The 117,958-nt window shown below is 42.3% G+C and overlaps 2 protein-coding genes across 5 annotated transcripts; both read right to left on the bottom strand.

The window, feature by feature from the left end:
• Window positions 1-17,979: 17,979 nt before the first annotated feature.
• On the bottom strand, window positions 17,980-69,873 carry LOC149310667 (epoxide hydrolase 1-like). 3 transcript variants are annotated; one of them, XM_089529420.1, is made up of 10 exons: window positions 69,811-69,873; window positions 63,547-63,657; window positions 39,068-39,258; window positions 36,986-37,166; window positions 35,060-35,287; window positions 28,402-28,531; window positions 28,023-28,237; window positions 25,589-25,697; window positions 21,875-22,000; window positions 17,980-19,691 (listed from the first exon to the last, which is right to left on the bottom strand). In XM_089529420.1, exons 2-10 carry the CDS (start codon window positions 63,650-63,652, stop codon window positions 19,478-19,480), a joined length of 1,500 nt encoding a protein of 499 aa, XP_089385546.1. In that variant the 5' UTR covers window positions 63,653-63,657; window positions 69,811-69,873; the 3' UTR covers window positions 17,980-19,477. The 3 variants fall into 3 exon arrangements, with proteins under 3 accessions (XP_089385546.1, XP_089385547.1, XP_089385548.1); XM_089529422.1 differs by lacking the exon at window positions 17,980-19,691 and adding an exon at window positions 22,176-22,258 and having other exon boundaries at window positions 21,882-22,000; XM_089529421.1 differs by lacking the exon at window positions 63,547-63,657.
• A 1,182-nt stretch (window positions 69,874-71,055) lies between these two features.
• Window positions 71,056-99,012, bottom strand: LOC149310666 (signal recognition particle 9 kDa protein). 2 transcript variants are annotated; one of them, XM_089529424.1, is made up of 3 exons: window positions 98,832-99,012; window positions 92,788-92,856; window positions 71,056-71,195 (listed from the first exon to the last, which is right to left on the bottom strand). In XM_089529424.1, the coding sequence occupies exons 1-3, from the start codon at window positions 98,901-98,903 to the stop codon at window positions 71,127-71,129; spliced, it is 210 nt and encodes a 69-aa protein (XP_089385550.1). In that variant the 5' UTR covers window positions 98,904-99,012; the 3' UTR covers window positions 71,056-71,126. The 2 variants fall into 2 exon arrangements, with proteins under 2 accessions (XP_089385550.1, XP_089385549.1); XM_089529423.1 differs by lacking the exon at window positions 71,056-71,195 and adding an exon at window positions 83,098-84,292 and having other exon boundaries at window positions 98,832-99,004.
• Between the last annotated feature and the right edge of the window lie 18,946 nt (window positions 99,013-117,958).

Raw genomic sequence — 117,958 nt, 5'->3', positions numbered from 1 at the left:
ACTAAAAAAATTTTTTTGCATATCTTGAAACTTTTTTAAAAAGCATTCTGTGGGCCCCAGTAGTTTTATTTTTGAGTCTAACAAACTCAGAAATTATTTACCACCAGCAAGCTATATTTGTGGTGTGTTTATAACAGCTGCAAGGAGCTGCTCTGCATATTTTGTGGCAGCTATGCAGGGACAGGATTTGGACTGGAAATGCAGCTGTTCAGTGAACCTGACAGTTCATAAACTTAAAGGCATCTGCACTCCCCAAAACACCCCCTGCTCTCTCATGTCAGTAAATGAAAGCATTCACCCTTGGGTATTATTCCCACTTATTTGAAATATGCCATCCAGCTATTGCAGAATACCAAACTGCACCAGCCTGTGTAGTATGCAAAACCTAGGATGGCACCTGGAGAAAATGCAGCACTCCTGTTTTTTCTAATATTGGCATTCTGACATATTTGGATGTCTTTCTCCCTTCAGCTGGCAAGCAGTTGCCCCTTGGGAAACACAGGAATTTGAGTCAGCTGTCTTTTGACTGCCTAAACATGAAAGCTTTAATTCAGAACCCTTTGTGAAAATGTGTGGTAAGGTGGGGCACTATGGTTAAGTTGTTAAAAATAGGTCAAAATTACTTATTCCTATTCAGCTCATCTCCATTAATTGCCTCTTTCTAGTTCATAGCTTTAAAAGGTTGCTTTTTTTTTCTACAGCTCTTTGAATACCTTAGTAAAAAGAAAAGCAATATTTTAAAAGTATGGGTTTTTCTCCCAAGCTCTGCCCAAGTTAGACGAACTTAATAGGACATCTTCAATACAGATTATCTCAGTTGGTTTTCTCCCTCTTTCACATTTTCTCCAACAAGGATCCAATTTTTGAAGCCATTTTCCCTTCCTAGTTAACACTATCAATTGCAGTTCCATGAGTAAGATTTCGGATTTATAACTGAACTCTTATCACACACTGAATTGCAATTTTAGAAAATTCTGACAGAGCCACAGTAAGCTGTCAGTAAATGTCTAGTGTATAACAGCTAATAAACCAAGTGTGAGGTATGTAATGTGTCCCCATCCTGCAACATCCATCGTCAGAATATATCTATATAGCCTGGATTGTAGTGCTATGTGGGTAATTTGTTTGGATGAGTGGTGGTATTACTCTGTTCTACAGGAAATTATACTCCCCTAAAGTAGGGATGGAAAACCTGTTAGAGAAGCAAGATTAATACATGTCTGTTTCCTTTTATTTAATGTCCTAAACAGCAACAGTATATAGAGACAGTGAGTCACAAGTAGCATAGCCACCTACAATTTTAGTAACAAGGATATTGTAAATTACAAAATGGTTGAGATCCTATTTAATTCTAGCAGAACATAAAGCTCAACCTGCAAACTTGCACGGAGGTCCAGGAGAGGGGGAGTTTTTGTGGTAAATAATCTTCAAAAAGTGGTTAACTGTGCCTCCCTCTGCACAGTTATCTGTGATGCCACTGCTGTTGTCTATTATTATTATTATTATTATTATTATTATCCCGCCTCTCCCTACAGATCAAGGCGGGTAAAAATAAAAAAAATAAAACATAATACAACAATCAAATACATAATACAAACACTCCACGACATTACCCAATACTCCAACACTCCACCTTCAACCTAATGATCAAAACAAATTAGACAACAAAAATAGTTAAAAAATAAATTAAAATAGCAAATAGGAGTGAGATGACTTGGGGTGTATGGAGTAAATTATTTTTAGTTTTTGGTGGGAGTTCAGTCTGGGAAGGCCTGCCGGAAGAGGTCCGTCTTGATTGCCTTTTTTAAAGGCGTCAAGAGAGGTGATATGATGGATCTCCTCCAGCAGGTCATTCCAGATTTTTGGAGCAGCAGCTGAGAAGGTCCTTTCGGAAGTCGCAGCTAACCTGGTTTTCTTTGGCTGCAATATGTTCTCTCCAGAGGACCTGAGTGTGCGGGGAGAATTGTATGGAAAGAGGCATTCCTGCAAGTAGGCTGGACCCAAGCCAGGTAGGGCTTTAAAGGTAATAACCAAGATCTTGTACTGTGCCCAGAAACTAATTGGCAGTAGGTAGAGGGATTTTAAAATAGGTGTTATATGGTCGAATCTGGATTTACCAGCGACCAATCTGGCTGTCATATTTTGGACCAGTTGAACCTTCCAAACTTGGCACAAGGGTAGCCCCATGTAGAGCACATTGCAGAAATCGAGACAAAGGGTTACTAACGTGTGTACAACCATTGCTAGGTCCCCCAGCTCCACATAGGGCCGCAACTGATATATCACCCGAAGCTGATAGCAGGCACTCCTGACCATTGCATCCATCTGTGATGACAACTGAAGTGACGAGTCCAGCAGCTGTGAACACAGTCCTTTAGGGGAAGTGTGACCCCGTCCAGAACTGGTTGACATATCTCCCTACCTGGATTAGGGGTACCTATGGCGAGTACCTCCGTCTTATTGGGATTCAAGTCTATTTTTCATCATCCAGTCCGTTACTGACTTAAGACATTCATTCAGAGGAGAGATGCCATCCTTATTCACTGCAGCAGTCCGAGACACGGAGAAGCAGATCTGGGTGTCATCAGCATAATGATAACACCCTGCCCCATGTCTCTGGATGATCTCACCCAGCAGCTTCATGTAAATGTTAAATAGCATAGGAGACAGAATGGTGCCCTGAGGGACACCAGATTTTAGCTCTCTTTTGGAAGAGCAACTGTCTCCCATCATCGCCATCTGAAATCTGCCTGAGAGATAGGAATGGAACCATTGCAATGCGGTGCCCCCAATTCCTAACTCTCCCAAGTGTTCCAGAAGGATACCATGGCTGATGGTATAGAAGGCTGCTAAGAGGTCCAACAGCACCAACAGGGTCACACTTCACCTGTCGATGCCCAGATGGAGATAATTGACAAAGGCAACCATGGCAGTCTCAGCTCCGTATCCTGTCCTAAAGCCGGTTTGAAATGGATCTAGATAATCGGTTTCTTCCAAGACTTGGAGTTGAATGGCAATTGCTGTCTTGATCACTTTGCCCAGAAATGGAAGAATGGAGACTGGCCTGTAGTTATTTTTGTCCAGGGTCAAGGGAAGGCTTCTTCAGTAGTGGTTTGACCACAGCTTCTTTTAAGCTAGCTGAAAAACAGCCTTCCCTGAAGGAAGCATTGATCTTAGCAACTTCCTTGTTGCTTCGCCTCCCTGGTCGGCCAGCCATGAGGGGCAAGGATCAAGAGAGCAGGTTGTCTTTTTCACACTGTCAAGAAACTTATCCACGTCATTGGTACATATAGACTGAAATTGATCCAGTATAATTTTATAGGCAGAGTTGCTGGATGCCTTTCCTGTTGTTTCTGCAGCAAAGCCAGTGTCCAAGTCGGCTTTTATCTGAGAGATTTTATCTGCAAACTGTCATTTAAAGCACCACAGCAGGCTGTAGTTGGTTCTAATAGAGGATTCAGGCATTTGGGTTAGCTCTTTCACCGCACTGAATAGCTCTGCTGGATGAGACTTTGCAGATGCAATACATACAATGGAGAAAGATTTCTTCAGTGCATTTATTGCCACTCGATAGGAATCAAGAAAATACCTATGACGTATCTTGTCTGATGGAAGTCGAGTTTTTCACCAGCTGCACTCTAGTCATTGTCCCACCCGCTTCATCCTTCTAGATCTTCTGTGTATCAGGGGTTATGATTCGAAGTGGAATGGGAAGGACTCTTGGGAGCAATTGTTTCTATGGCCTTGGTGAGACTGTTTTTCCAGGTAATAACCAAGGCTTTGGCAGAATCGCCATCGTTGCCATTTAACCCACTTAAGGCTTTCTGGAACCTTTGAGGTTTGATCAGCCTTTGAAGGCAGACCATTCTAATAGGTCCTCCACCCCTGAGGAGGTTATGGGCAGTGGTCTTCAGTCCAACCTTGACCAGGAAATTATCCATCCATGACAATGAGGAGATGTGAACCACTTCCACGGATATCCCTGCTCTGTACTAAAGACTGCATCGAGGGTATGACCTGCACAGTGTGTAGGCCCGGAAACTAGCTGGGACAGGACCATGTTTGTCATGGAACCCATGAACTACCAAGCTGCACCTGTTAGGTTTGAAGAACCAGTCTCAAGTGGAATGTTGAAGTCTCCCAGAACTAGAAGCCTGGGAGACTCCCAACACCAACTCCAAGACCAGTTGTGTCAGCTCGGCTAGGGAGTCTCTTAGGCAACAGGATGGACAGTATACCAACATAATCCCCAGACTATCCCTAGCCCTCAGGCAGAGCTAAATACACTCAATGTGGTTTGTTTTGTGAACAAGTATCCTGGTCAAAGTAATGTTGTTCATATGGACCACAGCCACTTCCCTTCCTTGCCCACTTCCCCTTACCTGCTCACTGACGGCATATCCAGTTGGGAGGGCTTGGTCCCATGTTACACTACTGTTATCCCCCAGCCAGGTTTCCATAAAGCATGCCAGGCTTCCTCCTCCATCAACAGATCATATATTATATGGGTTCTAAGAGATCTTATGGCAGTGTCACCTTCCACTAGTGCTGCCATTCAGTTCTCTGCCACATTTAGTCTGGCTCCTCAGCAAAAGTTTTCTGATGTAGGAGACCTTACCAGCAGCACTGCTGCCAGCAGCATAGCCTCTGTACCAAACCATTGCTCCAGGCAGTACTGGCAGTACAAAATTCCTTGTGCAATTTTTGTAAAACTACTTATGTTGGGGTAACCCCAGGTTACGCCAACATAAATCACCCAGAAGAATCCAACCTTGAAGTCCTAACAAAACCACTTTATTGATATTAATAATAGTGCTAATTGGTTTGAAAGTGCATTTTTGGGTCATCTTGAATTTTTCAAATTTCCCAGCAGACAGGGTCCTAACCTCCTGTATTCTGGGTTTAGCTCCTCCTATTTGCTCCTGTAGGCAGGGACAATAAAGAAAAGACCGGCCCCTATATAGGGAGGAGCTAGCCCCCCTGAGCCTCAGTCTTGTTTCTGCCTACGCTCCTAGCAGGATGTATCTTTTCGAGTCAGCGAAGTTTTTCCTTTCTCCGAAAGCAGTTTGAGAGTTTTCTTGGCCTTCCCTTCTCCTCTCTCCTGCCTTCCCCCCCTTCCTTGGTGGTGGCTATGGCAGAGGACCCCGAGAGCATGGGTGAAGGGCCATCCTTAACCCAGGCTTCCCTAGCTCAGGGTCTGCCAGCTCAACAGAGGGAGCTGGCTTCAGAGGGAGACCCATTGGGATGTGTTTGCTGTTGCTTTGTAGCTTCTTCACTACAGCCACTCCAGTCCTTTTCTTCTCTTCGTTTCTCTTGCTGCCTTGGAAGCATGAAGAAGACTTAATATGGCAAGGGCTCCCAGGATTGGAGAAAGGTCTTGGCTTTGCCCACGACTCTCCCTCTCCTCCTAAGCTGCCCCCCCTTTCATGGTGGTAGCACAGGAGATTTCTGCAAACAGCATTGCAGCACATGGGAGCAGTGGGAACAGATGGTGAGGGGTATCCCCTCCATGTCTCTGTTTCTCCACATCACCTCTGCCCAGCCTGTTTAAGGCCAGGGATCAGTGAGGAAACTGGCCAGAAGTCATGGAAACCTCCCTTCTCAGCATCTCTGCTCAACCCATTTGGGCCAGAGTTCAGAGGACAGGCCAGCCAAAAGCCATGGCAAAGGATTTCTCTGCATCACCTCTGCACAGCCGGAAACAGGGCCAAGGTCAGAGAGGCAAGCCAGCCAGAAGACGCAGGATCAGGGGTGAGTACCAGGGGCCCTCTCTCTCCAGCTACCAAAGAACCTTTGCCAGATCTAATGCCCTTGCTCAGGGCAGGCATTGCCATGAGGCCTCTGCCATGGCCATTGCAGGCATTATGCCTAGCATAAGGTTTGGGACTCTGCCAGGAGGGCAGATGGGGGCATAAACCCTTGGTCTCCCCCTTCCTTCCCATCTCTGGCCCCAATGGCACCCAGGACCTCAACAGGTATGGGGGATCCTTTTGCAGACTGGGAAACACATGGTGGTGTTGCCAGGGCTCCTGCACTTTCCTTTTGAATTCTTATAATGAGATGGTGTGTAATGAGGCAGAGGACTCCTCGTCTGTGTGGTGCAGCCACATGGCTGTAAAGGAAGCTGGACTTAGTCCAGCAGGAGCTGAAGCTTCCAACTCTAAAATGGTCCTTTTTGGCTGCCACAGAGCATCCCACAAAAAAGCACAAAATGGCTTCATGTCCTCCCCGAGAGAGCATGGTCTCTGCCACCCACTTCTAAACAGAGGCTGGAGGGCCATCTATCGGGTATGCTTTGATTGAGAGTTCCTGCATGGCAGAATGGGGTTGGACTGGATGGCCCTTGGGGTCTCTTCCAACCCAAGGATTCTATGAGAGAGCACATGGATACAAATCCTCCAAAAATTACAACAACAAAAAGAGGAAAACCACTTGTGGATATCATGGGTGGAGAGTTCCCTTCGCCCCCAATTGTGTTTGGCTGCCCCAAACTATGGCACTCTTGAGAGAGCAGCTTGAGCGCTTGGTCTCTCCTTTCCATCAGAGATTATCCTTTCTCAGGACACAGACATACCTCAGGTAAATGTAGAGCCATGTCCCACAGCAGCCCCTCTGCCCTTCCCAGCTACCTATGCAAGTGGTAAGGGAGTTGAGGACCAAGCCATCTTCTATAAAGCCTGCCTGAGATAAAAGGGGCCAAGCTTGTAAACCCCAGCTTGAAGTTGGGGCTGTTTTAAACATAAATAAAACAAAATGCCCTGTGAATATCAGGGCTACACTACAGGCCATATGCAATTATCTACCCATGATTAGCAATGGTCTTCAGTCACTGCTAACTTAAGAGCAGTTTCTTCTTCAGTGCTTGGAAGAAGCTACTGCCCAGGCAGCCTCCCTTGATGGGACAAATAAAGGAGGGGAGAGCCCCCACATTATCTGGGGGCTCAGATTTACAAGAGATACTGGTTAACTTTTTCTGGTGTTCATTTTTATTACTGTTAGCCCATGAGGTTTGAGTTGTGCTGTTTCTGTTCGCCCCCTCTCCTTTTTCCAGGCCAGAGAAGATGCCTGGAAACTAATCCAACAAGGGAAGGGGCTAGCCATAAAAGCCACATGATGACTTTTCTTCCTTCCTCATGGGCCTCCATCCTTGTCTCCATTAGGGCCAGAGCCTTTTTGCCTTAGCTGGAACAGCCTAAGACATAAGATGAACACATGGTTCTACCTCCTTTGTGCAAACTGTTATCAGCCATACCATTTCTCATTAAGAGCATAAGCTTTAACAATACAGATTTATTTAAATGCTAATAGACAGGGTGACTCAAGCAAGGAGAAGGCCTCTGGTCACTCAGCAGACCTCTAATGCTTACATGCATTGAGGATCTTTGGTAAAAACATCTCATATGAGGTGATAGATATATTGGATTAAGGTGACCAACCAAGCTCCACTTTATTGGCAAAAGAGTTATATTCCTGTTATAAAACACAGTGAACCTCAGTCAGCTAGCCTCAGGAGAGGTGGCTCCCCTTGCCTTCCCTTCTTTCATAGGAGAGATGTCTGTTAAAGGGAAGAAACTAAAAAATACAGTTTCTTCCATGAGATGGTTCTCACTAATACAGGGGGTTAAGAAAAATTCTTATCAAAAACAAACAGCCTCCTCTCCATGGGGAGGAGACACCCCATTCCTCCATGAGTGTTTTAAAACAATATAATCAGGTTGTTTTTTTCTGTTAAGGGGTTGCTTCAAATCCCATTCAGACATCCTACAGAGCCCTGAGGAGTCTGCCACAAAGAGCACAATTACTTCTTACCTTGTCTAGATAGTTACATTTTAAATAAGAATGCCTGCTGATGGGCTTGCCATTCAACTGCTCCCTGCCTTGGATAGGCCTATTGTAACAAGGTCTATCATGCATATGAGGAATTGGGCTCAAGGCCATGAAGGTTCATGCTGCCAATCTCTTTCTTTTAGTGGTCTCAGGGTGCTACAAGATTCCTTTGCATACTATTGGGCATGCTTTGATTGTGATTTCCTGCATGGCTCCATGATTCTATGATTTTATTGTTATAGGTTAGCTGCTGTGTGGGTGAGTGTCTTATCCCTGACTGGGTTTTCATGCCAAGGTTTGGCCCAAACAACACCATTGTCCACTGCCTTCTGAGGCTGAGAAAATGGACTTCCTAGTGCCTATGCCTTGTTTTTCTGCTAGCACATGTGCTCAGATTTAATATACTATACAGCTCCTTATAGACTTACACCAGCCACCTATATGCCCACAGCTTGTGTGTGTGTGTGTGTGTGTGTGTGTGTGTGTATGTATATATATATATATATATATATATATATATATATATAAACAAAACAAAACCAAGAAAACCAAACTGATTTTACTATTTTATACAGGAGACTCCATTTTACTATGCCATTATATTTTATGTGACTTGAGCTTCCATGGATTTGGTATCCATGCAAAATCCTGAATCCAACTCCAGTACATATCGAGGGCCCACTATACTATTTAAAATTTAGGTTTGTGTTCCTTTGACAGATCCTTTTTGTGGAGAAAATTCTCCTCGAAATTCGATACCAGAGGGCTATCCTTGCCAAGCCCTCTGTTCCCATTTCATGACTCGTTAATCAGCAATTCATTCAGCTGGTAGACCTCTCAGCTTTCATACAGGTTGATGATAGTCTGCTACATGGAGTTGGGGTGATTTTTGAAGCCTCTAGACAAGTTCATCCTCAGATGAAATCAGACTTAATTCTGACCACAGGCCCTTTTAACACAGAGTGCATCTATTCTTCTGCATGGACTCACCAATGTCTGTGAGGTAAAGGTTAATCCAGTGTCTTCTTTGCCTAACCATGGAATTAGTCTTATTTTACACAGGTTCACAGATGTTCCAGTAAAGAACTGCACATTGTTTGAAATATTAGTTGGAGGTCAGACATTAACATTCCTCTTTCAGAGTGGTAAGTCTTAATTGCTACAAGTGAAATCACCTTAATATCACCTTCATTGCTATAACCAGTTGACAAGGTGATCAGTGATAGGCTGGAAGCTGCCATAGGTCCAGATTAGATCAGGTTCTATTCTGATTGATCACATAATCCACCATAATCCACCTTTTAGACAAGTTCTCATCGACGGCTTCAGGTTTTCAGTGGCTGACCTGCTATAGTCCATCCAAGATGACATTAAAAAGGGACTTAGACCCAACATGGTTATAAGGCAGGTGTCTGCCATCACGTCGGTTCTGCTCCATATGAGAGCAGCTAGAATGGCGGCCATCCTCACATTAAGGGCCAGGCCTGATATCGTTTTTCATCTTGGGACGTGAACACGGTCTTAAAGGCGCTGACGGTTGGGCCAATCAAGTCCCTTCGGGAGGCCTTCCTCAAACACCTCTCCCTCATGGTCATCTTCCTCATGGCCATTACCTCTGCCAGATGGGTGTCAGAGCTGGGGCCCTGTCGGTACATAAAGACTTGTGTATTTTTAGGCCAGTCTCAGTGTGCCTTCGTCCAGACCCTACCTTCATGCCTAAGGTCAACTCAGCCTTTCAGGTATTACAGGACATTCTCCTGCCTTCATTCTGGCCGGATCCTAAGAAGGACTTGGAAAAGACCTGGCACACATTGGATGTGCGCAGAGCCCTCAAAATCTACATCAAGAGGACTTCAACCTTTAGGTCATCTGAGATGTTTTTCATTTCCTTTCTCCCAGGCTCTTTGGGGTGCAAGGTATCTGCCTTGACTCTGACTAGGTGGATCAGGTCTTGTATTCAAGAGAGCTACCGAACTCTTGATCTCACTCCACCCGAGGGGGTGTTGGCGCACTCAACCAGGAGTGCATCTACCTCAGCAGCCCTGGCCACTAGCGCCTCCCTGTCATACATTTGCAGGGCGGCCACATGGAAGTCGCCTTCGACCTTCATAAGACATTACAAACTGGATGTGTCTCAGTCCGCTGAGGCGTCATTTGGAAGGAGGGTCCTCCAACAGATTGTGTCGGGGCCACTGTCTCCCAGCAGCACTTCCCTCCCAGTTCGAGAGGGCTTTTGTAAATCCCAGAATACAGGAGGTTAGGACCCTGTCTGCTGGGAAAACGAACGTTGGTACTTACCCGTGATATGTTCATTTCCAGCAGACGAGGGTCCTAGCATCCTGCCCACCCGGGTGCTGCCTGCGGCTTCTGACCCTGGCTGCCTGTTGGTGGACCTGCCTTGTTCTTCTTGTTCTTCTTGTTGCTGGATTGGTTTTTCTGAGTTCTTGTTTGTTCTTGGACTAGTTTTTTTCTAAGGTGTTCTAGTTAACCCTTAGCTGATGTTACTAAAGTTCAGTTCCTTGATTTACCTTACTAGTCGCTTGGCTTGTTATTGACTGAGGCTCAGGGGGGCTAGCTCCTCCCTATATAGGGGCTGGTCTTTTCTCTATTGTCCCTGCCTACAGGAGCGAATAGGAGGAGCTAAACCCAGAATACAAGATGCTAGGACCCTCGTCTGCTGGAAATGAACATATCACGGGTAAGTACCAACGTTCGTTTTTATACCATTTGTTAATTGATCCCAAGATAATTTTAAAAATTAATTTTTAAAATTAATTAAAGGTAATGCAATGAGACACCTTTCAGCATTTCAATGAGTAACAAATTACTACGGAAACAAACTGCTTTTCAAAAGCTTATCTTTCATACAGAAATCAATCCCAACACTTTAGACATAATTTTTGCCTCCATTTAGGGTACTGAGAACCCTCATTTCTCCCCCATCTGTCTGTACACAGGAAGTTAATATTGTCAATGTGCAAGACAACTGTTAGAGGAAGGCTCGTCTCAGTTCAGAAAGGAAATGTAATGGGACTGAGCTAGGGATCATAATCTAAATTATATCATCAGAGATATTTAAGGCACTGCATAGTCATCTCTTGACTTTTGTGACTCATTTACAATGGAATGAATCTAGACAAAAGGGAGAGCTCCATGGCAGTTACTTAGTTCCGTTCCCCCTCTCCCCCTCATTTGTTGTTGGTCAATGCAAACCTTTGAGAATTAAGTTACGTAAAGAGTGTGCAAGCTTTTGAGTTCTCCAGATTTCTTCATCAGGCTGCAAACAGCATAGAAACATTATGAAAATTAGGCCAGATGTTGTGGCCATGAGTCTACAGTTTAGACTCAAACTGAAGACTGAATGAATTAATCACGTCTAGATGCTACAGATCCATAATATTACCAATTTCTATGGATAAATGAGAATGCCAGCTGGTGAGGAAAGCTGATGAAAACAAAAATGAGTTCATTTGAAAGGTGGTGCTATAGGAGAGATCTATGGATGCCATGGACTACCAAAAGACAAATAAATGGATCTGAGGGCAAATCAAGCTAGAACTCTTACTTGAGGGGTATCCTGCTTTGGACATATCATGAGATGGCATGACCCATTGGGAAAAATAATGCTTGTAAAGTTAAAGGTAATAGGAAAAGGGAAGACCACATTACAAGTTAATTGACTCACTCAAGGAATCCAGAGCCCTGAGTTTGCAGGACCTGAATAGGGTTGTTAATATTATATGGTTGCTGTAAGCTGAGACCAGCTTGACAGCACATAAGAACAAGATGCTCCAAATATCAGTTAACACATAGGGCTGTGGGGAAAGAAACAATGACTGACCCTTCCTCCCCCTTCCATCTCCAAAAGCGGAAATGCTTCTTGTTACCTAGAGGGCTTCAAAAATACACAGGTTCTCGAGTAAAAAGAGAGCAAATCTAAAGAGAAAAGTGCTAGCTCCTTTTCTTGTAGGTGTGCTTCTTGTTAAAGCAATCCTCCTCCTGGTCTCTGAGCTGGCTAACAGCAAGCACAGGTTTGTGACTATGTGAATAGGAAAGGTACACTGTGTCCTTGCAATAGAGGGAGCATTTAAAATGGAAGGTCAGTATTCTAAAATGGGGAGTCTCTCGCTGACCTCTTTTGATAGAGCAGCCCTTTGAATGAAGCTGGAATGTTAATGAGAAGCTGGCAGCAAAGCCTAAGCCTGCAGACTAATTAGCGTCATTTTCCAATGGCCAGATGCAGTTGGAGCTAATTAGTATAAAAAGGTTAGGAGAAAAACCCTCCGTGCTTAATAGGAAAGAACAAGAGACTACTTTCTTTTTATGATTTTTCCTCTGTGTCTCAATATTGGATACATTAAGGTATTGCCTTAAAAGGAGAGAACTTTCAGAAAGTCATAGTTTAGAGGTTTCCAGAAAGCTTGGCTGATTTAAAGGTTACTCATCAGGTTGTGTTCCCCAATTGCATCATCTTTTTGAAAGCCTGGGTTTACAAAAATTGAAATAGAACTCTGCCTGGCCCATGCCTTTGTTGTAGGACTTTGCATATAACAGAATCCTTGTTTGCAGAAGGGAATTAAATGCAACCTTAGATTGAATAGACTTGAAAAGAACAGAAGAATGTCGTTTTTATTTCCATTACACAAACCTCTCTGTCTTTTTCATTGACTGGCATCCTGTTGGTTATAGCAGTAGAATTTACATTTCTATACCACTTGGTAGTAAACTCAGCACCCTCTAAGCGATTTATAATCTGTAAGACAATTGCTCCCAACAAGCTGGATACTGATTTTATTGACCTACAAAAGGATGGAAGACTGAGTCAAACTTGGAGCCCTGGGATCAAACTCACAACCTTGTGGCTGCAGTATTTGGCTCCAATGGATGTTGGTGTATACACTCTGTAGTATATGCAAGTCTGAAACAGAAGAGCGCATATGGGAGGTGGGGCAATAGAAGAGCCAAGAAAAGGAACAAAAAGGGGGTAAAATTAATATAGGCAAAGTGGCACACTGACACCAGAATTTGTTGAGTAAATTGCTTTTAGCAATTCCCATTATGTTATGGGAGACTACTAGGGATTAGAGCATGGAAAAGCTACTTTTTGGGTCTGTAACTTCCAAAATCCCCCAGGCAGCATGACCACTTGAAGTGTTGATAGGAGCATTAAGGAATGTGTAGTCCAATGATTAAACTTCCCCATGTTTTGCTGTTTTATGCCAGTTATTTCAATATTGAAATCAGGTGGTACTGGTGTTCTAAGACAGAGGTGGAAACATGCAACCATCCAAAAGTTATTTGAAGTCTAACTTCCATAAGCCCCACATGGTGAAGAACGATGGGAGTGATAGTTCATCCACAAGGGACACAAGTTGCCCATCCTTACTTGATGGTTATATCCAGAAATCTTTCCCAGCCTGATCTGTTGCTCCCACAAAAAAAGTTGAACCATAAACTTCAGGAAATCTATCTATATTCAATTCCATCAATAGAAACTAGCAAAACACAATTTAAATGAATGAGTGTTATAATGCTTTCACTATATGATGGTAACTTAAGTAAACAGTCTTTCTTGCCACAACCATTTTAGTAATCATTATTGAAATTTTTATTTTATTTTACTTCCAATCTACAATTCCACTACAGTTTAGGCATCAATAGTAACTAAAATGTGAGTAAAATAGTGTTAAATTTCAAGTATGTAATTATATTTGTATATTACAAAGAAGAACAAATATATTCTTAGCATTATGGGTTATTTCCCATTTGGAATTAGTGTCGGTACTAGCATTAAAGGTATTCTGATTTATCCTGAACACCATCTGTGATGACGAATTTGCATGCATGCCAAAACTTGGTTCCACAAAGTCAATTCACAGCATCTGGTGAGAGGGCAAGTAGCAATATTCAATTTTTGTTCTATATAATCAATATCTAGTTCCCTTAAATGAATAATAGAAAGAGGCCCCAAAAGGGTGAACTTAACCATAGTAAAAGTTTGCTGAAGTAGGAATTTTAACAAGATGGGTAAAAATGTTGGCGTGACATATTTTGAAGGATAAATGCTGGTGCAGGATGCCTACTTTGAATCAGAATAATATATGTTGATAAAGGATTTGCATGGAATGTGTAGACTACTGAGTACAAGGCCAGGGTTAATGCGTGATATTTGGTGAGAGGCCTTTGATAAGAGAAATAGTTGGAATGTGGCATAGGCTGCTAATGCATAAAGTAATGAGATTTTGATGTATTCAGAATTCTTTGTCCTGATTGAATGAATTTTTCTATGTTTTCTTTACTAAACTGTTTCTTCCTTGCTTGTTTGCTGTTCTGTTCAAGAATCCATCATTTAACTTGGTTTATTAATATTGATTTCTGTAACACTGGCACTTGATAATGTTTCTGCATGGGGTCCCAGCTCAGATTCTCAACTTGATCAAAGTCTATTTAACATGGCCTGCTACTGAAACCTGGAAAAGGAAAAATTCTTGTCTAGTTTCAGAACCCCATCTCTTCCTTAATAGTTCATATTAATGAGCTAATAACCATTACTTCAACTAGAGAGATCTAATATTATGATTTTAGCTCCTCTTTCTTCCATTATATAATTTTATATAACATTTAATTTGCACCATTTCCCATTTGTTTCCAGTACATACTTATTTTAGCGACAGTTAAATCTAGCTACTTCAGGTTCTAGATTCTGCATTCCCAAAAACTTATCTCCCCTTCTTGCTATATAACAGCCAGCATGATCTAAGCCATGTTTGCTCAGAAGAAAGACCTTTTGATTTTCCCAGCTCTATGCTGTATGTCTATTCTTTGTTCTTGTGTTCAAGGGCTTTATTGGATTTTTGTTAATTTTATTCTGTGAAGTGCTCAGAAAACTTGGTTACAAAACAGCTTATAAATAATGCAAACAAATATTAATGTCTTACAACCCAGTAGGTCTAAGTCCCTTGCAGGTGTGTTTCAGACTACAACCTGCATTACATTGACTGAAATAATATGCAGAAGGTAGAATTGTGCAATTCTATAGATATGATTGGTTGTGTGCCTTGAAGTCGTTTCCACCTTATGGCAACCCTAAGGTGAACTTATCAAAAAGGTTTCCTTGGCAAGATTTGTTTAGAGGGGAGTTGCTTTAGCCTTCCTTTGAGGCTGAGAGTGTGTGTCTTGACTAGGTTACTCAGTGGGTTTCCACTGTGACTTCTCCGGAGTCACAGTCCAACACTCAAACCACTACACCACAGTGGCTCTCCATGTAGATATAACAAAATGAAAAGTTCAATCCTCAGTTTTAGTGAGAAGAAGTACCCATGAACTATCATGTAAGACAGAAAGAGAGCACCTACAAAATGGAGATTTAGGAGCCTCAGAGTAAAATGAAGAAAAAAAAAACCCTCTAAGAATGCATTAAGCCACACTGCAGAGATATTTATTCTGTTCCTGGCTTATGAAAGGATTTGGTTAATCACCAAAAGTACATGTTGTTGACATCTCCTCTACCATCGACCCCAAAACTCATATTTTACCTGCTCCAGCCCTCCCCTCCAACATGTCCATGGACTAGCTAGTGGAGAGTAGGGAAAGTAGAGAAGTGTCTAGTTATGTTTATAGGTGGAGTCACAACTACAAGACATCCTCTAGGACCTCCTAGGAATTGTCTGGAAGTCCTGGAGTAGGACATCATCACTGTGCATGCAGCCAAGGTTGTAAGTGGCAATGCTGGGGGCAGTGATGCAGCAGAAATAAAGTTGGAAAAATAGATTGTCTAAGATATTAAGACTTAATAAACTGGGATGAAAAAACACCAAAGATAAAAACTGAAAAAGAAGGCATCAAATGCCACTGGTTCTCTTTCAGACAACTTAATGAAAGAACAAAGATTGATCTTAAACTAGAAGGCATTACAACTATTAAAACTGAATTGAATGAGATTTTATGGTTGGATAAAAAAACCACCATTTCTAAAATGTATAAGTTATTTTTAAAAAGAGAAACAGAGATGGATGTGATTAAAGAAAATATGTTAAAATGACACGTAGCATTGGCCACCCAATACAGCTTAATAATTGGAAGAGAGCTTTGGGTCAAGATTTAAAATTTACACTGAGTATGGATATTAAAAAGAACTTCTACAAAATGCTGTATCAATGACCCCAAACAAACTATCAAAGATGTATAAAAACGGAAATAGACAATGTTGGAAATGTGACATGTATTTCTTTCATACTTGGTGGACATGTGCTGAGATTTAAAAATTCTGGATAGGAGTCCACAAGATAATTCAGAAAATCTTTAAATTCAAAATAAAGTTTGAGCCAGAACTATTTCTCCTCAATATGATACAACATCTAAAATATATATTATATTTAATAACAGCAGCAAGGATAGCTGTCGCACAAAAGTGGAAAACCCAAGAATTGCCAAGAATTGACAAATGGTTACTGAAAGCACAGGATGTGATATATTTAGATAGATTAACAATGCTAATCAGAGATAACACTCCTGAGAAATGGGGAAAAGACTGGGAAATATTCCTTATGTATTGCCAAAAAAGGTGGTCTACGTAAAGTTTAAAATCAAAAAGGATTTTTTTACACACAAAAATGACAAGCAAAATTGTAACGAAGTGATTGTGAAACACACAATAATAACTTTGGAATTCTTATATATAAAATTAAAAATTGTTAGAGAATAAAAGTACTGAACTCATATTAAAGAAATGAAATACTATGTTATGAAAGAAAGAAATTAGAATAGTAATTTATAAATATATACAGAAGTAGAGATAAGAATTCAAACATAGCTGTTTAGAGTATGTGGTGACAAACATATGCTTCTGTTTATTTATGTTTATGTTTCTGTTTTGTTGTCATTATCCATGATGTGTGATTTATTTTATGATGATAATTTTTTATTAAAAAAAGAAAAAGAAATGTGTGTAGTGTGCCAGGAAACCATTTTCTTTCTTTAACCTGTTGTTGGTGGATTGTAGTCAGGATGCCAGCCAAGCATACTGTGAAGACATTAGAATCTTACAACAAAACCACAGAGCTTGAAAGTTATTTTGGACTATAACTCTCAGGATCCTTTAGCCAGCATGGCAGATTCTGCTTGGGGAATTCAGTTAGTAATAATCCAAAAAGGAACATTTCTAAGCTTGAGGGGGGGGGGGGGGGGAGAATCAGTTTCTGACTCCTTTAGCTGCTCTGATGTGAATCAAAGGCTCCTGTACCCAAAATCCCAGTTACAGAACACGAAGGACAGAATATATAGACTTGACATCTTTGCACTACATGACCTCAGGCTGGAGGGATGGTGAGATGAATCACTCAGAATCTGTTCTAAAACTGTCCCTTTGGCTACAGAAACCTCTGGTTTACATCAGAGCAGCTGAAGGTGGAAATGAAAGGTTTTAGTTTAAGTCTTCAGTTTGTTTCTAACATGAATCACTGCAATAAAAAACACACACACAAATGAAATAAATTCTACTTGCAGTGGTAGTAAGGATGCTTAGAAGCCAACAAATTAGTAAAACTATGCCATTATCATTACAGTTACAGTGAACCTAATCATTAGTTATCTGCCACATATTAACAGCTTTGTCTTTTAATGTACCATTTATTTATTTTAGAATTCATATATATGTACATATTTTAATAAATATCTATTCTGTCTCATCCCAAGAAGTGGGCTAGTTAGAGTGAAAAAGAAAAAAGAAGAACCCAGGTGATCCAGGCCACCCAAAAACCACCTTAAGTAAAAAAAGATTTTGGCTCTCTTTCTTCTCTGAAATGTCAAAGATGACATGCTATCCACAAAGGAGCTGGATTTAAGATATTTTTGAAGTGACATGCAGAAATCATACAAGAAACAGTTTTCTCCAGGAAACTGCTGTTTCATTTTGACCTTTCCGTGGTAAAAACAATAAATTTCTTATCTATTAAACCAATGCAAGCTTCTAAGAATAGGCATTTCCTTTTAAGTAAGTCATGTATTGATATATTCCTTACAAGTTTCTTATTAGGATTTTTAAAGTTCAGTGTAAGCCCCCCCCCCTCAGGTGGGGGGCTATAAGCACTTGTTTCTAGAAATCCATCAATTGTTTCTACAAAGGGATTCTACGCATTCAATAAAAGAAAGGGCAAATGTAGAAGTTATACACATTTTTAATTTTTCACTTGGTAGTTGCATGCTCTAGTTTACAGATTATTAAGCAGAAAGTTCACTCTCATAACAGTTTTAAGAGAAAATGCTTCTCAATTTGTTTTTTATTTACAGTGCAATCCTAACTCTCCTGAATGTGGGCTGGATTCAGAATGTACCACCAAAATGCGAAAATGCTCCTTCTGTCTCTAGGTGATTTTGAATTTATCTGAAGAATCCTGCTAGCAGAATAGAGGGAGGCAGTGGTGATATTAGTCTGTCTCCTTTTGTGCTCCCTGGTGCCCTCCCATCTACTCCAGATGGTTGTGGGGCCATTGGGAACAGTAATACTGCAGAGCAGAGATTCCCAAACTTTATTTCTTCCAAGTGTTTTGGACTTCAGCTTCCAGAAGCCCCAACTAGCTTGGCCACTCTGTGCCTCATGGGGAGCAGGCAGGATCAGATAAGTGTCTGGTTACATCTCCATAATCAGAAGCAAAATGGTGACATTGGTGCTGAGATCCTCTGGGGTTCTCCGGAGGTGTCAGTACTGCGGTATTCATTTCACAGATGGCTAGATACCTTTTGCAATCTTACCTACTCCCATGAGACATGGAATGGCCTCAATAAGTTGTAGGGTATATGGCTCAGCCTACCATAGGTCTGTGTGCAAAACTACTACACTAGACTGAGCCATGCAAGATTGCAGACAGTAATAAGCACTTAGAAGCAACTTCACATGGCTGAGAGTCTGTGGCTAAGCAAATGGCAGGATTATCAGGTGATTGGTTTCATGTCCTGATATAGAAAGCATTTTGAACATTCATGCTCATGAGCTTAGGAATCATATTGCATGCACATGTTGCATAAATGAGTATTCTCCAAGTACTAGTTTGTTAGTGGGGGCTGAGAGAGCAGTTTGCTTTAGGGCTACCTGCTGAGTTCAAGGATGAAGATTTTGTTTCCCCTCTCTTGTGTCTATGTTATAATCTCCTTGGTGGCAGAGACTTGTCTTCTCATTTTTTATAACACAGGAGGACAACATGTGGTCCTCTGGATGTTGTTGAATTCCAGTTCCCATCATCACTGACCACTGGCCTTGGTGACTGGGGCTGATGGGAGAGGGAATCCAAATAATAATATCTGGAGGGCCACAGTCCCTGCACCCTTTTTGTAAAGTGCTATGTTAATAGGGCTAGAGAAATAATAAAGACTTCTTCAATTTAGTCTCTTAGCTACTGTGCTATATTTGTTCATCATAAAGTCAGCTTGAAAGGGTTGCTTTAATTTTCATTTGACCATGCAGGATAAGAGAGAGAGCTATAAAAATATTACTCTATAGATATAGTGCTAATTACCCTAACCGCAAAAGATTTTTCTCTTTACTAATCTCAACAATAATGTGCAGGTGGTGGTGGTGATGGTGGGGAGATATAGTCTTCTTTGAATCTTCCTACAGTGAGGATTTTCACAGTCTACAACTTAAAACAATTATTTTTCATTTGGCAGTGTTGCCCTTTTCTACTTTCTCCACGAACTGCTCAATATCTGCAGCAAGGAGCTCTGGTTCCTCAAAAGCTGCAAAATGACCACCTCTGGGCATGTAGTTAAATGAAATGATATTGACATACTTCCTTTGAATCCACGGCCGAGGAACATATGTAATTTCATGTGGAAACACAGCAATTCCTGCAGGAACTTGTTTGGGCAACCTGCAAGGAAATCAAGAAGCAGAAATATGACACACTGTTCCCTTTCCCCCAAAAGAGTCTTCCACTAACACAGTTTTTCCCAACCTGGCACCTTCAGGTTTGCTGGGTTATGCCTTCATGCCATCCCTAGGTGGTCATACTTTCTGTATGATGATGGGAACTGCACTCCAACACACACAAAGAGCAGCAGATTATTGAAAATCGTTTCACAAAATTAGTTTATTGCAAGACCCCTTAAGTTCATTGCATAAAAACATGAAAAGAATCCTGTTGGATTCGATGAATTGCCTTTCTAGCCTACAATGGTCAGCTAGATTCCACTGAGAGGTCCATGAAGTATGCAATAGAGTTATGCATGGCTTTAAGAGACATGCAGCCTCTGATCCTTGGAGGTTTTAATAAATTGTTATGGCTAAGGATCTCAAATAGACTAACCCTTCGTCAGCAATGCCCACAGTCTAAATGGAAATATAATGGGAATTAAAAGATGTGAGTCTGGAAAATCAGTATGCAAAGTGATCTTGTCGCACCTTTGAGTCTAACTGAAAGCAGAGGTGACATTAGGGGTTGTAGGGGGTCTGAGCTGTACCAAGTGACACCCTAAGGGAACACAGTTCCCAGAACATCTTCCTTTTGGCAGAAACAGATGGTGGCACTCACCTTCATCCTTTCAAAACATTGAAGAGGTGGGGTGAGGCTCAGTGGAAGAAAGGAGAGGTCCCAGGTTTTAAAAGAAATTTTACATTTTAATTTTTTTAATTTTGTAAAAAATTTAAAATTCTTTTAAAATTGTCTTTAAAGCCATCACATCTTACCATTTTTTTACTTTATCTACATAAAACTATGTACATGTAAATACATTTTGGTTGTGCATATGATATTATAATTCAAAGATATAATTTAAAAGTATAATTTTCCTTTTGCTAGTTGTTTCTATCACAACTATTGCCATTATTACATATTACAGTGATATCCAGGAATTGCAGTCAGCTCTCCACATTTGCAGCTTTGACTTGTGCAGATTTGATTATTCATAGATTTGATTAATATGTTCTCTCTAAGAATCTCTAGGTCCTCTGGCATGACAATGGCCAATTTTCACTAGAAGTTGCACCATAGGACGTTGAGATTCCTAGAGAGAACATTTCTCAAGGCATTTATAGGTCTTCCAGCACAATTCTATGATCATTTTCCAGTGGATGTTGACAACAGAGTTGTGCTGAAGCACCTAGAGATTCCTAGGCAAGTGTTCTCTTGGATAAAAAAAAAATAATAGTGGCTTTTTATTTGCAAGTTTTCCATTGTCACAGAGGTCTTGTGCCCCTAATCCCAGCAAATGTGGAGGGGCCACTGTTCAATTTATAAGTAATCTTTACTAAGGAATATGTATGTGTGACACCACTGACTGAAAGCGGTAAGTTGGTAGTATGAGCTTTTGTAGACTTGAGTCTGCTTCCTAAGATACATTTCACTTATCTCAAAGGTATTACAAGATACCTTTGCATAATGAAAATTAGTTTCTCTGGGGTTTTAAAGTTAATGATTTACCCACCTACTATTTAGACTATTATTACAGGAAAAACTCAGGTTGTGTAGTAAACGTATTTTCAGCCTGCAGGCACTTTCTAAAGAATTACATTGTCTTGGAGTAAAAAAGCTTGCCATCCCTGGGCTAAGGTTTTAACCAAATGACAGCAGCATGAAAATAATGACTCTCTCTCAAATAACTAAATGTGCCTACCTAAAAAACATCTTCTTAGACACTTTTGGCATTGCTGCAAACTAGAAGTTGGCAACATTATTTTTTGATTACAACACCCAGCATTTCCAAGTCATCATTGCCATTGGCCGTGTTTGCTAAGATATTTGTAAGGGGGTGTTCATTCTCTCTCTCTCTCTCTCTCTCATATATATATATATATATATATATATATATATATATATATATTACAATCTGCATTTACATGAGCACATTCCCTTACCATTATTGATGCTTACTGCATTGCTCAGAAGGCTCTAGAAGCCAGGATCTTTCAACAGAGAGTCATCAATATTACTTTTGCATTCCTCCCTATCCGAAGCTGCCATGTGTATGGTATACATACAAGAATAAATATGAGAAAATGCACCAGACAGAGGGTCTATGAAGAGATCTCAAAAATGAGAAAAGAGGAGCCTCTTACTTTGCATGGCTTTTTCTGCTGAAGAGCAGGCTTACATTCTCTTTGTAAAAGCGCATTGAAGGAACTATACATCCAGAAACCCAGTAGATCATGACGTTTGTGAGAAGGTCATCCAGAGTAAACTTCCTGAAAAAGATGTTCCAGAAAGAGCTACATTAAATCTCAGTGAAATTTTTATATATAGCAGTTTACTGATTTTTTTTTCAGTCAGTGGCTAGCATGTATTGCAGTAAATAAAGGGCAATTGCATTTCCACAGTATTCTTCATCCTTAACACTTGCCAGTCACATATGTAACATACCAACATGTGGCTCTGATATGGACTTGTAGTTAGCACAGTTGGTACTTCTCTCCATTTGTAAAGAAACTGTCAGCCTATGGCATCTATAGTGAAAAATAAGAGTTGTTGTATTTGCTTTAGGACACGGTAGGCGATATCTGGTTGGGATACAGATATTTCATCCTGAATCTACCAGCAATGCACTCAGGCTGCCCCACTGTATCACTGAATTTGCTGTTGTGCCACCTAATTTGCACTGTGGTGATGGCAGCAACTCTTCCTGCAATTTCTTTTAAAACATGTCTCCTTATGAAGTATGTTTTAAGGAGGCTTCTAGGAGTATGTATATAGAGAGATCTTGTAGCACCTTTGAGACTAATGAAAGAAAGAAGTTGGCAGCATAACTTTTCATAGACTAGGTAGAGTGGAAGCCAGGGACAGACCTATATATGCCATTGGTGTATCAGAATGTCAATTCAAGTTAAAATTGCAGGCCAAGATGAGCATGTGGAACACACACACCTTAACATGAAAATACACTTGAAAGTTACTTATGCAAACTGGAAACCTAGTTGAAATTTGCACTAAAATCTGATGTGTGCTGAAAGGAGCAAATTTGGGTTAAAAGGTGAAAAGAAAAAGGATTAGATATGGGACATAATGTATAGATTCATCCTCAGTTAGCTCTTGGAAAAGTCGCCCAAAGTCTCAAAGATGCTACAAGCTCTCTCTACATACATACTCCAGGAAGCCTCCTTAAAGCATGCTTCAAAAGGAGACTTTCACATTAAGCGGTGTGTGTTCCACATGTTCACGTTGGCCTGCCATTTGCACTGGACTGGTTTATGTCTTGGCTACACAGTCAGTAAGAGCAGCACAATTTTTTTAACCTGTTTGATCAGGTTAAATATGCAGAAATATGCATATGCACATCCTGACAACAAAATAAAAAGGTGCTGGTTTTACCTCACCTTGTATTCACAATTTTTTTTGCTGCTGTTAACTGTCCTTGGGTCAGCCCCAACTCATGGTGACCCCATGGATGAGACATCTCCAAGCCCTCCTATCCTCCATTGCTTTGCCCAAGTCCTGTAGACTCATGCCCTTGACTTCCCTGATTGAGTGTTCATCTGGCACATGTTCTACCCCTCTTTCTATTGCCCTCCAAGCATTAGTGAGTCATGACTTCTCATAATATGTCCAAAGCACAACAGCCTCATTTTTATCATCTTGGCTTTCAGTGGGATTTCTGGTTTGATCTGTTCAAGGAGCCATTTATTTGTCTTTTTGGCTGCCCACAGTATCCCCAGCACTCTTCTCCAGCACCACATCTCAAATAAATGGATTTTCTTCCTCTCTGCTTTTTCCCCCACGGTCCAGCTCTCACATCTGTACATGGTGATGGGGAATACTCTGACTTGGACAATTTTGACTTTAGTGCTCACTTGTATGTCTTTACTGTTTAGGATCCATATCTAGGTCTTTCATACCTGCCCTTCCATTCTTAGGCTTCTGCTGATTTCTTGGCTGCATTCACCATTCTGATCAATCTTTGATTCTGGGTATGGCAATTTTAAGAGTTAAAATTTCTTCATTGTCTAGGCTGAATTTATGTATTTCTTCCATGGTCATTATTTTTGTTTTGATTTGCATTAATTCTGCCTTTGCACTTTCATCTTTGACCTTCTTTGGTAACTGTTCTAAGTCTGTGGTGTTTTCCACTAGTAATATAATGTCATCTGCATATCTAAGATTGTTGATGCTCCTTCCTCTTAACGTCACTCTTCTTTCTTCTGAGTCTAAACCTACTATTCTTAATACGTTTTCTGCATATAAGAAGAACAAATAGGGTGATAGAACGCATCCTCGCCTTATCTCTTTGCCAAACGGGAACCAATCTGTTTCTCTGAATTCACATACTTTATTCACATACCAACTAGAATTTCCTCTGTCCTGTATTGAATGGGACTTGAGCATCCGTTGATTTTGGTATCTGGGGCGGGAGGGGGGTTGGCTTTGAACCAAATCCCAGTGGACCAAACCCCAAGGGTCCACTGTATATTGCTGCAGTGCAGAAAAGCCATTTCACTTATGCACATTAGCACTATAACTCTAAGGGGGGGGGGGGGGATCAAAGAAAGGAGAAAGAGAAAACAAGACATTTTGGATTTTCTATGTCTTAGAATTCAAAAGAAAACAACTCAAAGAGGTTAAAATGTTAAAACTGATATCAGAAATTGCCAGAAAAGAGTAACAACATTTGTGCATTAAAAACTACCAAAACACCCAAGAACTACAGCAGCAAATACTGTAACTGAAAAAAAGACTGACAAAAATGCAAGTTATAGTGCTGGGACCACCCTTATCTGGATAACCTTTATATTAATGGAAATCAGTTTACATTTTCAGGGTTACTCTTATACACACAACCTTTACTGAGCAATCCTTAAGTAGTTTTAAGGCTAATAATAGATTCCTTGGATTTCTTAGGATAAATCCTGTATGACCTGTCTGTATAACCTTGGTTTCACATAGGCCCATATTTTCCCTTGGAATGTGTTTAATTTGCCTAATCTATTGTGCCATGGTTTCAGTTAGAATTCTGGTTTTTGTAGGCTTTCAATATCATGATTTCCCTTTAAAACAGGGCCTACACTCCTGGTGAACCTAAGAAAAATGCAGTTGAAAAGCACACCTGTTATCAAATTTGGTAGCACTAAACTGGGTGTAAAAACAGGCAGAATGATGTTGCCCATTCCTTCTATAAAGACACTCCAATTCTTAATTCAGTGAGTCAGGCACTACAGAGACAGCTATCACTGCATGTTTAGTCCTCTTAACCACAGATAGAATAGTGTCATTGTTAACCTGCTTTGAACATGCACATTCAAAAGGGTGACCATGCTGGTAAAACATCTGGAAACCAAGGCCTATGAGAAATGCCTTAGGGAGCTGGGTATACTTAGCTTGGAGAAGAGGAGCTGGAGAGGTAATAGAATCATGGATCTCTAAACAGTCTAAATATTTGATGGAATGTCATGGAGCAAGCTTGTTTTCTGCTGCTCCAGAGACCAGAATATGAACCAATGGATTCAAATTACAAGAAAAAAGATTTCACTTAAGTATCAGGAAGAACATCTTTACTGTAAGAGCTCTTTGACTTTGGAACAAACTATGTCAGAGGGTGATGAACTCTTTTTCTTTGGAGGCCTTTGAACAGAATTAGGAGGCCAATTCTTGGGAATGCTTTAATTGTGGTATTCCTGCATATCAGAGAGAAGAGAATTCCCTTATGGTCCCTTCTAACTCAAAGACTTTAACAAAGGCAGAACACAACAGTTTAAAATAAATAGATATAGCAATACTTGGTTGAACTCAAGCAGGGAAAGATAGATATGTGTCTGTACACCTAGGCTGGGATGAATGGTACCCACTTCTCTAGTCCTCCATCCTCTAGATGCTGAGCGCTGATATCAGTCCATGCAGCAAACTTTTCCAGGATGTAAGCAGCTAGTCCCACAGGAGAATCATTCAAGGCACAGCCTAAACAGAAAGAAAACCAGTTGATTTTTAACATAGGCCCTGTACAGACTGTCCTTAAAGTCTAGCTTGGGGGTGGATTCAGGGCATAGGGTCCAAATGACACATGCCCCGACTCTGCGCACCACTCCACATGGTGCGCGGCATCATGGTGCTCCTCTGGCGCTGCGTCTGCAAGAGTGCCGTAAAGTCACAGCACCACGGCTATCACCCTTTGCAGGGTGCAAAAAGGAGCTGTTTTTCACGGTTCCTTTTTGTGTCCTGTAAAGGCCAGATCGGGGCTGCAGTGTGTGGTTGCCATGGCCCCGATCTGGCTGAAAAAGGGGTGGCTGGAAGCTGCCCCTTCAGAGCTTTCTGCACAGCTCCTTACTCGTTCTCTCTTCAACACACTTCCACACCACAGGGACCTGAAACAGCTGCCACTTAAAAAGATGCTAAACAAAGAGTTGTTGGCAAGATATTTTTGTAGGAGGAAGATATCTACACTCCATGCCACAATATTTCAAAAATATTAGCATCTTATATAGCCTAAGCAAACACTGCTACAACAGCTTTGAGGAATTTGCTTTTAAATAGCAAAACTGAAAAAGAGAAGCTTAACACTGCAATTACAGCAGCTCGTCTAGAAGCTACAATATTGAAATACATAGAACTTGCCTGTCATACTCTTTGGAGAAAGAAGCCTTTTGACCTTACATTCAACAACATTTTACATAGGGGCTAAAAAATTGGGGGAGGGAAATCCAATGGCATTAATGGAAGTTTTTAAAAAAAGGTTCCACAAAAAGCACAGAAGGCAGATTTGAATCTATAGGAAGATCCCTGAATGATTTGCAGAACAGCAAGGATTTCTGACTCCCAGTTGTTTAACTAGAAGGGACACAAAATGTTTTCCCCTTTCCCAAATTATACTGCTGAAATGATATGTATATGTACTCCTTGTTTTTGCTCCAGACTACAGTTTGTGGGTTTTCAAGGTTCTAGCATTTTTTTAGTAGATGCTCTGAACCTAAAGCAAAGTTCCTTTGCTCTGAAGTTTCCAATAAGACAGAAGGATTTAGCAGAAATGTGGCTGAGAACACACAGTGGTTTAAAAAACAAATAGTTTTAATCTGCCTAACATCTGAAGAATATCTGATGTTAGCAAGTGGCTTAGCAAGATGAGAGTGTCAGTTTAATATCTGATGAACTCTGTGTCGAGAGGGCTTTTCCTTCAGAGAAATAAAGAGGTGAGAGAAAACACACAGATGTATCCGACAATATAGACAATCAGGGACATAATGATGCTCACTATGGTCAACATCATGTACAGATATGTACATTTGAAATCAGATACTTTATATGCTTGTGTAAATGTTAAGAATCTAATGGCAGGCTGGCATCATAAGCATTTGGAGAGATGAGTAAGAATATTGGCCATGTCACACTGGCTGCTTAAAGAAATTGCATATTAATGGCCCAGGCTGTTCATAGATTGCCCTTTAGACTAGAGGAAAACAATTAGTGTGGGTGAAAGTCATGCAGTCTGTGTGAACCTAGTGACCTATGAGAGTCAATCAACTCTAAGGTTGATTTTAAGGCCTATGGCTCCTTCAAGACACTTTGGAACCACCACCACCCATTACTCAAAAATGTTAATTACTATTCCTGGAAGTGGCCAGGAGTAGCTATTCTTAGCTAGAATAATGTGTGCCTCCACATTTTGTTCTAGCAAATCAACAGGGTTTTTTTTTTGCAACTGAAAGTGTGTCTTTCTCCCCAGATGGGGTTGTGCTACCCACAACGCTGAAAAAAATGGCTCCTCTTGAACTTCTTGCTGTGTAACAGAGGGTGGTTTCTTAATAATTTGTAGAATGTGAGTCCACCTGAGGAAGGCAAGTAATCCTCTCCATGACCACCATCCAGAAAATCAGGGCAAAGGAAACAGAAGCCCTACATATGTTATTGGACTGTAACTGCCATTAGACCCAGCCAGGATGGCCAAGGTTAAGAGATGACAAGTGAGAACTTGAACTTGAAGGACTTGAAGACAGTGCTGTTGCCTATGGGGACATAGATCCCTTGCTTGTTAGGAGTGCTTATGGTGCTTGTCTCCACCTATGCTCTACTCGTATATCTGTAAATAAATAAAATGAATCAGACATTGAAAAAAACACTGCAAACCCCCAAAGATTTCTTCTCCAAATTAGAGAAACTCTGTGGTAACTCTGGAATGCTGAAACATCTTTCTGCATCAGAAACTGGGGACAATGGAACCCAGTATTGCAAAAAATATTAGCTGACAACAGAAACACAATCAATTTGCAAGAATAGATTAATGCACCTTACCAGTAGTGTCAGGCTTTGTAGCTTGTTGGTGAAAATAACCACTCTCCATCAGAAGTCTTTTAAATATTTTTGTCTTTAAAGGAAACATCCCTTGGATATCCTCAGCTTGGAAACCAAACAGTCCTGGGAAGTATGGTGCCAGCAGAATGGACAGAAGTTCCTTAAATCCGATGAAAGTCACAAATGCCATGTTTGTGTGAAGGCCTTTCACATGGCTAAAGAAGTTTTTAAAAAGAAATATGGTTAATAATTCACAGAGCTTGGGCATTTTATTCTTTTGGAATACAGCTCCCAGAATGGCACAGCTATTAGGAGTTAATTTTAGACAAATGGGGTAAATTTTTACAAGCTGTGGCCTATCAAGATGATGTACACTCACCTTGGTGCCATCTGAGCCAAACTGGTACATATAGCAGAGCCCCAGTCCCCTCCTTGAACATAGAATTTACAGAAACCAAGCCTGAGCATCAACTTATGGAAAATATGGGCAGCACACACAGAATTAAAGCCTGGAAAAAGAAAAGAAAAGGGGAGAAAACACACAAGTAGGACCACTTTCTCCCAAAGTGGAAACACACATTCCATGATACACAGTTGGCCCTCCATATCCATGGATTCTTTATTCACAGATTCAACCATCCACAGCTTGAAAATATTTTTTTAAAATATAAATTCCAAAAAGCAAACCCTGATTTTGCCATTTTATATAAGAAATACCATTTTATGTATTTTAATGGGACTTGAGTATCTACAAATTTAGGTATCGGGGGTGGGTGGGTCCTGAAACCAAACCCCAATGGATACAAAGGGCCCACTGTACTGCTGTTTTACCCAAATAGAATATAAAATATTACCAAATGCAACAGCACAGAGACTTCTTGCTCTCTGCCAAAGAAGGGGGTAGGTGGCACAGGACAGAGACAATTTGGATCTCAATTGAGGTTTCTTTTTGTGTTGCTAATGGACTTTAAATGCTATTTCCTGAGTTTACAACCCTTTGGCCCTTATCACACAGAGGTTTTTGCAGCTCAGATCCATGGTGACTCCTGGTTCAGCTATGCGAAGTCACGTTATAACATGAGTGTTTTATCACACCTGGTTGCCCTTCCATTGCCCTTCTGAATTGAGGGGGAATCGAATCCAAGGCAAGTCACGTGATGCAGATTCATGCAAAGTGGAGTGAGTGCAAATTGTATTGCCACACTGGTGCATACCATACGGATTCAACGATTCACATTAGGACCCTTGTGCGTGCTCAGTGGGAGTTTGAACGCATCGTGAACCTCTGCACTTCCGGGATGAAGAAGGGAGCCTGGTTCCACTTTCACGTGAATGCTAGCCTCACAAGAATGACAGCTTCATGTTTCTTCCTCCCTTCTATTTTCCCATCCCTGGCAGCCAAATTCAAAGGGGTCCTCCGTGTCCCCCATCCATTTCAGCTACATTTACATCTATCCTACTGTCATTCTCCTCATCTATTTCATCTACATCTCTCCTTCCCTTTGTAACAGTTGTTTTCTCTTAGGTTGCATCCACACTGGGGAGATAATCTGGTTTAAAAAAAATCTCTGGAATTTCTTTCTCCATGTATGTTTAGAGTCTATGTTGCAGAATTTTGAGCATGATTTTGCTTGCATGGGAGATCAGTGCTATGGTCCTATAGTTGCTGCAGTCTCTTGAGTGTCTGTTTTTATGGATGAGGATGTATAGTGATTGTTTCCAATCTGTTGGCCATCGTTTTGTTTTCCATATCTGTTGACATACATTGGTTAGTACAAGAGTTGTCTCTGTCAATGTGGATTGCAGCAGTTCAATTGGAATATCATCTGTTCCTGGTGATTTGTTTTTCACTATTTTGTTCCGTGTGTCCTTCATTTTGTCATCTGTTTTGTATAATTCTTCTGTGTATTGCATCCAACATCTTTTTATTTCCTCCTGGTCTTGAATTATGTTATTGTTATTGTCATAGAGCACCCCAGTCTTTGGTTTGAATTTTCCCTTGATTTCCCAGATATTGTGAAATAGATTGTTTGTTCTTCTCTTTTTGTTCTTGTCTTCTATTTCTCTGCATTGATCATTGTAGTAATTTTCTTTAACTTTCCGCACAAGCCATTGTACTATTGCATTCATAATTCTTAGTTTGTTCCTATTTTTCTTTTCTTTTCTTTTTTGTTTGTAGCGTTTTTTTTCTGTCATCCATGTTTTTTTCTTTCTTTTTGTTTATTGTTTATCTGTCTGCATGACTCTTTTATTATGTCCCTTGCTTCAGACTATAGTTCCTCTGGTTCTCGGTCTATTATTTTTATTAGTGTGAATCTGTTTCTTATGTTGTCAGTAAATTCTGTTGAGATATTATTTAGATCATATTTTGGTATAATCACTGGTTTTGTTTTCTTCTTGAGTCTTACTCTTATTTTTGATATGAGTAATTCATGATCTGTGCCACATTCGGCGCCTGGTCTAGTCTTTGCCACCAGTATAGAGTTCCACCATCTTTTACTTCCAATTAGATAATCGATTTGATTTTTGTGTTGACCATCTGGTGATGTCCATGTGTATAGCCTTCTTTCTGGTTGTATGAAAAATGTGTTTGCAATGAATAAGTTGTTGGCTTCACAAAAATCTATCAGACACTCACCTGCTTTGTTTCTTTTGCCTAATCCAGATCTGCCTACTGTTTTTGATTCTTGTTTGCTCCAATCATTGGAGATTGGAACAGCTTTTGCATTCCAATCTCCAGTGATCGGCTTGACATCCTGTGTTGGTGTGTTGTCAATTTCTTCCTGTACTCCTTCATAGAATCTATCAATTTCTTCCTCTTCTGCCTCTGTGGTTGGTTCATATACTTGAATTATGGTGATATTCATAGGTTTGCCATGGAGCTTTACTGAAATGATTCGGTCTGATTTTGCATTGTATTCTCTAACTGCTTTTGCCACATCTTTTCTTAGCATGAAAGCCACCCCATTTTTTCTTGTCTTTTTCATTCCCTGAGTAGAACACTGTGTGGTTTTCTGATTCAAAGTAGCCCATTCCTTTCCATTTTAACTCACTCACTCCCAGTACTGCTATGTTCTTGCATTCCATTTCCATTTTTACTATGTCCAGCTTCCCTTGGCTCATGCTCTTCACATTCCACATCCCTATTTTATGCGTAATGCCACTTTGGGTGCCATTTCCGTTCCTAAATGTGTCTGCTATTTGTCTTGGCATCTTTCTTGTGCCCTTGGCTAGTTTTGCAAATGTGATATCCCTTTATTATTATTATTATTAACCTTTATTTATGAAGTGCTGTAAATTTACACAGCGCTGTACATGCAATCTTTTTAGTTAGACGGTTCCCTGCCCTCGGGCTTACAATCTAAAAAGACATGACACAGAAGGAGAAGAGAGTGGTGGAGGGAAAGGGTAAGAGGTCCAGCAGTTCCTCTCTACCTCCAAGGCCTGGACCAAGGCAGATGGACTGGAGGGAGGGCTTGGCTTCATAATGGATGGTTAATCATTTTCCAGGGAAAATACATACTCTCAAGTAGGATAATACATATACAATACATAGCAATACAGGAAATGGTTCGATAAACAGGCACCAAAAGAACATCAAATAGTAAGCGACAATTATGCAATGCCTGGGAAGGCTTCTCTGAACAGGATGGTTTTCAACTCCGTTTTGAAGCTGGTTAAAAAAGTGATGGCTCTTGCTTGCGGGGGAAGAAGGTTCCAGGAGTGAGGGGCAGCAAGTGAAAAGGGGCAAATCCGGGATGGGGCAGAGGAAATCATGGGCTGAGACAGCAGACCTCGACTACCAGAATGGAGGGCCCTGGTGGGAAGGTGAGGAGAAAGAAGGTCTGATAAGTAAGGAGGGGCCAGTCCATGGAGGGCTTTAAATGTCGACAGCAGGAGCTTATACTGAATGCGGAAAGGGAGAGGGAGCCAGTGAAGGGATGCCAACACAGGAGAGATGTGGTCAGAGCGGTGGGTGGAAGTGATAATGCGTGCAGCTGAATGCTGAACAGAGATTAAAGGACGGAGGTGAGAAAGAGGAAGCCCAGCCAGGAGGACATTACAGTAATCAAGTCGTGAGATCACTAGGGCATGGACCAGGATCTTGGCAGTAGAGGTGGAAGATATGGTTGGATTTTGGCAATATTGTACAAAAAGAATCTACAAGCCTTGGCTGTGGTCTGGATCTGAGGGATACACGACAGAGAAGAGTCAAAGATAAAACTAAGACTGCGGGCTTGCTGGACTGGTTGAATAGAAATGTTGTCCACAGAGACAGAAAAGGAGAGTTGAAGGGTGGGCTTAGGAGGAAAGACAAGAAGCTCCGTCTTGGACATGTTGAGCTTTAAACGCCGATGGCGCATCCACTGCGAGACAGCTGTGAGGCAAGACGAAACTTGCTGTTCAAGCCTTGGAGAAAGGTCAGGGGCGGAAAGATACAGCTGGGTGTCATCGGCATACAGATGGTAGGAAAAGCCAAGAGAGCTAATGAGTTTTCCTAAGGACAGAATGTAGAGAGAAAACAGAAGGGGACCCAGAACAGAGCCCTGGGGAACTCCAACAGATAAGGGAACAGGAGAAGAAGTCTGCCCCCCTGCAACTACTGCAAAAGATCTGCCAGACAAGTAAGATCTAAACTAGTCAAGAACAGAGTGTGAGAACCCAAGGTCAGAAAGTATATCAACTAGAAGACAGTGATCAACAGTGTCAAAGGCAGCAGACAAATCAAGAAGGATGAGTTCACTCTCCCTCCTTCCCTTTCTGTTAATGCTCTGTTCCTGCCTGTGTCTCATCATAGAATTTACTAGATGATGGGGTTACACAAGGAGCGTGTTAAAAATCAAATAAGAAAAAGAAAGAAAATGACATTGTTGGAGTCATAGGTCTATATTTTGTCATGACGTTATATTTGTTCTCAGTTAAGGTGGTACAGAGGGATATCTGTGTAGGTAGAGGCCACTTCTCCTCCTTGGCCATGCAAGCTCTGGAAAACATAGGTGTTTATCACACTGAGGTTTTTGCAGCTTTTTGCAGCTCAGATCCAACGTGACTGAAGGTCCAACAATGGAAATTCACACGATAACATCATGTGTTATTACACGCGATTCCTTTCTATGGGCGCTCCTTCCATGGCGCTTCCGCAGTGAATTCAATGTGACTCATTATTTTGATGAATTCGGAAAAAAGTGAATTCACAGAATTCGCATTCAAGCTCACTTTGATTGGTCTGAATTGCAATTGCTCCGAATTGGTCTGGTGTGGAATGAAATTTTGCTTCTTTCCTGGTACACTCCCCCCCACCCCATCTCCAAGGCCCCACATATCCCATGATGCCATGCTGCAATTTTGCCCCATTTGCTTCCAACGTTTTAATGTGGACAGGAGACATGCTGGTGAGGAGGAGGAAAGTGGCTGTTTCCGATGCCACTGGGGAAGGCTCCTTGTGTGCATGGAAAAACTGGAAAGGGATGGAGGGAATGAAACGAAGGATAGATTTAGATCCAGATGACAGGTGAGAAGGGAATGAAACAGGAGGCTGGAGGGAGAGATGGGAGCAAAGGAGGGGGCCACCAGAGGCTGGGGCGGAGGCTCCAACTTCCAGAATTCCATAGCCTCGAGCCAAGGACCCCCCAAAAAACTCCAACTCCTCTAATAATAATAACAACAATTTATTTTTAAAATAATTTATTTTTAAAATAATAATAATAATAATAATAATAATAATAATAATAATAATAATGTTATTAGTTTGCTGAGGCACCAGAGCTCTCTGGCAGAGAAGGCTCAATGTCTCAGGACACTACAGTTCCCATAATTCCACAGCACTGAGCCAGGACAGTTAAAGTGCAGTCAAACCAGATTATTTCCCAGTGCAGATGCAACCCCCTTCAGATCCAAAGGATTTACTTCCAAGTAGACTTGCAGTTTCTACACTGATTATTTTGCAGTGAAAGAAATTTATTATTATTATTAGAGTATTAATAAAAAATCTTTCACTGAAAAATAATAATAATAATAATTTTGCTGGTGATACATTCGGATGAACCAGAGGGCATTTAGAGATAGATGATATCCCCTATTATTCATGTGAGGCTAGCATTCACGTGAAACTGGAAAGGGATGGAGGGAATGAAATGAAGGGTAGATTTAGATCTAGATTACGGGATTGGAGGAATGAAACAAAGGGTAGATTTAGATGTAGATGACAGGGTTGGGGGAATGAAACAGAGGGTAGATTTAGATGTAGATGATAGGGTTGGGGGAATGAAACAGGAGGCTGGAGGGAGGGATGGGAGCAAAGGAGGGGGCCATCGGAGGCTGGAGGGAGAGATGACAGGATCAATTCACGTGAGGGTTGCATTCGCGTGAAAGTGGAACTAGGAAGTGGCCCCCTTCTTCACCCCGGAAGCGTAAAAGGTCTCAATGCGTCCAGATCCCCACTGGGCATGTGCAAGGGTCCCAATTCGAATTGTTGAATCCACATGGTATGTACTGGTGTGGTAATTCAAAGTGCTCTCATTCCACTTTGACTCAGGAATCACCACAATTAAGTTCTTCACGTGTGATAGTTCATTACGTGAATTGCCTTGGATTCGAAGTGACCCTGCTTCATCCTCGCTACAGAAGTGTTTCGAATTGGGGCTCCTGTTTCACATGTGATAAGGCTCTAGCCCTAAACAAAACCTATTGCCAATGGTGCCAGTGCATGAGAATGGTTGTTCATTACTTTAGATATGTATATGCACATCATGTGAATAGAAAATATAAATGTGGCACCACCAGTATACTATCAGGCACTGCTAGGCATTATATTCACTCTGGATTTACCCACTGTTTTTAGTTCATTTCCACCTCTTTCAAAATTGCCTCTGAAAACTAGCTGCAGGGAAATGTAGCAAGAAGATACTGAAGCTGCTCATATCTTGCCCATACACTTTCCAAAAACATGTGGTGGGCCACTGAGAAAACAGAATGCTGGACTAGATAGGCTTTGGTTTCATCCAATGCAACTCTCTTTAAGTTCTTCAAAAACATACCTTTTTTGTGAGGTGCCTCTGAAAAGCCATAACCAGGGATAGAAGGGCAAATTATTTCAAAAATATGATTGCCATTCAAGCCATGGCTCATAGGGTCTGTCAAGAGAGGGATGATTTTGTAAAACTCATATACTGATCCAGGCCAACCATGAACCAACATCAGTGGCTTTGCAGTCTGCCCTTCAAGCAAGTGTGAAGGTTTCACATGAAGAAAATGGACATCAAGTCCTATAAAAGACAAAAATACAGATAAAAATACAAAACTAATTAAACAGATTAGGTAGATATAATTTAATGTTTACTTGGGAAACCAGGGTGGTGCAATGGGTAAAGTGTTGGTTTGGTTGATTCCAGATTAAAAATAAATTCTGAAATACGGAATTCTTTGAGCAACTCACCATCCCCATCTCTCAGGCTAATTTACTTCACTGAGGTTGCTGAAAAGCTAAGAATCTGATCTTGTCTTCTTCAGAAAGGTGGAATACAAAAATCACACACATACACACTAACACTATCTTAATGGAATCTATTGTGACAAGATGTAACAGAAGCTTACTTGGAAAAATAACTATATGCTGAATAAATGTGCCTTTTATCCACTCTCACTGTTTTTAGGAAGGGTATGAAAACATACCTTTTCAAACTGATCCATAAATTCCTTTATTGATTTTAACTGGTAAATAAGATTATGTTAATGCTTTTATTATGTTATCTGCCTTAATTTACTTTTAATTTCATTTGTTCTGAATTTGCTTTTACTTTGCTTTTACTTATGTTTATCAGCCACACTGAATACAACTTTTCTTTTAGGAAAAGCAAGACAGAACAACAACAACAAATCTATCCAATACTATTTAAAAAACAGATGCTGAGGAACGAAGAGGACATTCAGATCTGCACGACACCATGGTTGTTCTGAGCATCCCAAGAGAAACTGGCTGGTCATTGCTGGAAGACAATCTGCTTGACCAAGCATAACACCAAAGTCTGTTTTACAAAATACTGTATTCTTGTTGTTGTTCTGTGCATTGGACATCATCTGGGTAGAACACAGGAACAGAGTTCATAAAGCAGTGCTAGAAGTATATGAGGAGTTTTTTAACAATACCATTTTCACAATGTTCAGATAAATAATTTATTTCCTCAGTATCATAAGTATGAGAGAGCCAAACTTTCTCTGTTAGTGGGTCAGATGACAGAGTCCTTGACTGACTGAATAAAGATGGTGGTAGAAACTAGTGACTGCAGCCTATAAACAGGATGAGAGCTGCTGTTGTTGTTCTATGCCATCAAGTTGTTTCTGACTTACAATGACTTATGGTGACCCTAAGGTGAACATATCATGTGGTTTTCTTGGCATGATTTGTTCAGGGACAATATTTTACTGCTTTTTTTCTGTGGCTGAATGTGACTTGCCCAAAGTCACCAGTGGGTGGCCAAGCTGGGATGCAAACCATGGTTTCTCAGTGTCTTAGTCCAATGCTCAAATTACTATACTATATCAAATTACTTTCCAACATCCAGTAGCTCTAGCTGTGCATGGCTGTGGTATCCATCTGAATCTGTAATCACAGTATTAGGAGGGATTCCTAGAGTTGCTGCTCCCATGGAACTTTCTGCTCTATTTCTAGTGTTGTGACAACTGATTTTGTTAACATAGGCAAACCCAATCTCTACTTCCAATTCAAAGCTTCAACAGCGCTATCACTGAAAACCAACTTTCTTCCATAAATCCTAATATCCCAAATTGAAACGTCAGATCAGGAAATCAAATATTATTCAATATTATTCAATATTATAGACAGTGGACACTCTCATAAACTAATGGAATAATATGATTCATGCTGGAGCACAGGCAATGTTTCTGCTGAATACCCAAAGCAAGACCCAAGATTTAAAGAAGAGAAAATGATGTCGGTAACAAACCTTCTATCTTCGTTTTGAATTGTGGGAATTTGTTAAGTACTTCCACTTGCTTTTTCCAATTGAACTGATTTCTCCAATAAGAGACAACCTTCTTGAGATAAGTCACATTAAACCCATAATGAAAACCGCAATCCTCTAAGGACTCCGTGTATCTAGCTTCTTCAAGTCTTCTGTGTAAGTACTAGAACACAATCACAGTGCATAAAGGAAAAGGAGATAAAAAGAAAAGCAGAGAAATGTGCTTGCGTAAATAGTATGTAAAAGTAGAAACCATTTTTTCTCTCAATAATGTTAAACAAAATCTATGATGTCTCCATATGGAAGAGCATCCTTTATGTGGTTTGTACCTCTTGCTCTTTAAAATGGTTTCCAACCATCACAGAACAGCTCCTTCAGCAACATGGTTGTCTGTGATCCAACTTCCAAATTAAATCTTAAAATTTCTTGTCCCATTCCCAAGATTAAAATCTGTTATTCTGGTGTATTCTCTCAGTGTATATCTTTAAGATATGAATCCTCCAGTAGTTAATAGTGATGAGTGGAACCCCACATTATGTTTAAGAGCAACCTTTTCCCTATGACTAACAAGAAAAAAGTTTGCCTTTTCATCAGGACTGCTCTCAGTCTCAGGTGACAGACTGGGAAATGCAATAAAATGGGAATCTATACATCTCTCTAGATACACTATTGAGCTCCTGTCAGCACTGTCATTCTTCCTGGAAGAGGTTCTGAGTGAATGTTGCATTTAAGGACATTCAAGCCCTTTCACACTACACAATTATAGTGCTGTGATTTCCCTTTAACTGCCATGGCAAAGTTTTATGGAATCCTGGGATCTGCAGTTTAGGAAGAATATATAGAAAAATAATAGTATAATTTTATTAATTAACTTTTTTTTACTGTTGCCAGCAATCCCTATTGATTGTACAGTAGTCATAAGTGTGCTCATGTGACCACTGCACAAAGAGAGTGAAAGGAATTAGTTTGACCGATCACACAGCAACAGTTTTAGAACCAGCTGGTTCCATTTGCCTGAGACAGATGAAGTCATTGCCATGGACTTTAAAATCAAAGGCTTTTTCTTTAGAACTGAACACAGGGTCAACAGAACAGCAGATGTTAAAGACTGGTAAAATTGGATTCCAGTTAGTGTGTATTATCTCTTTCCTTAGCATAATGTTTTAAAGCTATTACCAGTAAAGGCACACTGCAAAAAAACAGCCTACATTGGGTGGTATATCACACTCGGGCAGTTACAACACATTATTATATTGTTCTCTGCTAAAAGCATGAAAAACAGTAAGGACTCATCAGATTTGTGAAGTCGAAGGCTTTTTCTGAAGATGCCAGTCACAGATGCTGGCGAAACGTCAGGAAGAAAATCTTCTAGAACATGGCCCCATAGCCCGAAAAACCCAGAAAAAACTAATCAGATTAATATGATACAGCAGTGACTTCTGGACAAATTTGCTTGTAACAATGATTGCTAGAAAGGGAATTGTCTGCTCTTTGCATGAGTGGCCTAAGTTTCAGTACAGATTACATTTCTATGCCTTTCTCTTTCCTGAATTTTAAGATCATACAAGATTTAAACAATTTTCTTGTGTTTTTAAGCACCTTTTATGTATCAAAATAATTCATTTTGAAGGAGTTAGTAAGCCCAGTTAGAAGGATAGATTGAAATGTATTTATTTATGTACTTAGATTTACTTAGTATAAATAAATTTACAATTCCAAACCCATCAAGGGGCTTTACAGACGGCCCCTAAGGGCTGTGGGACGCCATCTCTTTCCTTGCTGAATCGAGGACGTGGCAACCGCATACTACGGCCCCAAACTGGCAGGTCCACATGTACACACTGTGCCAAGGGAGTGCTGTGACATCTCCCGCTGTGCGGTGGGGCATGTGGTGTCACGATGGTATGTGGAGTCAGGGGTGTGGCATGTGGTCACCACACCCCCACTCTGCTTAGGGCCCAGCTTGGTTATAAACTCAACTAAAATTAAAAAGCATGAATAGGATTGTGCTGGAACTCTGGTATTTCTGCTGTTTGTGCATCTGCAAAAATTAGAGCTCCTTACGTTGATTTCAGCTTCTGAAGTTTCCACTCTGAAAGGATATATAGTTGCATCTTCTTCAAAATCAGGCTTCAGACCTTTGTTCCACCATCCATCTCCCATCTCAACTATAATGTCCTCCTTCTTCTTAATCAGAAACACATAAATAATGGCCCCTAAGACTGCAGCGAACAGTATTTCAAGCAACATAATGACTGCAAAAGAAGAATTATAATCAAAACATTATAAATCAAAAACAAACAAAACAAACAGCTTCATTTATATACCACTTCATACTGAACTAGCAGTGTCTAAGCGGTTTACAACTGTAAGCTAATCATGCTGGTCAGAATGATTTTCAACCTTTCCACAAATGAATACAAAGCAAAAGCCTTATGAACAAGGCTTAGATAATACTCAGTAGGCAGACAGAGACCAATAATATCGCTGGGGTGTAAAGAAACCATGTAATACCTTTGAGACTGTGATAAAGAAATTTCTAGCATGAACCGTTGGAGTCCATAAAAGCTCATACTAAAAATGTCTTTTTCTCAGGTAGACTCAAAGTTGTTACAGAATTGCCTTGTATCTTGTTATGATGGCTATGTACATATGGCTTAGCAATTAAGGCACAAACACTTACAATCACAAGGTCGGCAGTTCTGGCGCTATATCAGTAAACATTAACAACAACAGTTCGACTTCCAAGTGCTGAGTGACAGAGTGTGCTCCTGTCACTAGTCTCAGCTCCTGCCAACCTAGCACTTTGAAAGCATGTACAAGTGAAAGTAGATAAAAAGTGCAAGTACATAAATAGATAAACTGGTGGGAAGGTAACAGCGTTCTGTGCAGTCATGCTGGCCACATGACCACAGACTTGGTTTAGACAATGTTGGCTCCCTTGCTTTAGTAGCAGAAATGAGCACCACCCCCTACAGTCAGACACAATTAGACAACCTTGTCAAAAGGGAAAACTTTACCTTTATGTATCTGAATACAAATCCTATTCTTTAAAAGATCCAGGAGAAGCCCAGGTCACATACAGGATAAGAACTGCCTGGGTATGGAACTATGTAATACAATTAGGGTTGCCATAACCTCCCTGCAGGCGGGACTTTCCCGGTTTTGGCGGAACCGGCCCGGTCCCGGTCCGGTTCCGACAATTCAGAGGTTGTGTCCCGGATTTGGCCTTTGCTGCGGTGCAGGCGGCGCTCCTCCTCCTCTTCGTGCTTCCACAGCGGCCACCCACCTCCTCCTCCCCACCTCCTCTTTTTTGCATGGCTGCACGACTGCACAGCCCACCCTCTTCCTCCTCCTCCTTTTTTGGGTGAGCACGCGCGGTGCACGGCCCACCTACCTCCTCCTCCTCCTCCTTGCCTCCTTCTCCTCCTTCACGCGGCTGCGCCACCCGCAGCACTACCCCGGTGCTGTGGCCGGCGCCAGCTCGCGCTTGCCCCGCTTGTGTGAGCGCATGCGGGGCCATATAGGGAGCACTCATCCTCTTCAGGCTCGCTGGCCAATGGCAGAAGGGCGAGGGCGGGGCTATTTCCAGCCCCAGACCGCCATTGGCCAGCCTCAAGAGGGAGGTGGAGCCTTGGAGGAGGAGTGAGACTCTGGGCCAGCCGGGGGGAGAGAAAAGCGTCCTTTCTTGGCGCATAGCGCCAAGGGAGGAGAAAGAAGAGATGGAGGAGGAAGATAAGGAAGAAGTAAGAGGAAGAAGAGGAGGATGAGGAAGAGGAGGGGAAGAGGAGGGGGAAGAAGAAGTAAGAGGAGGATGAGGAAGAGGAGGGGAAGAAGAGGAGGAAGAAGAAGTAAGAGGAGGAAGAGGAGGGGAAGAGGAGGAGGAAGAAGAAGTAAGAGGAGGAAGAGGAGAAGGAAGAGTAGTAGGAGGAGGATAAGGAAGAAGCATTTATATTAACATTTTTTAAAAATCATCAATTTTTTTGCGTGTCCTCCATTTAAAAAAAATGTATCCTACATTTGAAAATGTTGTCCTACATTTGTCCCGGTTTGGAGGTCCTGACTTATGGCAACCCTAGATACAATCCAACCTTGTGAGTTTATATCCTGCACCTAGCGCAAGAATGAAAACTGGTGTGCTAATCTCTACAGTCCAATACACAAATCACTGGCTGCCCTGAACTAACACAGTGAGTCACTTCTTGGTCCAAAACACCGTGCAGAAATAATCCAATTTGAGACTGCTTTGACTGCCCTGGATCAGTGCTAGGGACTTCTGGGAATTATCATGTATTGTGACACCAGAGCTGGCTGACAGAGAAGGCTAAATGTATCACAAAACTACAGTTCCCAGAATTTCCTAGCATTGAGCCAGGACAGTTAAAGCAGTCTCAAACTGGATTATTTCTGCAGTGTGTTTTGGATCCTTCTCAGCACTCCCTTCTTCTCAGAAGAAGCTGCATTGCTAGACCATGTGCTTAGGAAGCGCAGACAGCCCAAAACACGCAAAAGCACACCAGCAAGCTTCTAAACAGTTTATAGTTGTTATCACACGGGGGAAATTGGGGGTAATTGGAAGGTCAATGCAGTGTGATCCCGGATGCAATCATGCGGATTCACGTTATTGCGCGAGAGGTTATCAAACGTAATCAAAGTCAATGCTAGGTCAGTTTGAACCCAATCCAGGGTCAACTGAGAGATGTGTAAATTCGGGGAAATACAGAATTTACAAACCCTGTTCCACTCCAAAGTTGCGTTCAATTCGAATTTGGCAGGTATGGAACGCATGTCTTGGTCGCCCTTGGAATGCCTTTGTATCAGACTACAGTTCCTGAGCTCCTTTGCTGGCTGCATTTTTTCCCTCCCTCCCTCCCGGTGTGGGGGGCTTTTCTCTCAGCCTCTTGGAGTACTTCTGGACTCTGGAGCTGTTTTGGGGATGAAGCAGCCCTCCCTACAGAGACACACACTGCCTCCTCTTCTCCCTCCTCCTCTCAGCCCTTTATGTCTCTTTCCCTTTGCAAACTCATCCTCTCCAGCTGGAGGGTAGGGATTGGCTCTCTCTTTCTCTCTCGCAGCCTTATCACAGGGTTTTCTTGGCAGGTTTATTCAGAGAGGTTTTGCCATTGCCATTTTCTGAAAAGGCTGAGAGAGTGTGACTTGCACCAGGTCACCCAGTGGGATTCGATCCCTGCCTTCTAGAGTCATAATCCAGTGCTCAAACCAAGTACAAGGTTGCTTTGGACTGACTTTGAATTGGTGAATTGCCTAAATAATGTGAAATAAAGGGTAATGAATGAACAAATAGCGTGAATTGCCAAAATAACTAGCCTGGAAGAAGAAGAGACTCCTCCCTCCATAACTGCCATTCTGTGAGGGAGTTGACCTGTGAGGGGGCTGGCCTGTGAGGGAGTTGACCAGGCAGGCCCAGGTCCACCAGGGCTAGCCTGAAGAGGAGCCCTCCCTGTGGTCCATCTGCCTTGGTCCAGGCCTCAGAGGGAGAGAAGAATGCTGGACCTGATCCCCCCCCATTCCCTTCTCCTTTTGTGTCGTGTCTTTTTAGATTGTAAGCCTGAGGGCAGGGAACCGTCTATTATCCCCTCTGTTGTAAGCCGCCCAGATTCCCAGTGATTGGGCGGCATATAAATAAACCCTATTATTATTATTATTATTATTATTATTATTATTATTATTATTGTAACATGAAATAAAGGGTAATGAATGAACAAATAACATGAATTGCCTAAATAATGTGAAATAAAGGGTAATGAATGAACAAATAATGTAAAACAAGGCAAAACCATGGGAACCGGAGGCAAGCCCCGCTGGAAGTGTAAAAAGGTCACAATCCGATTCTGCCCTCACTGCACATGTGCAGGGATGCTAATTCAAATTCTAGACTACGAAGGATACATACTCATATGATAATTTCTTTTGCATTTGCACTACTTTGGCTTTGGGATGGGTGCTGTTTTCTTCTGTGCGTTTGATAATAGTATTATTATCCATGTAATAGTATTTATTTTCAAATTAGCCCTACTTTCTTTTCTTTCAAAACTGAGAGACATTCCTCCCATGTGATAACGTCATACAACTTGCATGCTATTATTCATTTAATCATTTAATTATTTATTTATATCCCACCTTTCTTCCAGTGTAGGGACTGAAAGCGGCTAACAAAATTTAAAACAGTGCAAGTTAAAAACAATACACAGCCTTAAAATGTAAATACGAAATGTAAAAAAAAAAAATTAAACAATTTTAAAAAGTTACAAACATTACAAATTAAATTTTAAAATATATTTAAAAACTCTATAAAAACCTTAGAATCATAGAATTGTAGAGTTGGAAGAGACCACAAGGGCCATCCAGTCCAACCGCCTGCCATGCAGGAAATCTCAATCAAAGCATCCCCGACAGATGGCCATCCAGCTTCTGTTTAAAGACCTCCAAGGAAGAAGACTCCACTACACTCCGAGGGAGTTTGTTCCACTGTCGAATAGCCCTTACTGTCAGGAAGTTCCTCCTAATGTTGAGGTGGAATCTCTTTTCCTGCAGCTTGCATCCATTGCTCCAGGTCTTACTCTCTGGAGCAGCAGAAAACAAGCTTGCTCCCTCATCAATATGACATCCCTTCAAATATTTAAACAGGGCTATCATGTCACCTCTTAATCTTCTCTTCTCCAGGCTAAACATCCCCAGCTCCCTAAGTTGTTCCTTATAGGGCATGGTTTCCAGACCTTTCACCAATTTAGTTGACCTCCTTTGGACACACTCCAGTTTCTCAATGTCCTTTTTTAATTGTGGTGCCCAGAACTGGAGACAGTATTCCAGGTGGGGCCTGACCAAAGCAGAATAGAGTGGCACTATTACTTCCCTTGATCTAGACCAGGGGTCGGCAACCTCCGGCCTGCGGGCCGGATGCGGCCCGTGGAGGCCTGGCGACCGGCCCCTGGCTGCTGTTGCCGCCGCCGCCCGTCGCAGCTTTTCGCCGCTCTGGGCACCGCCACCTCTGGGTGGCCCTTTGCCATTGCTGGGGCCTTCCAGGAGGGCTCCGGCGGCGGCAGGGGGCCTCTGGGAAGCCTGTTGCGTTCACTGGGGCCTCGAAGAGGGCTCCGACGGTGGCAGCAGGCCCCTGGGAGGCCAGTTGCCGTCGCTGGGGCCTCGAAGAGGGCTCCGACGGCAGCAGCAGGCCCCTGGGAGGCCAGTTGCCATTGCTGGGGCCCTCCAGGAGGGCTCCTGCGACGGCAGCGTGCCCCTGGGAGGCCATTTGCCGTGGCTGGGGCCCTCCAGGAGGGCTCCTGTGACGGCAGCGGGCCTCCCAGAGGCCCATTGCCTTCGCTGGGGTCCTCCAGGAGGGCTCCGGCAGCGGCAGCGGGTGCCTGGGAGGCCAGCTGCCGTCGCAGGGGCCCTCCAGGAGGGCTCCAATGGCGGCAGCGGGCCTCTGGGACCCCTGGCGTCAGGGGCCGGCAAAGACAGGAAGGCCTCCAGCGCTGGCGGTCCCTGCCGGCTCTTTCCCGGCCTCTGACAGGGCCTGGGGCCCTGTCAGGGGCCGGCAAAGAGGAGGTGGCCTGGCCCCTGGGGGTGAAAGCTCCGCCCCTGGGGGCGGAAGCTCCGTCCCCAGGGGTGGGAACTCCGCCCCGGGGTGGAGGCTCCGCCCCCAGAGGGTGGAGGCTCCACCCCAGCACGCAGCCCCGCCCCCGGGGGTGGAAGCTCCACCTCCCCGGCTTCGGCCCCCCAGTTGTCTGAGGGACAGCAACCCGGCCCCCGGCTCAAAAAGGTTGCCTGCCCCTGATCTAGACACTATACTTCTATTGATGCAGCCGAAAATCGCATTGGCCTTGTTAGCTGCTTCATCGCACTGTTGACTCATATTCAATTTATGGTCTACTTGGACTCCAAGATCCCTTTCACACGTAGTTTCATTCAGCCAGGTGTACCCCACCCTATATCTGTGCATTTCATTTTTACGCCCTAAGTGCAGTACCTTACATTTCTCCGTGTTGAATTTTATTTTGTTAGCTTTGGCCCAGCTTTCTAGTCTATTCAGGTCATTTTGAATTTTGATCCTGTCCTCTGGGGTATTAGCTACTCCCCTAATTTGGTGTCATCTGCAAATTTGATAAGTATGCCCCCAATTTCGTCCTCCAAGTCATTGATAAAGATGTTGAATAACACTGGGCCCAGGACAGAGCCCTGTGGGACCCCACTGGTCACTTCTATCCAGGATGAAAAGGTGCCATTGTTGAGCACCCTTTAGGTTCAGTCAGTCAACCAATTACAAATCCATGTAACAGTTGCCTTGTCTAGCCCACATTTTACAAGCTTGTTTGCAAGAATATCATGGGGAACTTTGTCAAAAGCCTTACTGAAATCATGATATACTATATCCACAGCATTCCCTTCATCTACTAAGCTGGTAATTTTATCAAAGAAAGAGATTAGATTTGTCTGGCATGACTTGTTTCTCTGAAACCCGTATTGACTTTTTGTGATTATGGAGTTGCTTTCTAGATGTTCACAGACATTCTGTTTAATGATCTGCTCTAGAATCTTTCCTGGTATTGATTTCAGACTAACTGGACGATAATTGTTGGGATTCTCTTTCTTCCCCTTTTTGAAGATTGAGACAACGTTTGCCCTCCTCCAGTCTGCTGGGATTTCTCCTGTTCTCCAGGAGTTTTCAAAGATTATTGCCAATGGCTCCGATATTACATTTGCCAGTTCTTTTAATACCCTTGGATGTAGTTCATCTGGTCCTGGAGACTTATATTCGTTTAGGTTAAACAGGTATTCCTGTACTATCTCTTTACTTATTCTGTGCTGAAATTCCTCTTTTCTGTCCTCTGCTCCTTTATCCTCAGGTTGAGCACCCTTTTCCTTTTCTGAGAACACAGAGGCAAAGAAGGTGTTGAGTAATTCTGCCTTTGCTCTGTCCCCTGTTAGCATTTTGCCATCTTCTCCATGCAGTGGCCCTACCATTTCCTTCTTCCTCCTTTTGCTGCGGACATATCCAAAAAAGCCCTTTTTGTTGTTCTTAACCTCTCTAGCAAGCCTGCGTTCATTCTGTGCTTTGGCTTTTCTGACTTTATCTCTACACAGGCTTGCTATTGTTTGAATTCCTCTTTGGTGATTTCCCCATTTTTTCATTTCTTATATATGTCCCGTTTAAAACTTAGCTCAGTTGAAAGTTCTTTAGTCATCCATCCTGGTTTCTTGAGACACCTCCCATTTTTCTTCCTCATTGGAACTGTTTGAAATTGTGCCTTCAGTATCTCCCTTTTAAGAATCTCTCATCTGTCTTGAACTCCTTTCTCTTTTAGTACTGCTGACAATGGGATCACACCCAGTATTTCTTTAAGTGTACTAAAATCGGCTTTCCTAAAGTCTAGAATGCATGTCTGACTATGCCTGGCTTCTCCTTTCCTTTATATAACAAACTCCAGAAGAACATGGTCATTTCCACCTAAGGATCCCACCACTTGCACTCCATTAACTAGGTCATCCCTGTTGGTTAGGATCAGATCCAAAATAGCTGATCCCCTTGTTGCCTCTTCCACCTTTTGGACAATGAAGTTGTCTCCAAGGCAAGTGAGGAATTTGCTAGACCTTGACACAACCTTTAAAGTTCCAAGCATTTCAGATAAGGAATACCCAGTCTCTAATCACTCTGGATTCACTAATACTCCTATGGCTTCTAAAATTCAGTATTGCTTTTAATGGTAGAATGGATCAAAATCGTGTACAGTTGGCCTTTCTTATACATTGAGATGTCTGCTGTTGGAGTCCAATCTTATAAGAATCCACACAGAGTCCAATCTTCATGTAGGGGCAGTAAGTTTATTCATCCATGAGCTACTGAGCACAGCCAGTCCCAGGAGAGTGAGATGAGGAAGGAGAACAATCAATCCCTCTCCATCCCTCTTAATAGTATATATATACTGCAGCTGAAATCACTAAGGGCTGTGTCTTAAAGATACCTTACATCACATACACTGATTTTTTTATACACGGATTCAAGCACCCAGAGTTTGAAAATATTGAAAAAAAGTATACATTTCAAATATCAAACCTTGAATTTCCATTTTTTATAAGGGACATCATTTTGCTATGTCATTATATTTGATGGGGCTTGAGCATTCACAGAATTTGTTATACACGGGGAATCTTGGAATCAAACCCCAGCGTATAACAAGGGTCCACTGTAGTACTCAAAGTGGTTGAAAAAGACTAATTTAATTTAAACTAATGTCACCACAACAATGTTTTTTTTAAAAAAATACTTTAAACTATGATAAAAAACACAATAAAAATCTAGTTAAAACTGATATATATATATATATATATATATATATATATATATAAAAGCTGGGAATAAAATTGCTTTCTAGCTTCTGAAAGTTTTTAATAATTACTCAAAGCCTTCACTGCTCACAAATAGCAATACAAGCTGTAGCTCTGGTAACCAAAGATGATTTGCCAAAATGCAATCCTAGACTGTTTGTTTCCATTGGTAGCTCTTTCCCCCAGCTGATTAGCATCAAGAGCTCCTACCTTCAACAAGTTGAAGACCTAATATACCCAACATTTAATTCTTAAAACATATGAATACTTGTAACTTCTTACTTCTCCAGTAGTTCAAGGATTTCTGTTCTTGTAAGTTAACAGCTCCTGTGTAATGACTTCTCATCCATGGCAATTCTCTCAGCAAGCCAAAAGCTTAAGTACTGTCTGGAAAAGTGGGGCAAACATTTCTTCTTCATGGTTGCTGCTGTTGCATGTCTTCAAATACGTCTCTCTCTCTCTCTCTCTCTCTATATATATATATATATATATATTGAGTGTCATGAAATCCTTTGCCAAATGTGCTGGCAAAATACTGGGCTTGACTACATTTATGCAACCTCTGATAAAGAAATGCTGCTTGCATAACTTTTCTTATATTAGTGGATCCCAACCAATACATGCAGCTTTAATTAAATATTTGTTACGTGCCCATCCCTACGACTATTATATTTATTTATACCCTGTCTTTTCCTCAAAACTGGGACTCAGAGTGGCTTACAATATTTAAAAAAAGTACAATTAAATGCATACAAGAATGGTACATTAAAATAGAATTAAATTAATATTGTCTATCGGTGTCAATCTATTGTCAGCCCTCCACTTCCATGGCTTCTGCGTCCAGGGATTCAACCATCAATGGCTTGAAATACTCTATATATATAAAATATAAATTAAATAAATATATTGACACAGATAGCCAATATAAAATCTAAAAAAAAACCACTTTGATTTTGCAATTTTATATAAAGGACACCATTCTACTATGCTATTGTACATAGAGGGACTTCAGCAGCCACAGATTTTGGTCTCCACAGGGGTCCTGAAACCAAACCTCAGCAGATATCAAGGGCCCGCTGTATTTGAAACTAGAGGCAAGTTATGTTATTAAATGAAACCCATTTTAGATTACACATAATCCAGAATGCCAAATCAGATACAAATTAAATTAAACTAATAGGCATTTCTTCCACAAAACACTCACCCCTGGCCACAATCTGCCTCTCTCTCCCACTGGCTACCTGTGTTATCCTTGCCATGGATTGTTCCTACTCAGACCAGGAACTTATTTTCAGCATGAAAGCCAGTGTGTTATAGTGGCTTGGGTTTTGGACCGGACTCCAGGAAACCAAGGTTCAAATCCCTGCTCACCCATGAAAATGTACTGACTTTGGGCAAGTCACACACTTAGCTTTAAAGGAAGACAATAGGAAACCTTCTCTGAACAAATCTCGCCAAGAAAACAGCATAAGTGAGGTGCCTGAAATGGGAGTCAACATGCCAGGTTTGACACCTGAATACACTGTCTGAATTCAAAATAGCATTACAAACCAGTCTCTTCTGGCACACCCAGATGATTTTTAAATTGTAAATTTTAAATGATAGCTTTTAAATATATATTGTTTTAATATGTGCGTGTCTTATCTTTCTAAATTGTATGCATGTTCTTTTAAATTGATGGATATTTTAATTGATGTGATATGCCTGTTAACTGTTGTTGTTCTCAACCATGGGAAGAGGTGGGTAAGAAATAATGAAGATGATAACAACAGCAACAACTACAACTACAACACACCAGTGCTGCAGCTCCCACACTAATCCTTTCACTGAAAAATGTACCACTAGTTGCCAGCCTATCCATATATACCCGTTTATAAGTCAGCCTCATGTATAAATCAGGGGCATGTTTGCAGATCAAAATTTTGGATTTTGATATGAACCCCTGGATAAGTCGAAGGTAAAACTTAGCAGCATGTAATAAAGGATGTAAAAGATGAAGCAAATGAAAATGATGTCAAAAAACTTATAAAATTCTGGCAAGCATAACTGTTTATGCTCACCTTTATGGCCTGATGGATGAAAATTTTAAAAGAGTCAGGGTGGAACTACATGTTGATGAACGCCATGTTTCAAAGACCTTCACTGTCCTGGGAATTATTAATTATTTGAAAGATAATTCTTCAGAGGATGCATTGTTTACAGCAGTCTGCTGCATGGTCTCTCTTGGGCTAGACTACAGTCTTGAACTGAATTCAATGCTTTGATACTGCTTTGGGGTAAATAAAATATTCACTGAAAGATAAGAGGAGAGGCTGCATTTCTCACTGTTTTAAGAGCACAAGCTTCATGCTGAATCCCATTTTTACACACGAATGGTACAGTACATAAAATGTACTAGTCTACAGAGATCTCACCCCTCAGACACATTAGAAAAGGTCAATTCCTAGCCTGAGAGCTCAAACCAAGAGGCTAATTAAAACAGAACTTCAAGGAGGTGAAGCTTCCATTGCTGTTCAGGGCAGGAAAGGGTATCTGAGGGAGTTTTCAAACACAAGGTTTAAATCTCCTTTGAGTTACTCTGACCCAGTTTGCAGCAACTATTATGAATTATACATCAACAAAAAGGAATCTTGTCTAAAATACATTCCCTCTTAATAAAGGTCCACATTGAAGTAACTTTTAAAGAGAAAATGTCTGATAGGACAATGACAGAAAATAACGTGAACTCAAATATTTACTTAGGACTGAGCAGTGTTGTTTTATCTTAATCATAAAGATAACTGTGTGGTTACAAGCTAAGAGATATAAGCAGTAAAGCAAGAATCATTGTTCCCAGAAAATGTGGTTGTTCACATTAAGAGATGTACAATATAAAATGGCATGTGACCAAGATATCTAAAAGATCACCTCCTCTAGTACGTACTTGCTCAGAAATTGAGATTTTCACTTGGCTATCCCACCACTCCAAGAATTTAGGCTGTTTTGTACATGAAACAAGGATTCTCTGTAGCAGCCCCTCTGATTTCAAACTCTTTCTCAAGGAAAGTCAGGCTGCCTTCAACCAATGTAGTCAAAACTACATCAGTCTGTATGAGCTTTGGCTTTTAAAACAGATTTACTCCATTTCGAAACAATTGAGCTTATCAGACAGGGAGCAAAGTGGATCGCTCTCCCATCCTTTTCCCATCTGTGACTGAGATCACATGAAAGACATTCATACATGTTGCACTGATCCTGTCATTATCCTATCAGCAAAGTTGAATTATATTAACAGGTTCTTCTACTATTACAAAATGAAGGGCAATGGTGGGACAATTCCATCTCACTGTCAGGGCAATGACAGGATCAGTGCAACATTGTATAAAAGTCTTTCACGCCATCGTGTTCACAAGTGTTTCATGGACAGGAAAAAGTCTGATCAGCGCAACGTCGTGCGATAGTCCCTCTCGCAATTGTGGACAAAGATGGGACAAGGATGAGAAAAGGACAGGACATCTGATAATCTCCAATGTTTTTATGTATCACATATTATACATTGCTTTGGGAGTCATGGTTGGTTGACAAACAATTAATAAGCACTATAAACAGGCAATCCGGTTTGGGATACTATCCAACGATAAAAGTACAAAAGGCTTGGTCTCATTTTGTCTGTATGTAGGTTACTGTGGGTTACTGTGTCATGAGAAAATATCTCTAGAAAACCAGCCAAATACTCAAGTAATGAGGAGACAGATGCACTATTATGGGCAATATTTCTCCCTGAGCACCAGAAACGCACACCTTTTTAATAGAACAGGCTAGAGGAGGCAAAACTGTGAATGAGCCCCATCCTACTACAGGAGGCAGAGCTCTGGTGCTGCAACAAACTACCATTCCCAGAATTTCATAGCATGCAGCTATGGCCATTAAAGTGGTGCCAAACCAGATTATTTCTGCGGTGCGCATGCAACCTTTCTCTCCCCCCCCTCCAGCCCTCCAGCTGTGAACAGCCACCTTTCATGAGCTGTCTCAGTCTTCCTCCCCCACAATGAGGTGTCAGCACAACATGGCTCCCTTTTTCTCCTCCTCAATGTGGCATTACAACACCATCACATTGTACCAGAAAGAGGCTAGCTCTTCCATTCAAAGACAGCACACCCTGACCACCAAACTTCATCGTAATAGCGCAACTGAAGTTTCCCACATGAAATATGTGCATGACAGAGTTGGAAAAGGAGGTCAAATAATGGTGTTTTTTTTTTAAATACAGTGGACCCTTGTTATACTCTGGGGTTTGGTTCCAAGATCCCCTGTGGATAACAAAATCCATGGATGCTCAAGTCCCATTAAATATAATGACATAGAAAAATGGTATCCCTTATAAAAAATGGAAAATCAAGGTTTGATATTTGAAATTTATACCTTTTTTAAAAACTTTTTCAAACAGTGGATGCTTGAATCCGTGTATAAAAAAATCCATGCATAAGAAGGGGTGACTGTAGTACAAAGAATTCCTTTAAAAACTATGCAACAACAACAGAAAAGCAACGGTGTCAAATGGAGGGCACTATTATACAAATGTAATTCTGCTCTACTTGTCTCATATAATAACCTCCTTTGTTACCCTACATTTCTAAAATGAGCATTCAGAGGGGGCGTTTATTGAGTAACTATCTGGCTATACAGATATTTCAAGGGACCAGTTGGACCGGCCTCTCACACTATGCACAGGTTTTGTTTATAATTTTTTGTGGGTTTTTTTGGTTATGTGACCATGTTCTAGCAGAGTTTGTTGCTGATATTTCACCAGCATCTATGGCTGGCATCTTTAGAGAATGCTGGCATGGAAGTGAGTGGGGTATATATATACTGTCTGACCCTGGATTGGGAGGAGTGATTTCCATGTTAATCTGTGTATTCCATGTTAATCTGTTGTTGAATGGCAAGGCCTCAGGGTGGGAGGATATGCATATGTTTAATTAGAGATACATTGTCTGCTGGAAAACCTTGATCCTAGGCGGTTTTCATTTGCATTTGCTGGCTCTTGATTTTAGTGTTTTTAGTTCACACACACACACGGAGCCCTAGCGGTGCAGTAGTTAAATGCTGGTACTGCAGCCATAAGGTTATGAGTTCAATCCCAGCAGGGCTCCAAGTTTGCCTCGCCTTCCATCCTTTTGTAGGTTGGTAAAATGAGTACCCAGCTTGTTGGCGACTTATAGATTGTAAACCACTTAGAGTGTGTTATACAAAAGGTAGGAAAATATTAGACAGAGTAAGAATTACAAGGCAAAGTCAGAAAGAAAGTTCTGACAGAGAGCTCATGTCCAGACTAGGTAGGGAAGGAAATTAGGAGGGAAAAGGCAGAGAAAGCAGCTTGTCAGCAAAGCTTCAGGTTGTATGACTGCCTCTCTCTGAGTAATTGTTACCCATGCTGCTTCATATAAATTTTGGTATAAATGATAACCCTTAATGACCCCTAGATGAACTCTGTCCACCATTGCCAGCAAGGCACAAGGACATGTACCACACCCCTGAGGGGTACCCACATCATCATATCTAGAGAGTCGCATAAGAGGATTATCATAGGACCAGGAAGAGCAAATATTTGCCTTGCCTGAGGCTCTTGCCTCCCCAGGGTCTGTTGTCCGAGCAGCTTAAGACCACTAAGACAATCAGACAGGGACATCCAGGTGAAAAGCAAGTAATTAAACACCTTTGTTCTCACCATCAAGCACCTTTGCCAGAGGCAAGATTTTGCCTATAAATATCATCAGATTTGCCTGTTCACTGGGCCAGTCTGGATTTCAGGGGGAAGCTCTGTCCCCTTGAACCCTGACCTGGCTCCTGGCCAGTCACTCCATGGCTGAGCCTCATGCCATCCTCATCATATTCCATTTGGATTCCTGGAGGGAGTCTACATTCTGGTACGTATCACCCCAGTGATGCCTAAAATCCTATTCCATGCTAACCTATGCTTTTCCTGAGCCTTGTATGTGTGTGTGTATGCTAGTGAATTGCATGTGTTTTTCCCCTTATAAATAAATTGGTTATTAATTCTAGAAGTCTGTCTCAGCTCCATTTAGTGGGATCCCCGGTCTACTCCGTATACATATCGGGAGACGATCTCGGTGGGCTCTTGTAGCCAGCCCCCCTCTTGCAATATTTGGACTAATAACAACATAATAAAATTCCCCTACGGACCCTTGGCTACAAATTGGTGGAGAAAGCTTGGGCATAGAACTCTCCCCCGAAATCTGGACTTTCCAAACTGATCACTTGGGCTGTCTAGATCTCGGAACGTAGAGAGAACAGGGATCCCAAAAAGACAAACTGCTGCAGACAGGAATAAATAGGAAGGTGTGTGTGTGTGTTCTTGTGCGCTTGGCCATAAGGGCAAAGGGCTATCTTGGGTTGGCTGATCCCGTTTCATCTCTTTGGTTAGGTGTCCTGCTCATTGGCTCCGGTACGCCGTCCAGTGGTGGGCCCTAATCACCCTTGGGCGTGATTGTCGGAGTAGGCAGCCCGACGCCCTATTTTTATTTTCGCTATCGTGGGTGGGAAAGCAGAGGAGAGGTCCTCTCCATTCCCCGATCTTCAAAATCCCCGTACATTTTAGGTTCACCCCAACAGTTTAAATCCCCCTTGGACGGGTGAGGTAGGCAAAGGAGGGAGACGTCCTGGTCCGGAAGCCTAAAGCCCGGGGTCAAGGGAGGGAAAGGCAGCTCCAAGGAGTGCCATTTGTGGGAGCCTCAGGGAGGTCCCAGGAAAGGAAAACTCAGGCAGGAGTCTAGCTGGGGGCCAAAGTTTGAGTTGTTAGCCAGGCCACGCCGGAGTGGAGCTACAGCGTCCGAACTCCCCAGTGAAAGTGAGGCAGGGCCAAACTGACTTCTGACCGGGTCTAAACGGAGGATCACCCCTAAGTCGCTACCTGCAGGAGCGCCGGGCCCTCGCGTGAATTGGGCGGCGTCCCTGACCCAGAGTTACATTTAGGAGTTCTGTGGAGTCCTCAGGGAGGATCCCAGGACAGCAGCTCACTGTAGGACAGAGAGTTGCACCAGGTTTAGGTGGGAAAAGAGGCCCCGGTTCCATAACCTCTCCCCAGCCTAGGATTTAACATGGCCACACACTCAGAAGACGATAAGTTGGTCAGGACAGAGCAGCCTCAGGACCGGTTACAAAAATGGATTCTTGGGAAGGGACCTAATCCCTGGAAGGCGGAGGGCTTTCTAACCGAGGATCCCTTTGCGACACTGCTGAGGATATACAACACACACACCAAAAAGACAGGGTTCAAAAGAGTGTCCAAGGCAGAAAAGGACAGGTGGGCATCATGGGGGATCTGGACCCTAGCCCACGAAGCCACAAGGGAATATAAAAAATTGGCAGCAAGGGAGGAGACCAGACAAAAATTGCTAGATGAAGCGGTTGCCCAAATACAGGAAAAGGTGGCCGAAAATGCCTTGCACATCAGGGCTAGGGAGGAAGCAGCTCGGCAGTTGGACACTGCCCTAATGGAAAATGAGCTGCTTAAACAACACAACAGAGACCTGGAAGAGAAACTCAAGCAGGCAAAATTGGCGGCCGATTACGTATTGGCCCGCTATTCAAAGGGAGACCCAAAAGCTGACCACACAAAGTGTGAGCAGCGCATCCAGGAGCTTGAGGCCGCCCTAGATCTCAGGCACTCAGTGGTGGCCACTGTGAGCCCCCAGTATTTAAGGACCATAGACTGGGATGAGGAGACCCCACTCCCCACCAAAGCCAAAACACTGCCACACTATAATTCCCAGTGGGAAGGAAGTGAGCAGGAACACATAATACCTCCAAGTTCTCCCAAAAAAGTCACCTCAGACACATCAGCACCAATAAACCCTGTAAAAACCAGAAGGATGGTAGAAACCAGAGAGACAGAGGAAAACAGGGTGGTAACTAAAACAGTGGTCGAAACTGTCTCATGGTCCCTAACAGAAGTAAAAACTATAGCGGACCACCTAGGAAGGCTTGATGCCCACACTGGGGTTCAATGGATGACTAGTGTGTACATATGCTATCCCAAAGCCAAAGGACAGGACCTGACCCAGGTTGCCAGCATGTGTTTAGATCCAGCATACATGGGAGCTTTCGAAGCTGCTGCCATAAATGTTGATCTAAGCAGCGTAGAGATAAGTGAATGGATGTCCAAGGTTGCAGGCATCCTATGGCCAGGAACAATTCTGCGCACCAAATACCAACTCGAAAGACAAGCCCCAGATGAAGCCCCTGACACCTATGTAGCAAGGAAGAAGATGTTAGGAATTCTCTCAGGGGAAATTGGCCTCAATGCAGAGGGCCAGCCCATCCTCGATAACCGTGATTTTATTGCTGAAGTATATGAGGGTTTACATGCATCCGCCAAAACCTATCTGGGACCGGCAGCACTAAAATTACACACTTCCACGTGGGCCCAATTCATGGAAAATATCTGTGCAGTCTCAGAGATGTTCTGGAGCACAAAGGCAGAAAGGGACTTGAATTCAGGATCTGGCAGACCCCCCAGGGCAGGAAGGGAAAGGGGAGGAAGAGATGGAGAACCAGTCCATACAGTCACCTATCACACCCCACTTCCAGCCAGTACAGAAAGAACCCAGGAGGTTTGGAATAAACAACCCCCGGAACCAGCCCAAAAGAACAGAACCCCTCAGACAATCGCTTCGGGAAATCCGCAACAACATCTGGAGACAGCTCAGAGAGTTGGGGTTTAGCAAACAAGAGTTAGATCATAGGCCCAATGCAGAATTGATGGATCTTTTAGACAAATCCATAAGCAGGCAGTACAAAGGAAAAGCCTTTCCAAGTTTCCAAGATTCCATGAACTCCCCCAGTAGTATGGAGAGAAAAATTACAGAATTGATAGCCCAAGTCAACCTCCTCAAGGAGGAAAGTTCCACTTTGGCAGCCAGGATCCAAGAACATAAAGGTCCCCCTTTCTCCTGGGAAAAATACCCCAAGCCTTGGAAACCTTTCCAGCCAGGCATGCCAGGAAAAGGAAACCCTAGAGGTCATTCATCTCATCCCCGCGGTCCAAATTGGAATGGCACTGGGAGATGTGTTCCTCCAAGAAGGCAAATCCCATCTCCCTAACAGCAGGAATGAGTGACACTGTTTCAACCCAGTTCCTTGACCGAGAGGTGAGCCACACTGTCTCAGCCTCAGTTCCCCCATCCTCCATCACATGGCAAGGAAGAAAGGCCCCAGAAAATGGCTTTCGAAAAGGTATCTTAGAGACTGCCCTTTGAGGAACATAGCACTCTGCAGGCCCTCCAGGCATGTGCAGAGAACTTTGGCCAATGTTGAGATTTTAGAAAACAGGCAGTTTTCTTCTCCTCTTCTATAGTTTGCCTAATGCCACAGCCTCATAGAAAATTTGGCTGCTAGAAGCCAAGAAAACCGAATCATGGGCAAAGGAAGTTGCAAAGCCCATCATCCTGGTTAGCTTAGAACTCAGATTCAGTTAATGGCAAATTGCCTTTGTTTCCCCTTTTGTGACTTATACCACTCTGGTGTGAGTGGAGGGCTTGTCAACAAGGAAAAGGTGGTTTATCTGTGTAAAATTTGCAACACCATATTTGTGAAGGCTTGGAGGGAAAAGATCCCCCCCTCTTCTTTTCCTGCTCTGCAAATTAGAGACTGAGAAATGTCTCATTGTTTTCTGTTTGCTTACACTCTGCATGTGCTCAGATGCAATGCAGAACAGAAAGCTCAGAGCTGCAGGCTCAAGGTGGTTGCAGAGACCCCCTGTTCCATGGAACTAGTTTGGATTTTGAAATCCATTGCAAATATGGTTTCAAGCCCATTCCCCATTGTGTTTGTTCTTTAGAGATCTCTTTTTGAGTTTCTTGGTATAGCTTGGTATAGTTAGGATTGTCATTCTGTGTGTTTTAAGGTTTTGAGATATTCTTGTTGTATTGGTGGTGCTCTATTTTACTTTTGGCAAAAGCACACCATCAGTCTTTTCTTTATGCTGTTAGGATTTTGTCTTTTGGATATTGCTGTGTCTATGTCATATTGTGCCACTCCCGTTCTTAGGAACACATGGTTGGGACCCAGAATGTGTCTCTGCTGCCATGTGCTGGGGGCTGCATAGGTTTTAAGCCGTAGTTTCCTGTTTCAGTTTTTCTGCTCTCCTTACATGCTCAGAGGCCTCCTGCCGCCCAACACCCCCATCTTCTCTTTTGTTATTCTTGCATTGCTCAAGAGATCTACTCCTTTGTCTTGTCTTCAGTAAGTTTTTGTAGACCTTCTGCTTAGCCAAAAGTTTTTCTTTTGCTCTTATAAGTCTGATCTGGTCATCTTCCATGAGTCTTGTCCTACATCCTCCTTCCCGAAAGTATGACTCACCAGAGTTACACTGTCTCAGCCCCAAACCAAAGTTTTGGTCTTTTCCTCAGGTGTTTTTAGCTGATTTGGTGTGCCTTTCTTCAGCTCCCCCTCTTCTAGTGAGTACAACAGGCTTTCAGACTGTAATTTGGATGTTACTTGGTTAGACTATAGATCTCTTCTGTAATTATGGAGAATGTAAAGGGACAGGAGTTTCTAGTTTTTTCTCTTGACCCAAATTTGGGCTACTTTTGTTGTTTTGGTTGTGATAAGAAAACATAGCATTTTGTGAAATAAATCTGGTACTTAGGTTCTGGAAAAACTAGACTTTCCATTAGCCTGCTTGATCAGGAAAAGGGAGCCCCATTTGTCTCCCTTGCCTTAATTCGCATAGATTTGGCTGACACAGCAGGATCAGGCATTGTAAAGTTGTTCTGGTTTGTTTGTTTGTTTGTTTGTTTGCTTGACTGCCTGGGATTCAGGAGTCTGAAGGCAACTTCCTCTTTGTCTGAAGTCTGTATTATGGGTAGGGATTTTTCTGTTAAGTAGTTATAAAGAGCCTCAGGTCAGCATAGTCTATCTGGGAAAAATATCTTGACTGCTGACTCTCAACCAAGGTATTTCCATACATTGATTGGTATTTGTGTTTGTTTAATTGTTTGAGATTTGGGAGTGTGAAGGAACTCCCTCCACTCTGTCTGTTTTCAGAGCCTTGGAATTCATAGATGAGCCTCACTGGCAAAGCAGTCTACCTTTTTTGTCCTCCACAATTTATGTAGGACAGCACATCCACTGTTTAATTTGAAGTGTGTTCATACCAGTTTGTCTCACAAGTGCCCTGTCAGTCACAAGCTGTTGCTTCTGCTTTTCTCTTTACATGCTCAGAGATTATGCACTCTAAGCATGCTCAGGAATCCTTTTCTCCTAGGAATTGGGAAGGATAGATTTCCTCATAGTTACTTTGTTCTTTGCTGTGAGTGTTGCCAATGATGTCACACAGCACCTCCTAAAGGTTTTACTTTGCTCTCTGCACATGATCAGAGGCTAGGATCATGCTGCAAATATACCCAGTTTTCGGAGAACTGAGTGATTTCTTCCACAAGGTGGTGGCTTATTTTTATGTGTGTCGTTTTATGTCCGTTTTGTTCTGCAACTTTGAGACTGAGTGAAAGTCACACTCTCTCAGCCCAAACATTAGCTGTGCCTTCTCATTTTTGTTATTGTTTTTGTTTTATGTTTGCTGTTAGCCCCACACATTCCAATGCAACACCTTTGTTTTGGATTCCACCCAGTTTTGGCTAGCAGAATTTTGGTCTTTTGATTGGTCTTTTAAGGCTGCTTCTCATACAGTGTTTGGTTAACAGCAGGCCTAGTGGTCAAATCGCCTGGCTGTGTGACTTTGTTTTCGTTTTGAGTTATTTTCCAGTCACAGTACTTTCCAATGATACAGTTGTTGTTTTTGCTTTTCTTTTGCCTTTTTCATTTTTGCCGGTCAGCAAGCCCAATGGTTAGGTTTTTGCCAAAGTTAAAACTTCCTCCAGGGCTGCTCCAGCTTATTTTCACTGTTTTAGACGGAATGCTTCTAAAATACACCCATGGCTGGACTACTCTGTTAGAATGGTGCAAGTATACCCAGGTCCTGGTATCCAAAAATGATTTGGCTATTTCGGATGTAGTTTTGCTAAAAGTTGGACTAAATTTGCACATCTTCACAGCAGCCTTGGTCAAGTCTGGAAATTGACCACAACCAAACAGTGCAGTGCCCTCAGTGCATTGCCTTACAAACCCCTTGGTTTTCTGTTATTAATGTTGTGTGTTTCTATACTCTGCATGTGTATGCCAGTCCTATCCCTGGCCTCTATGTACTATCTTTCTGCTATACAATTGTTTGTTAAAGTGCCGGACAGTGGCCTCACTGAACTTCTCTGCCACTGCTTTAAATGTTGACCTCTTCCGCATCCTTTACCTATCAGGATTGGCTCCAGCGGGGAGCCAGGGAATAATTCCCATGGCACATAGACATAATTTGGAGGTCCTATCCTTTCCTTACAAAACTCCTGTAGCAAAGCCAGCCTGGTCTCTGCGGGAGGCCAGGGGGGGGAGAGAAGAAACTGTCCTCTTCATTCTCCAAGGCAAGTAAAAACCATAGCTCTTTTCCACTCCTATTTTAAAGCAGACCCGCTCTGTCGGGAGCAAGGGGGGGGAGAGTCTGTCTTCCTTCATCCCCCACTGCATGTAAAATTCTATCCTGTCCTTGCTCTGTTCTCCTATATCCTCATGGGGAAGGTAAGCCCCAATATTCTTCCCAAAAGCCAGGCCAGACCCCACAGATGTCATCCCATCGATGCCATGATACAGGACTCTCCAAGCTGTTTCCCAGCCTTCGTGATGTTCCCTGCTCCAGGGTTGAGACTCTTTTCCCTGCATCCTTCCTGTGATGTCCTCCATCCCCTGCTGCCATGGACATCCTCCAAAGGCTCATTCAAGACACAACCGGTGTTCTCACGCCTCTGCTCCTGTTCCAGATGGTCCTCCATGGCCCTACCTACATTCAGATGCCTTTCTTATTGCTGTCTGTCCAGATGACAAGCTCCACAGACCTATCACTGTTAGCTTTCATCACTGTTTTCCAAAAGCTCATTGCCTGCATTCAAGTGTTCCACATGTGGAACTACTCGCCACTGGACTTAAACTGCCATCTCATGGACATTAGCCCACTTCACCATGACCAATGCCCGCATACAAGAACTATGGCTCATCCTCTCGCCAGATGGACATTGGCTGCAAAGAAATTGTTTCTTGCAGGACAGCTATACCTCATGCCCGCATTCTCATATCCATACTGAGCCATCTGGCTCCCGCTGGACAAAACCTAACATGGACTCTGTCCTTCCATATACAAACCACCAACTGTTTGGACTCATGTCACATTCATTTGCTCTTTTCAGTCATTGGACTCATTTCTATTGGTTGTTGCTTTTTCATACTGCATATTGACTGCTCATTGCTTTTCTCTTGGCCTATTGAAGGCTTTTTCCGTTGGTTATATTTCATGTGCCCCCTTTTCACCCCCACTTTTGACTTTGGTAATAATCTTTGGTATGTATGGTGTATGTATGGCTTCCCCTGTGCATCACCAGTGTGATACTTCCCTTAATAGGATGCCCTCTCCAATATTCTCACACCAAAATTTCTATGGCAAAGATTAATTCGGAAAATACTCATCCCCACCCACCTGTGAGTCCTCGTAATTTCCGAGGGGGGGGAATGTTACCCATGCTGCTTCATATAAATTTTGGTATAAATGATAACCCTTAATGACCCCTAGATGAACTCTGTCCACCATTGCCAGCAAGGCACAAGGACATGTACCACACCCCTGAGGGGTACCCACATCATCATATCTAGAGAGTCGCATAAGAGGATTATCATAGGACCAGGAAGAGCAAATATTTGCCTTGCCTGAGGCTCTTGCCTCCCCAGGGTCTGTTGTCCGAGCAGCTTAAGACCACTAAGACAATCAGACAGGGACATCCAGGTGAAAAGCAAGTAATTAAACACCTTTGTTCTCACCATCAAGCACCTTTGCCAGAGGCAAGATTTTGCCTATAAATATCATCAGATTTGCCTGTTCACTGGGCCAGTCTGGATTTCAGGGGGAAGCTCTGTCCCCTTGAACCCTGACCTGGCTCCTGGCCAGTCACTCCATGGCTGAGCCTCATGCCATCCTCATCATATTCCATTTGGATTCCTGGAGGGAGTCTACATTCTGGTACGTATCACCCCAGTGATGCCTAAAATCCTATTCCATGCTAACCTATGCTTTTCCTGAGCCTTGTATGTGTGTGTGTATGCTAGTGAATTGCATGTGTTTTTCCCCTTATAAATAAATTGGTTATTAATTCTAGAAGTCTGTCTCAGCTCCATTTAGTGGGATCCCCGGTCTACTCCGTATACATATCGGGAGACGATCTCGGTGGGCTCTTGTAGCCAGCCCCCCTCTTGCAATATTTGGACTAATAACAACATAATAAAATTCCCCTACGGACCCTTGGCTACATAATGATGGGCTTAACCCACTCTATGTAGATTCTTCTTCACACCAACCAGAGAATTAATATATACACTCGACCTTCCACATTCACTGGGGTTAGGACCCCTGTGAATGTGGAAAAACTGCAAATAACAAAAACACTATGTTTTTACCTGAGAGAACACCTCTCTAGGAATCTCTAGGTCCTCCAATGCAACTCTTCAGTCAACATCTATCAGACATTGGTCATAGAATTGCGCTGGAGGAGCTACAAATGTCTAGTGGAGTGTTCTCTTTAGGAATCTCTAGTGCGACTTTTGATTAAAGTTGACCATAGAGTTGAATTGGAGGACCTAGATATTCCTAGAGAGAACATATTAATAAAATCCGTGATTAATCAAAGCTGCAAAAGTCAAAGCCACAAATGTGGTGGGACAAGTGTACTTGATTTTTTACAATATGTAAAGTGTAAGCCATGGTTGTCCCTGCGAGTTATGCTGAAACAGCATTCTGTACCTTCAGCACTACTAAATGTGGCTTTGTGAGTAGCGCACAACTTTCCTACATAACATCTTGATTAGGCAAGCCTATGTTTTACAGGCATCTGTAATCAGAATCCATTTGAGACACAGTCCAGCCAAAATTAAGCACTTTAAAAGTAACGCAGCTGCAAAGTGCTTAACACTGGTTGGATTGTGCTCTTACATGTTTCAGATGGATGGACTGATAATGAAAAACTTTACTGAATCAAAAGAAGTATGTCTGTCATTATGAACATGACAGAAGGGAATCAAATGGAAACCAATGCTTATTCGCCAACCATAATGGAATGCTACAGGGACCTGCCAAAGAAAATACGCAATAGAAATATTTGGGTCTAGTGAATAAAAGTCCCAATACTTTTGTTGCTGGTATTTAGAGGGAGGAAAAATCTAAATATTTATCCATGTTCATAACAAAACAATTGACTTAAAAGTGAAAGCTAGAAAGGGGGAAATATTTTTAAAACTTCTCTCCCATTTGGTTTGCTATTTTCAACACTTCAATATAGTGACAAAGATTTCCTACTAAAAGAATGCATTCTTACCCATATATTGCTCAGTACTGCGTATGGGAACAGTTACGGACAGGTATTCAAAAGGCAAAAGACAAAAACAAGTAACATAAAGAGAAGTACATTTTTGAAAAACCCAACAACACTTGTATATTAGCCAGGATTCAGAGTATACTTGAAGGTGTAGGAATGCCCTTTGACCTTTTTTCCTTGAAGGAACAGGCCCTGCTCCATATGACAGGCTGCCTTCAGAAGTCTCCTTGCTATGTTGCATGGGGAGTTCCTGCCTGAGACAATCAAAATCTGCAGAAAGCCATTCCTGACCAATAAACTGCTTAGATGTTAATCTTCACAGACAGATGTGCCCATTTTTAATTCAAAACAACCCTGGCATTTAAAGAAACATGAAACTGAACTAAAAGTAGGCATCTAGAAGAGTAATTCCTAGCTTTCCAGCAGGTGAAGCATATCACGAAAGTGACATGATCACTCCACTGAAGGACTGAAAGCAAAGATTAGATGTCATCTGACAGGGATGCTTTAATTTTGGGTTTCCTACACAAGAAGAGGGCTGAACTAGACAGCCCTTCCAACTGTATGATTGTATGCTCTAATATCATATATTGCCAATTAATCCTGAATCTAAGGGGTTTCAGGTAGTGATTTCGTCTGCTTATCATTGCTAAGCACTGATGAAAGCTGAAAATTCCAACATTTCAAGCCAGGCTTGAAAGGAACTTCTTGAATAACAGTCGATCAAAGCAGGTCATGACATACTTTCTGTTCCTTGCCACAGATCTCCCTCAGCCCATCCAACTTGACTGGCTGGCTGGACCACATTCCCATCAACCTGGCAAGAACTGGATCTGTCACAAAGTTTCATAAGAACTGTAAAGAAATGTTCAGTATCAACCCAGGTTAAGTCTTAGAAATTCAATTCATTCCTCAACATTTCTGTTATATTGTATTTATCTGAAGCAGAAACTTTTCAGTATTGTCATGTGGAGATATAGGAGTTTATCACATGAGGCTAGTAAAGTGCAATTACCATAGGATAATACTATAGCATTTTTGGTAGGTACTTATCACACAACAAATGTCTCTCCTGCTCCTGCTTTGCATTTCAGATGTTGGTGGAGTGCACCTTTTTATTGTTGGAATGAAAAGGTGTACTTCACCAACGACAGAAATGCAAAGCAGCAACAAGAGAGACACAAAGGCATGTGATAACTATCTGCCAAAGACATATTAGCCTAATGTAATTGTGTTTTAGCAGACTTCTGTGACAAACTCTGTAGTTCTTAGTAGACCTTGTATCATATTTTTAGGAACATGGAGACTGTTTATAATGCTAAATACTAAGTCAGAATATCTTGCTTTAAATTAGTGTGAAAATGATACTTTTAATGATAAATTATGTGTACAGCATTGTCAATTTTATAATAAACAATTTACACAGACATACATACAGGATGAGAAGACAAGCCTCTTTCTCTTATACGCTGTATTTTGAGAAGAGAAGGAAAACTAAAGGCATGATAGGGAGCCAATGGTAACATGGGATAAATGGCAGCAAATTCAGTTGTATATATAGCAGAGAGTTAAATCTCTCCCCAGCATGATGATATCATTAGAAAGGACAGCTTTGTTTGTGAGCTTGCAATAAGGCCCTTGGAAAGTCTGACCCATCTCAGTTTTGTTAATAATACAGCATGCATTTAGGCTTCATTTCATTTGAGGAGAGAAGACACCACTAAATAATGTATTCTCAGAGCACACTTTTATTCCCTGCTATTTCATCAGTACCAACTTTCCAAGAAAAGTCAACTTATTTACAATTCAAAAATTAATCATACCATTGTAGCATTTAATTACTACAAACAGGCAACAGAGGTCTGGAGAACTAGTAAACTCAGTCTAGCAGTAATCACATTCATGTCTCATTGATCCACAAAAGGAAACAAGATGTTTACTGTGATCTAAGGAAGGGATACAGGCATGAAAGACAAAATTGTGTTCACTGCAGTGATTCATATAAATCAGTGTGAGAAACTCTGGAAGACTATGGGGCCACATTAGCTCCCCAGGAGACCTTGAGACCATACTCCTCATTGCACTTGCTCCTGAAAAAATAAACAAACCATTTTATGCCTCTCTAGGGGACATGGGGACATTCTCACCATGTTTTGGGGCATTCCTGGGTCATTTTGGAGCAAAGAAATATATATTTTTGAAATTTTGCCAAAAAATACCTTTGGGGAATCCCGGGGGCTGCATGCAGTCTATGGGCAGCACTGTGCCCACACAGATATAGATGAAGAGAAGAAATAAAAAGTACTATGTCTGATATTTTTTGTCTTTCAGCTGGTGCCTAAGTGTATGCACAACTTCATTTCTACCTGGCCTCTCCTACTGGATCTGCAGCTCCAGCACTGGCTGGTGCTTTTGCCAGATGCCTATGACATCAGAGGTTTGGCTGAGAGCTTGTGATATCAGGGATGATGATAAGCCTTTCAGCCTGCTCAAGTTAGAGAGGTAGGGATCTGGCCTGGAAGCCAAAACCAGATAACTGCTGAAAGAATCCTTGAATCCAGTCCACCTGTTTCCTGGAGCAGTGGTGGGAATTATGCAGCCTACACACTTCATGCAATTGTTGGAAGGGTTTCTTAGTATCTCCACTATTCCACCCAAGCCCCCAGCATCTCCACAAAAAATCAGCCAAAATAGCCGAAACACAGCCAAAGAAACACTTTAGATTCACATTAGAAAAAGGTTATTTCAGGTCTCTCCCACCCCAAAATGGAAGGAACCCAAAAGGCAGCCAGGAACGATACAATGTCCCTTTTAGTAACTAAAATTGCTTTCATGAAAGCTGTCTCTTAGAATAGCAAAAACTTGGCTAGTGCCCCACTCCAGACTCCAGAGTCTCTCCACCATGCCCTATGGGAATTTATAGTGCCACCTGCAAAAGGTGACATCCCTAGAAAGACAACACCTAAAGAAACAAGAGAACTGTAAGACATAGGAGAACTGGTTGACCGCATCAAATACCTTTTAAAGCACATAAGGAAGGCTCCTGCTAGATGTCTCCAACAAACTGCAGCTGAACCTGGGTGAGGCACCGGAGCGCCTGCATGAGAGTGCTGAATTGCTGACCTGTACCTTGTACCTTGTTGGCAGTTGGTGTTCCTGAGATTTCTGTCTGATTTGTTTGCTGGCTTGCCATGTTTTACTGGTGGTGATTTTTGACTCCTTAACCTCTTTACTGGGACTTGCCTAACCCTACCAGCACTGTGTTAAAGGATACTAAAGATAATGCAAAGGAAATCTGTTAAGAATAGGTCAAAGATGATTTAAGGATTGTTTACTTGAATCAGCTCCTAACCTGATAAATAAATCGATGAAATGATCTCATGTTATGAAAGAGCTCAACCTAGAACATACCATATATACTCATGTATAAGTTGAAAAATTTAGGTCAACAATTGACCCAAAAACCTGGGTTGACTTATACATGGGTCAATACGGTACCTGACCCAAGCCTCTCTCCAGTCAGGCTGCCTTTGCAAGGGAAAGCCCATCTGGGAGAGACTGGGAAGGGTGACCAATCGCCCTGCAGCCTGTCCCCAGCCAGGCTGCCTCCTGAAGTCTGACCCTCAACTTATCCATGGACCATACCAATACCCATAATTTTGGCCCCAAAAGTTGACCTCAACTTATACATGAGGTCAACTTATAGTCAAGTATATATGATAAGTGGCACACCCAGTTTGCAAGTAACTACATTCCCTCTCCCATATATTATCTGTCTCAGAGCATGGATATAACTAATTTGGAAATAACTGGAAATAACTAACTTAGCAAGTTATTGATATGCTGTTTTTTTTCTCCCAAAGTGGTAAGATCCTTCTTGATAAAGGTTAAAGTTAAATCTATGCTTTAACAATTTAATTGATTAAAAAAAACTAGCATTCATTAAGAGCGGATGGCTTCTGGTTGGAATGAGTGTGTGATTAGTCACTCTGTTTCATCTCTCCTCTATCTTCAGCTTTCAAACAGCAAACTTCTCAGAAATTATATCCTAATTAGGTACACTTGTCCCTCCCAGTCTCGCTCTCCGTGGGAGGAACAGGTGGGGAGGGATAAAATGGCGGCGCGTGCCTGAGGGAACCAAATATTTGCCTATCCCAATGGGATTCAAATACAGTATTTTCGAGTTGCCATTTTCATGGGAGGGGGTCTGGAGTGGATTCCCCCAAGAATTGGGAGGAGCTACTGTATTTACTATTTGGATTGTCTTCTGTTATGTTTTCTTGTGCCTACTACAGTGTTTCTCTGTGTCTTGCTTTGTTTTTATAAGTGTTTCTTCCTTCTTCATTCAAGTTTCAGTTTTCAGTCGATCAAAGTTCAGATTCAGCAAGCATTTTGTATAAACTTTGTATAAATTTTGGACATAATTGGTGAAATGTTTAAATGATGCTTAAATGACCAGCTTCTCAGAGGCTATCACTTTAATTAGACCTTAATTAGACATTTACTATCTGACCTCTGTTTTATTTTTACTCTTAGATACTTTTAACTTGGCTTGGGTTTTAAATTTACTGTCTTGTTAGAGTACACAGCTGCTTTGTGTAAACTTACAGGAAGAAGTTTTTTAGACAATTAAACCCCTAAGAGATTATTACCATAACTGATTTTTTAAAACCTCTTTTACTTTATCTAGGAGCTTAGTCTCTGTTCCAGAATTTTTGTTAACTTGGGTTTCAGTGGTGCTTTATACAATGCTTGGACATAATGGGAAAAGTAAAAGGACAAATGTCTCCAGCCCATCAACTCCATCCAGCTTCCCCCTGCAAATAATCTGAAGAGTGTAGTTGATATGAACATAGACCAGATGTTTACCATGCTACAAGGTATGGCTGCATATTGTGCATAACCTATGTTGAAACCACTTATGCTGTCTATACAGCCTTCGGTTGCTTCTGTTAAGGAAACTGAAGGTTCAATGAGCACATTGGTAATTGGTATACAGAGCACTGAACTGAACCCTAGAAGACAGGGTTTGTTGTGTGCCTTCAAGCCGTTTATGACTTATGGCAACCCTAAGGCTACTCTATCATGGGGATACAACTCATGAAATGGCTATGAATGCTTCCCATAGCCTTTTGAGGTGAAGAAAAACAAACTGAAACTGAATCTAGACAAGATAGAGGTGCTTACTATTAAGGTCCTAATCTGGGGTTATAGGTGTGTCAGCTAGTCCTGGATGTTGTTATACTCCCCTGAAAGACTGTGTTCATGGCTTCGGGGTGCTTCTGGATCCATCTCTCCAAATATTAGCTCAGACAGATGCAACTGTCAGGAATGTTTTTATCACTTTTGGTTGATATGCCATCCTAGAATTGGAAGACCTAAAGATGGTAATGCATGCGCTGGTGACCTCAAGGCTGGACTTTTGCAATGTACTGTACATTGGGCTATCTTTGTACCAAGTTTGAAAATTTCAATTAGTTCAAGTCAGACTGATTGCTGGTACATTTAGGAGTAAGGATATCACACCAATATTAAAACCATTCCACTGGCTGCCAGTTAGTTTCTGAGCAAAGTATAAAGTGTTGGTTATTACGTACTTTTAAAGCCCTACATGATTTCGATCCAGGTTACATATGGGTTTATCTTCTTTCATATAATCTGCCCTGTACACTGAGGTCTATGGGGATCATTTACTTCAATTGGCCAGGACTAGATGAGCAACTGTCACCCAGAGGATCTTTTCATTAGATGCTGGCCTATTTTGCATTTAGAAAGCTAGCTAAAGCCTCAACATCTTAAGCAGGAGGAGGGAGAGAGAATGGTAAGCGCTAAGAAACTGCATACAGAACTATTACTATCTGCCATTAAGTAATAAAAACTGATTAAAAGAAAGTTCAGAACACAGTCTATGAATGCAGACTGTATGCAGAATATAATTCACCAACACGGCATTGGAAGAACTAACAACACATCATAATACTTCTGTGCTCCAAATTTAATGAAAATAAAGCTTCCAGGTAAGTCCAAATGAAAGACAGAATGAAGATGGCCTATTTTCTCTGCTACTAACCATGTTCAAGCATTTTAACTGCAGCTGTGCAGAAAGAGGAAGGGAGAAGTCAAACTAAGTTTTAATATACTAAACAAAGCCTGGACTGTTGTGCATCATTGCCCCATGTCTTTTTGAATTTGTTCAGTTAGGCAACAAAATATGGTCACTAGTCAGTGATTGTATTTCATCCTCTTTCAACTAGTATTTCAAGGGAGAGAGTGATGGTTGTGGAGAAATAAGATAACAAGATTTCCTGGGACCTTTTGTAGAAGTTTCTCCCCATAAGCTTACAGAAAAACATTAGTTCTGTTCATTTTTATTAGCAAAAGGAATCAGAAGTAGCAGCAGCCACTGGATAACCCCTCCCCAAGCAGATGCTCTCAGGATGTGTTGGACTACAACTTCCATCATACATAGCCAACTACTTACAGACAGCTATTTTACTGAAAATCGTTGAACATGTAACATGGAATATACTCAGAGCAAAAAAAAAACAACAACAAACCCAAAAGCTTCATCTTGGATTCAAACCGCAAATCTAAATACCTCTGCCCAAATTGTAGATCCCAGGATATTGCAAAGACTGTAAAAGGAACTGTTTTGGAGTTTTTTGTTCAGGTGTCACAGGAAGAAATACTCTGAAGTCTTTTCAAATAGCAAAAGTCACCCTAACCCATCCTAGATTCAGGTGGACCACTTTTTCATCACACTCTGCTTTTATTAGGTTTTTCTCCCGCTAAATAGTACTTTTTTCAAAGGTACAATGCAATTGGGATTGCTTTCTTCCCTGTTGTACATTCAGAATCTTTTTGACATTGCAGCCTTCATTCATGCTAAAAACTTTAATGCACACAGCATTGGGCACTGCTCACCAAATAGTGCCACTTTTCTTAGTTTGGCATGCACATGCACACAGATCCATCCTCCACAGAAATATAAATCAAAAGCAGTCTTACCTTTAAAAAGTCAGGTGGAACTTCTTTTCTGCTTTGTATCCATTGCTCCAGGCCCTAGTCCCTGATGGAACAGAAAACAAGCTTGATCCATCCTTAACCTGACATCCCTTTAAATATTTAAACAGGGCTATCATATCACCTCTTAACCAGGCTAAGACCATGAAGCAGTTAGTACAGTCAGCCCTCTGTATTTGTGGTGCTTCTGTTCCAGACCTCCCTGCAGATTCCAAAAAATTGTGGGACCTCAGATCCCATTATTATCAATGGCTGTCTGATATGCACATGGCCTCATTGGTAGCAGAATCTGGTAGCATGAGTTTTCATAGTCTTGAACATAATAATAATAATAATAATAATAATAATAACAATTTTGATTTGTATCCCGCCTCTCCCTGTATTGGATCGAGGCGGGTAACAACAAACATAAGAACAATAAAAATACAACACAACAAGCCACAAGTAAAAACATAGCAAAACATATCAAATCCAATTCCCTATCTCCCTCCCACTTTAAAAACAACAATTCCCAATAAAATGCTACCAATAAAGTAGTCAATAAAAACCTACTTCCTCAAATGCATAGGATGGAGAGTCCAGAACCAGACCTATATACACCAGTGGTGCGTGATAATGTCAGTTGAAATTCAAAACCTTGTGAGTATGGAGATGAAGTGTGAAGGCACTTTGTCGGGGGACAACGGCAGGAGGAAAGATGTTGCCTAAAGCCAAGGACAGTAGCAAAAGCAATAGCATGTACATTTCTATACTACTTATCAATGAACTCGGCACTCTCTAAGTGGTTTACAACATGTTAGCCAATTGCCCCTAACAAGCTGGGTACTCATTTTACCAACCTATGAAAGGATGAAAGGCTGGGTGAACCTTGGAGCCCTGTAGGATTGAACTCGCAACCTTGTGGAAGCAGTACTGACATTTAATCACTGCACCATCAGGGCTCCTGGGTAGATAGCCACATGAATGAGTATTAGAATGCAATGTGGGAACCAGAGGGGAGATGTGATGGTCAAGGGTGTCCTTCTGAGGATGGGGCATTAGGCAGTGTTGAAATGTGTCCATGAAACCATTGTCTGTTCAACCCACTGCTAATGGACTGGAGTCTGTGGATACATTCCAATTCTGTTATTTCTCTTTTCAAACTTCCTTTGTAGTTTTTTTTTTTTTTTTTGTTCAAGGACCACTGTGTTGAGGTCAGATAGGGAATGCCCGTATTTCAAAAAGCATAATTCTGTCAAAAGGAAGACAGGGATATCCCAATAAAGCATTACAGGGATGCTCCCACCTCTACCTCAGTGCATCTACTTCTGCTTTGGACAATGGGACATACCTTCAGAAGATCCCTGGAATTCCAGTCCTTGCTCATGACTCTGCCGAGATAAAAAAAAGAAACACAGCAAATCATTCTTTTATCAAATTCCCGAATAATGGTGCAACAGTGCAGACTTCCAACAAAAGCAACTGTGCAGCCTCATAACTTAATCTACACACAATACAGAAAGGCATGAGATTATCCCAACAGAATGAACATTCTCTTTGAAGCTCTTTCTTTCACTCGATTTCTGACCACAGCCTAGCAATTCCCAGAAAGATCCAAAAGGAAATGAATATAGCTTGGATTACCTTCTCTTTAACCCTCACAATAGAATCCCAGGCAGACAAGCATGAGAGAACACCCATCAATTATTTAATCAGCTGCTGGCCTTGTGGAGTGCAAAGTACATTTCCAGACTTCACATACAGATAAAAGCAACAGAGAAACTTGTGCCAACCAATGACTTGCTGGGTTTTTGATCTGGCGGGACAAAATCAGTGACTGAATATCAGGTTATATGAAAATTCTCTCTATGCTTCTTTTAAAAAAAATCAACTACAAAAGAACTTAACTCTCAAAGTAAAAACCCAAGCAGTCAAGAGAAAACCCACAAATTATTCAATCATCTGTTAGCATTCTAAAATACAGTACCAGACTTTATATATACACATACATAGTAGCAACAGAAGTACTTGCACAGCAACAGAGCTACTGACACAAATTGCATTGGCCTTTTTAGCTGCGGCATCACACTGTTGACTCATGTTCAACTAGTGGTCTACTTGGACTCCTAGATCCCTTTCACACGTAGTCTTGTTCAGCCAGGTGTCCCCCATCCTATAGCTATGTATTTCAAATGTTTGTCCTAAGTGCAGTACCTTACATTTCTCCATATTAAATTTCATTTTGTTAGCTTTGGCCCAGTTTTCTACTCTATTCAGGTCATTTTGAATGTTGATCCTGTCCTCAGGGGTATTAGCTACTCCTCCTAATTTGGTGTCATCTGCAAATTTGATGAGTATGCCCCCAACTCTGTCATCCAGGTCATTGATAAAGATGTTGAATAGCACTGGGCCCAGGACAGAGCCCTGTGGGACCCCACTGGTCACTTTCTCCAGGATGAAAAGGAGCCATTGTTGAGCACCCTTTGGGTTCAGCCGGTCAACCAATTACAAATCCATGCAACAGTTACTTTGTCTAGCCCACATTTTAGTAGCATGTTTGCAAGAATGTCATGGGGAACTTTGTCAAAGGCCTTGCTGAAATGAAGATATACTATATCCACAGCATTCCCTTCATCTACCAAGCTGGTAATTTTATCAAAGAAAGAGATCACATTAGTCTGGCATGACTTGTTTCTCTGAAACCCATGTTGACTTTTTGTGATTGTGGAATTGCCTTCTAGATGTTCACAGACTCTCTGTTTAATGATCTCTTCAATAGCTGTGTTGGTCTGGTCGAAACTCATGCTTAGCAAAAAAAAAAAAAAAAAAGCAGGGGAGAAACTCAAAGCTAGAATTTTAGTAGTAACTGCATTATGCAAGTTTTGTGGCATCTTAAAGACTAGTATTTCATTTGATATAAGGCAAGTAAGTTTTTGTGAATTAAAGGTGGAATGGGAGGGGGAGGGATTTAGTTTTTAAGTTGCCACAAGACTTTATGTTGTTTTTTATGCTGGAGTCTCTTTTTGGAGGTCCTTTGTTGGAAAATGGCTGGGTACCAGTATGTCCTCTTCTCACAACCTCTTCTGAAAGAGGATGTTTCTTGCAGTGGCCACCCTGTATCCATTTCTTATCCTACTTTCCATCATCTGGACCATACTTCTTATCTAAAGGAGTGAGGAAAAATCTCCATGGCCTTAACTTTTAAAGATAAAGCGCAGAGCAAAAAGGTAGGAATCTTAAGAGAACTATTATGATCCATTGAATTGCATGAAATATGGATCACGAAGCTGGATTTGATATGCTCAGTTGAGTTAAGTTATTCATGTATATTTCTAGCTTGCGTTCTCTACAAATGCAAGGCTTTTAAAGAGTCTACCTTGTAGGATATAAAACATATTAAAAATTATTGCCACCATCCTAAAATACATTTGAGTTTTGAAGTATGAAATTGGGCCCTGTGATACATCTCTTCATATTATGGTAGAAAGGAAATCTTTAGACAGAATCCTAAATCTCATATAAAGCAGGTGTAGCCATCTTGGCCGTAATGGGGGGAAATCCAAAATCTGTATTAGGGCAATAACTTTAGTACACAGATTCAGTAGCCACAAAACAGTGGACAAGCTTTCATTAAACTAGATCTCTTCATCAGACTGGGTGGTAAACAACATAAATAAACAAGTGCAAAGTGGTGGGACATATTCAAACTGGGCTCTGCTAGGTGATCAAACCTAGAATTGTTCTTAAGGATTGTTGGGATGAGGATGCTAACAAAACAGTGATTGGTACAAATTTTGCTTTGTTTACTAGCTAGAAATGATCAAGAGATCTGTGGCACTTTCAAAGGCAGTTGAGCTTCAGTTACAGTGACTGAAAATTGCCTTACAATCGGAATGTCTCCATACGTAAGGCTGTTCCAGGTATGATGGTGTTAATGAATTACTAATTAGATTATCATAATTTCCTTGCATAAAGAGGTAGCATTCGAAAGCACAAACCTAACAAGATAACAACAAAACCCTCAAATCCAATCATACAAACTCTAGAAACATATGTTAGGAAATAACAGTGTAGCCACTTCAAACTGGACTGTTATCATAAGTTGGAAGAGACCTCAAGGGCCATTCAATCCAGCTTCCTGCCATGCAGGAACACAGAATCAAAGTATCCCCATTGACAGATGGCCATCCAGCCTCTGTTTAAAGACCTCCAAAGAAGGAGACACCACCACACTCTCAGGAAGTGTCAAACAGCTCTTATGGGCTTATCCAGCCGACCGCTTTTGGAGATCTTTAAGATAAAATGCTTCACTTCTGGTTATGATGTATGTTTTCTAGATGTTTTAGATGTTCTAGATGTTTTAGCTATTTTATTGAACTAATAATAATGTCAGTGTTTTATTGATTGTATTATATATCTGTACTGGCTTATTTTATTGATGTAATCCCGCCTTGATCCGCAGGGAGAGGCAGGAAAATACAAATAAAATTATTATTATTATTATTATTATTATTATTATTAATATTGTCAGAATTTTCTTCCTAATGTTGAGGTGGAATCTCTTTTCCTGTAGTTTGAATCCATTGTTCCATGTCCTATTCTCTGGTGCAGCAGAAAACAAGCTTGCTCCATCCTCAATATGACATCCTTTCAAATATTTATTAAACAGGGATATCATTTTACCTCTTAACCTTCTCTCCTCCAGGCTAAACATACCCAGCTTCGTAAGTCTCCCCTCATAAGGCATGATAACCAGGGCAGAATAGAGTGGCACTATTACTTCTCTTGATCTAGATATTATACTTCTATTGATGCAGCCTTGTCTCGCTTTGCCTTTTTAGCTGCCACATCACACTGTTGACTCGTGTATCATCACATGAAACAGGTATTAGGTGGAATGTAAATTTTAAATGATGTTAAATATGGATTGTCTTAATGTTCGTTCTTTTAAATTAATGTGTGTCTTTTAACTGATAATTGTGTTTTAATTGATGTTGCATATTGGTCTGTTGTTGTTCCCCACCTCATTGCATGGGGAGAGCTGGGTAAGTAATAACAACAACAACAACAACAACAATAACACAAGGTTCAATTCCCAGGTACCACACACAGTGGGAATGCTTCACTGGGGGGCAAATAAGTTTCTCTTAATAACTTTGAGTATAATTATCAAAAGGGAAATGTGACATTTACCAACACATTTACCTTTTTTCACCTCTGAGCAAGTAGTTTAAACTTTTCTAAGCATGTTAAAGGGAGGGAAGGCAGGGAAGAGAGATGTTGTGGTTATTTTATACCCATGGCACTCTGTGGCTGCATCTACACTGCAGAATTGATGCAGTTTGACACGACTTTAACTGTGATTGCTGAATGCTATAGAATGCTGGGATCTGTAGCTTCGTGAGATATTTAACCTTCTCTGTCAGACAGCTCTGGTGCAATTTTTGTTGTTAACTGCCCTCATGTTGATCTCAACGCATGATGGCTACCTTGCAGATGACACATCTCCAAGATCTTCTGTTCTCCACTGCTCTGCCCAACTCCTTTCTTTTGCTTTCCATGCCTCTCTGTATCCATCCGTTGTTATGTTCTACTTGCTTCTAAGTAAACCTTTAGTTACCAAAGTCCTAAGACTCTGCATACAGCCTTTTTTACCTAACAAGATCAGCCCAGTGGGTTTTTTAATGCTTAAGAGAGGATTCGAACCCAGGTCTCCAGACTCTTAATCCAAAGCTCAAACCCCTACACCACAGTGGCCCTCTTAGGCCTCACAAAAATGTCATTTGGAAGAAAGCCTCAGGCCAAGATGCAATGTGGGCATGGCAAGATGGATGTGAAGGTCCAAGAAACCTTCTACAGAGAGTTCCCTGGTCCCAAGGTGATCAGATGTCCTCACCGCCAAGGAGGGCAAAGTACCACAGAAAGTGGGACATTCAAGAAAAATGCAGGACAGGACCAAACAAAAGGCAGCAACACTTAATATAAATGTAGACTGAGGCTTTGTCATGCTCAAGATGGTGGATCTTTTGGAATTCCTCCTGGATAGAGGGTTGAAATGTAGCATGTGTTCTGGAAAAGGAGGACATCTTATCACCCTGCCAGATGTCCTCACCGCAAAGGAAGACAAGGTGCCACAAAATGTAGGGCATTCAAGAAAAATGTAGGACACGACAAAGTGACAGCTAAAAACACTAGTAAGAGATATAAATTCATGCTTCTTAGTCCTGCTCAAAATGGTGGACCTTTTGGATTTCCTCCTGGACATAGGGTTGAAATGTAGGACATGTCCTGGAAATTGAAGACATCTGGCCACCCTCCTTGGTCCTCCAGAGCAGGTTTTTAGAAGTCACAGGAAGGGTGAGGAATATAATCCCTTCTGGTTGAAGCAGTAGGATCAAGTTTAAGTACTTTTATTATTTATTTATTTATTTAGCACTGTAGATTTGCACAGCGCTGTACATAAAACAATAAATGTATAAGAGAAAGCCTGCCTATGGCGTACAATCTAAGAGATAATAGGATAATACATATAAAATACATAGCAATACAGGAAATGGTTCAATAAAACAGGCAACAAAAGAACATCAAATAGCAAGTGACAGTTATGCAGTGCCTGGGAACACTTCTCTGAACAGGATGGCCTTCAACTCCATTTTGAAGCTGGTTAAAGAAGTGATGGCTCTTGCTTGTGGGGGAAGAAGGTTCCAGGAGTGAGGGGCAGTGAGTGAAAAGGGGCGAATCTGAGATGGGGCAGAGAAAATCCTGAGCTGGGACAGCAGACCTTGACTACCAGAATGGAGGGCCCGAGTGGGAAGGTGAGGAGAAAGAAGGTCTTAAAGGGATCTCAACCTCAGGGTGCAGCTTTTCTTCTGCAGCTGCTGTAAGGATTGCAGCTACAATTAGGAGGAACAGGGGATTTGCTGGGAGGTGGCAACTAATGCCATAAGTAATATGTTTTAGGCTATTTAAATAATATTTTAAAGTGATTGTAGCTGTTAATATTGATTTTGCCTGTATAATCCCCTGGACTCTTTCCATACTGAGCATCATTATCCCTATTAATTAGAATCCCAGAAGCCTCCACAGAATAAGGATGCATTTAAAGAAAGTCGTACAATGGAAAAGAAATAGAAATATACTGGAAAATAGGAAGTAGGCATGGTAGATATGGTAGAGAATGAAAGAATGTGAGGAAAGTTGTACGAGGAGGGTAAGAGTAAGCGAGGAAGGGATGAGTAAGGAATAAGGAGAAATGGGGTTGAGGAAGAAGAGAATAGGATGGAAATTTTGTAAGTTGTAAGTTGCAAAGTTTGAAATTGTAGTATGTAATATGTATTTTAAAAGATGTGATGTGTGTTAAGAGTTATATGTGTGAGGAGATCTGATGAATATTATGATTTTTGTATTATGTATGTTGTGAGTAATGTTTTTTCCTGTTTTATAATTAATACAGCTTTTCAAATAAATAAATAAATAATAAAAAAGAATCCCAGAACATTAAGGCTGTGAGTCTTGGCAGCACATCATCACCATTATTATCAACAACAACATCCGCTCACAAGATAAAAACATTTTAAAAGACTTTACAAGAATTTTTTTAAAAAACCAATTAAAATCATCTAGCTAAAACAATATAACTTTTAATTTTTTAAAAAAATTCTAGGGTATTCAAGGAAAAGATGTTACAAAATAAAAGCTAAAAACACTCATAGAAATATAAATTCATGCTTCTCCGTCTTGTTCAAAATGGAGGACATCTTGGAATTCCTTCTGGACAGAAGACAGAAATGTAGGGCATGTCCTGGAAAAGGAGGACATCTGGTCACCTTGTTTGTACCCCACCTTTCTGTCAGTAATGAGACGCAAGGCAGCTCACAGCATATTTAAAACAATACAGATTAAAATTATACCAAACATTCCTTAAATATAAATATTTTAAAAAATTTATAAAATTAAACCATTATATATTAAAAAATATTTTAAATTCTTTAAAAGACTACATACAGACCACCACTGTTAGCATTTTGGACTTGCTAGAACCAGCTTCTAGCCCCCATGCAGTAGCCACAGAACTCACTGGGTGAACTTGGCTGGCACACTCTCTCAGCCTGATGAACATCACAAGATGGCTCTCAGGATCAAGTGGTGAGGAGAGGCCACATTAACCATGTTGGGTTCACTGGAAGAAGCAATATAACTGTTTTGTTGTTGTTTCTGACTTATGGCGACCCTAAAGCAAACTTTTCATGGGTTTTCTGGGGCTGAAAGTATGTGTCTCACCCAAGGTCACCCAGTGGGTTTCCATGGCCAAGAAGGGAACTGAACCCTGATCTCCAGAGTTGTAGCCCAATGCTCAAACCACTACACTACACTACACTTGCTCGACAGTGTGTAACTGTAACCAGTGTGTAGAACACATTTGTTTTGCTGCACATAGCTAAGGCTGCAGCCATACACACCTTTATATAGAATGATAGAGTTGGAAGAGAGCTCAAGGGCCATCCAGTCCAGCCCCACCATGCAGGAACTCACAGTCAAAACACCCCTGACAGATGGCCATCCAGCCTGTTTAAAAACCTCCAAAGAAGGAGACTCAATTGATGAGCGTGAACTGTACAGAAAATACAACAGGGACCATATTATTTTTCTGGTAGGGAAAAGGAAGCTTAGAAAACGAAGGGGAAAGATAGGAAGAGGGAGACTAGAGGGGAGAAAATAGGGAATCATTCATAAAAGAGGATAATGGGATGAAGGGTATGTAGGATGAAAGAAGGAGAATGGCAACAGGTGAGACAGGGAAAAAGTACAGGTCTGGATAGTGTTTGAAAGAGAAAAGATGAGAGGGTGAGAGACTGACAAAGAAGGAAATGAGAATATAGGTAATAAAAAGGAAAACAGAAGAATTAAGAATAACTAAGAATATACAGAAATCATGAAAAATAAATTAGCTCAAGAACATTGGAAGAGAAGTACCAAAGATGAATGGGGAGGAAGGTGAAATGAAAGTGATAAAGTGTGTAAGGGAAGGAGGAGGTGATAAAAGAGGGGAAATGACTGGAAGAAATAAGGAAATAAAAGATACAAATGAATGATAATGGATGGAGTTGAAGGATGGAAAGGATTTGTTTTGGGTGGAAGGAAAGAGGAAATGAATTAAATAGAGAAGAAAGGATGGAGTAGTGGGAATGGAAAGAACTGGAGGCTGGAAGGGAAAGGGAGGAAGAGGGTGAAGTTTGTCACGATGAAGTTGAGACCGAACAAGAATATAAAATGTTAAAAGTATTAATATGTATAGATGTTGTTGTTGTGCTTTCATATACACTATGAATGTTGTTTCTCATTTTAAATTAGTTCAATAAAATTGTTTTTTTAGAAAAAAAGATGAGAGTAGAACATAAAATCAGAATTGGAAGGGGACAGATGGACCATGGAGTCCAACCTCCCGCTGAATTCAGGAATGCCAGCTAAAGCATCTCTAGGAGAGAGCTGTCAAGCCTGTTTTAGAAAATGTCTGGAGGAGAGCCCACCATCTTTCTAGGTAATTGGTTCTATTGTTCCGTTGAAATCTTAAAACCATTAGACCTGGTCCATACCTTTGGGGCAGCAGGATGAACAGAGAACAAACCCACATTCTCTTTAAATACTCCTGACACCCTTGAAGTATTTGAAGAATGCAAGCATATCACCTGTCTTCTCTTCACCAAGAACATGCCCAGTGCTTTCAACCTTTCCTCATGTTTTGGTCTCCATACAACTTTGTTACCCTTCCCTGAACCTGCTCCAACTTGGCTATTTCCTTGTACAACTGAGGCAGAACTGTACACAGTACTCCAGAGGGGGCATGATATAGTGCATAATATAGTGGAACTGTTACTTCCATCAACTTAGAAACTATGCTTTTATTAATGTAGGCTATAATAGCATTCACCTTCTTTGCTGCAGCATCACACTGCTGGTGCATATTCAATTTACGGTCAACAATAATTGCAAGGTTCTTTGTGAATGTAGTACTGCTGAATCATGCATCCCCTACCTTATACCTGTGTATTTGTGACCTAAATGTAGAATTTTGCATTTGTCTCTATTGAATTTCATTTTATTAATTTCTGCTCAATTTTCTAGTTTGTCAAGGTCATTCTGAATTCTGTTCCTTTCTCCCAATGTGTTAGCCACCCCTTAGACTTTTGAAAAGGATTCCCTCCACTCTACGGTCTAATTATTCATTTTGAAATTTATTTGGAAAATTTGAAAATAACCCCCAACACAAATGGCCATCTCCAGAGGAGGAGAAATTCCACCTCACTCCAAGGCATTCCATCTGCAGGGGAGGGCTTTCTCGCAGTCTCACTACCCTTGTAGGTGAAGTTGGCAAGGACTTGGGAAACAACCTTTCTCTATGGCTGTTTCCAGGTTTTAGTGGGAAGTCTGGTTGGTTCCTTCCCTTCTGTCTTTCACACTAGGTGAAGGCATTTTTTTTAGGCAAGCTTCTGAATATTAACTATGGAGTTGCCATGTGTGATGTGCTCTCTCTGTGTATACAAAATGTGTTTTTACAGTTTTAAGTGGGTTAAGTGTTTTAATCATGTTTATAATAATGTCGATATTTAGCCCATTTTCAACTTTAATGTTTTAGTTGGATCTTTTTAAAATTATTGTCATCTGACTTCGATCTCATATTGGAAGCAAGGCAGAATGTAAGTGCAATAATTAAAATAACCAAAGTCAAAAAAATTCCAATGCTAGATGTTCATGGCCGAAATCTATTTACTAAATCAAGCTAGAGCAAACTAGAGCCTGCAGGTAACTACTGCAGCTACGGGTATTTCACAATCCATGGCAGAACTGGATAAACTACTGTGCCCACTTTATACTTTTGCAGATGTATGGCTTATTCCAGATGCTTGAAATAGCCCATTATTTCTCATCAGACCACATCAATTCATAAAAATTTGTTATCCTCAATGTTTGGCCAACAACTGACACCCACATTTCCACAATCAGCCATTCAGAAACTACTGTTCGAATTAATCACTTGGTTACTAACATGGCTGTAAAATATTTATAATGATCAGATAAACATGTCTTATTAACATTAGTCACTTTATCTCAGTATAAAGCAATGGTTCCCAAACTTGGGTCCTCCAGATGTATTAGACTTCAGCTCCCAGAATTACTGACTGTTGACTAATCAGGCTGGGGCTTCTAGGAGTTAAAGTTCAAAACACCTGGAGGACCAATGTTGGGGAAACACTGTATAGGAAGCAATTACGTGTTCCCTTAGCTAGCATGTTTAAGAAGCAAGGCCCCAGTTTAACCTGGCATTCCTCATTTGCCTCTCTGCAGGGATATAAATGGGATGTGGGACAGCTTCTTGAAAGTATGATTGTGCTGCATATCATATACAAGTTCTCTCTATGGTCCAGGTAGGGAACAGCAAACTTCTGTGGCAGGCCACAGCCTCATTCAGCTACTGTGCTTCAGCTAAACACTTTGGAAGAGGAGCTGCTGAGAAAGCAGAGTGGACAGTGGTGAAAAGTAATTACAGGAAAAGCAGAAACTGCAGCAACAATTAAGAACTGAGACACTTGGAAGCACTTGTGAAAAGAGCCCATTTCATCAGCTCCATGAAGATGTGATCCTGAGTTAGCTAACAACTGTGCATATGCTTATATACCTACAAACTAGAAAGAGAATTAAAATGTAATATCTGCAGTATTACTCCTAGCTACTGCTGTTAGCTACCTAGCTATCTGCAGTATTACTCCTAGCTACTGTGCTGTTAATAATTATAACAATTAAGTTTGTACTTGTTGCAATTTAGTTCCATCTTTCCCAACTAATTACCTATGTCCTGTACACACCCTGCATGTGTATAATAATCAGTGCATGCATCTGATGAAATACAGTGGGGCCACAAAATCTTACATCAAATAAAGTAACTAAGAGGCAATCCTGTATAAAGCCAATGGGAGCATAAAATTATGCCACCAAGGCTGCGAGGCAGGGAAGAACCAATACAAGGAGCATGCCTGGCATACCTCCACACCTACTCAGTGGCCGTTGCAGTCAGAATGTAGATGTGTCCAGGTGCCATCCAGCAGTTAGTGCATTGCCAAGCAAACAGCTTCTGTAAGAAGACACTACATGTCTCCTTATATAACATTATAAACATTAGATCTATTTAGTATAACACTCAACTATGCCAGCACAGGTCAACAAAAGGATCCCCTAGATATAGGATGCTGCCACACTGCAGAAATAAAGCAGTTTTATAGCACTTTATCTCCTATGACTCAATGCAATTGAATTTTAGGATTTGTAGTTTTGTTGGATGTTTCGCCTTCCCTGTCAGAGAGCTGTAGCACACCACTGAACTACAAATCCCAGAATTCCATAGTATTGAGCCATGGAAATTGATGTGGTGTCACTCTACTTTATTTCAGTAGCATGACACCAGACATAGTCTTCAAGTTACTATAACATTCTGTTATTTTATGAAGGATCTTTACTGTATTCCATTAGAAATTCTGTTCTTCTGCTATGGCAAATTAAAGGAGTATCTATAGAGAAAGTCAATTGCTACAAGAATAAGAGATAGAACAGAAAAGAGATCAGAGAAAAAGCCAGGGAAGTTTTTAACATTATAAGCTGAAGACAAATCTTTTTTTCTTGCAAGCCAGACCAGAATATGGATATGTAAGGCTCAAATCCATGACTTCCTCATAGATCATTTAATACTCTTTTTGATAAGGCTGGGTCTCAGTGCCACAGTAACTATTGTTAAACTTTATTTTGCTATCATCCACGCATTCATATCTAGCATTTCTTGTGTAATGGATTTCTAAGGCCATACAGCCCTATGTGCCAGCAGGAACAGTCTATACTAGTTCTAATCTTTAATTTTCAAGCAAAGTAATGTTTTGGTGGCAGCGTGACCTCTCCCATGTCACACAAGTATCTGATAATATCTCCTCTCCATCCTTGGGAGGCACCATTCAGATAAGGCCCTACAGAAACTGTTACAAAATCTTCAGATGTTCCTCACTCTTCTTGCAGTAAATGAATAGGTTACAGATGTAAACACACACACACTCACTTTGGTATGAGGTACCAGGACAGAAAATGTTTCAAATGGCCATAGAATTAAAATGCTAGAAAGTTAATGAGACTCAAGACTAAGTGTGTCTCTATATTACATCAACTATGAATGGTGAAAATGGCTCGAGTTCAATCACCATGAGGTGAAACACAAATGCATTATGAATATTAACACCACATAAGTTCTGGAGATAAGAAGCCAGGAGAAGTAATGACAGCAAGTGTTTTTATTTTTCTGATCTCAGCACATGGAATGAGCAATACATCATACAATAATATGTATTTGAGAGGGAACCAATGCTAGCTAGTAAAAAAATGGTTTCTGTGCCAAGGTTGTTTTCTTGGTGAACAGAATGACTCGCTAAGCATTCAGAAAGCAGTTTAAGACAACATCTTATTCTGATTTAACACAATTAACTATGCAGACCCCTTGTAAATGATACATAATATATCTGGATTTTTTTGTTTCTCAACTGCTGTATTTAACAGCATGCAGTATGCCATCACATTTAGTGATGACAGTTTCATAGCAAGGAATAGGATAAATGATGAAGACTGTATAGGCAATGGTAAAGGGAAATCAGAGGCTAACCTTGTAAAAGTTGTGCAGATGTCTTAATTGCATCACATAATATTAGCAACACTCAGAGACAGAAGTTCTGCATGTGGTCTTATGTCTTAGCTCTTTCCTATGGCCCAAAGTCTAGTATGATTCAGCAGCAAGCTCAAGTAAAATATTTAATGTATTGGTATGAACACTTGCCTATTACTAATAGGGGCTTTTGTCACTTCAATTGTGTATATAGTGTACATATATAAAGTTTATTACATCCAGTTTTATGCTAATTAACTGTCTACCTTACTTTAACATACAGTAACATAAAATTCAACAAGAAAAAACCTCCCTCTATACAAAAGCATCCTGACACTTCTCAGAAAAACATGTCTGCTTCCTCTCTTTTGAGCACAGTGCTGATATGCCCAAAAGAAAGCGTATAAATCTTGGCCAAATACATTTTAACCTTTAGTATTCCAGCAAAGGCCATGCATATCTGCTTGCTGAAATTAAAAAAATAAATAGAGGCTTTCAAATGAAAGCATAGAGTCACCCAGCCACTCTGAAGTGGAGCCTGAAGGTTCTTAGAAACCCACTTTAGATTTTAATAATCCACTTGATGCCACTAAACGTCTGTTCCCAAATTTACCCATATTCAAGCCATACTTTCCTCCTGTAAAATATAACTAGAACATTCATATTCTTCCAGGATATTCACTCTGTTTCCATGGCAACATTCCGAGATTCCTTGGCTACCATGAGTCGCATTAACTGACTGTGGAATTTCTCAATCTTCTTTACATCTTGAGCCTGATCTGTCCTGTACTGCAGACACTGAAAGAAAGGGAAGGTAAATTTATCAGGGTTTACTTCAATTTTCTTAAACTAATTTTAATATGAATTTACAAAAGAGACATCAAGATGCAGCAACAAGAATATTGCTCTAGAAACAAGATACCGTGTTTCCAGGATGCCATTTGTTATGTGCTCCTCTTATAAGGACCCAGAAATGTTTCTGTCATCCAGTCCGAGGGTTCTAAGTCAAGTTAGGTCTTATTTTCTCTCGCAAACATAGACTGGTACACTCATACTTTCAAGGAAAGAACTATTTCTTTAGGACAGGGATGGGCAACCTGGAACTTTTCAGATATCATTCAACTGCAGTTACCATCATCTGACATCATCAGATATACTGACTAGGACTGATCAGAGTTGTATCCCATTAGCATCTGGAGGGCTACAGGTTGTTCATCCTTGCTCTAATAATAAATAATAAATAATAAATGCTTTATTTGTATACCGCCCTTCTTCCAATCAGGGCGGTGCACAGCATAATAACATATACAATATACAATATGAAAGACAATAAAACAAATTAAAATATACTTTAAAAACCAGATATTAGCCAGCTCATCATTGGCTATCAGGGGGGAGGGTTAACTAGAGCTTGTATCGGGGAACGCTCGCTTAAACAGGAAGGTTTTTAAATCCTTCCTGAACTGGGCCAGGGAGGTAGCCGAGCGGAGCTCTATGGGCAGCGTATTCCAGAGGGTCGGGGCTGAGATGGTAAATGTCCTCCTTGCGGTGGAGGCTAGTCTTGCCCCAGGCACCCTCAGTAGCTGCTGCCCAGATGTTCTGAGTGTGCGGGGCGGATTGTATGGGGGGAGGCGGTCCTCAAGGTATCCTGGACCCAAGCCATGTAGGGCTTTATAGGTTATAACCAACACCTTGTATTGCGCCCGGAAGCAAATAGGCAGCCAGTGCAGATCTTTTAATACAGGCGTTATATGACTGGCCCTGGATGTACCAGGGACCAGTCTGGCTGCCATGTTCTGTACCAATTGTAGCTTCCGGGTATGGTACAAGGGTTGCCCCATGTAGAGCGCGTTGCAGAAATCCAATCGAGAGGTTACCAGAGCATGTACCAACGTTTCAAGGTCCCTCTGGCCCAGGTAGGGACGCAGCTGGCGAATCAGCCGAAGCTGATAACAGGTGCTCCTGACCGTCGCATCCACCTGAGATGTAAGGTGGAGCGACGAGTCAAGGAGCACCCCCAGACTGCGTACCGAGTCCTTTACGGGAAGCGTGATCCCGTTCAGGACAGGTGGAACCACCGCCATCCCCGGGCCAGGAGAACCTATCACGAGCACCTCCGTTTTCTCTGGATTCAGACTGAGTCGGTTTTCCCTCATCCAGCCCATTACTGACTCCAGGCATGCCACGAGAGAAGAGATGCCATCCCTGGTCACTGCATCAGTCGGAGACATAGAGAAGACTATTTGGGTGTCATCAGCGTACTGATAACCCCGCGCCCCATGTCTCCGGATGATCTCTCCCAGCGGTTTCATGTAAATGTTGAAAAGCATGGGAGACAAGATGGCTCCTTGAGGGACCCCAGATGTAAGGGCCCTCTTATCGGAGCACGCGTCTCCCAGCTGCACCATCTGGAACCTCCCAGAGAGGTAGGACCGGAACCACTGAAGCGCAGTGCCCCCGATTCCCACCTCTGCCAGGCGCTCCAGAAGGATACCATGGTCTATGGTATCGAAAGCCGCTGAGATGTCCAAGAGCACCAACAGGGACACGCTTCCCCTGTCGATGCCCAGACGGAGATCATCGACCAAGGCGACCATGGCCGTTTCCACCCCGTAACCCACCCGAAAGCCAGTTTGAAATGGATCCAGATAATCCGTTTCATCCAAGATCGATTGAAGCTGGATTGCAACCGCCCTCTCGATCACCTTCCCCAAAAATGGCAGCAATGAGACAGGCCGATAATTACTATGCATCAGGGGGTCGAGGGAGGGCTTTTTTAACAGCGGTTTTATAGTGGCCAATTTTAAGCTGGATGGAAATTGCCCATCCCTCAAAGATGTATTTATGATCCGGTGTAACAACGAGGTTACCACCGGTCCCCCCTGAGCCGCTAGCCATGAGGGACAGGGATTGAGGGAGCAGGTTGTCTTCCGAACGCTTCCAAGGATCTTGTCCACATCATCGGTACTAACCAACTCAAACTGATCCAGTTTAATGGAGTCCATGGAGGCTCTGGATGCCTCTACCCTAGGTTCTGCGATAATGCCGGTGTTAAGACCTTCGCTTATCCGAGAGGTTTTATCTGCGAAGAAGTTGTTAAATTGGTCACAGCAGGCCTTAGAAGGTTCAAGGATCTGGTTCAGGGCAGGAGGGAGCTGAGTTAGCTCCCTGACTACCCTGAACAACTCTGCTGGACGCGACTCCGCGGACGCGACACGAGCACCATAGAACGAGTTCTTAGCTGCTCGTATCGCCTCTCCATAGTCCTCCAAAAGGCAGTCTAGGAGAGCCTTGTCGGCTAAGCGTAGGTGTTTCCGCCAGCGGTGCTCTAGCCGTCGCAGGACCCGCTTCCTAGCCCGGAGGTCTTCCGTATACCAGGGCTTACATTTGGAAGCGGGCCTGAGAGGGCGCTTGGGAGCGATGCTGTGTATAGCCCTTGAGAGACCGGTATTCCAGATACCAGTCAGGGCATCAACAGAGTCGCCGTCATTTCCAACCGTGAGCCCCTCTAAGGCTTCCTGGAACCTCTCAGGTTCCATCAGCCTTCGAGGGTGGACCATCTTAATAGGTCCACCACCCCCGGGGGGGATCTGGGTAGAAGCCTTGATTTTTGCCTCCACGAGGAAGTGATCCGTCCACGGATTTTCCGCATCCGTACAAAAAACCAAATCCAGTGTATTACCCGCAAAATGCGTTGGACCCGTAATCAGCTGGGACAGGCCCATGGCCGCCATGGTATCCATGAATTCCCGAGCCGCACCGGATGGAATGTAGTTGGCCACGAAAGGGATGTTGAAGTCGCCCAGGACTAAGAGCCTGGGCGTCTCCAACATCAGCTCTGCGACCAACTGTGTCAGCTCATTAAGGGAGTCCGTTAGCGCACGGGGTGGCCGATACACCAACAGAATCCCCAGACTGTCCCTAGCCTTCAGGGTCAGGTAAATACACTCGATAAAGGAAGTTTGTCGGATGTGGTTCCTGGTGAGAGACAAGGTGTTCTTATGGACCAAGGCAACACCCCCCCCCGCCCACCTAACCTGGGCTGGTCCTTCACCAAAAACCCGGCAGGGAGGGCCTGTGCCCACACGGCCTCTCCCTCAGGCCCAAGCCAGGTTTCGGTAATGCAAGCCAGGTCGCAATTACTGTCCTCCAACAGATCATGGAGGATGTGGGACTTGTTGTTAATCGACCTGGCATTGCACAGGAGCAGCGACAGGGTTTGTGGCACGGTTGGAATGACCCTCAGGTCCCTTTGGTTAGGAGGGGGACCGGAAGGAGAGATAGATATTAAGCATCGATCTTGCCTTCCTCTGTAACCCAAGTCCACCTTCCTACCGCCATACCTCCCCCTGCCCCACACCACCTCAATGGGAGCTCCGCTTACATCGATGTTACCCTCTTCCTCCCCAGCCGAAGCGTTCCCCGCGTCCATGCCCTCTCCCTCCCCCTTGCAGACCACAGGAAGAACAGGGGTGTGACACAACAGTCATCCTCTGTTCTACGCTGACTTGGACACAACTCTCTCGTCCCTTGCGCCGCAAAACAGTCCTTAGCCACAAACAGCTCCTGGCGCAATCCAGTGGCTCCGGCGGCAGAAGAGTCCTCCGGGCCGCCGTCCCGGTGATGGAGGGCGGGTGGCGTCTTCTGGGGAAGGCCGGGAGCCGGCTTTATGGGGCCGCTCTCACCGGCCCCGCCCCCAACGAAAAGCACCGCTCCAGCGGCAGAAGAGTCCTCCGGGCCTCTGCCCAGGTGATGGAGGGCGGGTGGCGTCTTCTGAGGAAGGCCGGGAGCCGGCTTTATGGGGCCGCTCTCACTGGCCCCGCCCCCAACGAAAAACGCCGCTCCGGCGGCAAAAGAGTCCTCCGGGCCGCTGCCCAGATGATGGAGGGCGGGTGGCGTCTTCTGGGGAAGGCCGGGAGCCGGCTTTATGGGGCCGCTCTCACCAGCCCCGCCCCCAACGAAAAGCGTCGCTCCGGCGGCAAAAGAGTCCTCCGGGCTGCTGCCCAGGTGACGGAGCCAAACAACCAAGTAGATGTTGAGAAACGGAACATTGGACTTACCTGATATACATCCTTTTCCAACAGAGAAGGTCTGAGCATCCTGACTTTGGGTGGCTTTGCCCACTTGGCTCCTGATAGGCAGGTAGAGATGAAAACACAACCCAGGGCCCTGGCCCCGCCCTCGTGGGCGGAGCCACCCAGGGAATCCCAGTCGATGACAAGCCAAGGAAAAAACCCTCGTGTATGTTAATTAAAAATTTATTGGAAGGGTCTTGGCTATGAAAAATTTTGATGGGGCTACCCACTCGTGCCAGTAGGCAGTAACAGGGTGGGGAGGATGCTCGGACCTTCTCTGCTTCAAAAGGACGTATATCAGGTAAGTCCAACGTTCCATTTCCCAGCATAGAAGGGGACGAGCATCCTGACTTTGGGATTTACAAAAGCAGTCCAAATTTAGGGAGGGCCGGCTGGCGCAGAAGTTCCACATGGCTGCTCTGCAAATCTCAGACAGAGGGGCATTGGTGGTCAGCGCCGCTGAAGCAGCTGCACTCCTGGTTGAGTGGGCGGTGGTTGTAAGTTGAGCATCTTGTAGCAGATGATGATACACTCTCTAATCCATCTTGCCAGAGTGGAAACAGACACCTTCCTTCTTTTTGAGTTAGGTCGAAAGGAAATGAAGAGGGCCTCTGATTTTCTGAAGGCGGCTGTTCTTTTGAGGTAAACCTTTATGGCCCTGCAGACATCAAGGGTATGCCAGATCTTCTCCAAGTCCTTGGAGGGTCGTGGGCAGAAGTAGGAAAGGACAATGTCTTGGGATGTGTGGAAAACAGAGTTGATCTTAGGAATGAAGGTCGGATCAGGTCACAGAAGGACAGAGTCCAGTCTGATGGTGTATAATTCTTTGCGGACAGAGCACCGATCTTGGAAACACGGCTTGCCGACGTAAGCGCCGTCAACATCAATGTCTTAAGAGTGAGGAATTTGAGAGGCACCTCCCTCAGTGGCTCAAACAGGGCTCGGAGAGCGATGAGAGAAAAAACGTCCTACCAGGAGTGAGGCAGGAAGAAGACTGGGATTCCCGGGGTGGCTCCGCCCGCGAAGGCGGGGCCAGGGCCCTGGGTTGTGTTTTCATCTCTACCTGCCTATCAGGAGCCAAGTGGGCGGAGCCACCCAAAGTCAGGATCTCATCCCCTTCTCTGCTGGGAAACTCACAAAAATAATCTAACAAAGTTCATATTCGCCCAGAAATTCCACAGGTTCAATGGAACTTGCTCACATTGCTCACACTCGTATTACAAAAGTATCATCTTTATTTATACCTCAAGTTTTCTCAAAATTGGGAATCAAGGCAGCTTAAGTATTACATTAATGTAAAATACTAATAGCTAAAATGGATTAAGGGATCACTTAAAAAAATAAACCTCCATCAAAATATTTTCTATAACTTCTTATGGACTCATGATGTTGACTTTCAGAGTACAATTACTAGTCCAGTGCAAACTCATCCCCCATCATCCCTATCTCCTCCTCTGGAGGTTTTTAAGCAGAGGCTGGATGACCATCTGTCAAGGGTGCTTTAATTGTGTGTTCCTGCATGGCAGGGGGTTCGACTGGATGGCCCTTTGGGTCTCTTCCAATTCTATGATTCTATTATCACAGTGTTTTCTGGAAAGGAAATTATTATTATTATAATTTATTTCTATTGCGCTGTAAATGTACACAGCGCTGTACATACAGATAATCAATCAATAAACATATATAAAACCTGCCAATGGCGTACAATCTATAATATACATATAAACAGTAGATAGTAATATAAAATAGAATTAGTTAAAAAACAGGCAACAATTAAAATATCAACATCCACTATCTATTCAACTATCAGATAAAGGAAAGAAAGATATGTTTGTATGAACTTGCCAACCTAAAACCTAAAACTTTTTAGTTCAATTATATAGAAAACATTTTGTATATCCTCCCCATTAAAGGTAGAATTCAAAGACATAGTTGTGTTAGTCTGGAAAATCAGTATACAAAGTGATCTTGTAGCACCTTTGAGACTAAATGAAATAATCTGGTAGTATGAGCTTTTGTAGTTTTAAGCCTATGCATCTGTATCTGTGGAAGTGAGCTCAAGCCTATGAGCTTCATGCTACCAGATTCTTTCAGTTAGTCTCAAAGGTGTTACAAGATTCCTTTGCATCCCAATAAAGCAGTAAGGCTTTGGTGGACGAAAGAGTTTTGGATTCTTCAGCTCATCTTCTTTGTCTGGTGTAGGGAATCAGCATATGGGAAGTGTGCATGATTCAAATCAGGATTTGAAGATGGTTGACTTTCATTCTGTTTCTTCATCATCATTTCTATTTTGGCAACATCTTCATCAGAATCCTGTAAAATATTACAGTATTGGCTTTTCTCTTGTGGATCTGAACAGCAAAGTGCAGCACCTTCATCATGAGTGGGAGCATGAATGTTATCCTTGTGATTATTCTCACTGGGCATGGTGGTCTGCAAAGTTCAAGACAAGCCTGACTATGAACATAGGCAGTGGGTGAGTCTTTGTAGGCCATTGGAGGTCTTGCAGTGTTGGCAGGCTGGTGGGACCCAGGAAGGTGGGCTCTTCCTTGTTGACTTTCCCTCAAGTTGGGTACTCCCAAATTGGGGCCAGCACAGCCTCTTTTTTCCCTTTTTTTTTTGTGCGCACACACAGGCCCCGTTAAAGAAAATCCCTTCAGCAGTGCAATCCAATTTTTACACAAGAATTCCCTGCTAAAACAAGCGAGTTTAACTCACAGGTAAATACATACAACATTGTAGCCTAAACTTATTTTTAACCTGTATTCCTGACCTAAGAGAAAACTGGTTCATATTCACATCAAGAACATGGACTTATGAGTACAGGTTGAATATCCCGTATCCAAAATGCTTGGGACCAAAAATGTTCTGGATTTCAGATTTTTGGGGGGAATATTTCCATACATGAGACATCTTGCAGATGGGACACAAGTCGAAACATGAAATGCATTTAGGTTTCGTATACACCAAGGGTTCCCAATCTTTTTGACTTGCGGAGCCCTTTTAGACTCAGTTTTTATGGTGGAGCCCCTAAGAGGCCTACCATATGTCTTACAAGTTAATGGTGTTTAGGAGTAATGTTACTATTCTTTAATTTCATTCAATTTTTATTTCTTTCATTTTCCTGGAGCAGCCATGGAACACCTGGGAAGTGCACACGGAGCCCTAATGGCTGCTTGGAGCACAGGTTGGGACCTGCTGGTATATACCTTATATACACAGCCTGAAGGTAATACTATACGTATTTTTTATTTTGTGCATGAAACAAAGCTTGTGTACACTGAACCATCACAAAGCAAAGGTATCACTACCTCAGCCGCCCATGTGGACAATTCAGGATTTTGGAATTCTGGATCAGGGAGACTCAACCTGTTAGTGGTATTTAAAAGACATTTCTAAGAAGCAAGCAATTCATACTGTTGCTAACAAAGTATCCTGCCATTTTTTCCTCAAATAAAACAGGCATACTAGTAAAAGGGTAAAACTTAGGGGCATGAAACAAAGGATGTAAAGGACAAAGCAAAGGGAAACAATGCCAAAGAACTTACAAAATCCAGGCAGGCATAACTCTTTGTGCACACCCTAAATGCTGAATGAAGAGTGCAGTAAATCATGGCTGTGTGACATGTGGGAGAGGTGACCAGGCACAAGCAAGGCTAAGAAAGCTCACACATGTCAAAAAGGATGAAGAGGCAAAGCAAAGTGGAGACCATGTTAGCACTGGTTATACCCTTTAATGTGATAACTTTGCCTGATTTTAACCCAAAAAAGTTGACAAACATACACTAATGTGTATTCTTATTCAAATCCTTCAAAACTCAATTCCTCAGCTCTCTTTGAGGGGAAGTACCAAAGAGCTGTCACCTGCTGCCATTTTCCCACCTAGCCATTCAAATAGGCCAGAAGTGGAGGGGGAATAACACTTTTTTTAGGTGCTCTGAGACAAACTAAGCTCTCTTCTTTCACCACTCTACTCAGAGAATAGGATAGCTCCTCTGTTGGTAAGAATTAAAATACAGTGTTTACACTGACCTGAAAATAAGCCAACCCTAGTTTTTGGGATCAATTTGTGACTAAAATTTCTAGACTTATACATGCGTATATATAGTAAGTATCATTCTTCAGCTAAAACAAAATCAAAAGACAGTTTTGCAAACAGTTTAGCATAGTCTTTAGAGGATAATACTGCAGAAATCCCACCATTAACATTTTACTTACAACAACATCATCCGTTACTTTGATGCACAGATTCCCATCGCAGTGTCGGTATTTGAGCACCACACGCACCTGAAATGACACAAACATCATTTTACAAATCTGCAAATACTGTTTCCACCCAGCAACTACAAAAAGTAACATGTATATTTTGTAATCCACCTTGGAAATAGCTGTGCAAAACTCAATAGCCTGTTTCCTCCTTTTAATAACCAGCTGGCCCAAGCATGTTCATCTTTGTCACTTAGGGACTGAAAGAAAATATAGTTAGGCCCTTCACATTTGCGGTTTTGACTTCTGAGGCCCCTGGCTGGAATCGAACTCACAACCTTGTGGCTATGAGTGAGTGTCTGCAGTACTGGCATTTAACCACTGTGCTACCAGGGCTCCCTAAGCTCTCGCCTTTCATCACTCTGCTCATAGATATATAGGTGACCTTCAACTCTGAATCAGATAAACAGAGGTGTCATATCTTGTAACATATCTAATTAGATATAATTTCATTTGAGAGGTTGGTTAACAGTAACAAAACTTATGCTGCCAAGCACTGCTACAAGGGAAAGACTTGTACAGATTGGCTTCAAGATAAAACCTTCATATTCAGAGCACATTATTTACTTTCAGCTGATAAGCCATTAAAAGCCTCTTCGGAACAGTCACCGATGCAGTATAAATCATGCATATACAAGATCATTGTTATTAATCAAACTGATCAAATTGAGAAGCATGTAGTTTAGCAAGAGTCTGCAACACAATTGCGTGCCACAGATGCAATGTGCTAAATTTCTCTGTGCAACTATCTAGGTACAGCCCTGTCTACCTCAAAGAGAAAGAAATGTTTTAGGCTATTTCATCAAACAAAATAAAATAAAAAAGCCAATCTTTTAAATGTTAAGAATAAACATACTGCAGGAGAAGGGGTCTATCTATTTCATTCAATCAAATGCCCTCTCTCCATGGTTTGCAAGGGAAGTTCAAACCACAGTCTGGGATGCTCTATGACAAGAAAAGGAACATACTCCAAGATCACAAAGAAATAAAAAGACACTGGATCCAATACACAGAAGAGACATGGAAAAAAGACATGAAAGACACACACAAAAAATGAACAACAGATGAAATGAAGAACCATATGAAGATCAACTGCAAATTCTAAAAAGTGAGGTGGAAGTTGCAATAAGAGAAACTGCGAGCAATAAATCACCAGGTACAGGTGATATTCCAGTTGAACTGATAGAATCCACACAGACCATATCAACTCCAATGTTAACTAAAATATGCCAACAAATATGGAAAACAAAATAGTGGCTAACAGACTGGAAACATTCAATATTTACCGCCACCCACCCACCCACACAAAAAAAGGGAGATAAAAGGCAGTAGCAACTATAGGACCATAGCATTAACTTCCCATACAAGCAAAATTATGCTTAAAATTCTGCAACATGGACTCCAATCAAATATGGAGAAATTCCAGAGTAGCAAAAAGGGTTCAGGAAAGGCAAAGTCACTGGGAACAACAACAATGCAAACAAATAATGGCTAATGGACCACATAAAGGAATTACAGAAAAGTATCAGCATATGCTTTATAAACTACAGCAATGAATGTGACTGAATAGATAACAAAAAGCTATTGATGGTTCTTAAGAACATGAGAATGCCACCATATCTGATAGTTCTGATGAGAAATCTGTACTTAGGACAAAAGGCTACTGTTAAAACTGAATATGGAGAAACAGAATGGTTCACAATTAACAAAGGGATCAGACAAGTCTGCATCTTATCACCCTACCTGTTTAACTTGTACGCAGAAAACATCATACAAAAAGCAGACGTAGACTCAGAAGGAGGAGGAGTGAAGATAAGAAGAAGGAACATCAACAGCTTAAGATATGCAGATAACACCATACTAATAGCAGAAAATTTCACAGACCTGGAACAATTATTAAGGAGGATCAAAGAAAGTGCAAAGGCAGGATTACTGCTTAACATAAACAAAATTAATGACCACAAAGGAGTTCCAAAAATTCAATCTAGATAACGTGGAAATCAAACCAGGCAAACATTTCCCACACCTTGGATCAAATATTGGTCAGAATGGAGACTACAGTCAAGAAATTAGAAGAAGGCTAGGAATGGGAAGGGCAGCTATGGAAGAACAAGAGAAGCTAAAGAGTAAAGATACGCAACTGAGCACTGAAGTTAGACTCATCGAATCCATTGCTTTCCAGATGATCATGTATGGATATGAAAGCTGAACAGCAAAGAAACTGGATAAGATGAAAATCAACTCGTTTGAGATTTGTTCCTAGAGATGAGTGTTCGATTCTAGAACAGATCAAGTTTGAACTCTCCCTGGAAGCCAAGATGATCAAATTGAGGCTGTCGTACTTTGGCCACGTCATGAGAAGGCACTCGACTCATTAGAAAACACAACAATGCTAGGAATGGTGGATGGAAGTAGAAAGATAGGAAGACCTCATGCCAGATGGATAGGGTCAATTAGGGAGTCTATGGGCATGAATCTTGAGCAAAGCAGTGGATAAGCGAGCTTGAAGATATCTCATCCTCTTGGTTGCCATAAGTCAGGGTCGACTAAAGGACAGTCATCACAGGGTGACAAGATATCCTCCTCCTCCAGGACATGTCCTACATTTTCACTTTCTGTCCAGGACGAATTCCAAAAATGTCTTCTATTTTGATCATGACTAAGATATGAGTTTACATTTACATTGGTGTTTTAGCCTTTATTTTGTAATGTCCTACATGTTAAAATGTCTCACATTTTGCAGTGCCTTGTCCTCCTCTGCGGTTAGGACAGTGATGGTGAACCTATGGCACGCGTGCCAGACGTGGCACTCAAGAGCCCTCTCTGTGGGCACACATGCTCTCACCCTAGCACAGAGTTTGCCAGAGTTTCTTACTAGAAAGCCAGAGGGACGTGGCACTTTGCAATAAATAAGTGTGGTCTGGGTTGCAGTTTGGGCACTCGGTCTGTGAAAGGTTCGCCATCACTGGGTTAGGACATCAAGTCACCCTGAGTTAACAACAACAGCATATCCCCCTCTCTAAATAGCTGGACTGCAACTCCCATAACCTTTCTCGATTGGCTAGGCTGGTTAGTACTGCTGGGAGTTGCTGTCCAACATCATCTAAAAGCCAGGGTGAGCACAAAGGAGGACAAGGCACCAAAATTTAGTAATTCCCAGAAAAATGTACAACATAACAAAATGAAAGCTAAAAAGACTCATAGGCCTGTTACAGACTGCCAAAATAAAGCTGCTTTGGGTCTTGTTGGAGGTATGCTATTTAAATGATGCATGCATCCTAAGAATCCGGAAGCTGCACCAAAGCTGCACTCCAGTGCTTAGGAATGGAGTGTGGCTTTGGCGCGACCTCCGGACTCTTAGGACCCACGCATCATTTAAATAGCATACCTCCAACAAGACTCAAAGCAGCTTTATTTTGGCAGTCTGTAACAGGCTATAGATATCTAAATTTGTGCTTCTTAGTCATGCTCAAAATGGAGGACATTTTGGAATTCCTTCTGAGCAGAAGGTTCAAATAGAGGATTATGTCCTGGAAAAGAAAGATCACTCTGTCTGGAAGGCCATGTGTTTCCCATTATTGCTGTATTATGTGCACCAAAATACGTCATGCAACTCAGCCACCAAATAAACAATAAATGTTATTTCTTTCCAGCCTCCCTTCAAGACAGGGAACAACACGTTAAAAAACAAAATACAATTAAAAAAGAAAACACATAAAACCAACAGTTTAAACACAATACTGTAAAAGCATTAAGATACACTCAGTGTGGTCTAGTGGTTGAAGCACTGGACTATGACTCTGGAGACCAAGGTTCAAATCCTAGTTTGGCCATGTAAACCCACTGGGTGACCTTAGGTGAGTCACACTCTCTCAGCCTCAGAGGAAGGCAATGGCAGTTCCCTAAGTCTAGGCCAGAATCAACCCAGGAAATGTATCAAATCCAGGAGACTTCTTGAACTTCTTGATTACTTGCCCATAGAGAAACATTAGAAAATAGTTGCCCATAGGAAAATATTGGTCAAGTATTCAATGATTCCCTATGGGCAAGTATTTCCCTATGTTTCTCTATGGGCATATATTCCCCTGTTTCCCTATGGGCAAGTATGTTTTCCCTAAGGCAACTTATTCCCCAATGTCTCCCTATGGGCAAGTATTCCCTTATATTTCCCTATGGGCATGTATTTCCCTATGTTTCCCTATGGGCAAGCATTCCCCTATGTCTCCCTATGGGCATGTATTCTCCTATGTTTCTCTATGGACAAGTGTTCCCTTATATTTCCCTATGGATAAGTATGGTTTCCCTATGGGCAAGCATTCCCCTATGTCTCCCTATGGGCATGTATTCCCCTGTTTCCCTATGGGCAAGTATGTTTTCCCTAAGGCAACTTATTCCCCAATGTCTCCCTATGGGCAAGTATTCCCTTATATTTCCCTATGGGCATGTATTTCCCTATGTTTCCCTATGGGCAAGCATTCCCCTATGTCTCCCTATGGGCATGTATTCTCCTATGTTTCTCTATGGACAAGCGTTCCCTTATATTTCCCTATGGATAAGTATGGTTTCCCTACGGGCAAGCATTCCCCTATGTCTCCCTATGGGCATGTATTCCCCTGTTTCCCTATGGGCAAGTATGTTTTCCCTAAGGCAACTTATTCCCCAATGTCTCCCTATGGGCAAGTATTCACTTATATTTCCCTATGGGCATGTATTTCCATATGTTTCCCTATGGGCAAGCATTCCCCAATGATTCCCTAGACCAGTGGCTCTCAACCTTTGGGCCTCCAGATGTTTTGGACTTTAATTCCCAGAAGTCCCAGTCAGTATGTTCTCTCTTCAGGAATTCTGGGAGTTGAAGTCTCAAAAATCTCAAGGACCAAAGGCTGAGAACTATTGGTTTTGTGTGTTGTGTCTGCGTTCGTTCATGTTTCAGACTTACGGCGACCCCAAGGAAACTCATCCTGGGGTTTTCTGGGCAAGTTCCTTCAGAAGGGGGTTCACGATTGCTCTCCGGAGGCTGAGAGAGTGTGACTTGCCCAAGGTCAGGAGGTACTACAACAAATGGCAGTACTTGCCCACAGGGAACCATTGAGGAATACTTGCCCATAGGGAGACATGGAGGAATAGTTGCCCATAGGGCAACATAGAGGAATACTTGCCCATAGGGAGACATAGAGGAATACTTGCCCATAGGGAGACATAGAGGAATAGTTGCCCATAGGGAGACATAGAGGAATAGTTGCCCATAGGGAAACATAGAGGAATACTTGCCCATAGAGAGACATAGAGGAATACTTGCCCATAGAGAGACATAGAGGAATACTTGCCCATAGGGAGACATGGAGGAATAGTTGCCCATAGGGCAACATAGAGGAATACTTGCCCATAGGGAGACATAGAGGAATACTTGCCCATAGGGAGACATAGAGGAATAGTTGCCCATAGGGAGACATAGAGGAATAGTTGCCCATAGGGAAACATAGAGGAATACTTGCCCATAGAGAGACATAGAGGAATACTTGCCCATAGGGAGACATAGAGGAATACTTGCCCATAGGGAGACATAGAGGAATACTTGCCCATAGGGAGACATAGAGGAATACTTGCCCATAGGGAGACATAGAGGAATACTTGCCCATAGGGAGACATAGAGGAATACTTGCCCATAGGGAGACATAGGGAAATACTTGCCCATAGGGAGACATAGAGGAATACTTGCCCACAGTGAATCATTGAACACTTGACCAAGGTTTTCCTATGGACAACTATTTCCAATGATTCTCTGGGACAGTGGTTCTCAGCCTTTGGTCCTCTGGCTTTTGAGACTCCAACTCCCAGCATTCCTGACCAATGAGCACACTGACTGGGGCTTCTGGGAATTGGAGTACAAAAGTCTGGAGGCCCAAAGGCTGAGAACCACTGCCCAGCCCCTCTCCCCCAGCAAAGGCCGGCCTCTTCCCAGCTTCCCTGTGCTTCCTTCCCTCCCCAGGTGCCACCTTCATGGGGTCAGCCAAGTAGAGCTTCTCGGCCGAGCGGCTGAACTCCTCCCAGGTCTGGAAGTGCGGCATGGCGGCCTCCTTCCCCGGCAAACGGACACCTCAGCACTCGCCCCAGCGCACCCAAAATGGCGGCCACCGGCCAGCCCCGCTATTGGCTGGACTGAAAGCTCCCACCAACCCCGAGCCACGTCCGTCAAACGCCTTTTGGCCCCGCCTCTTCCTGCCTTTTAGAACACAGAGGCGACAAAGCGAGCGGCTTCCGGTGCCCTGCTCCGCTGCAAAGTGAGAGAAACTCCACAGCGCCCCCTAAGGACCCCCTGGGGAAACACACCCAGCATTTGCCTCTGAAAAGTGCCAAAGCAAGGCAGCAAAGGAGGAAGAAATACAGGTCCACACTGCAGGAATAATCCGCTTTGAGACCTGCCCTGGTTCAGTGCTAGGGTTATTGTTATTATTGTTGTTGTTATTATATAAATAATTATATTATTTTATATTATTATATCATAGAATCATAGAATCATAGAATCGCAGAGTTGGAAGAGAGCGCACGGGCCATCCAGTCCAACCCCATTCTGCTATGCAGGAAATCCAATCAAAGCATCCCCAACAGATGGCCATCCAGCCTCTGCTTAAAGACCTCCAAGGAAGGAGACTCCACAACACTCCGAGGGAGTGTGTTCTACTGTCGAACAGCCCTTACTGTCAGGAAGTTCTTCCTAATGTTGAGGTGGAATCTCTTTTCCTGTAGCTTGCATCCATTGTTCCGGGTCCTGTTCTCTGGAGCAGCAGAAAACAAGCTTGCTCCCTCCTCAATATGACATCCCTTCAAATATTTAAACAGGGCTATCATATCACCTCTTAACCTTCTCTTCTCCAGGCTAAATATCCCCAGCTCCCTGAGTCGTTCCTCATAGGGCATGGTTTCCAGACCCTTCACCATTTTAGTTGCCCTCCTTTGGACACGCTCCAGTTTCTCAATGTCCTTTTTTAATTGTGGTGCCCAGAACTGGACACAATATTCCAGGTGGGGCCTGACCAGAGCAGAATACAGTGGCACTATTACTTCTCTTGATATAGAATACAGTGGCACTATTATTTCTCTTGATATAGAATACAGTGGCACTATTACTTCTCTTGATATAGAATAGAGTGGCACTATTATTTCTCTTGATCTAGAATACAGTGGCACTATTACTTCTCTTGATATAGAATACAGTGGCACTATTATTTCTCTTGATCTAGAATACAGTGGCACTATTACTTCTCTTGATATAGAATACAGTGGCACTATTATTTCTCTTGATATAGAATACAGTGGCACTATTACTTCTCTTGATATAGAATACAGTGGCACTATTATTTCTCTTGATATAGAATACAGTGGCACTATTATTTCTCTTGATATAGAATACAGTGGCACTATTACTTCTCTTGATATAGAATACAGTGGCACTATTATTTCTCTTGATATAGAATACAGTGGCACTATTATTTCTCTTGATCTAGAATACAGTGGCACTATTACTTCTCTTGATATAGAATACAGTGGCACTATTATTTCTCTTGATATAGAATACAGTGGCACTATTACTTCTCTTGATATAGAATACAGTGGCACTATTATTTCTCTTGATATAGAATACAGTGGCACTATTATTTCTCTTGATCTAGAATACAGTGGCACTATTACTTCTCTTGATATAGAATACAGTGGCACTATTATTTCTCTTGATCTAGAATACAGTGGCACTATTACTTCTCTTGATATAGAATACAGTGGCACTATTATTTCTCTTGATCTAGAATACAGTGGCACTATTACTTCTCTTGATATATTAATGATATAAATATTAAATTATTAATGGATTTTTGTTTGTGCAGTATTTGTTAAATGGCCAACACAGCTATCCCTGAATGTTTTCTGCACTAATGTTACTCATAAATCGTAATTCTCATATACTGCTGAATGTAATGCTAATAGTTGTGACATAAACAATTAGCAAAATTAAAATTACTGTATATACCCGAGTATAAGTCGACCTCGTATATAAGTCAAGGGCAGGTTTTGGGGTCAAAATTACAGATTTTGATATGACCTGTGGGTAAGTCGAGGGTAAAACTGTCATGGAAGTGAGTGCGCAGACAAGCTTTCGGAAGCCTTCATGAAGAAAAACACCTGGCTGTCTTGGAGCTGTCCGGCTTTCCAGGAACTCCTCCTTCTGCAGCTAACGAACGACACTGAAGCCAGACCTATCTCCAAGAGGAGGCACTTATTCTTTATTGCTGTATTTACAAAACGTGAACCTTAACTCGAGCTACGCACTATCACCAATCCACCAACAACCCACACAGGTGCACTGAGGTCCTGGGCCTTATATAGGCATTTTCCATGAGGCCACTATGCCCAGCCTCTTCCTGTGGCTTTTCCTGTGCCACCTGCATTGCTGTCCCCAACCAGGATGACACAGCATGTTTACAAACTGCACTACACGCTCTCTGGCATCTCATGACCTTGTACCATCATTAGTTTCCAAGACACCCATCTGCAATCAACTGCCTTATTAGCAAGCTGACAGTGACTTGTAGTTCCCCATGGTCACTGATCACATCTGGACATTTTATACTTAGGACTTTATTCCCTAACAAAAACTTAGGTGCATGTAATAAAGAATCTAAAGGATGAAACAAAGGAAAACAATGCCAAAGAACTTAAAATTCCAGCTGGCATAACTATTTGTGCTCAAACTAAAGGCTGGACAGATGAGAGAGTAGAGGTGGATCAGTACTTCCAGGGCACATTAAACTCTTGCTTCTCACCATTATATATATATATATATATATATATACACACACACACACACACACACACACACACACATAGATTGAATTTGTGGATAAGCCGACTCAAGATTTTTGGGGTCAATTTTTAAACCTAAATTACTAAATTTATATATGAGCATATACAGTATACCTTCAAATTACAGTATCATGAGCCCAGCCTAAATGTATTTACATATACATAGTGAAGAGTTGGTGAAAATGTGATGTTTTTAAAGAAAATTTTAAAAGGATGTTTTTTAAAAAATTTAAAAATTCAAAATTTTGAATTTTGAAATTTTAAAAATTTGGGGGGCCCTCCTTTCTCCTTCCACAGAGCTTCTCCCCCCCCCCATCTCTTAAACATTTTAAAGGGAAGCAGATGAATGTCACAGCCCCATTCTGCCAAAAGGTAGGTGTCTGAGGAGCAGTGGTGTCATCCCTCCTTAGGGTGCCACCTGGTGTGGTCCACACACCCCTAGTGATGCCACTGGTTTCAAGACCGCCCAAGGATAACAAAATTCATGGATGCTGCTTGGAATTTATACCTTTTTAAAAAAACATTTTCAAGCCATGGATGCTTGAATCCGTGGATAAAAGATCTGTGGATAAGAAGGGCCAACGGTATTTTTTTTTATCTGAGAGACCACCTTTCTAGGAATCTCTAGGTCCTCCAGCGCAACAACAGACAAAAGCTGACCACAGAATCATGCTTGAGGATCTACAAAAGCCTAGAGAAAAGTTTTCTCTAGTAATCTCCAGACCCTCCAGTGCACCTCTATGGTCAATTTCCAGCAGAATTTCTCTAGAGGACCTAGGGATTCCTAGAGATAACAATCAAATCCGCAAATAATCAAAACCACAAAAGTCAAAGCCGCAAATGTGGAGGGCTGACTGTAATTGGTGGTGGTGGTTGTGACCAGTCAGAAGGCGAACAAAAAGGTGTGGACGCTGCTTTTCTTTCCCTCCTGAGAGCTGGTCTTTGCTTGGTGTGCAGCTACACTGTAGAAACCATGCAGTTTACTTTCAGGTCCATCGCTCCAGCCTATGGAATCCTGGGATTTGTACTTTTATAAGGTATTTAGCATTCTCTGCCAAAGAATGCTTGTGCCTCTTGTTGTTGTAAGCATTCAAGTTGTCCTTGATTTATGACGACCCTATCATGGGGTTTGCTTGGCAAGATTTGTTCAGAGGAGGTTTGCCATTGGCTTTCCCCTGAAGCTGAAAGTGTGTGACTTGTCCAATGTCATCCAGTGAATTAAATGGCCAAGCTGGGAATCAAACCATGGTCTCCAGGGTCAAAGCCCAACACTCAAACCACTACTCCATACTGGCTGTCATATAACTACAAATCCCAGGACTCTGTGGGATGGAGCCATGGCAATTACATTGGTCTCCAATTACAGTGGGCCCTTGTTATCTATTCTGGTTTGGTTCCAGGATCCTGCATTGAGACTAAAATCTATGGATACTCAAGTCATATTATATACAATAACATAGAAAAACAGTGTCCCATATATAAAACAGCAAAATCAAGGTCTGCTTTTAGGAGTGTGTGTGTGTGTGTGTGTGTACACACACACACACACACACACATACATACCCCAAGCTGTGGATGACCAGTGGAAAGAAGATTACAATAATCAAGGTGGGAAATTACCAAACCAATGGCACACTCAAGAAGGAAAAACATTAACTCTATTAAATACATCTTTAAATAATGTATTTTGTTGTTGTTACTGTGTGCCTTCAAGTCATTTCCAACTTATAGCCTATTATAGGGTTTTCTTGGCAAGATCTGTTCAGAAAGGGTTTTGCTAGTCCCGCCTTCTGAGGCTGAGAGAATGTTAACAGGAAGGAGTGCCTTCCAAAAGATAAAGGCCAAAGAAATGGAGAAAGGCCATTTGTGGTTTGCTGCTAGTATTATTTATTTGATTTATATCCTGCCCAACCTCACATGGTCTCAAAGCAGCTTACAATCTTACATAAAGTTGAAATCACATATTACAAATACTTACAATCGCAAATAGGACATGTCTAAAATTGCAAGGCCTGATCAGGCCTGTTAATAGCAAGATGTCTTGGAGGTCTCTCATTTATAGGGTTGCTAACGTAAGTTGAAGCTATAAATATCAATATCAAGAGTCAGGGTGGTGTAGTGTTTTGAGTGCTGGACTAGAACTCAAAGAGATCAAGGTTCGAATCCCCACATATCATGGGAAACCACTGCATGACTTTGGGCAAGCCTTATTCTCTTAGCCTCAAAGGAAGACAATAGCAAACCAGCTCTGAACAAATCTTGCCAAGAAAATCCTGTGATAGGTTCTCCCCTTAGGGTCTCTATAAATCAGAAATGACTTGAAAGCACACAGTAACAGCAACAATATAAATACCTAAAATCATAAACTACAAATACAAATTTGTTGTCGCGTGTCTTCAAGTCATTTTTCTTTGAATAAACAGTTCAGGAAAAAAAGTAAAATGTCTACTATTACTTTTCAATCTGTTTAACTTTATATTAATAATATTATTGGGACTAACTACCTCACTGTTCTATTGACAACCAAGGAGGAAACATGTATGAAGATACGTCTAGCCCAGGGGAAGGCAACCTTTTTGAGCCGGGGGCCGGGTTGCTGTCCCTCAGGCGACTGGGGGGCCGAAGCCGGGGGTGGAGCTTCAACCCTCCGGGGCGGGGCCACGTGCCGGGGGTGGAGCTTCAACCCTCCGGGGCGGGGCCACATGCCGGGGGTGGACCTTCCACCCTCCGGGGCGGGGCCGTGTGCTGGGGTGGAGCTTCCACTCTCCAGGGGCGGGGCCACATGCCGGGGGTGGAGCTTCCACCCTCTGGGGCGGGGCCGTGTGCTGGGGTGGAGCTTCCACCCTCCAGGGGCGGGGCCACATGCCGGGGGTGGAGCTTCCACCCTCCAGGGCGGGGCCGTGTGCTGGGGTGGAGCTTCCACCCTCCAGGGGCTGGGCCACATGCCGGGGGCGGAGCTTCCACCCTCCGGGGGCGAGGCCTCCCCATCTTTGCTGGCCCCTGACGGGGCCCCAGGTCCCGTCAGAGACCGGCAAAAAAGCTGGGGGGGCCGCCAGTGCTGGAGGACCCCCTGGAGGGCCCCAGCGACGGCACCGGGCCTCCCAGAGGCCCCCTGCCACCCTCGGAGCCATCCTGGAGGGCCCCAGCGATGACACCGGGCCTCCCAGAGGCCCCCTGCCACCCTCGGAGCCCTCCTGGAGGGCCCCAGAGACGGCAAAGGGCCCCCCAGAGGCCCCCTGTCGCCCTCGGAGCCCTCCTGGAGGGCCCCGGAGACGGCAGCGTGCCTCCTAGAGGCCCACCGCTGCTGCCGCCGCGGCCACCCGTCACGGCTTTTTGCTGCTCTGGGCGCCGCCATTTTGGGCGGCAAAATGGCGGCGCCCATAGCCCCAGAGGCCGCTATGGGCGCCGCCATTTTGCCACCCAAAATGGCGGCGCCCAGAGTGGCGAAAAGCCGTGACGGGCGGCGGCGGCGGCAACAGCAGCCAGGGGCCAGTTGCCAGGCCTCCGCGGGCCGCATCCGGCCCGCGGGCCGGAGGTTGCCGACCCCTGGTCTAGCCAATTTGGATCCAACTTTGTTGCTGCAGGCTTTGCAACTGCACCTAATAGCAATTGCAAGTAGCAATAGCAAGTATATTTCTATACCGCTTATCAGTGCACTTAAGCACTCCCTAAACAGTTTACAGTGTGTAAGCTAATTACCCCTAACAAGCTGGGTACTCATTTCAGCAACCTCGGAAGGATGCCAGGTTGAGTCGACCCAGGAGCCCCAGGCTGGTATTGAACTCACAACCTTGCGACTGTGAGTGAGTGGCTGCAGTACTGGCATTTAACCACTGCGTCACCCCTTTTGCACCATGAAAAAGTATGGTAACTAAGAAAGTACAAGTGTTCAACTGCATCAGAACAAATTGATTGATATCCATAAAAGCATGCTAAGGCCCATTATAGACGGGCGTAAAGTATGTCCTGGGGACGTACTAGGCTTAGGGAAAGTGCGTGCCTTATGCACACACCTAACCCTAGTACGTCCCCAGGACGTACAAAATGGTGGCACCTGTTCCACACGGGGGCCGCCATTATGACGTCAGAAACGCACCGTGTGAGGTGCTGCTAGATTCCTTTCCTCCTTCCCTTTTCCTTTTACTCCTCTAAGAAACACAGCAATTTCTTTGAAGGAATACTGCTTTTTATCATCAGATTTTGATGATGAAAATTTTCTTGAATACATAAGTGTTGTAAGTTCTGTTCAGGTCCACAGTCTCATCACTTTGGAGAGATAGTGCCAATATATCTTTAGCCAATATCTTGGTTAGGCTGACTCTATCACTTTCCACAAGACACTATATGGTTGTGGAAAGATCTCATGATTCCAGGTAAATTGGGGCAAAGTGTCTCCTTGGTATTAGTGTAGCAGAAAAAAGCTTAGAATAAAGCCTTCCCAGTAGTTACATTCTTTCTCTTCTTCTATTATGCAGGTATATCCAAATTATAAGGGGAGACCTACAACAATCCCAGAAAAAGTTAAAAGAAAGGGAAAGAAATTAAGCTACATTCAGCATCCATGGTTTTAAAATATTTTTTTAATGCCAAAAAGCAAATCTTGATTTTGCCATTTTATATACAGACATTGTACACAGTGGGACTTGAGCATCCACAGATTTTGCTGCTTATGTGAAGAAATCCTGGAACTCATCCTCAGTGGATATCAAGGCTCCACTGCACAATGCCAGCCAATAACAGCAAGGGAATCCATGTGACATGAATGGCTCATCTTCAAAGTGGGAGGTGAAGAGGTTGCTTCCGCCTCAAATTACAGGCTGGGAGGCAGCTTCCTTCTGCTTGGAGTATGGGTGGCCAGTGCCATGTCACAACCTACAAGAAGAAAACAAGGGAATAGGTAAACCACTGAGCCATATTGACCACACTCTGATGCTACTCGTCCGTATCTGTAAAAAGCTGAATATGTTACTGTGATGGTCATTCTTTTTTGGGCTACAGTATGCATAATCTCTTGGCCAGTATGCTCAGTAGCTGTGCTGGCTGAGTGATTTCAGGAGTTGTAGTACAAAAAAGTAACTTTTCCAGGGCCAGGCTTAGGGGAAGCCAAGAAACAGATTCACATTCTGTAAGCGAGATATTTTTTTCTATAGCTTGACTCATTAAAACTAGCAGACACAGGCAAATTTTTATCTTGGTTTTTGAAAAAGAAATTATTTTCTTTGCAATAGGCTTCAAGATTTCCAGGATAGAAAGACCTCGTATTAGGCAAGAACATGACCATCTGCAGACAAGCAACCCCTTTCCCTTAAAAACAACAACAGCAACACAGACACACATTAAAAAAAACCACAGTTTCTCATCCCACCCCACCCAGAGATGTTCCAAATACAGCCACAGCTATTTCAAAGGCTTGACTCTGAGGAGACCCTGTGGTTTAGTCTAAAGCTTAAATGAAAGCTGCTTGTTTCAGCAAGGAGCTGGAGGTCAACCAATTTCAGAGATCCTGCATTTCCCGAAACCAGTTACAGCTGGTTAAAATTCATTTGGAGAAACAGCAGAGAAAGATATTCAGGTTTTTCAGAGCGAACCAAAATGTAGATCTATAGATGCATGATAGATGTTGTCCCTTAATTAGAACTATGGCCAGGATTCATCCTTATTTCTGCCCATTAAAAAGAGGGGGGGGGGACCTTACATAATTGCCATCATGTAACAAGCAAAAAATAGTAGCCTTCTATTATCAGCCTTAGGGGATGCACTTAAAACCCAGAAGTTCCTGATCTGAATCACAATGGAAGCTGCTGTTTTACATTGGCTGAAATGAGCAAGCCTGGGTGGTGTATGGCCAAGTAAACAAGCAGCAAAGCAACCCACAGAACAGCTCAGCAAATGAGAAGTTGAATTATGCAGAACAGCAGCTCAGGGCTGTCAGTAGCAGCAAAATAAGAAAGTGCTCACCACGGCATTGTTGTCCACAAAAGGCCACAGACAGGGATGAAAAGGAGGGGGAACTGTGGGACAGGGCTGGTCCTGCCATTGCACAGAGTGATCCAACCTCTTCAGCCTCTATGGGTGTCTCAAAAGGGAAGCAAATTGTTATCATTATTTTTTGTGTTGTTATTATATTTATACTGCCAGGGATGGAGAAAGGTGCTTGTAGGATTTTCTGTTTAATATGATAGAATAATTTGGTTAGCTTTGGGTAGTATGCACCTTGATGATAGGGGGACTTTATATACTGTTATTTGGCTTCAGGGCAGACCTATCATGGGAGAAGTGGTGGTGATGCTGGTCCAGATTCATCACAAAGCAGCAGTCAGTCCAGTACAACAAATTTAAAGAGTACTCTAGGTACAAGCAGAGTTCCAGGCAAGAGGCAATCAGACAAGATACAAGGCAATAGTAAGGTGTCTTCCAAGCACGATGGATGGTTGTCAACCATACTGGACCAAGGGAGATGCTGGGATATTTATAGCCCATCCAGGTTTCGCAGGTGTTCCCTATTGCCAGCCTGCTTCCTACTTACCCACAGCAAAACTGTTGCCTCTCTTTTCCCTGGCATCTCTCTGTGGGAGTAGGCACCAGTAGGTCTAGCTTGGGTGGAGGAAAACTTTGCTCTTGGGAACTCTGTTCTGGTATTGGCTGCAGGCTCACCTCCAGGGGCTGCTGGAGTGGCTGCAGTCCTGGTATGCTCCCTGGCTCTCAGACTCTTCTTCAAACTCAGAGGGCATGCCTGATTCCTGGAGGCAGGGCATGACACCATGGGCCAGTCACTATCTCTTAGGTTCCATCCACTTCAGAAATCATCCAGTTTGACACCACTTTAACTGTCATAATTCAATGCTATGGAATTCAGGAAATTGTGGTTCTGTGAGACATTTAGCCTTCTCTGTCAGAAAGCTCTGGTGCCACAACAAAACTACAAAGCCCAGGATTCCATACATGGAGCCATGGCAGGTAAAGTGGTATCAAACTGGATGATTTCTCCAGTGCAAATGCAGCCTACGTCTGTCCTTTTTGGAAGAGTTGTTTTGAGACTCAAATTAGAGAGAAGAGTCTCATCTACAGCAGTATGTGCTTCTTTGAGAAAATATGTCCTATAAGTATGTCTAGTGAGCCAACAGAGATAGAGGGTTCCCATATATGAGAAAGAGGTACAGGAACAGACTGAATGCTTAAATGTTTATATTACAGTACTTGTCAGTTTGTTAAGACTGGATTTTCAATTTAGATGTGCTTATTAGACATTTTATTTAGATTCTTAATGCATTATTATGGTGGCTACCCTTTGCTTTCTTGTGAACCTTCCTGAATTTTTGAACAGAGCTTGGAAAGTTACTTTCAAAAGTTATTTTTTCCTTTATTCATAATGTTTCAAAATGAATCTATGGTCACTACTTTTACAGACTTTAGAAACTAACTTGTTACCTTCTTTGTTACTGTTTGGCCTCTTTTTGTTATCTAAAAAATGTTTAGGATTAATAAGAGGATAGCGTAAATTTTGAACAATTAATTACTAGCAAAATGCCTTTAAAATGTGTTTTTAAAAAGCCTATTATGTGTTGCATGAAGAGTGAAGTAACAATTCCTGGGCCATTCATTCCTCCTCATTATGTTACTTATGAAAGGTGGCTTCATAACCACCCAAGAGGTTCATTAGTCTCTAAAAGTAACATGATGCTGGTAATTATGCTACCCACTACTTCCAAGACTCCATTCCCACATATTACTATAGGGGGTACTCAGTTATTTCTGTTCCCTATGTATGGTTTTAACAGACCCATCATTCAGCTTTCCTTTTTTTGCCTTCCTCTTTTCTCAAGTTTCTGAGTTATATTTGTTTCTCCACTGCAACCCCAAAATAATTTTTGCTCCATTTTAGGTTTTCTGGATTGGCACCAGACTTTGTAAGCTAGTCTTATAAGCAGCTCATTTGGGAAGGTGCTGGCCTGTTTTGCGGTTTTCTCTCAAGCCTTTGTCTACCAGCCAGCCAGAAAGAGCATGAATAATGATCCTCCATTTGACTGGCTTTTTATACATACACTGCTATTGCAGCTTCTGCTCTGTAACCACCACATTTTTACATCTGGTATCCACATGGAGATTGCTTTGTTTCATGTGCAAGACTTTCCATCATGTGTTTTAAGGGCTGGTAAATTGGAAATATGAAAACAGCTTTGGAACTCTTCTTAAGTTTATCTCCAAATGACTGTAAGTCCTGGAGAATGAGTGATATTAGTGTAGATTACACTTAAAATGTGTTCAGATTACAAACCCAAAACTCTAAGTCAGCTGTGCTGTGCTGGCTAGTAGATTTGGATGTTGCAGTCCAACTTATCTGGTGGGCATATGGCTAGGAAAGGCTCCTGTAGAAACTTCTATTTTCTGAGCACAATCCTACATAATCAGTCTAAATGCAATCTTATATATGTTACTTCAAAAGGGAGTTCATTAGTGAGGCTTCTTAGGACTGCAGCCTTAGCTGTGTTTCCATTCAAATTTACATCATAGTTCCCAGAAGTGCCTTTTCATATCCAATAGTAACTATGTGGGCAAGCAACTCTGGTACTTCAGTACTGGTGTGTGAAGGTCTGTGGGCCCAGCAATGGTATCCAGTGGGCCCTTCACATTTGCTAGGCTTAGGAGCACAGGAATGCAGTGAAAATGAGAAAACTGTAAATAAAAAAAACTATTCTTTTTACTTGAGAGAATATCTCTATGTGAATCTCTAGGTCCTCCAACACAACTGTGTGGTCTCCCTCAGAAACTGACTACAGAATCACACTGGAAGACTTACAAATGCCTAGAGAAATAATAATAATAATAAAAATAAAAATTATCAATATTTCCTGCTTCTCCCTTCGGATGAATCTGTAGGTCTTCCAGCATGAGGTTTAGCCTGGAGCAGAGAAGGTTAAGAGGTGATATGATAGCCCTGTTTAAATATTTGAAGGGATGTCAAATTGAGGAGGGAGCAAGCTTGTTTTCTGATGCTCCAGAGAGCAGAACCCAGAGCAATGGATGCAAGCTACAGGAAAAGAGATTCCACCTCAACATTAGGAGAACTTCCTGACAGTAAGGGCTGTTCGACAGTGGAACGCACTCCCTTGGAGAATGGTGGAGTCTCCCTCCTTGGAGGTCTTTAAACAGAGGCTGGATGGCCATTTGTCAGGGATGCTTTCATTGAGAGTTCCTGCATGGCAGGGGGTTGGATTGGATGGCCCTTGTGGTCTCTTCCAACTTTACGATTCTATGATTCTATGACAACCTCTGGCAGAGTTGTGCTGGGGGACCTAGAGATTCCTACAGAGAATATATTAATCAAATCCACAAATAATCAAATCTGCAAAAGTCAAAGCAGCAAATGTGGAGGGCTGACAGCAGATTCCTTCTACCTGCCTTTCCACCACTGCCCTGCTGCCTGTGCATTTGATCACAAGGAAGCATACAACATCTCTCAAGTTGAGAGATTGGGACTGCCCCAAAGTTATCCAACGAATTTAACTGTGAAATGTGGATTTGAACTCCAGTCTACTTAGTTCAAGCTTGGCATTCTAATCACAGGAATAAATAACCCTGTGATTCCCAGATGTTTTTGGACTATAGCTGCCGTTATCCTTGACCACTGACTATGGTGGCTGTGATAGGCATTGATTTGCATCTTTTGATATATCTACATGATAGGCTCTGACTTGCACTTTGATAGTAGCTGCATGGCCCTTGCATGGGATCTAAGCATAACAGGTTCCCACTGAACAAGGGGAAGTCATGGGCTTTGATATGTAAACGAATTTCCTTTCCCAGCTCTGAAGATGGGTGAGATCATGCGAGGAGCTGCCTTAAGCTGCTATCAGGCAGATGCCCTTAAGGGCAGAGACATTGGGTGAGATCAAAACATGGACCTAAGATGTGAAATACACTTCAAACAGTTTCCTTAGAAGGCTGATTGCCCTTTGTCTAGAGACCCTGTTAAACCTTTAAAAGGTCTCCTAAATTTAGGGATGAGGCCTCTCTCAGGTCATTTGCAGCCAGAATCTATGTCAGTTTGAGATTCTATCACTTGAAGTCAGAGTTGCTCTGACCTGGTCTGCCAAACCTTAAGCGTTAAGCAGACTTGTTTCACATACAAATCCTCACACAGATTGAACTTCCCAGGATTGAACCTCTACATTAGGTGAGTATTGCCTTAGTGATGCCTGGACCTATCCCACATCTAACACGTTATTTCCTGAGCCTTGTATGAATGCATGTGTGTATGTGCCTGTGTGTGTTTGAATCCCTGTTTCCAATAAAAGAGACATTGATTGTACTTAGAGCCTCTGCCTCATTTCTGGATTTCTAGTTCCTGGTATACAGGCCGAAGGGCGGTCTCTGAGGTGTAGTAACAGGCCTCCTCTTGTGACCTTGAGCTAATTAAATTCCCCACTGATCATTTGGTCACTGTTCACTGTTACAGCTGGTTTGTATGGCAGTTTTATTCTAAAACAGTTGAAGGCAACTATTCTAAGATAAGGGTAAGCAAATGTGGCCCTTCAGATGATTTTGGACTCCAAAATGGATATTGTTCTGTCTGAGGGTGGTAAATGCCCAGGAGAGCACATCTCTTGTTCAAGAGATAGACAGTGGAGAAACCAAGATAGAGGGTCCTAAAGGGCAGGAAAGTTATCAAAGCAATCCAAGAAGGGTCAAATGTCAGTCAGGGAGTTACCGAAGAGAAGAGTTCAAAGAATAAGTACAGTCCGCCCTTGTCTTAAGTGGGGGATCCGTTCCAGCCCCCGCCGTGTAAGGCGAATTCCACCTATGCTCGAGCCCCATTGGAAACAATGGGGCTTGTGTATGGTGGCGCGGCGGTGCTTGGGACGCCACAGGCGGATGCACCCATTCATTTGAATGGGACACGCCGCCCCTTGCGCTCCACTTGTGCCCCGCAGCTTGAGCGCATACGCTCAAGACCACGTAAAACGCACCCATGTATAATGCAGGCACACTGTACAATTTCAGGAAACGAGAGCAGGTGTTACCCAAATTGCTAGGTTACTGAGATGGCACCCACATAATAGAGGGATTTTAACCGCTCAAATTAATAACAACAAAAGGACTCTGGGTAACTTTCAGTAGTCAGGATCTCACCTTTGTATACTTGTTCTGAAAAACTAGACTTCAGAGTGCTAAGTACAACTCAATTTTATTAATAGCAAAGGGGGAAATCACCAAAATTAAAGGTAGTAGCCTGTAACAAAGTTTAGGGAAGGCAATACCTTATCAGTCCAGAAGCCAGGCTAAAATCGTGGGAGAAAGCTGGGAGTTGAATGTGACTCAATCTGTTTGTTGTGTAGCACAGAAAGCAGTACTGAGGGGCCAAGTTTCAATCTGACAGAGTTCCTGCCTTATTGCAAACTGGACCAAATTGCTATTGTTCAGGCATATGTTTTTATAGCAAGAAATGGGTTTTGGGGCAGTGTTTCGGGAATTAAATGGCTTTTCCAAGAGTTAAATTACTTTCCCGGGGAGAAAAATGAAACGAGATCTAAGGTAACGACCAAACAATCAGCGTGAATATTCCCAGACAAAAAGAGTTTCAATCCCAGGAGGAAACTCCTTGTGTCTGCCCTACACAAACTGTCTCCCAGTCCAGCTCACTACAAAGCTTCCCATAGTCAAGGGATTATGCTGATTCCGATCTTGAGAGATCCCATCATGGCTAAGTGCCTTGGGTTTTTCCCAGGCTGAGCCATCTGAATCAATGTGATATAATTGTTTTTTTGCACCAGGGAGCCCCCTTTTGGGCTACCTGCCTAAAACATTCTTCTTTGATATTGAATTGACATCAAAGGTCACAGAGGGATTACTGAGAGCTGGATCTTGGGGTAACACAGGGAATGTTACAATGCTCCAGAGGGTGGAGCAATTGTTTTACAGCACAGAAATGGCCTTAGTTGTGCTTCTGCCTAGATGACTTAATTATCCCAGCATTTCCCTTTAAAGGCAGGTCCTTTCATTGCTGTCATTTTAGTCAGCGATGCTCCAAAGGATGAAGTAGCTCAGCTTCCAACTCTTTCTCTTCAAGGTCCATGTGTGACGGTCCAAACTCTGCTTCCAGGGCAGGGCTGCCAGCCTCCACATCACAGTTGCCAACCTCTTCTGGGTCTGACTGGAGCCTGTTAATGGGGCTTACCTTTTCTGCTTCCTCATCTAAGAAAGCTCCATTCAGGAAGGAGATGGCAAATACACTCCTAAATGCTGGTGATGGGGAGCCAAAGTTGTCTATGCCACTCTATGACTGGAGTGTATATTACTGGAGTGTGCATAAAAATTATATTCTCTTAGGATGCAACCAGATAAGATGCAGGAGATGTACTTATTCATTAATTAACTTATTAAAGTATTTAATAAAAGATTTTTATCCCATAATTTTAAAACATTTTTTTCTAGTGAGGGTTTATGAACACATGCATCTCTCCTCTCTCTCTCTCTCATACACACACACACATAGAGAGAGAGGAGGCTTGTTATCTGCTGGGGTTTGGTTCCAAGATCCCCCATGAATAACAAAATCCATGGATGCTTGAGTCCCATTAAATTCAATGGCATAGCAAAATGGTGTCCTTTATATAAAATGGAAAATCAAGCTTTGCTTTCTAGAATTTATACTTTTTTTAATATTTACAAACCATGGATGCTTGAATTTGTAAATAATAATAATAATAATAATAATAATAATAATAATAATAATTTTTATTTATATCCCACTTTCTCCCAAAGGATAAAAAAAATCCGTGGATAAGGAGGGCTGACTGTATATATCTGTGTGTATATATAGACATCCTCTCCATTGACGCCCCCTTGTCGTGGGGGAGAGGCTTGCGCACCCTAATGATGTTGTGAGCTATGCTGGCGGTGGTATAATAGCCACCGGCAGGGCCTCCCATGCCAGACAGGTCACAACCGAAGGGTCTCACTAAGAGCGCCAAAGGGCAGGATGGGCTCTCTAGCCTTATGGCAACCATCCTAGGAGAAGGAAAACTCTAATCCCAAACCCGGGCAGATGGTGCTCGTCTAGCCCTGTAAGGTCAACCATCTAAGAGAAGAACACTCTAATCAAACCTATGACCCGAGGACCTCGCTGCTATCGTCCATGCTTGTCAAGGCCGCAGCAGTCGAACCTCTGGTTTAAAGGGTGAGGCCAGTTCTGTGCATGCTGTGCTCCACCAGAAAAATCCATTGCACAGGCTCGAAAGATGCATCCAATCTCTGAAAAAGCCCTGTAGTGATAGGCGAGGGATGAAACGGCAGGTGTAAAGATGCACTGGAAGCCACAGACCCAATCCTGCATGCAGGCAGTTCAGGACTTTGGTCGCTTGAGACTGACCAGGTATGAGAGTCTTGTTCGGCAGCATCCTGAATGACCAAGCAGCCTTTTTTAAGGAGAGCACTTAAGGAGAGCTTGCTCCATATGGATAGGGGCCTAGAAAAGGTGGCCTAAAGAAAGCTCATCCCCAACAACCTGGTTGGCTAGCCATGGCCAACGGGCATCTTCTGATGTGGTCAAACAAAGACAAAGAGACAAAGGCACACACCAGCCTCCAAAGACTAACATCAGAACCATGCAAGACTCTGCAGATAGTGGACGTCCTGAGCGTCGTTCTGCCCTAATAGCCCATGAACTGTCACGACTTAACATCGACATCGCTGCTCTTAGTGAAGTTCGTCTCCACGAGGAAGGCAGCCTTAAAGAACACGGTGCCGGCTACACGTTCTACTGGTTTGGCAAACCCAAAACTGAAAAACATCTTTCAGGTGTAGGCTTTATGATCAAAAACTCTATTGCTTCCAAACTCGAAACCTTGCTAACAGGACACTCTGATCCCATTATCTCCTCACGCCTCCCACATATTGTTCTCTTCAGTATATATGCCCCAACTATGCAAGCCAACCCTGCAGAGAAAGACAAATTCTACTCAGACCTACGCCACCTTATACAGAAAGTCCCTGCAGAAGACAAAATCATTATCCTTGGTGAGTCATGACTTCAATGCCAGAGTAGGAAATAACTTTGAAGCCTGGAAAGGTGTTTTAGGCAAGCATGGTGTTGGAAACTGTAATGATAACTGACGCCTCCTGCTAGAGTTTTGTGCAGAACAGCAGCTGACTATTACAAACACCATCTTTCAGCAGAAAGATAGCCTGAAGACAACCTGGATGCATCCCTGATCCAAACACTGGCACCTCATTGACTATATCCTAGTGCGCCAGAGAAATATTCGTGATGTCCATCGTACCCGAGTGATGCCCAGTGCAGAATGTCAAACAGATCATCGCCTCGTAAGATGCAAACTAAATCTTCATTTTCAGTTCAAACCTAAGAGGGGTGGCATGCTAAAGAGGAGACTCCAAGTCAACAATCTTCAACAAGCTGCCATGAGAGACAACTTCTGGGCAAATTTGCAAACAAAACTTGAAGACCATCCTGTAGACTCTTCTCCTACAGTGCTTTGGCAACATATCAGAAACAGCATCCTGCAATCTGCGGAAGAAGCCTTAGGGTTCTCCCTCAAGAAAAACCAAGACTGGTTTGATGAAAACAACCAAGAGATCCAGGAGCTGTTGGCAAAGAAGAGAACTGCTCACCAGGCACACCTCGCCCAGCCATCCTGCCATGGAAGAAAAGCAGTCTTTCGCCTTGCATGTAGACAACTCCAACAAAAACGCCGAGACATTCAGAACAAGTGGTGGATCAACTTAGCAGAAAAGACACAATGTTGTGCAGATCTGGGTGATTCCAGAGGATTTTATGAGGCTCTTAAAGCAGTGTTTGGATCTACATATCAGATCCAAAGCTCCCTATACAGTACAGATGGTCAAACACTAATCACAGATAAAGCTTCCATTCTGAACCGATGGGCCGAACATTTCCAAAGCCTCTTTAGTGCCAACCGAGTAGTCCAAGACTCAGCTATTCAACATATGACACAACAACCAATGAAGAAGGAATTGGACATAGCTCCCACTTTGGAAGAAACCGTTAAGGCCATACAGCAGATGAAAAATGGCAAGGCTGCCGGGATTGATGGAATTCCACCTGAAGCTTGGAAACATGGAGGTCATGTACTCCATGCTAAACTCCACAAGCTCCTTGTGAGTTGCTGGGAAAAAGGCGAACTGCCATCAGATCTCCGAGATGCAGTCATCATCACCCTGTACAAGAAAAAAGGAGAAAAATCGGATTGCTCAAACTATCGAGGTATAACACTGCTCTCCATTGCTGGAAAAATCCTTGCAAGGATACTGCTGAACAGATTAGTCCCTGCTATTGCAGAAGAACTTCTCCCTGGAAGCCAATGAGGCTTTAGAGCTAATAGGAGCACTACAGACATGGTATTTGCCCTTAGACAACTGCAAGAGAAATGTAGAGAGCAGAACAAAGGACTCTATGTAACATTTGTCAAGCTCACCAAAGCCTTCGACACTGTGAGTAGAAAAGGTCTGTACCAGATCCTGGAACGACTAGGATGCCCCCCCCCCCCCAAATTCCTCAAAATGATCATCCTGCTACATGAAAGCCAGCAAGGCCAAGTCAGATATGGCGATGCTCTCTCGGAGCCCTTTCTAATAACTAATAGTGTGAAACAAGGTTGTGTTCTTGCTCCAACTCTATTTACAATCTTCTTCAGCGTGATGCTCCAAAGGGCTATGGCAGATCTCAAAGAAGAAGACGGCATTTATATACGCTATCATTCTGATGGTAGCCTGTTTAACTTAAGCTGCCTGAGGGCCCGCACTAAGACTCTAAACTATCTAGTCCGTGAGCTGCTTTTTGCTGACAATGCTGCCCTTGTTGCCCATAACGAAGCAGCTCTGCAGCGCCTAACATCTTGTTTTGCAACAGCTGCAGAACTCTTTGGACTGGAAGTCAGTCTGAAGAAAACAGAAGTTCTCTACCAGCCAGCACCTCAGGAAGAACACTACCATCCCCACATCACTGTAGGCACATCTGTGCTTAAGTCCGTCCAGCAGTTCACCTACCTGGGAAGCATCATCTCCTCAGATGCCAAGATTGATAAAGAGATCGATCACAGACTGGCAAAGGCATATAGTGCATTCAGAAGGCTTCACAAAAGAGTATGGAGTAACAAACACTTGAGGCGAAGCACAAAAATCAGTGTGTATAGAGCCATTGTACTGTCTATTCTCCTCTATGGGTCTGAAACATGGGTCACCTATCACCAACACCTACGACTCCTTGAACGCTTTCATCAGTGCTGTTTAC

Source organism: Sceloporus occidentalis, unplaced genomic scaffold, assembly GCF_023333645.1.
Source record: "Sceloporus occidentalis isolate IW3139 unplaced genomic scaffold, rSceOcc1.0.p SCAF_6, whole genome shotgun sequence".
In the NCBI taxonomy this organism is placed as follows: Eukaryota; Metazoa; Chordata; class Lepidosauria; order Squamata; family Phrynosomatidae; genus Sceloporus; species Sceloporus occidentalis.
Note: the sequence above shows the minus strand (reverse complement) of the source record. Positions and strands in the feature narration are given on the sequence as shown.

Coding starts and splice junctions, on each gene's coding strand:
- LOC149310667 (XM_089529420.1), bottom strand. CDS start 63,652: ATGAAACTTTGTGACAGATCCAGTTCTTGCCAGGTTGATGGGAATGTG. Junction 28,238..28,401: donor TTGGCTCAGATGGCACCAAG/GTGAGTGTACAT, acceptor AAACTTCTTTAG/CCATGTGAAAGGCCTTCACA. Junction 25,698..28,022: donor TACAAAGCCTGACACTACTG/GTAAGGTGCATT, acceptor CTTTCTGTTTAG/GCTGTGCCTTGAATGATTCT.
- LOC149310666 (XM_089529423.1), bottom strand. CDS start 98,903: ATGCCGCACTTCCAGACCTGGGAGGAGTTCAGCCGCTCGGCCGAGAAG. Junction 92,857..98,831: donor ACTTGGCTGACCCCATGAAG/GTGGCACCTGGG, acceptor GTGTCATTTCAG/GTGCGTGTGGTGCTCAAATA. Junction 84,293..92,787: donor AAGTAACGGATGATGTTGTT/GTAAGTAAAATG, acceptor CCTTTCTTTCAG/TGTCTGCAGTACAGGACAGA.